This window comes from Pseudoliparis swirei, chromosome 11, assembly GCF_029220125.1.
Source record: "Pseudoliparis swirei isolate HS2019 ecotype Mariana Trench chromosome 11, NWPU_hadal_v1, whole genome shotgun sequence".
NCBI classification, from domain to species: Eukaryota; Metazoa; Chordata; class Actinopteri; order Perciformes; family Liparidae; genus Pseudoliparis; species Pseudoliparis swirei.
The window spans coordinates 1,049,141-1,193,319 of record NC_079398.1 but is presented as its reverse complement, the minus strand read 5'-3'; positions in this window follow the sequence as shown (position 1 = coordinate 1,193,319).

Genomic DNA, 144,179 nt, shown 5'->3' with positions numbered 1-144,179 from the left:
AACAGTTCCACACAGGTGAAGCTAGTGACACAAGAAGGAGAGAAGAAGAAAGAAAAAAAGCATCTTGCCTTCCAAACACCCTCTACAGAGCCATGATGATGTAGCTGGCTTGAGCCTGGCTGGAGCGGTTATCCATCTCACCCTGCTGCCAGCTGTCAGAGTACACAGCTCCAGCTAGCCGCCAGTGGCAGGTGTAATCAATATGGACTCCACAGAGAGTTGCACTACCAGAGGCCAGTTTCCACTCTCTAACCCATCTCGGTCTCTCCAGGGGAAACAGTCGGCAGGCGGGCAGGGAGAGTACGTTTGATGTCTCCTCCGGGCTAAGATGGAGCAGCCGACTATAGCTCTGAAGCAGGGCCGTGATTAATGCTCCATATCAGGTGCACCATCATGTTTGAGTTAGACTGAGGTGGGTTGTGCTTCTCCAAAATGTTGTCTTTTTTAGAAATACTAAAGGAAACAACTGTTCAGTGCCTCTAAAGAACATTCAAGCTTAAGCATGGGTTGATTTAGTCAAAGATGCAGGATAACACCCGGCGGGACACATTAAGTGGGCGATCAGGGTGGAAGTATCTTTATTAAGGTAAAGGAAAACTAAATTGAGATATTCAAAATATAAAAATATAATGATATACATTTCAATGTGGCTCTGTATTGCTTTCAAATATAATGCTGTTACTGTCAATGGACTTGTCATTTAGGTGCTGGAGTTTGTGATGAAGCTATCCCTGGTTGTTTGGAAACTTCACCAAAAAAACCCACACAAAATCCCCAAAGCAAAACATACAACATTACAAAAGTTATAGCAATATTCCAAACTCAGATAACACGGATGACAGGATGTCACAGGCGGTAAATATGTTGATAGTTTTAAGTTTGTGCTTGCACTTGATTTAATATGAAACATACCCATATATACTGTACAGTATGAATGGTAGCAATATATGGTGAACACAGTATACACTTATTAAAAATTAATGATGCTGTCAAGTTGTGTAGGAGTTTTGAATGATGCATCATTAACAGTAATTTGAGAGAGGGACAGACTTATGAATACACACACACACACACACACACACACACACACACACACACACACACACACACACACACACACACACACACACAAACACACACACAGTAGTGCCCCTGAAGGTATTCGATTTTCCACCTAAACTAATGTGCTCTCAAAGCTGAGCAATGGAGAAGAATAAACAGTGAATTTAAAATGATCTTTCATTTTAATGACTTGTTGTTGTCTTTAAAAAATCATTTTCAAAAAATGTGTTCAGGGGATCTGTGGAGGAGTCAGCTAATTTAAAATAGTGTAGATCTTGCCCGAAGACAGAAATCGTATGTATTTGCATGTACTACACATTTTCTCAGCATATTGCACTCCATATGCAGATATAGAAGCACTTACGGGGGTACAATATTTAGGTAAGAGAGATGGGATTCATTTTCCAAATTCTAGTATCTCAGAGGCATTTGTCCCGTAATTACTACATTCTTGGTTTTGCTGTTTCGCAAAAAAGTCCCTTATGTTTTTGTCTAGAATGTAGTTTGTATTCAACACCGAAAGTGTGGCAAACAGTTTGAGTTTCAAAGACGACTTCATAGTTTATTTGCAGAACAAGTGAAGCTATTGTCTTGTATTCTATCCCAGCAATCCAAAAGAGTATGAAAACAAATGGTATTAGTTCAAAAGCATTTGAGGGCTAAAGCCAAGTGTGACTTTAAATCACAAAAACACATGACAAAGGCTGACCTCTGCTAGCCTGAAGGAAGTCTATAGCAACAAAAGGCAGAGATACTATTACAAGGTTAGGCCTATCTTACAAAACCACACACACACACACACATACACACACACACAAACACATGCACTCGTTATTTCAGCCATTCCATTCTGAAGGAGTGGAATTGGAAGACAGTATAACATGAAGGTGTAATAATCTTGAGTAAGACTACTGACCATCAAACTATTTTTTAATATGTAATCAAAAGCAATTCAAGATCTACACTCCCACACTGAGGTAGCACATGGATACTCGCCAATAGGCAAGCAACTGAAACACCCGAAGGGTGTTAAAGTCTTGGTGGGATTAATATACGCAGTGCAGCATTTTAATTTGAAAAGTCACCGGTCCATTAGATTTCTCGGTTACAGCCATGTCAGCCCAGGACTGCTCTCCAGGAAAATCTGACAGCATGTTATTCGGCCAAAAAGCCTCTCTTGTCTGTCCCTCTCTTCACATATTTTTTTCTTTTAATCTCTCATTGTATCTAAACCCTTTCTCTGTCTCTCTATACCCCGTCTCATCTCATCATTCTTTATTTCCGTACTTGCTGTCCAGGACCCCGTGAAAGTATCAGCAGGGCGAGGCAGCCACAAAAAAAGCAATAGATTTACTGCATGCGTTGGCTCGATCACACAGAGGAACACGGACGAAGAGAGGTGAGCTCAAACGGTGGAACATGAGATGGAAAATGAACTCTTTGACAAAAAAAGAGAATGTTCTTTTTGCAGTCTGACGACGACGGGGGGGGGGGCGTGTAAGCCGGGGAGAATAATGTTGGGAAATGCTATTGTCTTAAATCGAATTGAGTTCAGAAACCTCACTTGAAATTTAAATCTCAAGTTTTCTCTAATGTGTATCAAAACTTGAGACTAATTGATCTCATAATATCCCCGGCACTGATCAAACAGTTGATGACAGCCCCCCCCCCCCTCCCCCGATACTGATCTCGAGAGGAAAGAGGAGACATCTCCTCACTGTGCTTGTGAGTGCTAGGTACGTGTCTTTCTATCACTTCCCCTCCTCTCCTCCCACACTCCCTCTCCTCTTTCCCTCTGACCTCGATCTTCTGCCCCCCCTAAACGACTGATCCCTTCCCCTGACCTCAAACTCGTCCGACTGCTCTGAGAATGACGGATTGGTGCAACACGACGGCCCATTTAGAGTTAAGTCCTCTACTTTGCAGCATGTCTGATGCAATGAAGCGCTCCGCCTCGCAGGGTGCAAGTGTGTCAGCTGCATGCAAACAACACCACTCAAATGCGGAGAAGTTTATTTAAATTTCAGACAGTATTTATAGGGTGATATTCTCAAGCTGTTATTTTACGGCATTAAGAAGACCATCAGTTGGATACACTTCAAGGGGAATGTGTTGTTGCAGCCTGTAGCACAATCCTAAACTTGATGTCTCTTATTACTTCCAACAAAAAGCAGAGAGGCAGAGTTCACACCTGTTCACATGGCATAAAAAGGCTTACTGCAGGGCTGTTCCTGACTCTAATGTTTACACCATCCTCCTCCTCGTCCCCACAGGCCACTGAAAACACTGTGGATTATTTAATAGTGCTGTATACTGATGGCAGGCTACAGTTTCACTGCCACTTTATGATCCAAGGCTGGGAAAGCTATCTTTCAGCTGAAAAGATGGGGAATGCACGAGGAGGAGGCATCATTCATTGCCGCACAGTCACTAGTTCCTTATTCCGTTCGGAGGTGTACACAAGTCACGGGGCACGACAACCTCCCCGTGTACATTAAGTCTACGTCTGCAGATAAATTGGTCGGAGCTTGGCCGGATATTGCTTTGATTTATGGCGTAATTACAGAGTTTTGTTGCAGCATTGATATGCCCAGCTGTCTGTGCCTGGGTTTCTTGTGTATGGTTAATAACAATGAAGCTGTCAGGTCTCAGAGGCAAGCAGACAGGTCTGATGTTACCGGTGGTATGATGTGTGTGGTTGCATATCTCATGTAGCAACCACAAGCCATATAGGCATGTTATATTACACTGCAGTCTCCAGTATGTCTGAGCATCCCGGCTGAGAGAGTAATCAGATAAGATAATGTAGTCGGGAGAGAGAGAGAGAGAGAGAGAGAGCATTGACTATAACACTCATTGTCAGAATGGTAGAGCATCCCTGGGAGGGACAATCTATCACTCTCACACACCTACACACACACACACACACACACACACACACACACAAGTTGAGCAGAGGAGACGAGGCCGTGAGTGGTCGTCGCAGACAGGGAGGATGTTTAAAAAAGCGACCAGGCTCAGTGCACCTTTCAGGTTGCATTATGGGTGCTATCTAATTGGTGATGGTGGAGGCAGAGGTGGGCCTCATCGGAGGTTCAACCAGAGGCTTGTGGTCTCCTAGCATCTCAGCAGCTCGTGTTTCACTCGATCAGACACACACACGCGCACACACACACACACACACACACCCCTCACACACACACTACACTCAGACTTCCTTCCATTGCACTTCCGTGATTTAATGTAATGTGCGTTTCTTCCTCAAGAAGATTTGAGTCAATATCTCTTTTTAACGTGTTACTTTTTTAATTAACACTTTAATCAGTGTTCTTTACTGTTGACTTTAAAAGATCCGCCCTCAGCAGAAACATGACTGGACCAACAGAGCTAACTGAAATAGGATGTTGATAGTATACTAGATTAAACAACGTATAGGATCATTGGTTGCATCTCAATATGCAGCTTTCCAGCCTTTTTTCTTTTTACACACAGAGCTTTCTTTGCCTTAAACTCCCCGGTTGGGAACACGATCGGTGAATATGGATCCGTCTACAAAATTGCACTCCGATAAATCCTTAAAAAAGCGCTCTGTTGGCATTTACAACCCAGAGCGAGAGAAACGTTTCTTCTGCTTCTTCCTGCAGAACTGTACATTACAGCCCTGGTTGCGACACGGATATAACTGGTGGTTTGATTGTGGGCAAAACTCTTTGATGCTCGTGAACTCATACAACAGACACAGAACTATATGAATGGAGAGCAGGAGGCAATAAAAACAGGTTTTTACTGTTGCAATTACAGCATGTGGAAAAAGGCCACAATGTCTGGGAGTCATATGACAGCATTTTAGAAAAGCTTAATTATTCCAGTTCATGCAATAAGAATACACCAACTTGGAAAAAGTCCCTTTCCAGGGTCAGGAAGTGCAAATGGAGGCCCAAACGAGAGAAATAAGCTGCACATAAATTACACGAATAGACCTCTGCCTGCGTCTCCCCTATTCTCCGTCTCTTTTCACTCAGATTCTTTTACTGTCGTGTTTTAACTTCCACGAGACACGGATGAGCTGTTTTTATCTTTGCATCAAATATCCTCTGCCTTCTCCGCCCCCCTTTCCTTTTCTCCGCACCAGCCAGAACTCTGCTCCAGTGCGAAGTGGCCAGCTCTGTCTGATCACTGGGCTGAGCAGCAGATCCCACTGCGAGAGACTTGAGGGGCTCGACTGTGTGATTAAGCAAGCCTCGGTTCCACCAGAGGGCCACCGGAGCAGATGTTCTCATTAAAAATGCAGGCTCTGTGAGCGAAGGAGATTGCCTTGTTCCAGGCAGAACCTGGCCGGAGGTTTAAAGCTCTCATTCCTCTCACTTGTAAGGCCAGCCAAGTTTCAGTGCCTGTACAACCCTTTAAGCAATGTGGCAACCACGAAAAAATGAAGTATTCCAACAGCATCGTACAATCTTGGGTTATTCTCTTTAGTTTGCTGTTGAAGGGAAAAGAGGGGATCGGTGTTAAAAATGTAATTTGACCCGTGGTTTTAGAGGCTTTACACTGATTCTGGCATGGCTGTTTTACAGATCTCAGCTGGGTGTACTTGTTGGACATCTCATTTGGTGAATGAAGAAGCAAACTTTTGAGCATGTTCAGCTCAGTAATAAAGTGCAGACTATGATCACTCTGGGATTTGGGGCTTAAGAACAACCTGATGATGACAGCTTGGGATATTCCATCCATTCCAGCTGGCACCAAGATGGAGCCTGGTACAATTAACATGAAACTACAGAGCACTAAAGAGTGATGTAGCACTCCAGAGGGTGCAGCTACACCTACAGCACACAGCTGGTTAATAGATTCAGGGGTATCCATCAAAAGCTTGTGTAAACCAACAGTGAGATGGCAGCGGTCTAAATTCTTTGTTGAACTCTGAGGATAAACCCCGGGTATTACATATTGTCAACACAGACACAGTTTGGCTTAAAATGCTAAAGATGTTGGAAAGTTAAAGGGGGATTGGTGAGATCTGGAGGGGCATTCTGGTTTTCGTCAAACAACAATCGCCGGGCTAGGGGTGCGATGCTGGGGTTACGTGAGAGTGTGTACGTTGGGGTGAGTGTGTTGATGTGTGCGCACAGATGCATAGTCTGCACAAGGGAGGAAAGGTTACTGATGGATTATAGCCTTCACCTTTGAGGTTGACCTCATTACTGCCCTTCACCCTCCCTTCACCTTCCTCACCAGCCCTTCTCTTCTCGAACGTCCTCTCTTCTGTCCGACAATCCCAACACACACAAACACACACACACACAGACACACACACACACAGTGGGAAACCTGCCTTAACAGCAGTTATCGTGCCACACAAGCACACACACACACGTGTGAGCTGTTGGGATGTGTCAGGAGGAATCAAACAAAACTATAAATCAAATTGCCACTGATGCACCGTGGGTTTTGGAGTTGACGCAGGAAAAAGAAAAGTAACGTCCATTTCGGTATGTTGATTTTGATAATTTATTTTCCAAACAAACAAAAAGAACAAACAAAAACGCTGACACTCTTCGCTGATGCTGTGATAAAAAAACATTGGCCACCCCGGTGCATGCTGGTCCTGTGCCTACCCACCTCTACATATAACCACAGGTGCCCAGTGTTACCCAATCAGTGAACCTAAAACTAAATATATTAAACTACAACTATCATAAGAAACAACTAACATATCAAAATATAACCTAAACTAGAACGGGCACTCGGTAGAGCGCATACCTTCGCATATCACACGATTGGGCATTGAATTATGAACATCTTGGCATTAGTTGCATGCCAATTGGATACTATGGTAAAAAGAAGATTTTGACCTTTTCATGATCTTGACCTTGACCTTTGACCCGATCGATCCCAAAATCTAATCAAATGGTCCCCGGATAATAACCAATCATCCCACCAAATTTCATGTGATTTGGTTTAATACTTTTTGTGTTATGCGAGTAAAACGCATACAAATAAATAAATGAATAAATAAATAAATACACGGCGATCAAAACATAACCTTCCGCATTTTCAATGCGAAGGTAATAATCAATAAATAATCAATATTACTTTACAATAAAACCTAAATACAAATGTCAAATTAAATAGCTCCAACACTAGATAAGCCTTCTAGTTTACTAGAAGTCCCAACATTCTTTCCAAAAGGTTATGTCCCATTTCATATATTTGTCCGGCACAGTTTTGGTTATGCCTGTCGTGGACATTTCACTCAAACGTTAGGCAGTGTTGGGATAAGACCTGCAGATGTCAGAGCAATGGAAGATACAGAGGGTGAAGCAAAGGTCAAATGTCATCAAGCGCGTCAGCCTTGTTTTTTATTTATTTATCAGTACTACAGAGCATTCTGGGAAAAACCAGTTGAACAAATTTGAAATGCTTCAATCGAAGTTTGAAGGAAGACATTGCTGGTTGCTCTTGTGAGACACTCAACATGTCACAGAAAAGATCTCATGATTTGACGAAGACTTTTGTTCGTAAAAATATATGTAACTGCTCTTAAATTGGAAGAGAGTGACCCCAAATGGGCAGACACATCAGCATCATTAAGGAAAGTTCGCTGAGACTAGAGTTTAGTCTAATGATACACTCATACACCCCCCCAAACACACACGCACACACAGAGGCATCATAGGAACATGTACACACAATTACAGAAACAGAGATTTATGAAACATTCATGTTTGCAACAGCAATCTCAATGATGCGCTCTAATGATTTACCACAGCAATATGAGGCGGAAAAAACGCCAGACATTTTACATAATTCACTTTTTTCCCTCTTAAATATGGTGCTGATGTCACTTTGTAGATTATTGGGGAGGGAGGCAGTTCATTATGCCTCGCTATATCTCTCTCGCTGTCTGTCTCTTGCTTGCGAGTGTAACTCGGAAACTTATATAGTCCATAAAACAAATGGCGGTTGTGTAGAACAGATTGTGTTGTAAAGCAAACACTGTTCGTAACAATCGAAAGCAGGCAGAATTTCAGCATAAACAGAGCAATAACCTGTATATTACAACGATTGATGCATCCCTGGATGGCGTGCTTCCTCCACAATGAGGATTGCCAGGTAGTAAATTAGGAAATGCCTTTTGGCAAAGAGTGTACCCTCTACTCATACACACATACACACACACACACACACACACACACACACACACACACACACACATACAATGTATTGCATGCTCACCACCATGTTTAGTCACACAATCAAGCAGCACTATTTGCCAGTAATGGTACACACACACACACACACACACACACACACACACACACACACACACACACACACACACACACACACACACACACACACACACACACACACACACACACACACACACACACACACACACACACACACACATTCAAACAAATGTTAAAGAAACTAAACATGTTTTTCTCTCTATCAGCAGCACAAGGGTTTGCTCTTTTTAAGGGCCCATTACATCACCCCAAAAAAGAATCATTCCTCTTTCCTCACACAACAGTTGTGAAAAAACCCTCATGATTAGTGAGAGAAATGTTGGTGACATATCTTATACACTCAAAAAAACGATTCAAGCCCTTCTTAGAGGTGACACATTTAAATATTGTTTGATACATTTAAATAAATCAATTACAAAACAAAGATATTTATTTTGAATAGGTGTAACACAAAATGTATGAATACTTTCATTTATTAGATTTATTTAGGTTACACTCACAAAAACGATTCAAGCCCTTCTTCGAGGTGACACATTTAAATATTGTTTGAACATTTAAATAAATCAATTACAAAAATAGATATTTATATTTAATGGGTGGAACACAAAATGTATGAATTCTTTCATTTATTAGATTTATTTAGGTTAGATGGTGTGCATATCAACTCAAAATAAATGTGTTTCATTGAGGACTACCCTTTGCGCATGCGCCAGCTGAAAATCAGTTGTTTACAAGGTGAAGACACTTTCAGGGCTGTATGGTGGTGTAGTGGCTAGCACTGTCGCCTCAAAGCCAAAGGTCTGTGGGTTCAATTCCCAGTCGGGGCTTTCCTTCTGTGTGGAGTTTGCATATTTTTTTAGTTAGTTAGTTTATATTTTGAGTTGGACAAACACAAATTAATTTAATTGAATGAATATCGTTATTTTATTTTAGATGTATTTGATACAAATGAGTTGGACTAACTTAATTACATTGTATTGCACTGATGTGCTAAATTTGAGTTGGAGTTGCATATAATTATTGGATGGAAAACCTGCCAACAATTTAATTGAGTTCATCCAATGAGTCATTTCTTTGAGTGTACGGTTAAAGTGAACTTAAAGCTGTTGTCTGTCTGTCGCACACACACACACACACACACACACGCAAACACACACATTAAATCCCAGCATGACGATGCCTTACTGATGGAAAGACAGGGCTTCATATCTAATGGCGTTAGCGACTGAGAGTGAAGAGGCTGCTGGGTATGATCCATTTATACGCATGCTAATAACAGAGCACATTGAGCCGGGGACGAGCCGGACGATCTCTCTTTAATCGACCATCCATCATTAGGATGCGACTCTCCGGTCAGTTACAGCGCATCATTACTCTGCGCACACACACACACACACACACACACACACACACACACACACACACACACACACACACACACACACACACACACACACACACACACACACACACACACACACACACACACACACACACACACACACACACACACACATTCACAAACACCCCCCCAACCCCACTCCTCCCCTGCAATTGTTCATTTTCTTTCATCACCTCTCCACATACGGTTCATTTTGTATAAATCAGGGAGAATCAGCCGCAGTCAGTGGAACTACACTCAAAGAAATGACTCATTGGATGAACTCAATTAAATTGTTGGCAGGTTTTCCATCCAATAATTATATGCAACTCCAACTCAAATTTAGCACATCAGTGCAATACAATGTAATTAAGTTAGTTCAACTCATTTGTATCAAATACATCTAAAATAAAATAATGATATTCATTAAATTAAATTAATTTGTGTTTGTCCAACTCAAAATATAAACTAACTAGCTAAAAAAAAATGCAAACTCCACACAGAAGGAACGCCACTACTGGGAATTGAACCAACGACCCTCTGGCTGTGAGGCGACAGTGCTAGCCACTACACCACTGAACAGCCCTGAAAATGTCTTCACCTCATGCAAACAACTGATTTTCAGAAGGCGCATGCGCAAAGGGTAGTCCTCAATGAAACACATTTATTTTGAGTTGATATGCACACCATCTAACCTAAATAAATATAATAAATGAAAGTATTCCTACATTTTGTGTTACACCCATTCAATATAAATATCTTCGTTTTGTAATTGATTTATTTAAATGTATCAAACAATATTTAAATGTGTCACCTCTAAGAAGGGCTTGAATCGGTTTTTTTAGTGTAGTGAAAGTCAGTGAACTTTAACGATGGCACGGCTCTCTTCAAAAGGGCCTTTGTAAGCCAGACCTCTCTCTCAGTAATGAAGCATGCTCCCCTCTGTAAAAACAGTGACCTGAAACTCTCTCACACACACACACACACACACACACACACACGATCATTTGTCCGCACACGTATACAGCTTATGAGATCACTGAGGGAACAGTGAATTCTGCTGCACAATAAATGTCGTCCACGTGTTCCAAGCGCGGGCGGCCTCAGGAGTCCTGCAGCGGTTCAGGGGTCAGGGTTGTGGTTTGGGTAGCTGGTTCTCCGGCAGCTCAGTGTCAAACCTCAGCTCTTACAGCTTCCCGCTGCTCTTGGACGACGAGCTGGGCATCGGGGATACATCGAGCGAGAGCATTGAGGGACCCTGCCGTTCTTGCCACCTTTAATCACTCTGTACACCGCAACCATCAGAACAGGGAATACAATATATATGTTTAAACATCGTCTGGTACCCATTGCTGGCCTTCTTGTTATCTTGCATACTGTAAAAAGGGCACTTCAGGAAAATCATATCTTATTGCAGGATTATAACATTTGAGTTTTTCCTATACAAGATAAACAATCTTGCCATGCTTCGTTTGAATAAACTACCTCCGAGAGATATTCATCTACTTTAGTCCACACAGTTGATAGGGAAGATGACTGATCTGCATACATGCTAAACTGAGCAATAACAAAGACATTTATCTTGAATTTCTGAATTTTCATTTCTTTATCACTGCTTAACTCAGATAATGTTTTGATATGGCATTCAATTTTTTTAGTTTTGAGGAGTCTCATCAATTTGCCGAGTGTTCTTTTTCTTGATTTTCAAATATTTCTAATACATTACACAACGTTTTTGCTCATTTGTACAGGTTTTGCATAGTGAAGCCCTGGGCTAATCCAGACTCGTTGTGTGCACATACACATCGACTCCACACACACTCGTAAAAGCATCATTAAAACATGCAACTTGCTCACACTCACCGGCATACATATGGCAGACTGTGAGCAGGCGAGTTGGGCAGCTGGCCGGTGTTAAATTGGATCCCTGGGTTCCCCACTGTTCAATGAGACTTAAAGCCATATTAATGGCATCTCCTACAGTCCTGCACCAGTGGGAGAGCATGGACAGTGGCCAAGCAAAGCAGCCCGGTGCCAGCCACACCCCTAGAGGACTGCATCTGCTCTCACTCTTTACCGTGGCCCCTTTATGTTCAGCATGACATATCATCTCATGCGCTCATGTGCCAGTGGTACCAGACTACACGATCACAACTAGAACTAGAATGGGCACTCGGTAGAGCGCATACCTTCGCATATCACAAGATTTGTAACACCCGGTTCTGTTTCTCCTGTGTTCCGTGTCTCCTATGTCTCCTCTGTGTCTTCTCTGTCTTAATTGTTTAATTCCCTGCACCTGCCCTCAGCCACTCTTGTCTCATTACTGTCTGATGTCGTACACCTGTGTTTCCCACCCTACATATTGTGTCAGTCTTTCCCTGGTCGGCCGTCGGATTGTCGTCTCTAGTTCTGTGTCCTTTTCCCGTCGTCCTGTCCGTGTTCCTGGTTCTGCCTGTTGACCCTGCCTGCCACTTTTGGACCTTGTTTTTTTGTAAACTGTTTTGCCTCATTAAAGAGTGCTTTTTTTTGTTATTTATATTGCGTCCAGCCTGTCTCTCTGCGCCTGAGCCTCACCCCGTCACAAAGACCTGACAAGATTGGGCATTGAATAATGAACATGTTGGCATTAGTTGCAATGCCAATTGGATAAAAATTGACCGTGCTATGGTAAAAAGAAGATTGTGACCTTTCAAGACCTTGACCTTTGACCCGATTGATCCCAAAATCTAATCAAATGGTCCCCGGATAATAACCAATCATCCCACCAAATTTCATGTGATTCGGTTTAAAACTTTTTTTGTTATGCGAGGAACACGCATACAAATAAATAAATAAATAAATACACGGCGATCAAAACATAACCTTCCGCATTTTCAATGCGATGGTAAAAATACATTTCTGATTACGTGTATGAGACTTTGTGCATGTGTGTGTGTGTGTCTGGTACATGGGAATGGGACAGGCATTTTGCAAAGTATGGGTCAGCGCACGTTCAAACCACACTGTCTGCTGAGAGTTGAGTCCAAATGTGACGATTCCTCCTCCCTTTTGTTTTTTAAATTGATGTTGAGCGTTATTTAATCCATTGAAGTGCGAGGTGGAGAGGGGAGTGTGTTTGTGCTTCCAGTGGCTGCTGAAGACCGGCCGCTCGGTGCGGTGCAGCTTGCGTGGGCAGATGCCGCTTTAGACACCAAACTCATTTTTATCACCGGCTTGTACTATACACCAGTGGCATCAAGCTATTGGAGCAGTCATGCCTGAAGAAAGTTAGAAGGGGGTGCTTGTGGAATAATTTCCCTTTGTATCTCACACATAATTGAACGAGTCTCATTTCCTGCCAAAACAAACACGGGGGCTACATTTCGAAGGTGATTAAAAAAATTGTTCCGTGAAAGAGTCCAAGAATGCTGCAACGAGTGAGGGGAATTCCACGCGAGGGCATGTCATCAAGTGTGTGTGTGTGTAAGAGTGTGTGTGTGTTCCTGTGTGAGCACAAGCAGCATGCGAAGGTGTACATCTACAATCGTGGCTGAAGAAAAGCTGTCTCTCTAACTGTCACTTTGGCAGTGCGGCCCCTGGGAGAGCAGGGAGGATAATGGGAGAAGTCCAATAAGTTTGTTTGGCTTGTTAGCGTGATTGTTTTCTCACAAAGCTAATTAACTGTCTTGGCCTTCGGGACCCTCCTCCGTCCTAAATCCGCCTATCGTCACCCTTCCACACATACCCACACATATATACCCGCACTCATCTATCCATCCCCACCTTGCTCACCCCTGTATCCCCCTCCTCTCTTACCCTCACCAGTGGCAGCTCTCTGTCTCTCTCTCTGTCTTTGGTTCCTGTCATGTTTAAATTGATGGAGCTTCTAGTGATTGTCTGTATGCTCCCAAGGTGCCTTTCCCCACTACACAGGCATCCTCCGGATTCTTCCTGGCCCACAGTTGATTACGATGAATCAATCTGAGGGGTCAAACACTTGGACTGGGGCACTGTTCATCTCCAGTGGCTGTGGGGGTAAGCCAGCCCAGTATAAGAGGGCGTTTCCAGCAACCCCTGTGACCCCCTCGACCACTCTCGTTTCCGTGGTGAGACCTTCATTAGGGGACAAATCTGTTCCCTTAGTTAAAAAAAAAAGAAAAAGGTTCAAGGAAAGTGGCTAGTGCTCTTGTTTTTCATCTCTTCTCTCTCTCCTCTATACCTCTGGTGGCCTTTTTCTCTGCCTGCTCGTGCTGAAAACTGACAGGCAGAGCAGAGCAATAACGCCTTCCCACTGGCTCGCACAGCAAATAATGCTAGAGATTTAATCAATGGCCGAGAGGAAAAGCAGGGCCAAATCAATAGAAGCCTGGCTGTTTGCTCCCCTGCTTTGAAGGTGAATCCGGGCCTTGCTACATAAATTGGACTAATTGAAGAGCATGCTAGGAAACAAGCCCCTAACAAAGCATGTCTGTGTCAGCATGATACTTGTATGTGAAATTCATCAACCTAAGAAGAGCAGAGGCTGAGATAATAAGCTGCCATAAGCTTGGAAAGGAAAGTAGAAGGGATAAACACAGCGTGAGCCTGCATTCGAGCTGATAACATCCGTCCTGATTTAGGTGATAAGCGTGGGTGTGCCGCGGCATCAACATCAATACCACTTGGAGTTGAAGCTCACATTTCATTTTCCAAGGAGTAGAGAGGATGTGTTTCATGCATCAAGTGTGTTTCTTTTCATTTATCAATCACGGAGTAGCATCAATTACCTATTTTTTATTCATACTGTACAATGTGTGTGCTTAAATAGCACTTACTTATGGTACTTTTGTAGTTCGACTATGTTGAGGAAATGTTACTTCCTGTATTCTTGTTGTTCTTAGTTTGTACTCTAGGTTGAAATGCACTTATTGTAAGTCGCTTTGGATAAAAGCGTCTGCTAAATGACATGTAATGTAATGTAATGTAATGTTAACGGGGCCCCTTGCATGCCGAGCCGAGGACATCAATCCAGTGACAGTGATGCATCTCATCAGCAGAGGCGGCGAATTAAAAACACTCGCCCATGAGACACTGCTGTTCAATAAATCTGCCTTATTTTCAGGGGGAAAAAATGGGGCAGTCTCAATACCCAAAACAATCAATCAAAGCAAATGACCCTGCTATTCACACATGTGTCACAGCAGAGCAGTGCTGTGTTAACCATCAGCCCTATCGGCTGGTCCAGTCGGGATCTTCCCTGAGACCTCATCTCATCTCAGGTCTCTGATGGGGGGTGGGGCCCTGAGGTCTCAGACCTAGGGTTGGCCTTTAATGAATAAGTTTTGTCGTAATGGCGAGAACAACAGGAGGTGTTAACCCTGTTAGTAGAGTGGCATGTTATAGCATTAGGCTCCTCTGAAGGAAGCAGTGGGGGGGGGTGAATTAAAAGATCTCGGCCGTGGATTGCCTCGCAATGCACAGGAAGGTGATTTGAGCGCAAATGAAATGATTGTATCAGATAGAAATCGATAGCAATCCATGCCGTCCTTAATCCAGCACGAGCTCCCGGATCACTCCCCGGTGCAGGCAATCTCTCAGCCATCATTACGACACGCAGATCGATAGCTGGGGCAGCGTGGCCTCTGCTCAGGTTTCTGGCTACACTGCAGAAGTGTGGGAGAAGAGAGCAAAGGAGCAGTGAGACGAGACAAGAGGATGAGAGAGGCCACGGGGTGTTGGAATGGCTTTGGGTTGTCTGACAAAGTACAACCGTGCTGTTGTTAGAGGTAATTAACAAGAGAAAACAGCCAAAAACAGGTAATATACTTCGCTTACAACTTGAAATCCTGACAAAGCTCCAAAGCATAAAGCCTCTTGTTGTGTTATTACCTCACAATAGGGGATTTGAGTTAAGAGCCAAGCATATTCCGCTTCAAGAGATGGATGATGAAGCTTGGAACTGTTTGTTATGGTTGTAATCAGAACAGGAGCAAATCACCGATCTATCTAGGCGTAATACCATTTTAAAACGTGCTTTCTTGTCTGCCATACTCCTGACTTTCTGTTTCAGTTTACGCCACGACCAATGAAAGAGGCACTCTTATACGTCTCACTGGCAACATCTCAGGGGATCTGAAGAAAAGCAGGCGTGAGGTATTATGGGGGATTTGGTGGCTCATGGATTGCATTTGCGTGATGTAAAATAAGAAAAAAACTCCACAATACCACAATGATAAATCTGAACATTTGCCAACTGGGAGCAACACCTGCAGAAAAAAAAGAGATTAAAAAAAACCAACTTTAAATGAGATGTTTGTGCACAGGGTATTTGTCATGCATTTTTGAATGAAAAATGAGTTGGTGTATTTATCATTAACACCATGTGGCCTTAACAGCAGGATGATCCATCATTAACACCAGTGGCCTGAGCAGCTGGAAGCACAGAGAAAACGCCTTTGGGTTCAGGCTCTGCTTTCTACGTTTTCTAGTCAAGTCACAGTGTCTCTTTAAAAGCCCTCAATTAAAAACGGCGAGTTGGGCGCTGCTTTAATGATAGCTGTGATTTTAATCAGGAGCGTGGTATTCCTCGTCGGTCCTGGAGGTCTGGAGGCCTCACTGCACACATCAACATATCTCTTCTTTAAAGCTCCCTTTCTAATTTCCCACCTCCTTCAAAGTCTGCTCTGCTCTCCCACCGCTCACCTCCATCCTCTTCTCTCCTCCAACACACCTCGCTGCACGGATGTACATATTGGAGAGAGAAAAATACAACACACCACAAGTAATTAATTCCATTGGCATCAATATTCTACTCATGAGAAGCAAACACAGGCACGGGGAATTGGGACAGGACTCATTGATGGGAAAAGCATAGTAAGGGGATATGAGTGGGAAGAGAGATAGCAAGAAGGAGAGAAGGATTGTTTACCCTCTCCCTGTTCTCTTTCTTTTTTCCTCCTTCTCTCCTGAAGAAGCCTGCTGGCGCGAGGGGAACTTCTCCCACCAATTAAGAGGGGCCGCAGACGCTCAGCGTAATTACTGCCGCACATTGCTGCTGTCACAAAACTCAGCTTGCCCTCTGGTCATAAAAAAAAACACACTGAAGAATATTTAGAAATGAATTATTCAGAGTGATTGTTCGTACTCAATTATTCATGGGGGCCCGGCGAAGGGAGATTTGCATCTCAACGCTGTAAATATTATTAATCTTGCCAATTACAAAATTCTCTGCCGCTCCAAATTCTCCGAATGATGTTCCAAATGTGTGCGGCATTTTATAGCCTTTAATGTTTAAGTGGCTTGAAATGAATGTGCTGCAGCTTTTACAAATCATCTGCACACAAAAAATCAAGCTCTCTGGAATGATTTTTCTCATAGTGTGTGAGACAAAGTCACACCACAAAACTGCCAGATGTTTACATCAAATATTAAGTAAGCTTAACGGTCAGATTGTGTCGACATAAAAGGGAAGAAAGAACGGAGAGAAAGAAAAAGCTGTGCGCTATTATGTTAAATATTGGCTAAACCCAAATTTATTTGCTAAATCTTGGGACCATAATTTTTTTTTTAACTACTCAGAAAGCAGACATCTTTATAAACTTTATGTTTTTTCACATCGTTGTTACTAACATACTGCTACACGGGCAGCAACACAAGAGAGAAGTATTACTTTTACATTGTTACAGGAGAATTTTAGGCCAATTTGCAAGACCAGGTGATACAAAATTACTTAGAATGTGTACATATTCAATTTCTTCCCAAACACACCCCATCTAGTTTGCCCTTTTATATTACATGGAATATAATTGGTTCATTATCTTTTATCTTAGCTATTTTAGCCTCTCCTCTCTCTGCATGATAGAACGTATCATTTATGGAATACGAAGTGGGGTCCATGTCCAGACACTTAATTAAATCTATTCCAACTCTGATATTACTGTAAGCCTTTCTCTTCTTGAACCATGTCACAGATTGTAATGAATGGAATGCATGCAGGCCGCGGTAATAATTTGTCCAGACTGGTGGACGTTTCACAGTATTTTATGGAAGGGGTTGGTGGCTGGAACACTTAAGTTGTGCATCGGGCTAGAACGATGTGTGCCCCGGACTTTACCGCCCATTAATGCAATTTCATGTTTGTGCATAAAATCTTCTAATTGTAATATAATAATTTGAACAAAAAAACTTAAATAATACAGAAAAAAAATCTAAAAATAACAATTAATAAAAGTATGTAGAAACATACATTTTGATTTATGTCTGACTCACACATTATTTGCAATTCGTGATGATGTACAGTAGGACATGATGCTATTGACCCATGGATTAAACTATTTATAGTCACCATCCTTTCAGTTTTTCAATTCAATTCAGTTTATTTGTACAGCCCAATTTCACAAATTACAAATTTGTCTCGGAGTGCTTTACAATCTGTACACATAGACATCCCTGTCCCAAAACCTCACATCGGATCAGGAAAAACTCCCAAATAACCCTTCAGGGGGAAAAAAGGAAGACACGTTCAGGAGAGCAACATAGGAGCATCCCTCTCCAGGATGGACAGGTGTAGATGTAATGTGTACAGAAGGACAGATTTAGAGTGACTCTTAAGTGACTCTTGGATGGCCTTGGAGGAGCCTTACTGTTAAGTTTAAGGAGCTCTGTCCTGCCGCTAAGCCACACCAACAGCATCTATCCATTCATAAACACATCCGTCCACTGAGAGGTGGACAGAGTACAGCAGCATTCTGGATTGTAATATTAAACCTGTGTCTCTCGGTTGCCTGCCTGCTGCTTCAACGAGTCTCAGGGTGAATGGGAGAGTGACACTTTGTGATGCTTGAGGCTCCCTCTAATAGGCCTAGACTTAATTAGTATGGGACTCCCCCTGTACGAAAAGATAAATCCTATCCCCTTGAAAGCAAGACTGCTGAGACGCATACAAACACACAAACACAATGTACACAAACAAATATAAGCACACGCTCTCACAGTTTCAGTAAATCTGTATGCATTACTTTCAGTGCCATTTGAGCTGTGATGTGGTGCTGAGAATATTCTTGAAGTTATAAAGACTTCTTCATTTTCTTATCCTCGCTCCATCCTCCATCCCCTAACCACTGTATCTTTTTCTCATTGCCTTGTAGGTTGCAGAGTGATGTGTCATTTTATAATCCTGTGCTGGCTAAATTACATTAGGTATATCCTCTCGTTAATTAAACCTGCTATTGGCAGCACCTGAGATAAAACAGATTATAAGAGCTGAGAGTGAAAACACAGAGCATAAAATGCCAGCGTCAGCACTTTGTATTCATGTGTGTGGGTTCCTGAGAGCATGGGGAAAAAGAGTTAGAGCGAGCGAGACAGAGAGACAGAGAGAGAGAGAGAGACACTGCAGGAAGAAATGGCATTAACATCTGTTGGTGTACTTTTGTCTCGATGGTGCTGCAGCAGCTTCACGCCTACACCATGTGTGATTTAACGTGTACCCTTTCAGAGATGCTTTGTCCATAACAGGATTAGTTGTAGGGTCACTGGACACTATTCACATGATCTTTTGCCCTGCTTCTGGCAGGTGGTATACATAGAGTCCAAAGTGAAACAACCATTCTCCCAGATTGGTACTAATCGACTTGAAATACTTTTTTGTGATTCGATCTTTCAACCGAAAAGAGTATCTCCTTTCCACATACATGTATAATATCTCTGCAAGTGCAAAACGGGCATTTTACTTACCGAATACGACATTCATCAGGTGTTGTTGCGATATCCCAGTCTGGCTTTGGAGAGAGTATTATATTTCTTTTTTGGGCTTGGGTAGAGTAACCAACGCTGGAGTCTATGTAAGCAAAGATCTAAGCAGATACCCCATTAAAATGTATCAGAGATACCTCCTTCAAACTAAATTATTCATCATAAAAATTCACATTAAACACACTATTCTCAGTAGCTGTCAAAACTGATTAATGCAAAGGGAAGAGGAGCGACGGAAAGGGAGGGAGAGAAAGAGGAAAAAAAGAAAAACTTGTATAAATATAAAGTGAGTCGGAGTGGGCATGCATGTTGCCTTTGTATGCACACCATGTAAAGCCATTGTGGAGTTCAGGCGGGTCCCTTACAAACGAATAAATCACTGCCTTCGGACAAATTAATCAAAGTGCCCAGCTGTTGCTGTGCATGGCTAACTGGCGACAGCGCCAGCGGAGGCTGAGACTCCTTCCCCGGGTGTGCTGTTACCCTCCCTTCCTCTCTGGAAGCAGTAGACCTGAAGTGGCAGATTGGGTTTGTCTCCCTCTGAGTGATGGAGTGCCACTTCCCGTCTGATACTTTATCACCAGGTCAGATGTTTGTTACATCGATACACCCCCCTCCACCCGTTCTCCCATCACAATTCAGAGAATGGATTCTGACTTCTGACTTTGACAATGTTGACGTTGTTACGCCAATACTACACACGGTATCTGTAGAATATATTTATTTTGATCAATTATAGAACTTGACGTGTCAGTAAGGTAAGCTCGATATACCTACGAGATTTAGGCGGTGAAAACATTCTGGTTTTTGTTTCGAGTCTGTGTCGTGACGACGTTCTCGCAGGCCGGAGCAAAAGAGGTGGACCGCATTGGTTGAAATGCAGTCCAAGAACCCAAAGGCTGGAGGTTGCAGGAAGGGACAAAAGTCCTGTGGTTATTTGACCCTTCCACCTTGGACTATCGCAACTCACGCTACGTCAGTTGCTCTGCCCGTGAAGCCAAATGTGCGTTGTTTCATACTCTGTGGAGATGTTGGGAGTGAGAAAGGGGGGGTCTATGTTAGCCAAGCGCTAGCATCTAATGTAACCAAATGACAATCCATAGTTTGCTGTGAATAAGCAAACTATTCCCAAACGTTTTTCTTTATGGATGTGCGTACAAAAAGTTTATGTGACCTTCAGAAATACATTCTCATTCATCTTGAAAATGGTCTGTAGGAACCATTCAGTCTTCAAAATCTGTAAGGCGGAGAGAACAGTGAGTGGTCAATGACGTATGAACGCTATCGAGTCATACGGTCACCCGCTGTGACTCCACGGTCACCATGCACTCAAGGTAATGGAGACATGACACATTTTGTCCGTCACTTGCACTTTCTTCTCATTTTCCTCACAACCATATATTCCTGGATTGCACTTTGGATGTTGGTATTTTCTCTGATTCTTGAACTGATTGTTAACCCGTCGCCCCACCCTATTCCTTCTATTCTCTCCGCCTTATCTGACTGCTGATGCCCTCTGCAGGGGGAAACCACTCAAAGAGGAACTTTACTTTGTGCTAATCTCATAAATGCCCTGCGTCTCCCCTCCTTTGTCCCCCCCATGACGCAGGCATCCAATAAACCACTTACATAAACCTCTCCTCTGAGACAGGTCTGAAGGAAAAAAATGCTGACAAAGTTCCACTCTCTCTCTTCGGACGCTTGTGATTTCCACCAGGAATGCTTTATTTGGATCCTTTATAACATGCGCTGTCCCAAAGTCATGAAGGGCGATTTTAATATGTGAATTCTCTGCTTTGTCGTGTGTGAAAGTATGAGAGTATGAGGCACACTGCACAACGTTGACGTTTATGAGCACACATGCATTTCACGGAGCCACTTGTTGTTAAGTGATCAATACAGGATGGAACAGTGGAGGCTATACTGATAAGAATGGGCTATTTTACATATCTCTTGTAAAGTCTATGATGTCATTTTTTCAGCAACAGCTCCACAAGAGTAGGATCAACCATCAGAGATTTAGAGATGGTTGAGTCTTCAACAACCACTTTTCCAAGGACTCATCGTATTCCCCTGACTATGCTTTCAGTGAAGAGCACAACTAAAACATGTATGATGAGTCAATGCAGAGCCGCATGTGTGTTTAACGCTGCGCTAATCAATATATTCGTTTGAACAAAGTGTAATTTTGCAGCTGAAGAGCCACATATTTCCCACAGGAGCTAAAAGGTCATTCAATTCAAAAATCACTATTATCAAGCCTAATTAAATAGCTTGGGAGATTTAATAAAATAAAAAATATTGCACTAATCCATAGAAGCTATACACTGCTCGACACAACACAGTGCTGATCATATTTAAACTGACCGATGTGAGGGCCATGCTGTTTTCCAAAACAAATGTAAATCCCATTGATGTTCCCAGGAGCTGAGATGTTGAGAAGGTGTTCAGGTGTGGTATACGTCATGAGCCAAAGCTTATTTGGGAATTATGTGATTGACTGCAACACCTACAATTATGCATTGGTATTTCTTTGCCTATCGGAAGCAGAAAGTGTGCATACTAAATGGTAAAAACTAATCTTTGATTGCAGAGGTTGCTTTCAGGAGTAATATCTTATTTGCACAGCAACCAAACATAAAATGCTGAGCACTTATTCATCAACAGTAATGTGACAGCAAAACAGACACCCATCAGTCCATCCAATTAGAACGCGGTATTCATTCTCAGGTCAATTAACTTCATATACAGGTTTAAAACTGATTAGAAAGCATAGGTGGACTAACCCATTCATGCTAAATGTAAAATGTGTTATTCTAATCCTGACTGTGTGTGTGTGCATTTGTTAGCTTTCAGGGCAACTTTCCCTAATTTTTACACCACCTTGTATTTGAAATCCTGCACTCAGACAGTACATTATTTTCTGATTGGTGAGTCAGGACACATAGGCACTATCATCATTCATTACCGGTTCATTTCCACTCCTCTTCTCACATCTTTCTATAGACTCACCTCTTTCCATCTCTTTTAGTCGAGTCTCCTTTCCTTCCATCTTCACAGAAGCTCCCACTCCACCCGGCACTGTGTGACAATAGCTTGCATGTGCATATGGGCACATGTGTGAGTGTCTTCCTGTGTCTGACACCTCTGTGGCTGCATGGATGAGCATGGACAGATGTGCTCACTGGAGCAAAACTGGCTGCGTGTGCGAAGACTTGGACGTTAATGAGACGGTGACAAAACTTGCACTCTCCAATTAAACAAAGTGAATGGATGCCATTTAAAACAGGGGCACTGGAAAGGATGAGAAATGACATGGATATCCCGTAGGGAAGGTGATGGTCTGGAGTGATGTGAGGAGCAGTAGGATTACCTCGAACAATCATGGATCAAAGTAATGATAAATATCACAATTTAATGCAGATTGAATGTTGCCACACAAAATTACTTCTGCATTTAAACCCTGTTGCAATTACGTATTAACAATGGCTATGTCCGTAAAGTACAAATACATTGTTCACAACTTTTACTTTATTTTAAGGCCTGCAAAACGCAAGGGCACTATTATCTGAGGTATTTAGATGCTGCTGTTCTGTCAGGCTTTATATTCAATCGTTCCACCTCAGCTCCAGCTCATTACAAAATGTGATAACTCCATTGTCTCTGCACGCCTCTACCCTCCCCACAGTCATGCCTATCCATCTGCCGGTATGTGCTCTCAAACAAATGAATGCTGAGGGGCTTTCTTGGCCTCCTCAGTCATCCGGTGTTGGCCTATGACAGGGGTCAGGAACCTTTTTGACTGGGAGAGCCATAAAAGCCAAATATTTCGAAATATATTTCATTGAGAGCCATATAGTATTTTTAACGTATAATAAATTAAATATGTTTTGATTTTAATGCAAAATTGTCTGGGAGCCATATGCCGTCACCGGAAGAGCCATATATGGCTCACGAGCCATAGGTTCCCGACCCCTGGCCTATGGGCTCCACACACAACATTGTAATGGTTCAAGAAAAAAGTTTGGCAAAAACAGGGGTGAGTATCGGGATTCAACACTTTCAAGGTATTAAAAAACGTCACTCGTCAAACAATACCTATTTTAAACTTGCTGTAGCCAGATAAACAAACTATTTGCATGGTTTTGCTCGCAGCCAATCATCGCAAATATTGTTGAGTTATAAGTGTCTTGTGATTTGCTCTCAACCACAGCAGATACAACGCAGACAGCCAAGATGTCCCTTGGCTCTCAGAGGACTGTGCCGGTGGCGAGCAGCTAACAGTGCTAAGCACGGCAACAGTACTGACAGAGCTAACTGTGTTGAGGGAACCGGAAGGTGGCCGTTATGCTTCCTGGGCTGGCCAACGGCGTCCGGGCCGGTGTGATCAGCAATAACTGCTGCAGAAGCACAGTGCTTAGCTAGCAAGTGTGACACAAATACAGCTACAATTCACATGATGGGAGTCAAATTAAATACTGTACTGGTACCGGTATCACTTGTCTATCTATCACGATCATATTATATCCAGCTGCCTTCAACCAAGCTGAGTTGATGTTTTGGTCTCGGAACATTTCACAGACTTGCTTCTTGAAATGTAGGAGTAGTTTGAAATGTATCTGCTTTGTGTCATTTCTTGTTTTTCTATAGAATAGCTGCAGGAGTCAAGCGATCAGCATCTTAACAAACCAAAGTTCAGACAGTTTGAGACATTAGCCGACACACTTCACCATAAATGTCAACCTGCTGGTGAGAGGAGAAATTATGTGAGGAACAAGACTCATCCTCTCGGGAACATGAACGTCAGCAAACTGTATGGCAATCCTTCATGAAAAATAGCATATTTAACTGTGTGAGACCAGAACCAAATTATTGTATTCATTTATACTTTCATTTTAATACATCCAATAATGTTGGCATATTTCCATTTTGATCCAAGTGGAGGACCAACAGATGAACATATCACCACCAGTGTGGCTAAAAAGACTTGGCTGCTCTTTGAACTTATTTAAATTCTCTAATTTTTTTATGACAATATTATGAATCATGTGCTGATCCCATCTGACTGTGCGGGTGCATGGTTGCCTGGTTCTGACCATCGTGGGAAAGCATGCCTTACTCATTGGAGGACTGCCATTATATCTATTCCGTTTTTATTTTGTCCTCTTCTGGCGTGTCGCTCTAACGTCTAAACATTCATAACTAGAACGGGCACTCGGTAGAGCGCATACCTTCGCATATCACAAGATTGGGCATTGAATTATGAACATTTTGGCATTAGTTGCATGCCAATTGGATAGAAATGGTAAAAAGAAGATGTTGACCTTTTCATGACCTTGACCTTGACCTTTGACTCGATCGATCCCAAAATCTAATCAAATGGTGCCCGGATAATAACCAATCATCCCACCAAATTGCATGCGATGCAAGCAGATTTTGACCTTTTCATGACCTTGACCTTTGACCCGATCGATTCCAAAATCGAAACAAATGGTCCCCGGATAATAACCAATCATCCCACCAAATTTAATGTGATTCGGTTTAATACTTTTTGAGTTATGCGAGTAACACGCATACAAATAAATAAATACACGGCGATCAAAACATAACCTTCCGCATTTTCAATGCGGAGGTAATTAGTGTTGGGTTCATCACCTGGAGACTCAGTTCAAGTATTACTCTGGGTGGGCAGTGTGCATGATCTTTGCCCTATATCTTACTTTCACGCTCTTCGCAGACCACCACAGGGCTGCGTGTTGTTACATGTATGGGTGGTCACTCTTGTTATCTGCACTGTGCAGAGGGCTTGTATAAAATAACGTTAAAGTGGTGTGTCGCTGCATGAGTAGCAAGCACTGCTTCCACCATGTAGAGCGTGTAGGTTTGGTATGTTGTGCCCTGCTACTGAAAGCATTGATCGACCAACCTCCCTGGACACTCAATGCAGCCTGACCCCTCCAGAAACCTGCCAGTAATTGATCCTATAGTACTGTTGTGGAGTCCCATGGCACACCGGGTCTACATGTATGTGCGAGTGTGTGTGTCTTCTCCATCTTCCTTTGGCTGGGCTGCGAGCAGTATGTCCCACCTTGCTAACCTCTCCATTGCATTCAGAACAGAGTGATGAAGAGCGTAAGCCTGTACTTACATGCATCTTTTTTCTTCTTCTTCACCTTCCTCTCTCTTTTGCACCTCTTATATATTTTCTTCTCTATAGTCCGCAGCACTTATCCGACGCCTGATGAAACCTCTCTCCTGTCGGTCAGGTTTCATTCAGACTGCGGCGTGGGTTCGCCTGGTGATCAAATAGCCCTGTGATTTCATATAGATGAAAGTAAATCACAGCTCCTCAAAGTTGTTCCAATGCTCCGCCACGCTCGATTGTCGAGCCATTTTCAGCGACTCGCTCACCATAAAAGAGCCCATTTCACTTCCATCCAATTTGAGACGGACACAGAAAAGAGGGGTGTGCCCAGTGAAAGCCTCAGTCTTGCTTTTGGTGGAAGATTAGCAGCTGCCAGGAAGCTTTCAGATCCTCCAACAAAATAAAACACACACACACACACACACTACATGTCTACATGCATGGCCAAATCCACACGCTTGCGAGTGAACACGTACATAGACACGCTCACGCAATCAGATAGTCATGCACTCACACATACACACCTACACACACCTACACACACACACACGGAGAAACTTCAATCAGCCTCGTCGGAGCAGTTGCAGTTCCTTTTAGCCTCTGTAGCAATGTATCTGCAATTCAAAGAGCTGTGGGTTTTGTTTCTGCCAAATTACAAGCTCCATTTGCCAGCCTAATTAACGGTTCATAGCATTCAACGAAATGTATTGCCGCAGCATTAACTCATGCCAAACCAAACAGGATAGACCTCACAGATAACCGTAAACCTGGCTACGGAACCTGACACCCTGAAGAAACAAACTTGTTACAGGGAGTCTGTTTATATACTCCTCTGTCCCCATCTTTCTCCCTCTCTCTCTCGGCCTCTTCTCGCTCCACTGTCTCGGCTGACAGTTGCTTGACTGTTTCACTTCACGGTCTCCGTGGCGATGGTTGTTAAGAGGGAAAACCCAGACTCCTAACCTATTCCTTTTGACCGCAATTCCTTGTATGTTTGTCAGCGGGCGCCCTTGTGGTCAATACTCTTTAGAAGCACGGCCCAAATGTGAATTCAAATGTGTCCGACACATTAGGACAAGACAAAGCGTGAATTCAGACTCAGCTCACAGAAATTACCCAGACAATCTCCGTGGGTTTGGTTTAATGGTTTCTTGGAAAACAAAATTCAGTGGAACGTAAACAGCTTATATATAAACGGTCACACCTTAAGAGGGAAGGCAGCTTTTCACACTGTGACATAAGGACACTATTTTGATACACTGAAAAGAGGGGAGGCTTAAAGTCTTCAATTAGTAATATGAAAATGTGTGACACACATAACTCTACCCACATACATGTGCCATATCTATTTCAGGAGCAACAACACTCTGCCCAGCAACTGACGGAGTGGAGGTTCCAATCCAGGGAGCACCAATTGCTTCCTCTTGCTTTCGCTGTTGCGACAGAGTTGCTGAAAGGTGCCCGAAAGGGACCTCTGTGGTGTCGCTGGAGCGTTCTGTCAAAGTCTTGCATCACCCGGTATGTGTGACATTGGTTGGTCTGCCATTGTCCTTGTTGGGTCAGACAATTGTCTGGAGAAGTGTTCACTCTGCTGACCTGTGGTATGTTCTCAAGATAAGCATAATATTAAAATCACAAAGTTGTGACCATTTTGTTCATTTAAGTAATATGTCACGCCTGCTTTTCTAATCCATCAAGAAAGTTGTGAGCTCCTGTCGGGGGTTGCAGTATCTCATTGTGACTAGGCCTTGGTACTCCAATCACAGAATTCCTCTAAATTGTCTCCTTTCTATTGCCTGTAGTTGTTCACGGACCCTCACAGTGGCCGTCTAGTTCTTTTGGATTAATTTATTGATTTTTGTCCTACATGTCTGAGATAGACCTTGCTACGGTGTGGGGAATATTTCTTAAAGTCCTTTGTGTGCCAATTGAAAATAAATATGTATCTGTAGTTTCCTCAGAGGTACACACTTGTGTCTGCCCTCTATGTTTCTCTCTCTCTCACACACACACACACACACAGTTTCAAGTTGGAAATGGAAGAAAGAGAAAGAAATCTTCATGCTCTTAACTCTGTGTCTCTCAGGCAGCCGTCTAGAAGATTGCCTCAAAGTTGCACCACATGAGTAACCCTTCCCTCCAGATGTGACAACTACCTAAAGTCTAGAAAGAAAGCAACAGAGCCGTACAGAGAGATTGATATGGATGGCCGAAAATCATAAGGGAAAAAAAAGTCCATTTCATGTTTCTAGGCTAGTTGCAAGTATTGGCTCACTCATCATGGGAATGGCTTTTTTGTTGTAGGTAGAATCCGTGGATCCATCAAAGGTCTAAATGAGACACCGAGGGATGCAAACATAGCCGTGTTACTAATTGATCCATAGCTTGTTCGAGGAATTAAACAGAGGAGGCTTGCTTCATTAGCACAAATGTTCTAAATCTCCAACCTTCCCTCCTTGTGAATATCGCCGAAGGGCACTATTCCATCAACAACAAAAGATACAGAGGAGAAAACATCCTGAGTGAAACAATCAAGGATTCATAGTGAATTTATACCGACCCTAACTGTCACTCTTTTTAAGCTGTGCAGAACTGAAGTGGATATTTTTTTATGCTGATGCGGTTTTCAAAGATGATTCCCTTTATTTCCTCTTTTTTCACAACCACAAACACTTTCACAGACCAACACTAAGTCTAAAATGGTCCATGTAATACCCAACATATCATTCATGAGCCACATAAAAATAAGACTTGACAGGAGCACATGTCATATTCTCCTAAGAGGGTGGCCATTAGTAGAAAAGAAACTGGACCGGGTTTAACTTGTCAGGCGGCTTCAAAGAAGACTGTGTGGGCCTCTCGGAAGCATCACCGGCTGATGGAGAATTATTGATTGTGTGTTCAGATATCTTCAGGCGCTGGTGTATAACACTGGGGTTTAAATTCAGCCCTAATGCTCAGCCCATGCATAATGTATGTAGTTCCCATCAAAAGGTAGAAGCAAACTAAAGAGGTCTCAAGAAGCTTTTTGTTGCAAGTTTTCACACATCAACAAGCTCAAAGCGCAGTATGATTTACAGCAATGGGTCAAGATGCATGAGAGATAAAAAATAAAAACCAACTACCAACTGAGTGGAGCAGTAATTGAATATTGGCTGAGGCTTTTGATCTTGCTGTAAAACATACACCATTATCTTTGATATATGAATTAAGTTAAGGACTTACACTGTCTACAGTCTTCCCAAGTTATTAATGGGACCTTTTAAATGCATGGTCTATTGTCTTTTGTGGTTAATTTCTCATACATGTATAATGAGAGTGGTGCAAGTAACGCAAACACAAGACTGGTGTTTTGGATTATGCTATGTCCGTGCTCCTTCACTCTCAATCTTGCATGTAAAACCAACATGCATTAGTTGAATAATGAAAGGACCATTCACGTATTGATCTGTCTGTCTGTATTGACCAACGCTGCTCCCGGTTATGCTTTCCCACATGGTAAAAGACATTTATTTAGACAGAGAGGCACACTTATAATTACTGAAACCAACTGAAAAATGAGCATTGCTTATACGAATATCAAAATCATAAAGCCCTTTAGGGGCTGGTGATGGGATGCCTTCTGTGGCTCCTCCATATTGGAGATGGTCGGGGTGCTGACTCTGAGAAAATCTGCTACTTAAAAATGAATTGCAAGAATTATTCAAGATCAAAGAGGAGTACTTTTGTACAAGGTCAATACAAGGTCACTTTAATGATTAAATACATTGGGTTGCTTCTTTTCTTCTCAGTTATTCATGCTGATGAAACAAGCCGATTAGCACTTTACCTAAAATGACAATACAATTTCACGAACAATATAAGAGGGAGAAGTGTCCCAGTTTACAAATGTTCCATCTACGATATCATCATGGACATGGAAACATTCCCGCCAGGACATTTGTAAAAAAAAAAAGGGTTTCAAAAAAGTGTTATCCCAGTTTTGGGCATTTCTGACTGAAACTGAAATACTCTTTCATCTTTCTCTGACAGTAATGGAATATGATCCACCCTCATTGTTTACATCATTCATTATCTCAGGTTAAATTACATATAATCCAGCAATAATTAATTAATTTGAGACTATTTCAAACAGCTTCTGGTCCCAAATAACACACTTATTTGGGACCAGACTCTGAAACCATGTGGGCAACTGGATAACCATAAATAATGACACAATAAAGTTTTTAAATGTCTTTTGCTTCGATCATTTGTGGCTGAATTTTCTCTCACCACAAATGCCTGCTATTATTATTAGAAGTTATTCATCCACCTTTTTCTAATATATAATTGTGTATGGTCATATGTTTGACGAAGAGATCATCCTATTCAGTGATGTGAACATGTATTGTGTCTATAAAGCAAACATTAAAAAACACTAAAGATGTCAATCCTTTAAGGCCGGAGATGCTACACATACAAATGTATCTGTTTTTCAGAAAAGGTGCAGGATTGTATGATTGTAAAATATTCCACAAATAAATAGGACTTGATGATTAATCTAATGAAGCATTGTGTCAGGTTAGCATTTGTAGGTTTGAGCTTAACAATTTAATAAATGCTCTAAATGAACTAAACTGTCACTTTCAAGACTGTGTTGAAATAACCTTAGTGCCTTTATTAAAGTAGTTTAGTATCAGCTTTGGGAGACAAGGGAAACATGTTTCCAGCTGGCTGAACTCCCGTCGTGGGGTGAATGAAAATACATGGTACAATAACATGCTCTTAAACAACACCTCAAATAGAGAGTTATGTGTAGACTTTTAACATGCTCAGAAACAAAGTGATGAGTGAAGAGCGAAAGCCAACAAAGTGTATTAGCATTATTAGCAAAGACGGTACTGATAAATGTATAAGTCTCAACAAATTCAAAAAGAAACCACATTCAAGGCCTTAGTTTAGTAAATGAAGCATTTGATAATCATTTCGTGGCTTCAATAAAAACTCTCACTCACATAGTTTTTTGTCATTCATACTGATTTAGAGTCCAACATGGACAGGGTTATCAGATGTCTTAAGAGCTACAGGGCAAAAGGAAAATACAAAAAGACCCATAAAGAATCACTAATCTGTCCCTGAACCAAGGTCATTAATCTGCCCACTACCCAGGGAGGTGTTCCACTGGGAAAGAAGGCATGTATTACTCTTGTCCATGAATCAGGGAATAAAGACAACAACAACTTCAGACTAATCAGCATACATCCACCCTCTCATGTCCAAAGTTGCTGAGCAATGGAGAGTAAAAACAAGTCTTTGTTATGCCTTTTAACAGCTGGAGATTGTGAATGCTAGAGTGGGTGTTTGTTATTCCTTTTTCATTTCAGCATCAGGATGCGTGGAAAAGGTTGGATACTACAGGGGTCCATTTCAGTGGCGGCTAGCCAATAGAGGGCCACAGGGCCTGGCCCCACCCAAATTGAGCCCCCCCCCCAAAAAGGGGGAACAATGTATTGCGAAATTTTGATAATATTAATAATATTGTTAAATTATACAAATTGTCAATATTCTATATATCTGCACAAAATGTATGTTTTTCCTACACTTCCTGCACATCCTCTCTGCCTGTCTGCATGTCTCAGCTGCGCTGGTGTCGGATCGTTTTGGCCCAGAAGAGACGGGTCTAAGAAGCAGTTTTGCCAATTACTGATTAAAGATATAAATGAGTGACGTACAATTTTGCCAATCCGCATCCTAAAATAGGTTCAGCTTTGGGCCGAAGTCATCTGGCCCAAAAGCTGCGTGTTCTGGTCAGGTGCTTTCTTCTAACGACATGAAAACGGCCAGCGGGAGCACGAACACTTCTCTTCCAAAAAGACCCGACCCGGTAAAATCAACGAGAACAGATCCAGCATGGACAGTTACGACAGTAAAGGACGTGAAGCACTTGTCGGAAGAATTTAGAAAACATCAGAAAACACCAGGACACACACGATAACTCCTTCAGGCAGCCATATTGTGCGAAGTGAACGTCGCTAGCAGCTGGACGACTAACACAGGAGGAGGTGAAGAAACACAATAAGGAGGTGGATAAAAACAGGCTCACTTTAACCCCAACAAGCTTTATAGGGGCATATTAATAGACAGTTTCTATTATATTTCTTATATATATGTGTGATTTATATTATACAATATTTATATTTTATTATAATATATTTATAATATATATATTGTATATTCACATTGGATGGTATTTATATATTATATTATTGATATTATATTATCATGAATATATATTATATATACAGTATATACAGTATATGTTTTCATATATATATATATATACATATTAATATACTGAATTGTCCTTATTATGTTAGTGTTGTAATAAATGTTAAATATTTAACAACACAGTAGAAATGGGTTCTTTTGTTGTTGCATTGAACCATACTGGGGTGTTTGCTGAAGTTGATTGGATGGCCCAACCCAAAAGAAATTCCACCAGACGCCACTGGTCCATTTTGAGTCCACTGTTCTTAATGTCGTCAATAACTAAGCAGATATTTATCGCTGCTGATCATTTATGTCTGTGGGTCTAATGTATGTTATTTTTGTCCATCTGTGATTCTCAGGTTTCCTTTCAAAAACAAGAACAGAACGTTTATTTGGATCAAATTGTTACCCTAAAAATATATATTTTAGTAGAATATAAAATAAATAATCTTCCACAGGGTTTGGTGAAATCTGTAGACAGGACATCAGTTTTAATAAAATGAATAATACAAACAAACTAATATTTAAATTCCCTGTCTTTATCTATGGTTATTAAATGTAGATCAAATTGAAATGCTACATGTTACATGTAATGATACAGTCAAGTGTATAGTTCTTTATTTTTGTAATGCAATTAAAAAACAAAAATGTCATGCATTCTGGATTCATTACAAATCACCTTTTATTCTGATTTATTGCTGATGAAAACTCAAATATCCTATCTCTAAATATTAGAATATCATGAAAAAGTAACCTAGTAGGGAATTAAAAAAATCACTTGAATTGTCTAATTAAAAACACCTGCAGGGGTTTCCTGAGCCTTGACAAACACTCAGCTGTTATAAATCTTTTTTTTTACTTGGTCTGAGGAAATATTAAAATTTTATGAGATAGGATTTTAGAGTTTTCTTAAGCTGTAAGCCATAATCAGCAATATTAAAAGAATAAAAGGCTTGCAATATTTCAGTTGATTTGTAATGAATCCAGAATGCATGACATTTTGTTTTTAATTGCATTACAGAAAATAAAGAACTTTATCACAATATTCTAATTTTCTGAGACAGTCCTGTATGTTTCCTATGTACTTTTTGCTGGTAGCTTCTACTTTGTAACGCATACTCTTTTGTTAACTATAATGCTTTAGTGTCATTTGTTCAACCTTGGTCTTGTCTTTCTTAATTCTTTTCCATATTGACCACCAACTTGTCTGAGGGATGGCAAACAAAAATTGACCATTTGGCTAAATCTGGTACAATTACATCACATAGATCCAAATGAATCTGCATGACCCCTGTATGAATTGAAAATAATTCACCCATTAAATGTGAATGTGGCTGTTGTGCTTCGATATGCAGGACACCAGCTGTTGAGCCATGCATCTAGATATTTGAGTTATCTCTCTCAAACAGCACGTGTCACCTTTGATGAGCCTTGTTGAACACAATGCTCAACATTCATTAATAAATGCCACTGGAAATTTGAGAGCACATATTTACGCTGAGATGTACACTGCACTTTGCATTTAAATCATATCGTGAGGTATATAGGAGGGGAGGGGGGGGGGGGGCAGACAACACGGACGAGTGCAGAAAAAGCTCAGCTCACACATGTTGTTGAACCAGGCAAGAATTACATTTTTGTTTTGTTTTTGCTTTTTCCTTTATTCATACAGCCCTGCTCATTATGCCCTTGTGTGTGTCTTGCACAGCGGGAAGCCGGCTTTTGACAGTGCCCCTCCTCATTACTGGCAGGTGAGCACCTGAGAGATGAGATGCATCCTGACACCCAGGGATGACTCTCACCTCCATTAACACCGGCAGGGGGTCGCCATGATCTGATTACAGGAAGGAATGAATAAGGAACAGAAATGTAGGGAAACGAGAGGGGAGGGACGGGAGAAAGGGTAGAGGCGTGAACGTAGGTGATGCAGCGAAGGAGAGAGAGGATAGGAAAGGGGGAGAGAAAAGCAGAGAGTTGATGAGGGGGCTGGTCAAAGGTGCTGGGGGGGGGATTGATGACAGCAGCACTTGTCTAGAGTGCATAAGCCAGCCGTGGGGCCAAATGATGGAGGTCATTGACACACAGATCTGTAAGGCCGACTGGCTCTGATCAATACCACCTGATGAGGCGTCTGAGTTCGATGTGCATCAAATTGGAATATGTTTTTCCTCCCTATTTAATCGATGGGAAGAGTGTGAATCTAATTGGGCAAAATTGCGAGGGCATTTATTGATTAATCAAGCAGAAAAACGAGGGGAGCGCACATCAGGAGCCAGCGCCTCGACATTCAATTCAATTCAATTCAGTTTATTTGTATAGCCCAATTTCACAAATTACAAATTTGTCTCGGAGTGCTTTACAATCTGTACACATAGACATCCCTGCCCCAAAACCTCGCATCGGATCAGGAAAAACTCCCAAATAACCCTTCAGGGGGAAAAAAGGGAAGAAACCTTCAGGAGAGCAACAGAGGAGGATCCCTCTCCAGGATGGACAGGTGCAATAGATGTAATGTGTACAGAAGGACAGATTTAGAATACATTCAATGTGAGGCCAACGACACGGTGTTTTGATAGGTGAAGTGAATCGATATCTCGGAATCATTGGCTGGCGCGTAAAAGTTGGAGGGGCATGAAATATTTAAAGGCGCTGTGGCAACAGCACCTGCAGATTCACAGAAAGCTGAATAAATACAGACTGGCATCAATGTTGAATGCCAGACAGTCACATATACTGGAAAGCACCCTTGTGGATGATGGGATTTCACCCTTCAGAATGGTATCTTCCCTTTCCCATTCTTCTCATGTATACAACATTTTCAATACACAGTCAATGTGATGTTCCTCAGTGCGGCGCATGCCTTATACATTTCTGTATCTTTTCACCACCATCCAAAAAATGTCACGGTGCTGGCCCTGTTTTGCATTGTGGGAATGTGTTTGAGAATGGCTTTTGCATGGTGGAATGTCACAGTGGGGTCCTCTGAAGGACAGGAATTGTGAGTCTGTAATGTCTCGTCTCTGTAGGGTTGAACCCCTAGGGAGAGTTGGATCAGGCCACTTGATTCAGTCTTTTAGTTCCACTATGGTGCTCTATACTATATGCCAGTACAAAAGCCATCTCTCTTGTTAAAGAAGATGGGAATAACGCTGGTGAGGAGGAGGAGGCGTTGCTGCCGCTACCACCAGACTGATTTGTTCCACATCAGAAAGCATTCCAATGTGTTTCTGTGACATTTGTGGCGTTATGTAAAAACCTTACCTTACCCATTCCCTTTACAGAGAACAGATGAAAGATAAGAAACACTCGTCTGCATTGGGAAGAGAGAGAAGTATACAGGAAACAGGTCAAACCAAGAAAAGGGACAGGAAGGAGAGTCTGGAATGTCACAATGCTTTTTGGGGAGAAATGAAATGGAAGCAAAACGGAAACCATGATGCAATGTACGGCAAGCAAAATCAGCCGGTGTAAAATGGAAAGGAAGGAGACGGGAAGGCAGCTATGGATTTATAGAAGGGGAGAATAAGGAAAATCAGCGGTGCCCACGGAGGCCACTGAAGTGTCAGGGAAGAAGAACACACTACTTAAGGTTGATGGTAACGGTCTGGAGGCTACTGGGAGGTGGTTGATAAGTGTCTGGATCATGCAATGACCTCTTAGTGGTCTCACAGTGCTGTTGATTGCCGGCTGCAGTCAGCAGGGAGGCTGGTAGTCTGGCTCTCACAGCTCCTGGGCTCTGAATGTCCGTCAGTGGAGAGACTCAAGGCCATATTATTCTGAAAGGGAATCCATCGGGTCTCGTTGTTTTGATCTATTACAGTCCTGTTTACATACTAATGAGCTATTTACCTTTTACACAGTACAGGTGCTCACCGGTATTAATGTTTTTCTTCACGTGCCCAGGAATTGGTCGGCAGAGTAGAGTATGGTCATCCATAACAACACAGCAAATGGAACAAAGGTTGCATATCGTGAATCTTAAATGATGAACACAGGAACAGGTTTATGGATGTGACAGGGTTAAATTGAGTCAAATAATTAGACGTTTATTGTTTGTTCAGAGTTTAGCTGGTGAGCTAGAAAGTCATATGGTGCTTATGTCCAGCTTTATTCGTGAATTCTTTTGAATTCTCATTGATATTATAAAACACGATCCAATTTAAGAGCACTTGTGCATCATTTTCCATTGTACTGGTTCTTGGCCAACAGCGTAAAATGGCCAATACTAGCCTGAGGTGTAATTTCAGGTTTGGCAAAGTTTTTGTTTTTGCATATGGGATTAAAAATGGCCTGGTGCATATGATTTGACTGTATTATGAAAGTGCAAATATACCAAATAATTCAAATGTTATGAGGATACTGGACATTAACAAACAGTACAGGTTACACTCCAGTGCTACGGGCCACTTGAATTAATCATTGTCGGCACCTGGAGCCAAAACTATTGTAACTTTTGACAGCACCTCCTTCATGCAGCTGTGATTCTGACAGACCTCTGTGACTCTGACCCAGCCAAGCATCCCCATATCCTCATATCAGACATACGGTCGGCACACTTTTTGATCTTTAAAATGACCTGACGTCACATCAAAATTCAAATCTCCAACGGGTCTGTCTTTATTCCATAAAGCAACATTTATAAAAAACATGCTTCTCTCATAATCAGGATTCTGTAGTCGTGTATGACAGCGTGAAGAAGGCTGCCGTCCTGATGAAAACATCCACAGCTGAGTTGAAATCAATAATTATACCGAGCTTTCGCCAATCGTTCATCAGCAATAAACTGTTGACAAGGGAATACGTATTAGCCAATCAGAGGAGAGGTAGGGCAGGTCTTCCTGGAAACAACCGACTTGTGCCTCCTGCACTTCGAGCTAATCACTCGAAATCCAGACTGTTTGCTGTCCTGGCTCCTCATTGGTGGAACGAGCTCCCCACTGACATCAGGACAGCAGGAAGTCTCTACATCTTCCGCCGGAAACTAAAAACACATCTTTTCCGACTATATCTGGATTAAAACACAGATCAGCACTTCAGTGGCACTTAAATAGCTCTTATTATGGTACTTTTGTAGTTCGACTATGTTGAGGAAATGCTACTTTCTGTATTCTTGTTGTTCTTAGTTTGTACTCTAGGTTGAATGCACTTATTGTAAGTCGCTCTGGATAAAAGCATCTGCTAAATGACATGTCATGTAATGTAATGTAACACATAAAGTAATCAAACTACCGTAAAAGTAATGTGGCATGTAGATGAAGAAGGCACATCAACATTTCCATTTGTTAAGCTACCATGTGCCAATGGTGGCATGTGGGACTCAGGTTGCCGACCGCTGATTTAGACGGTTCTGCGCCTCATGATTGACATTCAGGGCCAACTTTCAATGCAAGTAGTGAGCCCTTAATGTAGCGTGGCAGTGATTATTTGTGTGGAGGTTGGTGATGGTGGATGTTCATGCACCACATCTAACCACAGTTTGCGTCCCGTCACAGACGTGCTATTAATATTAACCAGCCATAGCCACAATCATCCCATAACTGTAATAAAGTGGTTTATATGGATCCCTAACCCTGGTTTGCCAAGACCACATTTATTTTCTCAATGTGCAGACATCTTTAGAAAGACAGCATTTTCAAAGCGTTCTTGTCTGTCAAATTGGGACATGATATCAATTGTAAAACAATCCATAATGTAATGCTTTATTTTGAGTTTCTCAACAAACTAACCTGTACCAGCAAAATCACACAATTTAGAAGAACCTTCCTTCATTCAACCACTGACATATTTCCATAATATTGGGTGATACTCATGCCTGTGTTTTTGACTATGGAAGTCATTTCTCAGATGTGTTAGCCATTACACACAGGATAAAGTGCTTAAAATTAATGTTACTTAAAGTACACACAAAGGGGATGTAAGACAAAAGAAAGAAAATCCAAGAAAAAAACAGTTACCAATTTCATGCTTTTTTTAAATAAAGAGCTGCTGAGGTGACCCCAGGTTTGAACATGGCGACCAGTCAAAAGCCAAAGAAGAGCTTTAACCTGAGCGCTGTCTCACTGTCTTTGACACTTTTGGTCCATCCCTCTGTTACAGTGACTAACTCTGCCTCATGTTTGGCAGGTACGCAGCCCTCAAAGCAGCCTCTAGCAAATCTGTGAACACTGGGAACTCAGGTTTTAGCAGGGCAATGGGGATGTAGACAGAGGGACTAGAACGGCAGACCTGCATTTACAACCTGTTTGGGATTTGGCTATTGCACCGTGACTAACACCCCTGCTGCACCACATATGCTGCTGAATTTTAAGTCTGGAATCCTGCAGGAGGCACAGGGTTGGTAGGACCAGAGAAGAAATGCCATCTGTTAAATAAACAAACACAACATATCCCATCATTTTTCATGCAGGAGGAAAACTTTTCAACCCTTAAAATGAATGCATGCCATTACGCCCCAACTCCAGACGGCCAATTACGTTTTATTTTGGCACTTAAAGTTTGTGAAGGAGTGTAGGGTATTGCCCATAATATATACACAAGCAGGCTGCCGCCACAGGACTACTGCTTAAACGGGCCCCTTGGGGGTCCTGAGGTGGAGAGAGAAGGTACCACCTGCATGTGCCTGCTCAGACTCTATGTGTGCCAATTACTCACCGGCAGACAGAGAGAGGAGCATGACAGGCCATCGCCGTTTGGCAGATGCCATGCACAAATGCTTCGCTTGGGCTTGACGTCAGCGGACGCGGCTAAGATGAGGCCTCGGCCTGACAGCTCAGTTGGACCTGGGCCAAGGAGGCAAATATAGGAGTCATGGCAGCGGAGAGAGAATGCTGTTAGGGGGAGGCAGAGGAGGGGCAGTGGAAGGATTAATATTACATTTGTCAGCCTAAAAAGTGTGACAGGAGTATGACAAGCGGCATATGAATATTGGTAGAAAGTTTGTAGGGGTGTCTCGGTGTTTTGAGTGTTAACTATTTATGAGGTAGACAGTGTGAGGGGGGATTTTAGCGTGTTTGCCTCAGGCTATGTGGTAGCGTAGTATTTGAAATTTGGATTTTACGTAAACGTGGCAGTTGTCATACAAGCTAAGAATAAACGGAGCAGCAAAAATAATGAAGCACATCCTCCGATCCCCTCCCCCTTGCGCAGGCTCCATCCCTCTCTATTTCTGTCCATCTGTTTTTTCTCTCTGTTCTGACTACCCCCCTCCCGCTTTTTCTCTCTTCTGCTTATAGCATTGAGTTCATGGTTAAAAACTGTCAGACACGGTTGTACATTTTCTCATTGTATCCTGCAATTGTTATGCAGATGGGGAGGAATTCTGAAAGCTGCAACTGTATCCTTTTAGTTACAGTATTAGCAGCGCTAGCAGACACGCTGCCAATAGTTTCATGGCTGTAAAGACATTGAGATACTTTGATTTGAGCCGAAATATAAATCTAATGGACGATTTACTTGTCTTTTCTAGGACTAAATGAACTCCAGATGTCTGTTTTTGAAGCAACTTCCTTTTGTTCTGACAATGTTTCTCTATGACTATGAGGCAGAGAGTTATGGTCTATAGTCCAGTTCTAAATGTATGCTCAGTGCTAGTGAGAGTAAAGAGAGTGTAAAAGAGTCCCAGACAGGCAGACGGAGTCTTTGTTCAGGGTTTAGTTATTAAGCAATGCCACAGTGAGATCCAAAAGAGAGATTCAAAAGAGTGACACAGACAGATTTTGTCCTGAATAAAAGGGAGCTCCAGTGCGAATACAAAACACCATGTGTCGCGGTAAGATTGGATGGAATAGATGAGAGGGAATGGATAAGCACTCTTATCCTCAAGGTGCTTTTATATGCCAGTGTGTTGAGGAGTGTGTGAGTGTGTGTGTGTGTGTAAACAGTGTGTTTGTGTGCGATTTCAAAGGCAGAAGAATGAGTGGGCCTCCCCTGTGACATTGGCCACCTCTGTCATTCATGTTTCAAATATGACATGATTTGCAAACAGACACAGATGCACGGACACACATCCACATATAACAAAGAGCCTGGCTATTGCTTTGTCTGCATGTCAGCGGCTTGATTCTCACAGGCAGCCGTGGGACAAATAGCCCATCATCACCCTCGCACTCCCAGGTAAATGGCGGGGGGGGGGGGGGGGGGTCACTGTGTGATGAGGGAGGAGTGGAGGAGAGGCAATAGACCTGAGGCCTATAGTAGAGATGAAGAAATATCCACATCGGCCACAGGGGCCACTCAGACGGGCCGGCTAGAATGCACACAAAAATGCACAGAGACGAGAGAGCTACTCAGACGGGCAGTTCTGTCACCAGCGATTACCCTCGTGCCAATCTGACACGGGGAGATTGGGGCCATATGAACGCCTCTGTAGCCCTAAGCGGTGTTTAGGGGCAGGAGTTACAGAGACGCTCCAGTCGATGCTTATGAGGGGTCATAATCAGATGTGAAAGCTGTCTTGTACGCTTACAGGCAGCATTGTGGCGAAAAGCACCGCTCGCTGTAATATTGATGCCGTTTTCAGCAGGTTGCACGAAGAGGAGTGGGAGGAAATTGGAAACACATTCGCAACACCTGATGGCTTTGAACTCACAGAGAGGTTCTCAGAATGTTAATCGTGCAGCAGGATTATCATCCCAGTAGTTGAACGATGCGAGGAAAAGAAACACAATCACAACACTGGGGACAGTGTAAAGAGAGATAGTGGCTTCAGTAAACATGTCCTGTATTGCTGAACTGATTATTGACAGAAAATAATTGTAATTTAGTCTGCTGCCCCCCCCCCCCCCCCAAAAAAGAAAAGAGAAAATCATCTACATACTTTGCTCTCATCAGGCATGCAACAACATCTTTATTTATATAATGCTCCTTTTCCCAGTGGTTTTGACATAACAATCTAAATGCAGACAAGAATAGGATGAGATGTTTTGTTTTTCCTGCCTCTTTCCCAGGAGTCATCCCAGTGGAAACTATTTATTAGCTCGATGCTGTGTTGGCTGGTCAGTTGGAGCTCTGTAATAAGTGGGGGGAAATGCTTGTGGAACCTTAGATGTATTTGATGCCACTCTCAGGTTTTCCAATCTAGTGCTTCTTGATGGTTCCAGCGCTCACATATAGAGGGGCTGAAAATAGCAGAGAGCCCATCTCCGGATGAAAGGTGCCTCAAGGGTGGCTATCAGGACTGAGGAACACAAAGTAAGCACCTCACTCACATGCACACTTCGGCCCTCAGGGTCTTTGGGAGTGATAAGAACTGACAGTGTGCAATGACTACTTCTGTGTTTGTGAGCTACTGGGCAGCCGTCTTCACAAACCTCCAGCATCCACCACTGACAACATGAGCCAAAGATCTTTCTGTATCACAGAGCGAGAACTTTCTTTGTCTAAATCAAGACACAGGGGACAATGTGCTGTAAGAAATCAACACAAAGCTTTCAAAATGTTACAACGGCAAATTGTCAGTGTTGGACGTAGAGTGGAAAAGTTGTGAAAAATCAATAATAACAGCTTGAAATATATTCTAGGAGATATTAAGGGCTACAGAATGGTATGCACATCTTAACCAGCATGCATAATTAATAAGGCATTAGACACTAAACAATAGTTAATGATTTCAAAGTGCTGACCAGTAAAATGTCATGTATTTAAAACAGATGAAGCTCTACGCACTGTGATGTTGAATGGCCTCTCCTCCGTGAGATGCATTCACGTCAAAGTAATGGGTAATATGCATAAATTATATGAGATAGCTTTCCCTTTTACATTACATGCACATCACTGAAGGTACAGTAGATAGGTTTTTTCTCAAAAAACTCACAATCTGAAGTATTATAAATTGCATGATGGTAAAAGTTATGAAAACTTGCATTCAAATATCAGTTGACTTTTATATTGTTACCATTTCCACCTCGAGTCTTTGCGTCTTATTAAGGCACCCATGAGTGTGTGGTTTGCTCTGCAATGACTATGAAAAATCATATCAATTAATGACACATCACTGTCATTAATTCGTATATGCAAATTCCATTTACAATACCCATCATTCCAAATAGCTTGAAATGATAAATTCATCCCTGTAATTATGGTGATGATTCAAGTCAATGAGCAAACAAATTTCATTAATGGATTAAAAGCTAAAAATTGTCTGTTATCCAGCACTTAGAGGGAGGGGATTAGCCAGAACCATATTAGACTTATCTTCATATGCAAATGAAAATGATTAGCAATCACTGGTTCCCCTGAAAGCAACAGCGGCAAATAAAGAAAGCTACTGAGGTTGAAACAATAATGTTAACTATTGGAGAGAAATTAGTTATCTTTTAACTAGGAGGTACAGTCAATCAAATGCCAATGTTAGTGTTCCTGCTGATTTAGAACTTGCTCGGTGAATCGGAACAAAAAGGAGCAAAGCTGAACACAAAGCAGAACTACACGGCTGAAAAATGCACTTCCTGTGAATCCAATAGAAGCAACTCCAGTGATAGACTATCTCTACAACAGGGGCTGTGAGACAATGGGTATGTTTGGCACAGCTGACTGCATCAGTACCATGCACCTCTCTATTGGCATTCCACTTTTATTGGCTCCACAACGGCCTTCGATGCCTGCTGCCTGAGCTCATGTGTAGGTCTCGGTGCCCTTAGCGTCAAAATGTAGCACATCCTCTTAGTGGAGCCAGGCAGCTGATAGCCCTTATCTCATCTCCAGCAGCACGAGCTGTTGGACTGGGGGGGGGCACACTGTACCCTCCCTGGTCCCTGCAGCTCTCTAACAACGCTTTCTCTCTGGGTGAATGGTCTCTGAGGGCTCAATTTAGACTGCGGATGGTCACTCCTGCCTCAGATTAATGTACGAGCGCCGGGCCAATTCGGAGGGATTTGCTCTGGCATGTTCAGTAGGCTGTGTTAAAGGTCTTGGAGAAACAAACTCTGACACACATGTAATGGTTATACAACTGGATTCACTTGCATGAACAGCCTAGTGGTCACTGGTTTACAGGATATGTTCTCTCTCCCTCTCTGTCCCTCTGATAACGCTTCACTATTGGACCTCAGATGTATCTAGCAGGTTCAAAATCCCTCCGCAATGAAATTGTATGTGCAGACAGACCATGTTGTTAATCTCAAATTCATGAAGGAGACCTTGCACGAAACCCTAATCCCTTGCCTCGTTATAAAAACATCACGGCACAAATTATCTACAGTATGAGGGCCTGGTGAAAGTTCTTCTAATCTCCAGGGGTCCACAAAGTGCTCTGACTGACTGAGCCTGAGTAGAAAAACACACACCCCGGGAGGGCTCGCATTGACTACTTTTCAAAGTTTCTTAGTGCAACCAGCTCTGGGCCGGCTGATCTGAAGAAAGCACCTCTACCTTATCATCCACCTTCTGCTGTGAGGAACCGATACAGCGTGGTGAAAAGCTTTATCCTGCCACAGATGACTGAAAGGGATCAAGCGAAATGGGTAGAAATCAGATCGCAAATATTAAATCAAAGAATTTTGGCTTGGCATTGTATGAAACATTCATGTATATACTTTCATTAGGTGGACTGCTTGTTCATCTTCTCCCTCGGCATTACCAAGACTCCAACATGTGCCGGCAATATCTTTTTGTGGGATTTTCATATTTTTCCAATTAATGTATCGAGAGATTCTTTTTCCTATACTTGGAGGGAAATGGTGATTTTGATTAAACTCCATTGACTCAATTTAGAAGAAATGGCATATACTCTTGTAGTCCATGCTGTTATATTTATCAAACACTTTTGTGAAAATTCAAAGCAAAGGAGAGGGTTAGGGTTAGTTAATCGCAACAGGCTGGGTCTACTTCTGATCTACTGTGTGAAGCTGGTCAAACTAAAGCAAAACTTTAAAACCGTTGTGGATCTAAACGTCTTTAAAAGTACTTTCACTGTTTAAAAGGAGATATCCGTGTTGAAGTCAGAGTAAAAGTCAAGAAACCACTTAAACATGACACGTTTCATTTTTTTTTCTTTTACGTGTGTAACATGCTCAAAAGCGATGTTTGACAGAAAAATACAAAATTACTGATGCTCTCACATTCTAAAATCCTATTACTATGAAAGCCTCTTATAATTGAGTTAGGAATTTCACAGTCTAACACTAATCATGCACTGCCTACATGTTCAAAGTCAGTTTCCGTGTCAGACAGTGTCTAATCCCTGCTTTTAATGTGTCCGATCCAACGGTCCCCTTCATTAGGGTGCCTATAGGTTCCTCTTTGCCTCTGTGCTATAATGAAAGGATGAGTGTATGAAATAAGGGTGGAGAGTGTTTGCTCTAGAGAGAAACAGCAACGTTTTTTCTCTCTCTTTAGACTGTGTCCTTATTAGGGCTTTTCTTCCAAAAGCAAGGTCAGAGCTTCTACCAACTTTCAGCGTTTTTAGCCGTAGGCTTGTCCTCGGGCACAAAATGGCTCTCACGCAACACCACAGAACACAACCTCTGATTGTGCCTTATGTCTCACACTCCCTTTCTTTATTTTTCATGTTACGCATTTGAGTTCTCTCCCTCTCAACTCATCTTTCTATCAGTTGCTTTCTGAATTGCAGTTTTCCCGCAGCTCGCCTCTTGCCTCCACCCCAGCAGCAGCACGGCTTCTCTCGCCTCCAATCCTCCTCATTAGATTCTCCCCGGATAACCTGAGAAAAAGGGCTCCTCTGTCTCCTTCTCCTCTCCATCATAGCCTCTGCCACCCCAACCACAGGATTCATCTGCTGGCGACGGGCGACCTTTGACACCGGCGCCTCGCAGGCAGGATTACCATTGAGTCTGGCTCAGGCTTTGTTCCTGGTAGCCGAGGGAGCAGAGAGGGTCTTTGATGAAATTCAAACTTTGGGCATGAGGAGCGATAGACATCTGAAGACCTTACTTCCCCTCACCTCAGTCGCAATGTGTGGAGATCAAAAAACCTTGAGCCAAGCTGCATAGAGGAATGTTGCTCCAGTCTGTGAATGCACAATGATGATGAAAAAACAATGGCAGGCTTAGGTGAGAACCAAGGGTTTTTGAAGGACTCAAATATTCCTGCAAATGTTGTCAATTACCGCTCTATTTTTGCTCTTGCTGATGGCAGCCAGTAAGTTTATAACAATGAACAGTTAGGGGAAATAAAGTTTGACTTACACAAGTTAGTTAAAATCTCGCACTTTAATTTAGTTCTCTGGGAAAGGAAGCAAACGGGCTGAGGCTACTGGGTTTATCAGTCTGTCAGGCACATCTGTGAAGCCATCCATTTTCTCACTTGAGGTGCAGAGGCATAATAACTGTGGATTCCATACGTTTCCTCGCCTTTTCCCGATTGTGTCAAAGAAGTTTAAGTGTTTTCATTTCCACAGTTCATCTGTGTGTGCAACACTGCAGGTGCAGGCTTAACTCAACACAAGGCACGCGCAGAGCAGCTTAGGGTGCAGTGTGTAAGAAAATCCCATCTCAAACTAGTGCAATTACCCCAATCAGCTGTTTATGTACACACTTACTGGAAATATCTGTCTGCCCAGAATAGAATACTGGAGATGCATCAAAAAGACACCTAGAAGTTAAAAAACACACCTTCTAGAATTATTTCTAATGATAGCTAATATGTTTATGTCACAAGGTTAATAAGCGTGTGCTGTTTGTCACTGATATACCGCAAAATATTCCTTTTAATAGTAATATTTAATCATATTAAATTCTTATTACATCGCATACCCCAAACATCTACAATTAGAGTATGCAATTCAAGTAGAATGGGAGCCAGAGCCTTTAGTTATCAAGCTCCTCTTTTATGGAACCAGCTTCCAATTTCAGTCCGGGAGGCAGACACAGTCACCTCGTTTAAGAGTAGACTTAAGACCTTCCTCTTTGACAGAGCTTATAGTTAGGGCTGAATCAGGTTTGCCCTGGTCCAGCCCCTTGATATGCTGCTATAGGCTTATAGCTGCCGGGGGACGTTTAGGATGCACTGAGTACCTATCTCCTCTTTTCTCTCCTTAAGGATGAATTTTCATCTCTCAATCACACGTTACTAACTCTGCTTTCTCCCCGGAAGTCCTTTTGACTTTACGTCTCATGGGGTCATCGGACCCTATGAGACGGCATAGATCCTATCTGCCTGATGGATCGTCTGGGTCGTGGAATTCCTGCTCATGACTACGCCACTGTCCTGTTGAGACTCCGCCCTCCTCCTCCCCACCGCCATCTGCCTGATGGATCGTGGAGGTCTCCATCGTGGAATATGCCTACTATGAACTATTCATACACTCTGTCATATTCATTGAATGTATTTTAACTCTAAATCTGTCCTTCTGTACACATTACATCTATTGCATCTGTCCATCCTAGGAGAGGGATCCTCCTCTGTTGCTCTCCTGCAGGTTTCTTCCCTTTTTCCCCCTGAAGGGTTATTTGGGAGTTTTTCCTGGTCCGATGTGAGGTTTTGGGGCAGGGATGTCTATGTGTACAGATTGTAAAGCACTCCGAGACAAATTTGTAATTTGTGAAATTGGGCTATACAAATAAACTGAATTGAATTGAATTGAATCCCTGCAGCTGGCCCAGGCTTTAACTGGAAGACCTGTGTGGAATGTGTGATCATATTTCTCTATTGGATTGTGGTTGGAAACGGTACAGAATGAAAACCTTGCCATGGCAACAGCTGTTGGGATTATGGTGCCTGCTGCACTGAGATCTGTCAATGGGTTTCAGAGAGCTGGGCATCGGTAGATATGAAATTCCCAAATCTGAAAAATTGGTGAACCACAAATGTAAATCATCAAACAACTGTTTGACATTCAGAAAAATCGTACAAATACGCATCTACCATAAAGACAATAATTGAAGATTATGTTTCATCAAAGGGAAATTAAACATTCATTTTAATAGTCACACTAATCATGACGCCAAATCAGAATTTTTGTCTATAGTGCTGACGTATACAATGGAGGATTTGAGAACGAATATTGTAAATTGCTTCTTCCATCTCTCCAGCGCACTTGTCAGAAAAATGTTTATTTAGAAGAGGACAGAAAGGAATCAAGATAAGCATCCCCAAACAATATATTGAGACGAGTCTACAAAATCATAAAAAAAGAAAAGAAAAGAAACTCAAAATCCGAGACCTCATCAATCACCAGGGAGGGGGCTTCATAGCTTTAAGCCCTGCTCTGGTTTTGTCATTGACGAAAAATGGCTTTCCATAGAAAAATGAGCCAGATCACACGCACGCACGCACACACCCTGGTTCTGTATTGATTTTTTATGGCGGATGGTGGGGCTGGTGGGTAGTGGAGGCAATGCTCTCAGAGCAGATGTCTAATGGTGTTTAGAGACTCTCCACTTTATCAAGCCAGGCCAGCACTGACAGTTAGATGCTGGAGGGCAATTAAAATTAAAGCCTGCCTGATTAGAATATCATATTCATCTGGATGGTAATTACTATGTCTGGCTCCGTATAAATAATTAATTATGCAAAACCCATGCAGCTGCCACTGGCTAGAGTTAACTGACTTTCTGTCAACGTCTCACAGTTCTAGAAAGGATAAAGAGATTTGGGAAATAAGCTCTTTAGCCGCTATCTGGAAACCCGCTGGGGCGTGCATGCGGCGCCCATTGAAACAGTGGCAGCCTGCCCTCTGTGTGCAGGTGGCGTCACCGGGACATTGTGGGGTTTCCTTCTGAAGAAGTATTTAGTTTATAAAGAAAACACTCTCTTTATTAACGACATCCTCCTTTCCGTCCCCTCTGACTCCTTCCTGAGCTCACGCTCTTCTCTCCTCTCACTCGGTGACATCGTCTTTCTCTGTGTCATTTATATTCTTTTTTTATTTTTTATTAACGCACATGCACTCTGTAGCCTGTGGATCTCTGGTCTTTCTCTTTCACTGTTACCACAACATTAAGTGGAGACTCAGTCATCAGTCTGCATTAGTAATTAGTCTGCATTTTCTGCGTCTTGTTCTAATGCATTGATGTTTGATTGCATCATCTGTGTATGTGCGCTGACATTATTTTGTTGTTCAGTGTTGAATCAACGTGTGTCATCTTTTTTTCTGTCAATATAACAGGTGATTAGTGTTTCGGCTGTATTGTTGTATTTAGCGGTTTGTCCATTTTACAGAAAATATGTTCGCATGTTGCTTATAAAGAGGAGACATACTATCATAAAAGGGATCTTGGAGAATTTGTTTTAGACTGTACAACTCAATATGAGATTTATTTTCCACTGTATAAGGTCCACCCGGCTAAAAAAGAGAAGCACTCTGGACCACCATTTTTCAGAGGGTTTGGGGTGCTATTGCATTATTCGGAAAGGATTTTGTCAACACCATTTATATGAGGGTAGACTAAACATTATGCTACACAACACTTCTAACTCAATTCAATTTCAAATGACCATGAAGTTGTAAACACCATCTAAACAGGTTTCAACAAGAACATTTCAGAGACAACCGTCATTAAAGTACAGTTTATCTTGCAGGCTGTTGTATTACACTGCAGTCGCCCTACTGAGAAAACACAGAGAAACTAGGACAGCTTAGTGGTTTGGTATTTCTCAGGATACATAGATGGTCCTCTTGCACTTGTTTGAAAGTGAGATGTTTCTCTTGGCAGATGAATATACTATAAATGTCCAAACAAAATCCAACTAGAATATATCTGTTTGCACTGGTTTTCCTAGATTTCCTCAGTGTAGATGACTGCTGCTCAGGCAGTGAGCCAGAACTGTGCAAGAGTTCAAGCCCAGAAAACGTGGTTCTACCATCCAACCATCTCTGAAACATAACAAGGTAAAATTGCCAGAGTATCTTGTGTCAGAGGAGATAATTAGAAAAACACTGGCGGGGGAGGGAGTGGTGGGGAGGGGTTGTCAACGCAAAGGAGAGACGACAGCCACAGGTAAAGCACATTACGTCCAAAGCATTCTTTCCTTATTAAAATTTCTAATCACGCAAATATAAACAATTAGCCAATGTTTAATAAGTGGAGCTGAAATCGTGTTCTTGGTGTACGCTTCATTACTGTGACCTTCTCCAAAGACATCCATAGCTCACAAATTAGCTTCATGCTGTTCAGGACGTTAATATGGTAATCAAATGCAGAAGGTTGTATAAGCAGTGAAGGTTATTCCATTTCATGTGGGAGAATGTGGAAAAAGGAAATTGAAGACAGAGCAAAAAGACCTCAAGATCACTTAGCGTATTTATCAACCTATATATGTCTCCTCGGTTACTCTTTCACATTCTATCGCTCAGCATTTAACCAAAACTAATTGTAACATCGTGCAAAAGAGGCGACGCTGACGAGCTGTAAACGTTAGACGCAGAGAAGTTCATCGCGCTGCATGAATCTCGTGATAAACATGTGAGTGCTTATGAACTATACGTTCCAAAGTTTTCTACGACCACATTGTATTGGCTGCTTGCCTGTGCAGCAGTACTTCTGAAACCACAATTGCAGCTTGGGGAACACGTTGGCCTCCCTGTCTGGAAAGAAATTCCCAAATAGAGCAGCTGTGGATCAACATGAACAGTATATTTTACTACCAGCACCAATAGCTTGATTTATACTTCCAGAGAAGATGCGAGAATCAAATCAACAATCACACTCACTTTGTATGAGAAAACAGTTGTTTTCTTTCAGAGACACTGGTCCTGTGTGTTCTTTGGATTGTTACCATTGATCGTAAAGTTCTAGTGACCACCGGGATACGGTATCTAATTATGTTCGACTATGTTTTACTTGATGTATGCATGTTTTCGCTCTTAGCCTCAAGGACTCTGTGGTGGGAGATGACTTGATACATGCTTTCTTTGATAATCTTTTCACAGTGGGAGGTTTGGTGATTATGGAGATCTCAAGGCTGAAGCTGTGGGATATAAGCTCCAAATAAGCATCTTCCCGCCACTGTAGAATTGGCTTGAAGACAATGCCCAAGTGTCATGCCAAAAAATAGTCTGATTTTAAGTTATATAATGTACGTACATTCTTTATTTTATAGGTTTGTAAAAGTTGGCTTCGTATCGTGGTTCTGAGAGCTCATAGCACAGCAAATTAAGAAATAACATTTAAATAAACAAAAAGAAAAATCAATAAATTCTGAAATAATTTGACAACACATAAAAAATATATCGATTTGACGACATAAATGCATTTCAATCAGGAGAGACGGGTATTTAGAGTTTAACAATCATTTATTACAATAGCATATTGCAATAGTGCAAAGTTTTTTTGGCGATTGGACTCCATCCTGAAGTCGGATAAATCAGGGGTAGAGATGCTGATATCTGCGCAGGCAGAATCCCCCATAGAGTCCAGCCACTGGTGGCGGTGTAGAAGAAGTGTTGCCATAATGCCGATTGGAGGAGCCTGGGGGGGAGGAGGGTCGCAATGACCAGAGCTGAAACGACAACTGACAGCAGCAGAGGAGAACACATTTTAAAGTTTTTCCACTGACGCTGTGATAGGCTTACACAACTGGGCTGCCTCTAAATGGTTGGTTCATTCCTCGTGCCCGCCCCCAATCCGCTAATGGAGTAATCGCTGCAAGACTGACGGCGTTTCTCAATTCAAAGTACACAAGTACAGGTGTTCTTTTGGAGTCTGGTCTTGGGAGTCCAGACTCGGGAGGACGGGACGACGGGAGGACGGTCTTTCTGCGATTGGAACAGCTGCTTATTTGATGACATCACCACATCAGTTGTTCTTGCTCCTGGGTTTACTCTAATTATTCACTGTAAATTATTTTTTACAGTCAAATAAACAAAACATCCTAAAATGACATTCCGTGACTCAACAACAGTAGTATATATAAAAAGTCAACTGTCAGTAGTTTATTTTCTCCTCCGCTACTGTTTCCGGTTGCTGGTGAAATGCATTCTGGGATATCTGCTGGCCAGAGTACGCACAAGTCTCCTCTGATGCATCCTCCGGAAAGTGGGAGGATCAAGTCACATCCGGGCATTTTGACCGTGCTTTGCGAGAAGCAAACTTTGAATTGGAACATGTACTCGGGCTGAGAGTGATGACGAGACACGAGTCCACGAGAACACAAGTAGAGGAAAGTACGCACAAGTACGCATATTGCGAAACGCCGTGAGACTGCTTGTGAATGAACCAGCTGTAGCGAATGACTTCCTGTCTGAACTTTCGCTGAGCTACATTTAAAAAATGTTTCGAAAATAGAGCTGAAAATAGTGACGCTCATAACACAACGTAACACACATGGCTAGGACATGTTTGTTGTATCCATGGTGTTTGGCTTATAGAGTTATTGAAGTCTGCTATTTTACATTACGTGTTTCAAGAAAATTACTAAAGCTCGGTTAACCGCAGTTATCTCAATATCTGAAATGAAATGCATCAAGACATTTGCAAATCACAAGGTATTACAACATGTAAACCATATTTTGGTGTTTAATTTGTGCCTCTTTACTTACAATGTCATTAAAAAATTGTTTAACTTTTTTTTAAATGTACCAAAACACTGGCAATGAGGATTGATGGCACCCATTAATAACTTCATAAGCTACAAATGGCAGCAAAAAAACTTTCTTTCTTTCTTCTGTCAGCCTTTCATACACAAAACAATATTAAATAAATAAAAAAGTATCTATATTTGCTGGGTTTGAGTGATAGATTTAGTTGATGAACGCTAGACAACAAACTCACAATGAAGCTATAGATTAAATGATACAAAAAATAATAGATGAAGGATGGTGATACAGAAGCCTGTTTAACATGAAGGAAATACAACATGAAAACAGAATGTCTGACTTGCACATGGTCTCATTTGAGCCAAGCTTATTTTGCCAGAACTATTGTTGAGTCAACATACATCTACAGACAATCTGCAAATCACTGAACAATCAACCAGAAAACAAGTCAATATTGTCCTTCCTGTGCTCTCAATTCTAATGTAAAACAGCCCAGGACGGCAGCCCACAGCTCCATCCTAGCCTCCACAAACACTTTTGGAGGGGCACCTGGCGTTGCTGGCACACTGGACCTCACCACGGGGAAGGAGGGTGAGGTTTTGGCTCAGACGCTGAGCTTCTGTTTGCAAGGTCACAGCTGCCTCATTGGTGGCTCCCACTGCCTCGTCTGGCACGAGGCAGTGTGTGTCCCTGACTGCCATCCTGCAGGAGGCCAAGCATCCCAACTTCCTTGCGATGGCAGTTTCAGACAACGTGTTAGCACGTGTCATCAACCCTGCACACAGTCATACCATGGAGGGGGGTTATTCTGTGCCAGTAGGGGGAAAGAATTACAAGCAAAGGTGAGGATCCACGGCGTGCGTGCATACAGATGTATTCTACACATCAGCTACACAGACACATTGAAAGGCTGGATCTGTTTATTCAGTCTGGGTGTTTGTAGAATGATAGATTTAAATCTTTCAGACATCCACAGAAAAGAGAAATCCACCAAAACAGACACAACAGCTGCTGATAATAAGGTGTCGTCCAGCTTTGACCAGAAGAAGATGAATGACAGTTATGTGAGCAGGGTATAAAATGAAGTTCCCAATACTTCTCTTTCAATATCACCGCTATCTTTTTCGGCTCGGCACGGCACCTGCTGTGGGCAGATATTGACTGGAGGAAAGGGGTGAGGAGGTGGGGTTAGGTAGCTGGAGTAGCATGAAAACGGTCCACAGAGCACTTCCCCATTCCTTTGACTGGATGTTGAAAGGCGCGATTCCAGCCATGGTGGGGTGTGCGTCGGGGGGGGGGGGGGGGGGGTGCGTTGAGTGCGTCGGGAGGGTGTTTGAAGACTTAGGGAGAAAAGCTCAGGGAAAATAAATCAAGACTGTTTCATGTAAGATATGAGATTTGCATTGAGCCTTTTCAAATGAGCCCCTTTATGTTTGAAAATGACTGACAGTCATAATAGCCGGTCGAGTCGCAGAAAGAGGGGAATGGAAATGGGAAAGGAGCCAAATCTAGTTTCCTCCCAAAAACACAGCCTCCCAAACGAAGCAGAGAGCATCGGACCAGCTGATTTCAGTTCAGCGCCGCTCATAATGTGGAAAGAACTGGGAGCTCTTCCTGTCCATAATTGCTACATAGCCAGAGATAAAGGGAGGAAAAAAAGAGAAATGTGTTTTGGTTGCCCCGAGTGAACCTCCCCACTAACAAGACCGCAAATTAGCGGCAAGGAGATCGAGCGAGAAAGCGAGAAAGAGAGAGAGAGAGAGGGAGCGGAGGAGAGTAACTGGTGCTTGTTGGAGGGAAGAAAAGTACTACTGGACCAAAAAGGTTAATGAGTAGACAAGACAAATGTACATTCCTCCTATGTGGCTACAATTTTAAGCTGGAGCCATCTTCTTTCTTGTGGACTGCCAATGAATACATGTGTAGAAAACCCATCAATGTGCACATTGGTGGGATGTGATTGCGTGTCTGTGCTTACACATCTTTCCACTCCAATCACAAACAACAACAGGAACTTTGGTGCAGTCGAACCATCAGACTGTGACCACTTGTCGGGAAGCAGAGCCCAGAGCCCAGGTTGATACGGGTGTTTCACTCACATGGTCTTGCTTCCAATTACAGAAGCGCCAACAGGTTTGAGATGCACGGAGGAACCAGGCATTTGCAAACAGCCTGCGTTGTGAGGGAGGGCCTGGAAAGGGGCCGGGAGGAGAAAAATTGGGCAGGGCTTTTTTAAAAAAAAAATTTCCCCAAATTTTATTTTTTGAACCTTTCCCCCTTTTTTCCCCCAAAACCTGCCCTTCCCTTTCCAAAATAAATAAACCCCCCCAAACCTTTAATTTTAACAAAAAAAAAAACAAAAAAACCATTAATTCGTTTTTTTTTGGGGGGAAATTTTTTCTTTTTATTTCCTTTCCCTTTCCCCCCGGCCACCCCCTTTAAAAAGGGGGAAAAAACTTTACCATTTTTCCCCGGGGGTTAAAATTTTTTTTGGGGGCCCCCTTTTTTTTTCCATCTTCAAAAGGGGCAGGGTCCATCGGGGTTTTCGGGGAAAACCCCCATTTTGTTCTCCCCCGTTTTCCCGGATCAAGGGGGGTTTAAATAAATTCTTTTTTAAAAACCGTAAAAAAGGGGCAACTGGTTTTTTTCCCTCAAAGTTTGGAATTTCCTTTTTTTTAAAAAAATTTTTGTTTTCCCAAAAACCCAAAAATAAATTTTAAAAATTTTTTTTTTTCCCCCTTTTTTTAAAAATTTTAATTTTTGGGCCTTTTACAAACCACGTTTTTTTTGGGGGGAAGTTTTTTTAAAAGTTTTTAAACTTTCCCCAAAGGGGGGGAAAATTTAAGGTTTTTGTTGGGTTTTTGATTGGTTTTTTTTTTAAAAAAAACTTTTGCAACAAAATTTTTTAAAAAAAAGTTTTGGAAAAAAGAAATTTTAGGGGAAAAAGAAAGGTCCCCCGGGGAAAAAAGGGGGGAAAATTCCCTTGGGGCAAAAAATATTAATAAAAAATTTTTGCGGTTTTTTGCTTTAAAAAAGGGGCCCCCATCTTTTCAGGCCCCCCGGATTTATTTTAAAACACCCCCCCACCCCTTCTTAAAAAATTTGCCCCGGGGGTTTTTCCCCGTTTTTTGGGGGGTTGGTTGCGTTAAATTTTTGGAAAATTCAGTTCTAAGTAAAGCGGCGGGAAAATTTTTAAAATGACCCTTTAAAAGGCCCCCTTTTTTTGGGGGCCCTTCCCCAAAACTTTGGTTTTTTTTTAAAAACGGGGAAAAAAAAACCCCCGGGAAAATTTTCAGGTTTTTTTTAAAAAATTGGGGGGGAAAAAAATTTCCATTTTTTAATTTCTTCAAAAAAAGAAAAGGAAAGGGGCCCTTTTAAATTTAAAGGTTTTTTTTGTTTTTTAGGGGAAAAAACCCCGGGGGTTTTTTAAATTTTAATGATGGGGAAATTTAAACCCAGGGAAAACCCAGGGTTTTCGGGGCGACCCCAGGGGGGTTTTTTCCCAAAACTTTAAAAAAGAAAAAGGGAAAAGGTTTTCCAGAGAGAAACGGGAGAAAAAGGGAAAAAAAACTTTAAAAAAATTTTTTTAAAGTTTTTGGAATTTTTAAAAAAAAAGCAAAACCTGTTTTTTGGGAAAAAAACCCTATGGTTTTCCATTTTTTTAAAAAAACTTTGAAAACAATTTTGGCTTAAGAAACATGAAAATTATTAAAAAACCAGAAATACCTGAAACAAAACATAAAAAGGCAAACTTTGGAAGAAAATATTTGGATATTGTCAAAATAACAAAAATGAGAAAAGTGTTTTTTAAAGATTAAAAGTATAAAATTCAGAACAAAAGAATTAATGCAATAAGATTCTTGTTAAATGATAGGACTTTTTAATTTTGCAACTTTTACCCAATTATCTCGTTTTTATGACTTTTCGCACAAAAGGGAAGGAAATTGACTATAAAAAAACAAAGATGGTTACTTGCTGGTCGGTTCGACTCCGTTTCTGCTTTAATATAAAGTGTAACTAGAAAGACCAAGAAAGCCGGGGGGAGCAAAAAAGTTGATAAATGGGGGCAGTATTGGGTTATCAACAGTGCTGGTGGGAAATGTTCATAAAGGCCCCGGGTAAGCTGAAGAAACTTAAAACACATTGTGATTCAAAGCCTACAGCCCTTAACAAGATGATTAAGACTAATTAGAAATTCAAAACACCACAATCATAATTTCTTCGTTTATCAAAGAAGAGGCAATTGTGGTATAAAATGAAGTTTGGGAAAAAGTTGGCAATATTTAAATATGGCCAAGTGGCATTATAGGTAAATTTCCCTTTCCCTTTTTGTGGTCCTTATCTTGGCTAAAATGGTTGGGTTGTTAAAGCTAAGACTTGGTAAGACTGGGGGGAAGGTTCAGGTAAACCAAATGAAGAAAACAATACAAAGGCTATTTGAGCTTTATTATTGGGTTTCAACTAAAATTACGTCCCGTTACTAAAGCAAAGGGTAACAAAAGGGTCAGCCTACCTAATTTTGGTGCCTTTTCATTGACGATTAAGGTTATGACACCACTAAATTCCCCTTTGGCGTATGCCCCCCCCTACCTCAATTATCTTACCCCCCGGACCTTTATTTCCTAGGAGTTTATTCGGGATTAATGAAAAGACGTTAAATTCTGAAGTGGCCGCTTAAAAATTTTGCCGGGATTTCAGGGGTTAAATGAGGTCCTCTTCGGCCACGGGAAACTACGAGTTCCAATGCGAAAAGGGCAGCAAGTCTGATGGGAAATCTGATGATAACCTTGAATAATACTGATGAGCTGAAAGTATGAAATTGGCTTTTTAAAATGAACTGGTAGAAGGTCCGTTAAATCTTTAATAAGAAATTTTGCCCTGTTTCATAGCTTACTTTAAAACCTCTTTTAATTTTAAATTTGCCCGGAAGAACCATATTTCAGAAAAATTCCATATTTAGAAGATTTGATTTCAACTTATCTATTTGAATAAATAAAGTTAAACCTACATTAAGATTGACCTAATGAAATTGAAAAACGGAAGTGATGGGATAATAAAACTTGGGGGCAGTGATTGGACAAATTATCCGCTAGACCTATTTTAAAGAAAAAATTTATGCTTTCTGAATTTGGCCATGAATCAATGGTCTTTAAATGATTTAATATGAAAAGCAGGATTATCCCTATAAAATTACTTAGTTGGAAAAGGTTTTATTCCAGCTTGATAAGAACCAAAATTAAAAATAATAACCGTATAAAACAAACCCAAAATTTTCTTCCGAATAATCACCACCTGCGGCCCGTACCCAAATAAAAATATTTCATTGGTTTTAAGATGTAGGATTGGGTTTGATTTTTTGGGAGCCCAGGGCCAGCTTCCCTCAACTTCTTCACAACAAACTATGTTGCAAAGCATTCACCTTAAGTCCCCTGTGTTCAAAAGGGTCAAAGACCTTCTTTCATTTAGTGTTTCAATCTTCCTTTTTCTTTCCCCCCAAATAATATTTAAATCCAAATATAGTGAACATAAAGTTTATTGCTAAAGGAATTCAGTAACTTCAGGGCAGATTTCCCTAATTTACTGAAGGGGAGTATTGAAAGACGTTTCCCGTACACTTTCAACAAAAGGCTAAAGTGAACATAAAACCCGGATACCAGGACAAGGGCATGACATATAAACAGAATCCAGTTTGTGAATTTAAAATTATGACTGCGGATCAAGATGTATAGAAGCTTTTAATTATTAGGGGAGAGAGAAATTAAATTAAATAGCCATTTAAAATGAAAAGCCACCTTAACGGGGAAATATGTAAGTAGGTGCCAAGAAGTCACAATTGGACCTTATGTTTTTTAATTAAAAAACACTTATTTAAACGGCTCATAAAAAGCACCACGAAGCCTCGAAAACCCAAAACATTTGAGTACTTTCAATACGTTTTTTACTGGTTTTGCAATTCCACCAAAAATCCCTCATGCCTTCCCTATTTCACATTCCAGCCCACACATCAATTAATTACTTTAATTTAGTTTGTCATGCTTTCAATGATATTTTGTACTATTTAAAAACACTGAAACAATGCAAACCCCTTTTCATGGAATTTGGGGGAATATACGTTTTTCTAAAATTCTCGGGTAACCCCATTTAAAGCCATTGTTTAATTAATTTTAATCCTTGATGAAAAGATAGAATTGTCATCCATTAAACATTAATGTTGTTTCTCTAGTTTTTCGGGTTTGAACAAATTCAAACTTCATCTTAACATTTTCAATTCTTTGAAAAAACATTTAAAATGACATGGAGAACACAATTCTTTAGAAATCCTTTAAAGTCTTGGGAACATGCCAGGGAAGTAAATTTAAAAGGGCCATCCTTAAGTCCAATGGGAACCCCAAAAATGGAGGGGGTTTTTTGGCTTTAAAGAAAGGCTTAAAAAGAAAATTTATATTTTTCATTAAACTTATTAGGCACACGACAAATTCTGGAAAATAAAGGGGTTGAAGGGGCTAGCCGGAAATTTTTCCTTGGCAAATTATTCGAGGTTGTTTCCAAACGTTGCGCTAAAACCCAAAAGGTTAGAAACGGGGGTCATAACTCCCTTGGGCTTCATCATTATTTCCCGGCCCTAACTGTATCACTGGAAATCAATGAGCTTAAGACATCACGTTTCATGAGAATAAAAAATTTCCCTTTCTATCACATTAGTGTTATCTTGGAAACTTGTTTTAATTTCGTTATATTGAGGATGTTTGATAAAATATGTATTGGTATGGAGGAAAGGGGGGTGGAAACAGATGAATGATTTAAAGCATCACCCTCCCAAACCCAGCCGAGGCAACTACCGTGGGCCTTATTTAATCAGACATTTAATGTGCCCGTTAAATGTCGAAAATTTTACCCATTATTAAATAGCTAAAATTATAACAGATTAATTTGGCCTTTTGATAGAAAACCTCCAAATTGATAGAATTAAACCTTTTTTACTGGGTCTTTAAAGTATTAGCCTTGCAAAGACATTACTTGTCTCAAGACGGGCAGGGTTAAATTTAAGGAAAAGACCGGGAACAGGTGGGGCCCCTTAAACCCCCATTGCTTAAGGGCCCCTCACGCAGTCAAAAAACCAAAACCCCCCAACCAACACCACAAGGCCCTAAAGCAACAAACCCAAAAAGGAAAATTGAGGTAACTTGGATAAGGCCCCCAAGGCCTTGGAATAAGGATGAAAAGGAGAAAATGGAAGGGAAAATAACAATTAAGCCAAGATAACAAAAAAGAAAGCGCTTGCTGTCAAAGAGGAGGCCTGAACTGGGACCTACTTATTTAATTAAAAAAGCAAGCCATGTTTACATTTACTTTTCTTTTTCAAATAAAAATTTTACATGCTAGCAACATGGAATTACATTATGAAGAGTTTTAAAATTTTGGGGAAAGTTTTATTTGCAAATTTTTAACCAAAGGGTTCAGTTTCTTTTTATTGTTTGGTTTAAACCCCCGCAAATAAAGTGAAACTAATAAATAATAAAATTAATCTTAACAAGAAGGCCAAAAACTTCCCCCCGCTAATTGTGAAACTGTTGCGTATCCATCTGTGTGGAGTGTTTTGTAATGGAAAGAGGACTCAGCTTTTATATTGGAGGAAGGCTGAAGGCCCATTTGCTTTTGTAGAGGATTATATCACCTCGTTAGCACATTTACCAGTGAGTGACCATCAGCTGTCAGCCGTAAAAATCAGCTGCCCCGAGGCCTGTCTGTCATCTAACTGGCTTTTCTCTCTGTGTCTGCATTCACTTGCAAATATTTTAGTAATAGACTAACAATCAAGGTTTTTACATAGCTGACAATGGTGACTGTGGATCCCTTAATCAACCAAAGTGTGTGCACCCCTGTTTTTGAAGCGTTGTGAAAAGCCTAAATGTGCTAATTTTAAGCCTGGCTCTGTGTGGACTAAGAAACATGTCGCTTTCTTTTTAGATTCAGTGTTGAGTTCTCTGTTTACAAAGCAAGCAAGCTGGTGAAATCATGAATAGATTAAAATGTTCACAAGGTCGTGTTACGAAGTGAGCTGTGATGCAGCAAAAATGAGGAATCCGTTATCGCAGAGTGTTGGCAGCATGGATCTTCTTGATGAAGACACATCTTCAGTTATTTCAGACTGCGACGGTTCATGCAAAAAGAACGGTTTCCCTCTTTCTGGCCATTTCATCTCACAGAACACTACAGCTCCGTTTTAGAGAAGCAATTGGCACAGAGGAGAAGTGAAAACTTGTTGCTGTATATTCTAGTCATGCGGTGGAAGGGATCGGGGTAGATTCCAATCTACAGCGGAGCGGTGTTATCCTTTATGTTCTTCCAGATGGGGCCGGTTGTAAAGAGCCAGAGGCTTCCACAGCGGTACGACTTTGAGAGGAGCTTTTACATGCAGGCCATCCGGAGTAATGCTCTCATCCTCATTGGAGAGAGCACAGATCGCATAGCTGAATACATGTGATGTGCAGTGAAAGGTGTAATGTTTGTTCTTGTGTTTGATCGTTTTGATAAATTGGATTGGTTCTTTGTTTTTAGGATTAAGTTAATAACTGTTTTATGGGCCTTTTTGTTGTGTGCTATATTTTGCTCTCTGGATATTTGTACATGTATGTAGCCATTACAGTTTCCTCTATGCTTAATGTTGTCATTCAGTTTTGCTGTTTGTGTCAGAAATAAAAGAGGAATACCTCCCTGTATGTAGTGTAGTACCCTTCAAACACTGGATGTATGGAATAGCAACTAGGTAAAGATTTCAATGCTATATGCTACGTCAATTGAACCTGTGAAATAACCGAATAGACATTTACCTACTTGTAATCGTCACAGATTGTGTCATGGACGGGAACACATGACGGATGGTATTTTCTGTTTTCACTTAAAATATAGTGTTATCAGGTAAAGACTTGAATGAATGTCTCAGGCTGGGGGGGGGGGGGGGGAAAGGAGGGTAAATAGATATGGGAACAATATAGTTGTGCAGGTATTGCATCATACTGTGCTTAAAGAGTGAAGTCAGATCAACAGAAATGGGGCCATTTGACGCGTTGCACTATGGAGGCCTGAAACGGTGTGACATGTGTTCGCCTGTATACCCTGCACTGGTGTCTTTTGGCAGGAGACAGTTTTTAAGGGCCATGCTGACAGGCTAAAGCAGGGGAAATCCCCCTCAGGAATTCCCCTAATACTAGAACCTCAGAGAGGGCTGGAAGGGGGAGAGAAGAACTGAATGGTTCTAGGCTGAGCAAAAACAGTGGGATTGAGGAGAAGAGAGCTGCCTCGAGGAAACCATGCGAGGAAATGTATATCGGCTGTCAGAAGCAGGGATACAAATAACATTGACTTTACAGATTTAGTAACTCAGACTAGCTGTCCATATTCTCAGGTCTAAGAACCAACCTGAGCATGAGTCTGTGGACAGAGCTGTCAGATGGAGAGTAAGGGGCTGAAAACAACTTAAAGTAACACCAGTAGAAGGACATGTTGCTGGGCCATTTCTTTAGCTGGAGATAGATATGTACGTCGTAAGAGTGATGCACACCACCGTCTGTAAACATCACAGGGTTTGTCTCTTTAGCTCAGTGGGGTAAGAGGGCCGTCCTGCAACCGCAGGGTTGTGGGTTCGATCCCCGCTCTCCCCATTAGTTGCAAGTCGAAGTGTCCTTGAGCAAGGCACTGAACCCCAGTTGCTTCCGGGCGCAGCCCACTGCTCCTTAATAACTAAGGATGGGTTAAATGCAGAGAACTAATTTCCCCTTGGGGATTAATAAAAGTGTATATTCTTATTCTTATTCTTCTTATGATGCCGAATGACTCTTAGGCTCTGAAAACTGTGACTCATTGAGTACAAAAAAGTAGAATATGATTAAGACTCTGATAAGAAGACATTACTGATTAGAGGGTAAGAAAAGAAGGGTGTTCTCAAATGTCAAAAAAAGACCTTAATGATTCAAGAATGTCATTGCATATGGCTTTTATGTGGAAATCATGTCACGCAAATGTAGCATTATAGCATATGGGACCATCAACTGAACCATGTGAATTATATCAATGGAATGATTGAGTGTTTTAGGTTTTATTAAAGTTGCATTCATGGCCACTTTTCAGACATTTTAATTAAGCTGAACATTCGCTGAAAACAGATTTAATCACACCTTTGGAGCATCTAAGTCTCGAGCCTCGGTTAGCGGACCCCGGCAGGCCGTGGCAGACCCTCTCACACTTGTGGACACATTAAGTATAATCTCGGCTTAACGCTGCCGTAGGACACTAATTGCTCTCCTGTTAGAAAATAAGTGTTTTCGGCCGATACACAGAAAGACGTACCAGTTGTATTTTTTTTTTTAGTCGACAAGTTATTCACTCACTTCGAAATGTTGACCATGAAATATTTACAGCCTCGTCTGTCGATATGGAATTTAAAACCTTGCCAATCTGCTCTCTGTATACGTGTCCATTGCTGGTGCCCTCTCTGTGGTGTGTGGCGGAGCGGAGACGCGCCAGCCTCCTTCCTGGCCGCTGCCAGGCAGAAGAGCAGGACGGAGCCAACTCCCTCTGCAGCTCTCAGGCTCTCTGAAAAGTGGCCCCGGAAACCTTCGGAGGGGTCCCAAAACACTTGTGGGCTGCATGACGGCAGCCCCGTGGCCACCGTTAACACAAATAAATAAGGGCGCATTGTTATGGAGGTGCAAAGCAGACATAATAACATTTAGAGTTGTCCCTGTGCATAATATGCTGAAGGCCGGCTGATAATAATGTGCTTAAATACACCGATCTTCACAATTATCAAGTGTGCCTTTATGCCCGCTGTTACGGCACATGGTCTACAACTTCGATCCATCCCGTCTATTATGCAAAGAATTTGTGATCCAGTACTTTCATGAACTTCATTATTTTTAATATTCTTAATGAAAGCGTTGTATTCTTCTTTTGGTGGGGAAACCTCCGATGCATCATTCTCCCTTACTGACACAGCATGCACACAGAGCTTCATGTTCGGTGTAATCTTGTTAATAATGTATGTAATATAATACTATTGTATGGAGCCTGTTTCTTACATCGTATTATACATATATAAATAAACAGAGCAAACCTAATTTGTGGGAGGACAGAAGAGAAAAATACCTTTTTTCGGGGGTTAGAAACAAAGTAAATATAAACACAAATTTGTATGTGTGCATATTCATTACTAAGTAATGTGGTAACTTATCACTTGTGTGTATTTTTTAATAGTACAATTTCCAGTATTATAATTACTCAGGTCCTTTGCAATGAGCCAGTATTCTTGTTCAATGACAAGTACACAGAAGAGAGGGATTGCCAGGAAAAACAAACTATGAAATCATTCAGTCCCTCGTTACCCCGGTTTGGGATGATAAAAACTTTTCTCCAGCTGAACAGCCAGAAGAGAGCAAGTGTAAATGTGTTGACTCATCAGTTTTGGCGACACAAAAGGCGAGAGAGCGATCGGGGTCAGGCAGCTCATACACACCTCCGGGCCCCTTCTTGTGTCCAGGCACCCCTCACCTCGCCAGCTATTTCCTGTTGCAGTGTACACACACTTAATGCCACAACTCCCGTCCCTCCACTCCTGCCTGCATCCCCCCCTACATGGGCCCCCGTGGCCGTCACGCATATCAATGCTTTATGAGAGATGGAGGGGAGGGACCGAGGGATTGGGAGAGAAGTACAGAGGCAGAGCAGGCGTGGAGGAAGGATTGGGCAGTGCAGTGAGGCCTCGGCAACAGTCGGAATCAATCAAGTCTGCAGGATTACTGCTCCACTGAGTTGTGATCAATAGATCCTGAACACTAACCCCTGCTAGAAGGGCTGCCAGGGTAAATGAGGGTTCGAAAGCCGCGTCCCACCCACCTCCCTCGTCTCATCCCGATCCTCCCTCTCTCTCCCTCTCTCTCTCCCTAACTCTCAGTCACCACTCTTCCTTTGGTCCGTCTTGAATACGGAAAAGCAAAGAGGCAAAGATGCTGTTTTTTTTGCGAGTGAACAGGGCAAAGACTTGTTTTCGGTCCAGTGGTTTTTAACAATGCCAGAGGAGTGTTGCATATTCAGCTGAGAGGAACATCTAGCCCTTTGCCCCGGGGCTTTTGTACTGCTGGCTGCTTTCTTGTGCTGGAAATGGTGGAGAAACTTTTTGTAAACACACCGACTTACTTGGTCTTCCAGATCGGATTTTGTAGAGTATAAGGCGCTCCCAAGAGAACATGTCAACACTTTTTTTTAAATGCAGAAAGAAAGACAACAGATAACCACACAGATGATTTATTTGAGTCTGCGGCGGAGATAACTGTGTTACTTGAGTGACGAGCATTGTCATATTCAAATAATACAGGCGTCTGATCTGATGAGCAAAAGGGTTTGGCTGATTGACAGGAAGGTTTCAGGCCCTGGCACCAATCTGCTCAGATGTCAGCAACGATGACTTTAAATTTTGTTAAGGGAGATCACCCCTCCCCACTCCCTTGCTGGCGTACTAAACACATTCCTCGGCATGACCAGCAGATGGCAGTCCTGTTATCCTGATCCGGTGGTTTGAGCCTGAGCGCCTGCAGGCTGAGTTTTGGACTGTTCAGGATTTAACTATGTGTAAAAGTACCTCAGTTCTCAAATGCCTAGCGGCTGAGCGAGAGAGAGAGAGAGAGAGTGTAGGGGGTGGGGTGGGGTGGAAAGAGTAGTACCCAAATAACAGGTTCCCTGGCCTTGAGCCAACAAACTCAGAAATGCTTGCACATGCTGCAACATAACAATAAAGCACACTATTCTTCTATTGATAGGCAATCCGTGTCGCCATGAACATTTAGTCTAATAACTGTTACTGCCGTGTAAATGATGTCATAGGCCTGTCATCGTGTGTAAAGGATGTGGCTGTCTTTGACGGGCCTTGTTGGAAATGATCCACCTTTTTGCACAATGTGACTGAGTCATCCGGCTTCCACAGTCATAAAATAAGAAAAGTCACTTTGCTTTGCCCAAAGGGGAAGTAGCGAGCCTGTGTTCAAAGTGCACGTGCGTTTTTGTTTTTAATGTTGTTGTTTTTTCTTGAGGAAGGAAGGACACCTACTGTCTAATAATAATAATAATAATAATAATCATTTATTTTATATAGCGCTTCTCTAGACACTCGAAGTCGCTTTACAGTCCAGAGTCCAGTAGTCATACACACACAGTCGTCCCGGTGGTGGTAAGCTACATCAGTAGCCACAACTGCCCTGGGGCAGACTGACGGAAGCGTGGCAGCCAATCAGCGCCTACGGCCCCTCCGACCACCACCAACATTCATTCACATCCATACGAACCGGGGTGAGGCTGTGGTGCATGTCTTTATGATGGTGGGGGAAACCGGAGTACCCGGAGGAAACCCACGCAGACACGAGGAGAACATGCAAACTCCACACAGAAAGGACCTGGAACGACCGGGATTCGAACCCAGGGCCTTCTTGCTGTGAGGCGACAGTGCTAACCACTGAGCCACCGTGCTGCCCAGTCTGTGTGCATAATACAATATGCTGCAATGACTTGAGTCATGACTGACAGCAACAGCGTCTGTCCAGAAAGCCATTGGAAGCAGAGACGTTTCACAGGACTACACAGCAGCATGCTGACCCAGATGGACATGAGATATACTTAACTTCATTACTTTGGTAATGAGTGGAGAAAAGAAAGACTTGAGGGGAGGCAGTGACTCTGGCAGCAAAGCTTACCTGCAAACGTGTGGCAGTAATACCTGTGGTCAGGTGATTAATTATACATTAATACGCAGAGATGATCTGATCTCCCCGATTAAGGAACGGCAGCGCTATGACTCATGGGTACTCAATTGTGCATTTTTTTTACGCCGAGCTGAACAAACCAAGTCAACCGGAACTGAATTTTTATCCTCGGAAATATTTCAACTATAGCTTCAGTCGACATGTTTTGCGTTTTAAAGCAACACTATGTAACTTTTCACTTTTGGCGCCCCCTTCAGATTTTTAGGTATTTAGGTATCGATTTCAGTGTCGTAAATACCCAGTGACGATAGATGCAGCCTCGCATACACTTGTATTGAGTTGGGATCATGTGTTGTCCTGTATTATAATATTATTATTATTATTATTATTTGTACGTGTCACGGGTTATAAAATGTGACGAGGGGGAGGTGACGCGAGGGTTTTTTTGTTTGGAGCGCTGACCCACGGCGGACTCAGAACGGCAGCAACCGCGACTTTCTATTTTGGATTCATACCAACGGGCGATCACTAATAGAAGACTGCGAGGAACACTGTGAACTGGCCCAGCACCTATCGGACTAGGGTGAAGTAGCCGGGATTGAGCGCGCCTCGCCGCCTCTGCGCCTGCAGTCATTTCCTTTGTTTTGGGGACTGCAAATGTGGAGTACGTGTGATCGAATACAATGACAACACAAAAGCTACATAAAAGCTACCCTTATACTGGAGCTGCGGCGAGTGGCACTATATGACATTGCGTAATCACTGCCAGAAAGCAGGTCGAGTACATCCGCCGATATACCGGCTCCAGAATCTTACATAGCGGAGTTATTTCCCCACAGACCCCCGATGGCAATAGCAGAGACGCAAATCGTCATATCAAAAGTCATTGTAGCGGCACCATTTTTTTCAAGCTGTTATTTTAAGGTCCAAAAGTTACATAGTGTTGCTTTAAGCCCAGCGTTGAGTTAAAGCAAAAATATGGACTTAAACGAACAAACTAATGAATCTCTTGTATTTTCCAAAACAAACTTCCCCAGAAATGATCTTCTCTGGGAAAAACAATTACCCAGCCTGTGGCGTAGAGCAGGAGTGGACCTGATATAGGAGAAAAATATCAAAATTATTTCATTGAGTAAAAATGAGCTTTTTTTCTCTTTTAAACAAAGCCCCCATTGTTTCTCTACAGGTGCCATCATAACCCTCGACCCCTAGACAGACCACATTTCACACAATCACCAGTTTACTTCAGTGTCGCGTAGTGGAAATGATGTATGGATGGTTTCTTCCCTTTTTTCCCCCTGAAGGGTTATTTGGGAGTTTTTCCTGATCCGATGTGAGGTTCTGGGACAGGGATGTCTATGTGTACAGATTGTAAAGCACTCGGAGACAAATTTGGAATTTGTGAAATTGGGCTATACAAATAAACTGAATTGAATTGAATGGTTACCTCATTTGCGGTTGAGAAATGCAGGCTTAAAGACATGCCAAATATGATCCACATCGTCATTCTCTGGGCTGTAGGATACACTACGCAGAGACACACAGGGAAGAAAGAGCGTCGTAGTGATATTTTACGTGGCCATTTATTTGTGCATTTCATGTGAAGGTCGTGGGGTTCTTTCAGCAGTGGACTGTAGGCTGCTGGATTTGTCTCTGTCAAAGACATGTACACTTAAGAGCTTATGGGAAAATGCCTGAAACTTAGGTAGAAATTGCTAATGAGTGCCTGAGCGCCATTAGCTAAGCCTAGACTGAAATACATGCATTATTCACTCACAAAAACACCGCAACTTGAACAGCTCACTTCTTTATATCCCCGGCCTGTCGTTATCAGCCCCGGCGCATACTGCGCTGTTGGTTTTATACACAGAATGAAAGTCTCTGAAGAAGGTGTGCAATCAGCCCGCTACCGTGAATGACGACAGAGACGTGATGGCAATATGCTAATCAAATTGCTCAGATGAGTTTGTTCTTTCACTGTTTTCCCTCGTGTCTGGCCGATTTGCAAACATTGTAATGCCACACAGTTGCTGCAGTACAGTAGATAGGTATGGTCTAAGGCGGTTTGATTGGAACATAGCGTACCGGACCCGTGGGACTCTGCAGGAAGCATCTATAATGTGCAGCAGCCCCTTGGCAGGCACGTGTTCCTGTGCTACGTGTTTAAAACTATGCTATAGAAATGAATGAGCCAGCTTGGCATGAACACATAACACAATGGCAATAACTTACTTGTTGATGCTCTCTCTCATTCTCTCTCACTCACTCACACACACACACACACACAGTGCCCGTTCACTAACACACAAAGGCTCACACATGCAGAGGGTCCTCCCTGAGACCACACAGCCTCCATAGCGAGATCCCTTTCATCTACCCCTATCGACTACTGTTATATCCTGTGGCTTGATTGGACCACACCAGACAACATCTCACATTGTCTGTATTCCTTCCCTGCTCACTTGCACCCTCCCTCCCTCACTCATCCATTGCCTCATTCCTTACCTCCTCCCGTGCCACACCAACACCCTTCTCATGTTTGCCTTTCATTAGCTTTCATCTCTCCAGCTTATTGAACTCCACCACTGGCAGCAGTGTAATGCTTTGATGGTGCGGCCGCTCCTCAACATAAATCCATATTTACCCCCTTTCCATATTTCCATGCTTACAAATGATTTGCTATGTCTGCCATTCTTCGGGCGTAAGGGGACGTACAGTATATGTACACGTCACATGTCTGTTCATGGGGCTCCACAGTCTCTGAGGTATGCAGGAGGCACCTGAAGTGCCCTCGGATAAATTCAGCTTTCCTTTATGTACCTGCTCGAGAAAGAAAGGCTAACATGTTTTAATATACTGTATATATACACTACCGTTCAAAAGTTTGGGGTCACTTAGAAATGTCTTTAATTTTCAAAGAAAAGCACTGTTTTTTCAATAAAGATAACAATTATCAAAAATACACACTATACATTGTTAATGTGGTAAATGACTAATCTAGGTGAAAACGTCTGGTTTCTAATGAAATATCTCCATAGGTGTATAGAGGCCCATTTCTATCAACTATCACTCCAGTGTTCTAATGGTACATTGTGTTTGCTAATCGCCTTAGAAGACTAATGTCTGATTAGAAAACCCTTGTGCAATTATGTTAGCACAGCTGAAAACAGTTATGCTGGTGATATAAGCTATACAACTGGCCTTCCTTTGAGCTTGAAGTTTGAAGAACAAAATTAATACTTCAAATATTAATCATTATTTCTAACCTTGTCAATGTCTTGACTATATTTTCTATTAAATTTTCAATTCATTTGATAAATAAAAGTGAGTTTTCATGGAAGACACGAAATTGTCTGGATGACCCCAAACTTTTGAACGGTAGTGTATATCCCACTCTATGATATGCACTAGGCAAAAGAGCGGGAAGGAGAGAAATGTATGGGCCAGTGGGCAGGTATTTTAAGGGAAGCTCAATAGGGAATTCAACATATTGAGATGTATATATTATTGATAGCTATAAAGAGTCTTGCGCATTCTGTTTGCTTTGAAGTTCTGCCTCCATCCCTTCTCACTCATCAAGGTACACCACCTTCCCGGCACCCCTATAGCACAAACACAACCACACACACACACAAGTACCTCTCTGGAGTACTGAGTATTTCAGACTGGAGGTGGAGGGTGCTGTTGGTCTTGTGGATTTAGTTTTCCTTTGGGGACGTGTGTTCGCAGGTGTTGCACTGTCCCTTCATAATGGAGGATAACGCTCTCAGCATCTAACTCACATAACATAAAGCCTTTAAAGCTAGGGCCCTGGTGTTCATACAATGCGGTGTGCAAAATCGTTCACTCAGTGTTCACTAGTCCTTGGATCCTTAATTTCGGTGGTGAAAAAAACCACTAGTTAAAAAGCGTCACATCAGCAGACATCTCAAGACAGTTGTATTATTTTCAAAATTGGTAATGCGAAGGTTGAAAATACCTCGTATGGTCAATATAGGACATTAATATGTTAGCATTATAAATTATTGAAGAGGAATCTTTGTGAGCTTGCTCTTTCAGCGACTTCTATCGTTATTATTATGACCTGGATGTTTATGTGAACAGTATTATCAAGTGGTACTTCGAGTGACTCCCACGCGATGGGAGCTAACGACCATTGATTGTATGTAAATTGTACATTTAAAGTAAAACGCGATCCCCTTTTCAGACTGTTAAAGCGCTCGCGATGCCGAGCGAAACTATTTAAAACACAGAACAGCTTTTGAAAAAAGATTTATCGATGTTTCAGAAGTGATGACATGAGAGGATTTATCATGAGGATCAAATTCCACTTCAAAGTCAGCTAACTGTATAATTATATTTCATATCAGAAATGTAATTGTATGCCGGTATTATTATGTACATATTGTGTAATTAACAAGCACATCTGTGTCACTCGTTGAATCTGCGGCCAAACTCTCACTTCCTCATTTCACTGCGCTGCATCTATCTTCAAGTACAATAACAACCTTTGAACACAGTATTTTCAGCCCGCTTTGTTGTGTTGAATGAATACTGTCTGCAGTGTACAATTATTTAGGAAACATTGACTCAGTGTTACATCACACGATGAAGCACGGCAAGGCCTCGAACATTTACTCTAACAGTTAGAAACTTGGTGAAAGAAAGTACTTTTCCAAGCGCCCCGTGGTCTTCACTGTTTGGCTTTGTTTGTCAAACTAGTCGACAATAGAAGACCCCCAGAAAATCAGTGCTTTTTAAACATTCAAAAAAATGTAGCCGTAAAGTCAGAACAAAAGTCTAATGTGAAAATGAATAACTTGCAATGCAAATTAAGTAAAGTGATGGGGGCTTTTTTATTTGAAGTTGAACCTTTTGTTGTCAGCTCCAACTGTACTCTCTGTTTTTAAACCCAGCGAGGGACCTTTTACACATTTCAATGGGGAATTCGGCTTTGAATAATTCAACAGACTAATCCAGCATTGCTGGTGCTTTGGTCTGTGTGGGCCTGCTGTTCGGAGCTACAGCCAGTTCGTAGTCAATATACAGAGACTGAAAGAGATGAAGGAAGAAAGACACAGAGATACAGACACGGGCAGACAGAAGCACAGGGAAGGAAAAAGGTGAAGACTGGGGGGTGGGTTGGGGGGGAGGGGCTACTTAATGTTAATTACAGTGTGCTTAAATCTGGAAGCTAACAATGATGTCATGAGGCACTGTGGCTATTGCTGTAAAACAAAACCTGATGTGTAAGAAAAAATTACACGTTCTTTGTGTATTAAACCGCAAAACATGTTGAACAATTACGAATGACTGTAAAGAAATCATGAAAATGTGTACGAGCAAGCACAAAACCAAGCAAACACAACATCCCATGCAGAATTTGTACATTACACTTTTCCACAAAGTGTAGTAGGCTACATATGTGGTCAAACATCAGACACATGACTCGCTGGAGTGTAATAAAAGTATTAAAAGCAATTAATTTAAATTCTATAAACAAAAAGAAAAAAAAGTGCATATATATTTGCTTTGCTTACTCAATTATATGATTCTTTTATTTTGGTCAAAGCTTGATTCTATTTCTAAATAATATCTCTTTGAAGTTGGATATGACTGTCGGTGATGGAGGGCAGCAAAAATTCACCCTAAAACCCGGAAATAAGTAAAACATATCTCATAACCGCTTCCCTCGTCTCCAGGCTTTTTTAATGGATATTTGGTTAGATAACTGAGATATGTTCCATAGTTACCCCACGCTTGGGAGCTTAAGAGAATATTTTCTTCTGCGACATAACATGTATCAGTAAATACCCTACTCTAGAATGTTGATGCTTTTAAGTGTCATAAACAAGGCGGTTCCTGACGAGCAGCTGAATGAAACTACAAAACACAGTAAATGCTCCGCCTTCACAGCCTCTTTATACACATGCGACCGTGGTCTAGTCCAATTAGGGGAGGCCAGTCAGATAAAGAAAAGATAATTGTTTATTATTAACAGATGATATGTGATGATACCGTCTTGACAGCGTCTTTGGCTCTTGGACTCTTCAGGGAGATTTGTAATCGGGGGCCGTCTGCCTCGATCAGCAGCGAGATAAATCCCCCCCGTGGAGTCCGGAGCTTGTGGTGGTGGTGGTGCTGATGAGGCTGATGGAATGATGAGTTGATAAAGCTCATGGATCTGATGAAGACTGGGCGGAGATGGGGAAGTGGAGGGGTGCGTAACAGCAACATGAATGAACTAAAAGAAGACAGTCATATTTAAAAAAAGACGGTGAAAGGATGACAGACTAACCGTGTAGTGGTCTCGTTGAGCTCATTGGATAGACGAGCTCAGCTGATTTAAACAGCTGACGTCATGATAGACAGCCCAGAACAATGACAGCAAGTAAACTAGAATGGGCACTCGGTAGAGTGCATACCTTCACATATCACAAGATTGGGCATTGAATTATGAACATGTTGGCATTAGTTGCATGCCAATTGGATAGAAATTGACCGTGCTATGGTAAAAAGAAGATTTTGACCTATCCATGACCTTGACCTTTGACCCAATTGATCCCAAAATCTAATCAAATGGTCCCCGGATAATAACCAATCATCCCACCAAATTTCATGCGATTCAAGAAGATGTTGACCTTTTCATGACCTTGACATTGACCTTTGACCCGATCGATCCCAAAATCTAAACATAACCTTCCGCATTTTCAATGCGATGGTAATAATGAGTGATCATGCGTGAGGAGTGATTGGCAGATGTATGAGAAATAACTTACGGGCGTAGGCATGCGAGCGTATCGTCTTCCTGACTAGAGCTTCATTTCTATCAAAGCCTAACACGCTTTCTATGTTTGCTGATTGCATCCACGCTTCAAGTGGTCTTCATTTGTAAAGATTATCGTGCGGATCAAAACCTGCGACTATTATAAACGTGTGTTTGTCACGGAGCTTATTTTCTGCAATAATTCAGAATCCAATAAAAAAAAGCTAAAGGTCAAAGTATAGAGAAACATAGAAAACGCTGTGGTCGCCGGGCTATATGGCGAGGAGTGTTTCAGGGCTGTGGCCCTTGCCTGCAGGCGTCTGGGCTAAGGATGATGGACCTCTGCAGGGTTTGAGCTTGAAGCCCCAAGGAAACAACTACACACATGAGCGCACACAGACACAGTGTCCTCGACACATTTACACACACAAGGCTCAAAAGCTAAATGTCCTCAACAACAGTCACAGACACCTTCCCACTCAAGTATGCAAATATGACCATTTACGTCCGTGCAGAGTCAGTGTTTCAGTCCATAACCGTGCATCACACATGAGCTCACTGCGGCGAACATCTGCAACAACTAAACAGCGAAGCATTCCTCTTTAATGTACTGGAGGGAGGGAGTGAGGGAGAGGGAGGAAGGATATGGCAGCTCAAGTGTTTCTCGTTATAGTTCAAATTATGCAAAAGCACACCGAGAAGCATGAAAGATCAAAGATACAGGCCATAGGGCATGCACAGTAAGAGTTATCACGAGAGCCCTTAGCTGTACACTGTTTAATTATTGAAACCAGAAACATCTTAGATGGTTTAAAGAGCCTCTAATAATGTATTTTGAGAAGAAACACCACAGTTAAGACCAAATCTGGAGAAAAGACCAGAAAACACCTTTTAATTTGCCGAGTAGTGGAAGATAGTTTGTTCTGAAGATGAGTGTGTTCGTCTTTTACAGTGTGATCCAGTTGTCATATTTTTTTTGCCCACAGTGAGAAATAACCTTTTGCAAACGAGGCCAAATGAGCCCAACGTATTGAATGCAAAACAATTCCACGATGCCGTTGAGTGCACAGTTCAATTATTTCAAGTACTTTAATTACTGATTTTGATCAGCATTCACAACACAACTATCCACCTCACTGTCCCTCGGTTTCTGTCATCATCAGGGCATCACACATGTAATCACACTCTCAAGTTGTGGGATGGTCATTGAGCTAGACTGTGTGTTGGAGGCAGGAGGATATCGAAAAGACTCGGGTTACAGATGCACATTGTGGACATAATGTGCAATTAGTTTTTTTAAAAAAAAACTATTAATCGATGCATGTTATAAAGCCTTAGTTTATGTCCATCACATTAATCACTATTCCCTTTGTGTGTTTCTCATAGAGTATTGTTTTCTCCCTTGTATATTATTATATGTTCCATTTCAATTACTTCGACTGCTGTTGAAAAAAACTCCAAACTAAGTATTCCAAGCGTTCCTAATTGCCAAAGAAAACATTTCAAAGTGCACACTGGGAGCAACACAACTCTTTTAGAATCCTTGTAAATGTCTTGGGGGAACATGTCCAGGGCACTGCTCTAAATATAAGAAAGCATCCTTAAGTTCCATGATAGCCTCTCAGTGGCAGCGGGGTCACTTCTTGGTCCCGGGCTTTAAAAAGCTGATAAGAATTTCATGCATTTTCGTCATTAAGGGAGAGCCAGCTGGAGGGGCCACACATTTCTGTGACCGAATGCAGAGGGAGGAAAAGGGGGCTAAGGGCCACATTAATCCATGTCAGCTCAGGCCAAATTATTTATCACCTTGTGCAAACAAACAGTGTCCTGGACAGCCTGTTGGAGGGGAGGGGAGGGGGGATGGGGGGCATGGGGGGGAGGGGAGGTCCATAAGGGCTGCCAGCAACGCTGCAGCCTGACCCCCATCACTCTTCCTCTTATCTCCCCTCCTTGGCCCTCTCCTCATTACTCCTCAGACACAGGCACCGGGCCATAGTGACACATGGAGGTAGGAGAATAAGAGAGCCGAGAGAGAGGTCCCACGTCTTCATTTCACAATTCTCCTTTTTCCTTTTTCCTCTGTGCTCCACTGATCCTGCCCGATTCAGAGGATCTCAGTGGAAACTGCAAACGAATGAGTCAGTATCCACTTGCTCCATGTTTGTATGTTTGTAAAAAGTGTGTGGAGGAGAAAAAAAAGGGGTGGGGTGTTGCATCTGGACTCTGGGAAGCAGGCTGATCACCCTCTCTCACCCCCAGCCTAGCCCAGCCGACTTGGAGTTTTAATCAATAACCAGTCCCTGTGGCTGCCCCGAGCAAGCTGTTTGAAAAGTCAGAGTAGCATGAAATGGCCATTATTAAATTACTGGGACGGACACATTTAGAAGGCCATTGCATTAAGAGAGCAAGCGCCTCAATTAGTGGATCAGCACATTAATAGCCCTGGATGAGAACACCATCTGATCAGAGATTAGACGCACACACACAATCTATTGACCTATTTTACTGGGGTCCTGCGACGTATAGCATTTGCAAAGTATAACACTTATTCATGTCCTCTAACCAGAATAAATAGTTGAAATGTATTGTCTGTTTTTACACATGATTCACGTCGTGACTTACCAAGGCTCCATTACCTTACTGCAATTGTTCACATTGTGTTGATTCAAACCTCATCCATTTTCATGTAGAAAGGCTACATCACGCACACAGAGAGATTGTTGTGAGATCAACCTTTTCCCTGTGTCTACTATTACTCTGAGTTTGTTTTTCAGAGGGAAAACAAGACTGCTTCCCTCTCTTTGGTCTGCTGCGAAGCCCATGGCATCTGTTAAAATGAGATTGAAAAGGCACGCTGCTGTGAAAAAAAGCTATTTTTCATGTGACTCATTGAGTAATAGAGTCACCCCAAGCTCAGTGACCCGCTTTATATCCAATCACAAATGATAAAAATAAATAAAAATACAACATGAGGAATCTCAACTCCATTACAATGTGAACTTTATTCTGCAGGAGGATTGGTTTTAGCTTAATGATCTGTTTACGCCGACACACCTCCAAGTGAGAGGATTCACAACGTGCACAGCGTGCACATTTTACACAAGCCATCCTCGGCTTGGCACATCATTGGGTCTTCAGAGCCCTGGGCATATTTTTAGTGCTTTTGTGAGTGATGTTTTTAATATGAATTATTTACCCCCAGAGAGACACGGTGCTGGATGCGAGCCCTTGTTTTTTAAAGAGCACCTTGTTTGCTCCTAATTTTACAGCCGGTCAGGCAGAAGTACAGCGGCCAACCTGCAGGTCAGACTGACAGCTGGGAATTGCTATTTCCCCGTGCTCTTTCAGTGCAGTTGCACACACACACACACACACACACACACACACACACACACACACACACACACACACACACACACACACACACACACACACACACACACACACACACACACACACACACACACACACACACACACACACACACACACACACACACACACACACACACACACACACACACACACACACAGAGGCTGAGTACATGTAGGCAGAGGTTATGGTGTACCTGAACTGCAGGGATGCCAGGATCATTATTTCACTCTTATTTCAGGGTTGCATCCACCTCCACCCCCCTCTTTCTCCACACCACCATCACCACCACTATCACATATCACTATCGACCACACAACCCCTTCCCCACCTTTACACGGTGAAGTTTTGTGCTTTCTTACTCACCCTAAGGCAGGAATGTTTCCAACAGGCTATGGTAACGGCCTATGTGTATTGATTACACGCTCCTATGTTCACCCACACAGACACAGGCGCAGCATCCAGTTTCACTTGTTAACCTTTGACCTTTTGGAATGTAGACTACTCAGTATATCAGAGCGGTGCAATAGTTACCAGGCATTATACTGCACATGGGGTTCTCATGCAGTTGTGTTGCTGTTTCGGAAGTTGAATTTGCTTTTACATGGTGCAGTTTTTCGTCAAATTTGCTGATGGATGTGAACATAATACGTTTTTTTTAGACTGCATTATTCATCTGTTAATATGCTTTTTCCTGTGTATCTGACATGTAGGCTGTACAATATTAAAAACATTGAGGCAAAGCATCACCGACTACCATTGTTTTGACTAAAAACATCTTGCTTCTGAATGTTACCCTCAAAACTCTGAATTCTTGTCAGAAAAATTGGCCAAGCGAGGCAGAAAAGTACTTGCAAAGTGATGAAATATTGAGTCTGTTTTCATAATGAACTCACTCTTACCTCTTTTACCTCCTGTGACTTAGCTAAGATATTGATGATGTGTGATTCCTTTTATTCACAGTTTGCTCTTCTGCCATATTTCAGGTTTTTAGCAAAGAAAAAAGCTTTACAGTTTCTTATTAGCTGGCCTCGACTCACCCCATACTTGGCTCTATTTCAGCTTGTCTGCAATGGGATGACAAAGATATGCTGCTCATTCCTGCTTGGTTGGTATTATAGAAAACCCCAACTGGCTAAAAGAACCGTGTTAAAATATTTTAGTATCATGGCATAACAGAACTGTGGAGCATCCACACCACCACGGTGCTTAGTGGCCTGTATGCCTTATCCTACTGATTCAATCCCCAGAAATCGGATTGGCAAACATCACCTTCAGGCCACAGAGGCGCTGCTGGTATCTCTGATACCAGCATGTTTCTCCCCTCTGTCTCCGCCCCAGCATCCTTCTCTGCTCATCAACAGTACACTTGCAAGAACAAACAAAAGATTAGATACCAGCGAAAAAAAGCTGCCTGCTGCTGGCCCACATGGAAGTGGCCCAGATCTGGTGGCGAAGGGAGGGGAGCGGTGGAAGCCTGCTGCCGGGCCGAGGGCCAAGGTTTGATCCCCAGTCGACTGGCGTCCTTCCAGCCCAGAGGAACGAGTGTTCTGCTGCGGAGCAAAGCACGGGGCTCACCCCCCCCCCCCTCCGCACCCCCATCACCACCATCCCCCCGAGGATGATAGATGCTCTGTCCGTTCCCTACAGCAGGGAGAAAGCATTAGACATCTGTATAATTGACTGAGGATGAGAGAAAAAAAGGGGGGGGGAAAGGATGGAAAGGGAGAGAGAGAAAGAGAAAAAGAAAGAGAGAAGCAGGGAGACAGATTGTGTGGGTGTGTATTTGCACTTGAGTGAGACATCGGGCACAGAGTGTGTGTTTTAGTTGCTTCGTCTCTGTGTAAAAAAAAATGCAATGAAGGATATTAGAGAGACAGAAAGAGAAAGTGGGAAAAAGAGGGACATAGTGGCAGAAATTGAGAGAGAAGAGAAGGGAGGGGAGGGGGGCAGATGGGGAGGTAGGGAGCTGGCACAAATGAGAATGGCTCTCACTCAACGGGACATCCTTTCACACACATTACACATGTCCTCTCCAATCCTCTCAAAGTACCGGCACTGGAGCTTCTCTGCCGAAAACGGGCTCCTGAGTGGCGACACTACCGGTATTTCATGGTGGTGTGGTGCAGCCCGGCCTTCATTGAGATCCAAAGTCTCTCAGCAACAGACTTATTCCAAGGCTTTAACATTAGGGCTTACCCTCACAATAGGGCAAGGGTTGGCATATGATCGGAGGGGCTCATCTTGTTGGGAAGAAAAGACCAGAATTTCTGAACAGCGACAAGGAAGTCTATTCCATCCTTTTGTCTGACTATAAGCACATCCAACGAGATGAGTGAGAGGGGCCAACATGCCACTGAGGAAAAAAGCCCAAATCTGTTAAAGCAAAGTGTGTTATTTTATATCACTGTGATAAACACAGACAAGAGCAGCTTAATACATTCTCATCATGTCTGAAAGTTATACCAAATGGCCCCATTTAAAGAACATGCTGCTAAGTGCTGGCCAGAATCCACATATCAAAGCTACCCAACAAAAGTGAGATTGAAAACTGGTGCACACTACTTTCCAGGGAAAATAAGACAATTATAAGAGGACACAGACTTCTTCATAATTAATTGAGTTGCTTTTCAACTGCCACACAGAAAATACCTCAATAATTTATCACCATGGAGACGCATGTCAAGTCAGTGTGCTTGGACACTTCATGAATATCAAATAAATATGCAAAACAAAAGGGGTATACATCATTAAGCACGCTTTAAAACTGCTTTACTGAGGTTTGGACCAAACCGGGGGATCCTTGATTGTTCTTTGCTCCAGGACATCAATCACAATCCTCCAATTTGATCTCGCTTCGAATGAAAATTCTTGATGAAACACTTTGGAAGTCACTATACCGCAATGACTGCGCCACTTGATGTATAAAGATCAGTATGAAGGGAGCGGGTGGAGATGGAGTAACGTCGCTGTTAGATTATGCTGTAATGACGATCCTCGATCAGTTATTAACGAGGCAACGTTTCTCATTAGTTAATTGAATAACTTACAAAATGGAGTTCCATGCTCCTCGTGACTTTGGATTTATTCAAAGCATTAGACGATGATGAACTTGAGATGGGGCGGCTGAGTGATACTCTTGTCTTTATCACTGCTAACTGCCTGCTGAGACGTATAGGAAGTTATGGGAATCCGACCAGCAGGTTCCTGGAGTGAGTTCCATGGTTATGTGTGAATATGTGGACCATATGGCAATTTGTTAATTATTTAATAATACTTTAATAGAATAAATTCGCAATTATATAATAATACATTTAGCAATATGACGACGGCCATGTTGGCTTTGCAAATACACAAAGTTTCCATAGTGATGCAGTTTTATTTTAAAAATGATATAAAATGGGATTCATGACAAATGCACTTCCATTTTAATATCAGCATGAATGAATGTGTCATTTTAATGCCAATGTTCAACTTAAGTGTTGCAGAGTGTTGATAAGATGTCTACCATGGAGCATTGAGGTTCATAACTAATCTTAAGGCTCTGACTCACCATAGCTCCCTGTATGCTAGGGTTGGTTGGACTCCTCTGTCCATCCGTAGACAAAATCATTGGCATGTCCTTATTTATAAGGCTATTCTACACGTACTTCCATCGTATCTGTGTACTCTAATTCATCTGAAAAACCCTGGAAGCTACCATCTTCGCTCTGTGAACGATGCTCAAGGCCTCCTCTTGCTCTCCGTCCCTAACGTCCATGTAGAAATGGGAAAAAGAGGTTTTAAGTTTGCTGCTCCTGCGGCTTGGAATTTGCTGCAGACAGACCTGGGTCTCCGGGAACCGGTCTCTTTTTGTGTTTTTAAAAATAGATTGAAAGAATTGGAGGGAAATTCATCTAGTTGTAGATGTTTTCTATGACGGAGGTATGTGCTCCTGTGTAAGCTGGGTTGTGTTGACTTGAGTCTTAGTTTTGGTTTTATTCATGCTGTGATTTTGTTTTTTATATTGTCTGTCACTGTTTTATGTTGTATTGTCTGAAACTTTGTGTGACGTGCTACTGCTGCTGTCTTGGCCAGGACACTCTTGTAAAGGAGATTTTTAATCTCAATGAGGCATTTCCTGGTTAAATAAATTTAAAATAAATAAAATAAAAACACACTGTTTACACTTGTAAAAACACAATTTTCGCCTCTAGTTGAAATATTCCAACTTTGAGGCAGTAATCTCGCGACTCGAGCCAATCAGCTCTCGAGTTGCTCCGCGCATCATCGCTGTCCCGCCGCTGTTGAATCAGAACAAGACGGACAATAATGTTATGAACACAATAACACACGTTTAGATGTTCCGCTCTCGTAGCGCTGGAAGCGGAAGTCTTTCAGACGTAACAGTAACTTCATCGGTGAAAGTCACCGAGCTGTGTGAGCCTACGGGTGATGTCATGAACCCAAACACGAGGGCGTCAGATGTTCCGACGTGTGTGGGATGTCCACAACAAGTATAAAGCAGAACTAGTGGTTAGTTATTCCGTGGTGGATGAAGGAAATGATAACGCGCGTTTTGGGTGTGAACGCACCTTAACTCTGGTCCACGGATATGCTGCTTCCTGATCGATGCACAACAACCATTTCAAGACTTCATCATGAGTGCAAGAAAACTAAAAGCGCTCAGTAACAATGATAAAGACAGTATGATAAATTCAAAACCACAAGTTTGACTGCTGCTAATAAGCCGGTTTTATGCAGGTTTGATGTTGTGGAGCAGCTCGCTGTCATGCTGCCTTTCCACTAAATGCCATGCAAATGACTGGCTCTCCCAGAAGACCGCTGTACCACTCATTCGGTTTGCTGCTTGATTTGGTTCCTCCAGTTGTGCATCACACGCCACACATAGCTGTCTCGTCTTCCTTCACTCCATCCAACATTCTCTGTGTCTCTCTCTTCCCCCTTCGCACTCACTCTGTAATGGCAATGGCACCAAGTTGCACAGAGTGATACTTCCCTGACTTTAATTGATGCACCACATTTTTACCAAAGGCACTGAGCCTCTCCAGTTTCAAGACAAATCTATTTTGGATCGCTTTCTGTTTGACTAAAACTTCCTAAAACACTTCCTTTGCGGGCCGAACGCCATGATTGAGAGGAGAGCATTTGAACACACCATGCAACGCTACGCCCTGTGCATGCATTTCCATGTGTATCTGTTTATTCGCTGTAGACAGAATTCATGTTTAGAGATGCACAACACATCCTGTGAGCGTAGCCGGGTCAGAGTTAAGGGGTTACTGAATGTGTGCGTTTACCTGCATGCTGGAGTGTGTGTGTAGGTGTGTGTGTGTGTGTGTGCATGTTTTTGCAGGGAATTGGAGATGTGGGCCTATTTGGGGGGTCTCGATGCAAGCAGGTGAGAGTCATGCTGGGTGTTCTCTCGGTTCAGTGCTAATGGAGTACAATCCAGGTCTCATAGTTCTCAGTTGTCAATCATTATGGGCTTGCGAATTTTGGATTTGCACTCTGTGTGTGTGTGTGTGTGTGTTTGACAGAGAGCATGCAAGATAAGAATTGAGAGGGTTAAAGTATAAATATGTGTGCTCTTTTTAGCATGCTGGTCAGAGGCACTTCCACCAAAATCGTATATATATATATATATATATATACATATATAAATATATATTTATTCATACGGTCTGTGTATGACGCAATGAAATTATATATATGATGGTGTGTTCTTTAGAAGGTTTTTCTTAAATTTCATTTTTTTTAAACAACTCAATACATACAAAATACGTATCGCCTCCTTCTTGCCAACACGAAGCCTTATTTCATATGGGAATAAAAAGTCTCTCTTCTATCACTGCATGCATCTTCACCAAAAGTGAGAGTGCTGAGGTAGAAAACATTATCCTTCTTTATTATGAATGAGGATGTGAAAAGGATGTCGTCAGTGATCCCACATCAGCACTTCCCCTGCGAAACTCAATACTCCACTTGATAAATGTCGGTCATCGTCTTTTCATGTAAGTGTGCTACATAAGATCACCTGTATTGAGAGCGGTGGGTTGGCGTTTCCTTTGCCAACATGTGGGATAAAGAATCAGAGTTTTAGAAATGCCTGTTCAGCTCAAAGAAAGTGTGGAACAGGAACAACCTTTCGTCACCAAACCCAAGTGTCAAAATAGGAATTTGCATCATCTGGGAGGTCAAAGCATCGATAGTGCTGTACCACCAGCACATATGGGCTGGTGGGACCACTGTGTAGTGACACCTCACCATGTCCACCAAGTGCCATAACACTTCAATTCCTTTGCCTCCTTTGCTCCCTCTGCCCTTTCCTTTTCTCTCCCGTTGCTCCTCTCTTCCGTTACTGTTCACCGACAAACAGAGCAGCCACTTGATACATCGTCTGCCCCTTTGGAACCCGGAGGTGTCCGGCTCCTATTGTTGAAGCTTGGAGATCCGGCTTCCTCTTGAATGTGCAGAAATGGATCACTGTATTTATGCCCTGTACTCGGGACTGATCCCCATGATATGCGGCCTTTCTGGGTCCCTTTAGCATGCAAAGAAACTCTGTGCACCTGGCAGAGAAGAAGTAGAATTTACAGTGCTATGGTCTCATCATTTCACACCTCTCACTTATTCCGTCAGTGGGCCCATGGCGGAGTGGGGTGGATTGATCTATATGCCTACTCTTCCCCGCTTTACTTTATTCCTTTTCTGTCTCCCTCTCAGTCCATCGCATCCTCTCTCGAACACACACACACACACATGCAATTTCCCATAACAGATGTACCATTTCATCAGATGAAGACCAAGGCTGAGCTTTGAGCTTCCAGTGCTACATGGGATCCATTTAATTTGCAGCAACAAGAGGGGAAATGAGCCCAGATCTAAGAGGCTCAACTCACTCCACCATCCAGGTCATAATGAACAGCCCTAATCAACCGTCTCCATTTACTCAAAGAGGAGAGAAGCATCACATGCACAGAGAAATGAATCCACAGAGCCATCCACTATTACATACTCAGCAGTACTCTCTTGTCTATGCTCCATTTTACAAATGGTACCTTATGGTAAATATGCAATACTTGTTTACGAGAGAGAATAAAGAGTATGTAAAAGCATGGCAGTCCCTGATGAAATTAACTTAACTTTGACGGATAATGCAATGCAGACTAGATTTAACACACAGCAAATAAGCTACATCTTCTTTATCCCAGGTTATAATCTATCACCTTACAATTACTGTATGTATGTCCTGGTTCTAATAATATTTCAGCATGTAAATGCATTTCCAGGAACTGAAGCAGAACAAATGCATAGAAGCACAGATTGTTTTTTCCTAGTTAATGGGCATGTATTTCCTATTAGACAAAGAAAACCCGCCCATGTGTTTTATTATGTGCAGAACAAAAGCCACACACAGATTGTGTTCATCCCCGGCTGTGGTCAACACCATCAAATGCACCTTGTTGGTACATGTTTGTCGCCTGGTTCTTGAAAAGGGGGAAGAAAAAATGCATACCAAACTTTTTCACCAGCCCATTTGCTATTCCTGACATGAAATAGAGTTGGCCTCCCGGAGGGATTGGGCGTCTGTTTTTGCTGATTCCACTCTGGTGGGGAGGTAGTGCAAGGTGGGCTGGAGGGGTGGGCTGGCGCTGCTGCCGGAGCGAGAGAGAGAGAGAGAGCCAGAGGTTCAGGGCGTGTCGAGCCGCCAGTCACTGTTGGATGTTAATGTACTGAATAACAATCTAAACCGATCTGTCATTAACATCTATAACCAGCACGCCGTGCTGAATGACTAACAACCTGCACTGGATGAGAGAGGCAAACAACCCGTGGAAACTTACAGTGATCATGAATAACAAAGCATGTGCTTTTAAGTTCCCTGGGAATTCAGATGGCGGGCATAGATAGAGTGTAAGCACGCCGTGGCAAGTTTCAGTGTCGTGGTTCCCTCCAGAGAATCGAAGACTTTGGAATTAAAAAAATGCCTCACATTCGCCGAAAACACTCTATGAAAGGTTTATGAGATACAATCCCTAAAGGGCCTTGAACAATGACAAACTCATCCCAACTACTGAATATTCTTGAGTTTGCGGGGGAAAGTAACTGCACCACCGGCAACCAACAACAGTGCTCTTTCCTCTCTATGCCTTTCTATTTTTCTCTCTCGCTGCACCCGCCTCGAGAAAAAAAAAAAAGAAGCATTATTCGAATCCACACCATCTGAACAGAGATTACACACAAGGCGGCTTGAAGTGACTGATAAAAAAAAGTGATACATTGATTCACAGACATGGCTGAATGAGTGAAGTGACACCACATTCCTCCAGAGCTTTGTGCGTTAGTATGTGTATGTGTGTGCGTGGGTATGTGTGCGCGTGTGTGTTTAATTCCATCCCTGCATGGCAGCACAATCCTGGTTTAGTTTTCTTTTTTTTTCTCACATTGGGCCGCAGCGTTCCCTCCCTCTGGAAGTCCATCAACACAACATGGTCAGCAGAGCAGAATGTGTGTGTGTGTGTGTGTGTGTGTGCTGAACAAAAACACTGGTACACATAGCACCGCTCTACACCTCTCCGCTCAGTATTGCACTGCAGTTTCATCATCCGAGGCACAGGTTTGATAGGCAGTTCCTCTTATTAGAAAACCTGGAGGGAGCGAGCCAGTGTTAAAATGAAACCCTCTTCATCAAATTGTGATGAAGTGCCCGAAGTGAACACAAGGTTAACTAAATTGCATATCCCTTTCTGTTGAACTCTTTACACCCCACCATCACCTCAGCGCACAGCATTTTAAGACACAGGGATTTTGTGAGTACACACGGGATGAGAGAGGTGTTTCTCTCCCTTAAATCACTGTGAAATGTGTCTCACTTGTTGGAATTGGTGCTTGGTTCTAGCCGGGGGCTCCGATGAGGCGTCTGTGGCTGCTGCGTGCTCTCCCCGCCACACCTCGACAGTGACTTTGTGTGACAGCAGATATAATGTGATTTCTCCTGTCCCCGGGGTCTGAGGCTGATGATGGAGACTTCTGGGCTCTGCTTTGCTCGCCGGCGACAGCCATGACAGAAAGAAAAAAACGCTTGAGCGTGATGATCAGCGGCATTTTTCACACGGCTCGGAGATCCCTCAGTGTGTGCCCTGTTGCCCGTGTTTCGCTGACAGAGAAATGAGGTCCCTATGTTCAGCCTGGAATGTCCTGGTCTGGGTTTGTCTCCGTTCGGGCACAATCACATCAGCTCACTGACACTCTGTCATGTGATTTCAGCATCTTCTTTTCTTTTCTTTTTTGACCCAAAACAAATGTTGCACAGCATTCAGTACATTATGGTTGACAATATTTTTCACGAGTTCACCGCAATTGAATGACGGGGATAGGCAGGACGTCACCTCTGCTGTAAGTGTGTCACATCAGGTGAAGCTGTGGTGTGTCATACCTGCAGGGTGTACAGACCTCTGCTGTCTCTGCAGCTTACGGGCAGAAACTAAGCTAACCACTTCTGTCATGTGTGCTTTGTCCGGGCGTTCAAAACAAAACATTTCTTCCTGAGGTTTGTGTCCAGAGCTAAACAAGTGTAGTTGCAGCCAGTGCAGAAACGATTGGTTAATTAATCATTTAGACGAAAGCTTTTTTTTGCTTCGAGCTTCTTAGACGTAGGGATTTCGCTTTTTTTTCTTCTGATTTCTATAAGGATTAGTTGAATAGTATTCAATTTGACATTGTTGGTTGAGACAGAACTGCCAAACCGATTCATACAAAGTTAAAGAAAACCCTTAAGGGTCAAAACACAAGTAGCTCAAATGTTCAGTGAGATCGAGGGACACTGAACACGACTTTTTAAAAAGGGAGGTTTGGAATACGAAATGTTCACTTCCACTTTGAGAGTAACTTGGTAAAACTGCCAGCAGCCAGATTGTTTATCTACCGGGCCGAGGAACTACAGCGCTACTACTAAAAATCTAACCGGACAACTTTGCCTTGTTTGCCACCTCTTCCGCTTTATTCGCCGCTCATAATGCCCACACACTCTCACGACACATATCAACAGCTACACAAACGAGTAACCTGGATGCCTTTCACTCTAACACCCTTGGTAGTGTACACATGCAGATACAGTCATTGTTACAGGCTCCAGACAATCACACTCCCTGGTTGATGAAACACTGAATCCCAGCTTCCTTCCTCCCTTCCTTCCGGCGTTTTATACCATCTAAATAATGCAGCCACAAGGAGTCATTGGGGGGATCCATTATAGAGCGACTGATATAGAATGCTGGGATGCATGATCAGACACTCTTATCACTTTCACAGAGCATGTTATAGTGCAGCAGGGGGAACTTTGAATTGTCATGTCACTCCTAAGTGCTTAACCCTTTGTTTGATGTGATAGCAACCTAAACAGTTTGGGATTTATTTTGGAATTCCCCCTTCTACAACAGATCCGGATGATGTATGAGGAGACTTGGCGATGTGCTCATGGAGCATGGTTAAAAGATATTTCAGGGTCTGGGTGAAATTAACATTGTGCTGCAACCGCTAGTGCAACGTTAGCGACTACAGCAGTCACGGTTATTGAAGGAAAATGAGAAGAAGAAAAAAAAAATCTCTGCACCCGCTGCGGACTAAAAAAAACAAACAAATCCATCCAGAGTGGTGTCTGAGGCAGTAGTGACAACATGTCATAAGAACAGAGGCGTTAAAGAAGCCAACCGAGTGAGGTCATTTGATGTCTATTCCCTGTATTCTCAGCAGCTTCTCTGAGAGGAAACTGTTAATTACACATTGTCCATTGAAGAGCAAATGAGCTTGACAGTGTTCCATCACGTTGTCACAAGAGGGAGAGAAAGAGTGTGCGTTTTGCACGCACGTTCACAGGTGGAGTCGGTTCTTCTCTTTCTCCTTCCCACTAATCTGCCTGTCAGTAATGAAGTCTGAGGCTTAAGTGTGGGAGAGAGCAGGCGTCATCCATTAGTCTCATTCATTTCCATTAATGTTCACGGATTACTTATTATTCCCTGATTAATAAACACTCGGCAAGCGTGTCCTCATAGCAGCCTCAATAAGGACAGCTTCATTAATGATTAGTATTAAGGCTATTAATATCGCAGTTACTGGCATTTACAGCCAGCGGTAGCTCGACCCATATTGTTATTGTGAGTGTTTTTGTGACATCTTGTGTGTGCGAAACATGAATAAATATAGGTGCATTACTCACCGACATCAGCCTCTACTTTCAGGGTAAAAACTTCATAAACAATTCACATTACCTCGGTATTCGGACATCCTCGGGCAAAAAACAAGTAATCCAATTAGTAAACTAAGTGAGGCCCTATTGATTTCAGAGAAACATTACCCAATCAATTTTGGAGGGGTAATGAAATTCCTTTACTTTGTGTTCCAAAAAAGAATGAGAGCGAACGTGTGTACACATGCATGTGTGTGTTTGTGCTCCTTAAAAGTCAATAATTTCATGTTAGGCACGTCTCTCAGACCACACCCTAATGGGGTGCGCTGGTCTCCCACACCACACGAATAACACACATGCATCCTCCAAAGATGTGATTCATTTATCAGTCATATTTCTTCTCTATCAGAAAACACAAATAAGCACAACATAATACCACTTTCCATTCAAAGCTCTGCATCCTCAGTGGCAGTCAGTGAAACAGTGGCACACACAGATTGTCACACTTGTCCTTCACACCGCACTTCCTAAATATTCATGTGAGACAGGACTTGAACCCCTGCCACTGTAACTCTTAGTTGGATTATATATTGGACACAATTAGATTCTAGTGGAGTGGTATAAATAGCCTAGGGATGTTTGCATGAATTACACCATGCCGGAAACTATTGTCATGCATTGTGTTGCAGTGTTCACATTTTGCCTGTGCAAATCTCTCTGGTCTCATGACACTAATCCCTACCATAGTAAATTCTATGTTGTCTCATTTTACACTAGGCCCGAGGTTGTTTTATTTTCAATAATCTCGTAGGCAAGTATAACTTGATTAGACTCCAACAAATTTCAAGGGTGGAACGATTGATTCTATCCAAATGGTATTAATCTAAGGCACAATAGTGTTGGCCATATTTCCTAGTATTTATTTCTCTTGGTCCTTTAAGTTAGCAGCTTTCACACATACACACTTAAGCACATCCAATTAAATAGATAAATAGGCTAATCATGCCACAACATTTTAAAATGAGGTCTACGGGCAAGGTGATAAGCACAATCATTTGCAGTGCCAAATTTACGGCACAATTTTAGATAAAAAAGATGGGGAGAAAGGGAACGAGAGGGCAAATTGAACAGATACATAGTTCCATTTTAGACATTAACATATGGATCATAAGGAAGCCAGATAATGAAGGAGACATTTCATTAACGGAAATAAACATTTGATTAAAATACTTTTCTATTTACTTCACTTCCCATAATTCATGGGGAGGTGATCAGCGCTGCTGTCCAAAACCTTATCACAGCCCTTTGGAGAGGGAGACAAATGTCACTTATATCGTTGAAAAGCCTCTTTCCTATATTCACGAATATTCAATGTTGAAGAAGCTTTCTGGAATTTCATGTTAAACTAATTAACATTAGGTCAAACTGAGTGATGTTTATTACCTTCGCATTGAAAATGCGGAAGGTAATGTTTTGATCGCTGTGTATTTGTATGCGTGCGTGTTATTCGCATAAGTCAAAAAGGATTAAACCGAATCGCATGAAATTTGGTGGGATGATTGGTTATTATCCGGGGACCATTTGATTAGATTTTGGGATCGATCTGGTCAAATGTCAAGGTCCAGGTCATGAAAAGGTCAACATCTTATTTTTACCATAGCACGGTCAATTTTTATCCAATTGGCATGTAACTAATGCCAAAATGTTCATAATTCAATGCCCAATCTTGTGATATGCGAAGTTATGCGCTCTACGAGTGTCCATTCTAGTTTACTATGTTATAGCAGCAGTGCATCATTTTTCAAACTATACAATTATTGGATTCGATACCAGCTTCTATTAACGCAATTGAAGATTTTAAACACTGATATCATTGTATTCTTTGTAAATGTCCATTCTCTCCTTCTATCCCAGACAAAGCAAAGCATGTCATTTATGTTTTGTGCACATAGTGAGTATCTTTCCACATGTTTTCATAGCTTTCGTCTGACAGTGTCATCATCACAACAACCTATATTTGCTCCTAGATACCTCAAACATCCTGTTTGACTCAAGAAAATTATTCTCATAAGTGCTCTATTTGTCTTATTTACTCCCTACTGGGTTGTGTTTATTCCTTTGATTTTGTTATAATCAATGATACATTTCCCTTTGAGGGAGCTAACTGTGAAATCTTGTGACCGAGCACATCTGTTTAGCTGTGGCAAGACAGACAGTACAGAGCATGGGAAGCATGCGTTTGTGTGTGGTTGTGTGTGCGTGTGGTTGTGTGTGTGTGTGTGTGTGTGTGTGCGTGAAGGTTAGGAGGAGGGAGTGTGGGTCGATAGAAATGCCGTTCTGTATACATGAAGCACGGAGGCCTTGTTCAGAGTTTAGGGCTTCACTTTACTTGGCATTTGAGTTAAACATATCGAGATTACACAGACACACGCACACACGCACACACACACAGACAGTAAAGTAAAGTGAACTCACTGTTGCCTGCCTGAGTGGGGAAATCCGTCCCAACTCCACATGAATGTCTGCTCTGACTAAACACAGCACAGCATGACTGTCTTCACAGACATCAACCAGTAAGAAACGAATGCTTGCACAGAGAAGCCTCATCTAACCTTCAGGCATATACAATATTCCATATCCATGTCCTCTCCAGCTTTGATAAAACCACTATGGCTAAAACCTTTCCATCCTTGAATCCTTCAACTCATGGCACCATACACAACAGCTCAGCATTGATGTGCAACATTACAGAAACTGATTTTTAAATGAAGCAATGATTATATTTATTATTTATTATTATCATGAGCAGAGGAAAAGTCCACGTTATAGTCATTGCATAATGGCTGTGTTTGTCATTTTTAAATATGTCGCTCCCTGACGAGCTGTATCCCCGACGCAACCGAGGGCTCCCTATCACGCAGACCTCAGCGATGCCTCAACCATTAAAGAGCTTATTTCATTATACTGGCCCAGTGAAATGTCAAAGTCACCCCTGTTGATGATGCTTTTTGTCCTGAACGCGACGAATGATCAATAACAAAACAATGTCTCCAGCATGGCTATATGCTGCGATAAAACAGGGCGAACGCAACAACCTTAAATATAAAACACTTTAAAAGTAACACAGGCCTAATCAACAATCCACTAACATACAACCATCAAAGAGTTCAATCAAATATCTCCAAGAGCACTTAGACAGCGATGTAAGCGGTGCGTAATGATGCTGATCGATTAGGGATGTGTATTTGAAGGACAAACATGTGTTTTTACACTGCTTTACTTAATGAGTGTTTTTGTCCAATCACACGCTGTGATTAAGGGCGACAGAAGCGGCGCTTCAAGCATCCCGAACAATAAGCGGTCTTTTTCCCTTTTTTCTATAATGTCAAAACATAGCGGCTCGACTTTCGCCCTCGAAAATACATCTCAAGCTCTGACACTGGGTTAATATGAAGTAGTATTGCCTCGCATTATCTTTACATTATATCCTCATGTCACATTCAACATTAATGTCGTCAAATATGATTTCCTCACATCCTCACGTCCTATTTAATTTCGAGAAGGAAAGAATGAGCGTTGTGAGTTCATTATTAATCTTGTTAGCATTTATATAAGATCACAACTAAAATGAATTTGCGTAGTAAATCTTCCAACCGTTATTTGAAGAAGCGTTACATGAATTGTTCTACCAGATTGAATTCTGTCAAGATGGTGTTTCAATATTCATGTAGAGTACATTATTAGACGAGGATTTAACTTTTGTTCTGCTATATTATTCATGGTTTGTTAGTACAACGTATTTTGACTGTGGCCAAATTGTTTTTAAAGAGATTACAGGTTTGTTGATAATTTAACAAACTTCATGCAGTATGTACAATATACCATGACATCATTGATAGAAGATCATGAAAACAAACATTATTGCAAAAAAGTTCGTCGATGAGGTTTATTAATATCGAATCACCAGATGTAAGATAAACATGTAGTACTAAGCATAATGTGGAATCAGTTCTGCTGGAGATTCGGTCTGTTTTATCGAATATTTTAAGAAATTTTCAATGAGAGAAATGTACAAGCAGTTAACACCCATTTTACCGCTATGGTTGACAGCTGTCTTTAACCTAAACGGCCAACTTAGGCTCATTTATATGAATTGTTAATTTGTTTTTCAAAAGTTTTATGAAACAAAACAAAACACAACAGCAACAGAAAAACACCCCACCCCACCCAAAACCCAAAACCCCAAAAACAAAAAACCACCCCCCCCCACCACACAAAACAAAACATCGTGAAAAAGGCTACATTCAGTAATCAATTGGTTTCATGGTCACCCATTTTCACCCCATATTCCATATAAATCACAAACCCCCCCCACCAAGGAATTTCCATCACCCTTTCCGATGTTATATTACCTGTTGTTCCCCTTTCCCAAGAAAGAAAGTTTTTTTCCAAGCCATGTTTAACACTAGAACGGCTGAATCAGGTCTACGACCCGGGCATGAAAAGTCTTTTTGGTGATTTTAAGTATGAATAATACGAGGATAAGGTTATGCACCCTGTTATTAAGTGGCTGTAAAAATTAATCAACACGGCAATTTGGTCAAATCATGGAATGTGCATCAACTCATTTTTACTTAAATCTTCCCCGACACATTACGCAAAAAACATCAACACCACTCCATTTACCCAAAACATCCCCCTGGTATCTTGTTTCAGAGGCCTGGGATATTCAGGTTTGAGAAATTTATTTATATTTATTCTACCCCATTCCCCTTACTTCCCAAGGAACCATTCCTTCTCTTTGGAAAACCTTCCATTTTAAGAGGAAAAGTTTTGTTTCTATAAAAGGTCCAACACCATCGTTGGCTGCTTATTCGCTTATTCCCAAGACAGGCGCAATCCAGCACCTTTACCCCAACCCAAAAACCCTGTTCCCAACACTTTTTGCCCCAAAAAAATGGGACACCAAAAGGTCAAAAAAGTTCCACATGGGCCCGAATCCAAAACTAGAAGGGCCCAAGTTTCAAACCGACGCTTTCACCCAATGTTTCCCGAGTACCGCTATACCTCAAAACAACAGGATACCGATGTTGTCCACCAAGTGAACCAACTCTGATTTTCGAAAAAAGGGGAAAGGAGGCAGAAAAATTTAACGAGACAATTGGTTTTTCCAAGAACATCACTCCGTGAGTTTGGCTTTTTAAAGGGAAAGGATGTTCCAAGGGCAAATTGAATATTGGGGGATAGGGTTTACAAAAAAAGGGAAAAGAATTCCAACACAATTTCTTTTCAATAGTAAGATGGCAAATTGGAAAATTCCTGTTTGGAATGATTATGGAAGGGAGCCCTTTGGAATTAAAGCTCAAACAAATTTTAGGTTTAAAGACCAAAGGGCGGTGATTATGGGCTGACAAATACGATTTTAACCGAACATTTTTTAAACACTTAACAAGGCTTAATCCCTGGGAAAAACCCATTTCTTGTTTAATTCCTTGCCAACACATTCCATTTGGGTTTTCTCAAACATTGTTCAGAAAACTTGTTGTCCAGAACAAATTCCAAGCTCAAAAGGTGACCTTTCAAAGTGACAATTGCCAGGAAAAGTTTAAAGACTCATACCCCCTAGAATTGATAATGGGTTTCCTCCGGATTAACTCTTTCAAGCATAAGGTAGGTTTGGGAAAGAAAACAAAAAGAAAACAAAAAGGGGCCATAACATTTGGTTTATGATTTGACTCAATGGGCCGATTTTTTAAAATCTCAATTCCTCTGTTAATTAGAAAAAAGAAAATTGAGCAAAAGCTAAAAGAAAGGTTTAAAATATAGCAATTTAAAAAGAGAAGGGTTGGGGAATAGATAAGGCGGAAAAAGTTGGTTTTAACATCTTACGATTCCAATGCCCCCCTTGATTTGATTGGGCCCTAGGCACACACTTCTGTGGTATTCTGACCCGGGACTTAAATAATCCCATGTTAGCGGAGCATTAACCTTGCTTTATTATACTTAATAGCATTTCATTAAAAGGGGGTAATTTTTCAAAAAAAACCATGAAAGCTCTGACCAATAAGATTCATCTTGCCTGATTTTTAGCATGGGAAAGGAAGTAAGCCAGAAATGTGGCGGAGGAAATTTACCATGGATGGTTTATACAACTTGATAAACCGGGTTTTATCCTCATCTACAAATCACCCCATTTGGCCAACCCCAAGTCCAACATTACTAAACAAATATTGCTCGGCCTTCCTACAATCCAAGAAAGATAAAATTTTAATTGCCTCTTAATTATGGAGATGTTAAAGGCCAGAAAATAGATTAAAATGGAAATGTCGTAGGTTTGGAATTTATCCGGAAAAATTTGGATGTTTATTTTAACTTAGCGTTATGTTTTTGGTTTACCAGGATCTGATTGTCTGCTCTTTCTCATAACATCTAAGGACTTGAATAAAATGAGAAAGGAAAATTATAAGTCTGTTAATTTTAAAAGACAATTTGGGCGGTTGGGGGATAAAGGTTTGGGAGATAGCTTAGGTCCGAAGTATGGCCCTTTTAAGGGAATTTTACACATTTGATGTTCCTCTCATCTTGATTTTAAATTTTCTTCAGAAACGATGGAACTTGTGCTGAAACCGGCCCTCCTTTGGGAACAAAGGATTATGTGGTTTACCTTTATGAAAATCTCTGGGGTCCATTTAACATTCCAGTTGAATTTATTTATACTACCTACTATTGCTTTTAATAGAAAGAAATAGGTGACAAACGTTAAGGTTGAAAACAAACAATTCGACGAATTTTAATTTTTTTTGATAAAGTCTTAGCGATTTATAAAGGAGCAAATGGCCCCGGGGTTCCAAACCCTTAACAGGTTGTGGTTTGTTATTTCCTGGTTTAGATAACACTAGGCTCTCACCTTACTCTTCATTTGTGTTCCTCTCCCATCGAAGAACAAATCATTGCATAGTCTACTTAATGGGATTTACAAGCATAAAAGTATTAAATTTAAAAACCACTGGACCTACTTTTGCTTGGACACTCTGCTTTAAACTTATCAATATGCCTCTCCATGGCCGAAATCCGTCTTAATTTTCCCGGGCACCAATTTGGGCAGAGTTGTTCCTGGCCTCCCCTTTCTGTTTTTTTAAAAATGGTATGGGAATCATCCATTTGCCGAGTTATATGCTGGGTTTCTTTGGTGAACCGGCTGTTTCAGCATGGTATTCAATTATTTTTTAATTTATTTGGTTGTTTTTTTGAAGATGTGGAAGTGACTAAACCCTGTGCTGCTCTTGAGATCTGGTAGAATTTAACAAAATCGTTATAATTTTAAAAAATTTAAAAATTTTAATGGAATGGATTAATAATTCTTTGGGTTTTTTGGGTTTTTGTTCCCTTTTCCCGGGGAAACCTTTGGTTATCAAAGCTATTATGCCAATAGAAGCTTAGTTATGGGCTCTAGGGTGAACTTTTTTCCCTGCGTGTGGAAATTTGTATTAGGAAGTAAAGGATTTAGATACCATAGGTTCCTGTGGAATGTCCACTTCAATTAAATTTTATTTTTCTTAAGAATAAATTTTAATTAATTTCGGTTGGTAAGAAAAAAATTAAGTCTTGGTTTCAAACTAAAATCATAAATGAAAACTTATTTTAAAACAAACCAATTAATGGGAATAAGCCTTTATGCATGCATGTTTACCAAATGGATGTGCCTTAAATCCTTAATGATATTCTTAGTGTCCTGTCCTTTCTTGCTCCTTGTTTTGAAAGGCCATTATAATGTGGCCCTTTCCCCGAGTCCTTATGTTGGGTGGTTCTTCCTTTCCAAGAAAATCATTTTTTCCCTTCCCATATTAAAGGCATTTCGTTCACAAAACTTTGATAAATTTCATCTGCCACATCAAGCTTCCACCATGGCGGTCTGTGAGATCTTAAGTCCTAAACCCTTCCTCCTTCCTCCTTGTTGCCTTTTTTGTTTAGTTCCATTCCCCCAAAGCCCTTGAATGCCATTTCAGTGTCGTTTATGGGAGAACTTCTTTGGTCAAAAGATCTTAGTGCGGATAATTCAGGGGATTTTGGCCTGATGAAGGAGTGCCTTGGGAGGGTGTGTTTCATTCAAGTCATTTCTAGGGGCCATGCAAGGTGTGACATTGCCTATCTCTTCGTTTATCTTTTGTTTCCATTTCTGAAACTATGAATTTTGGTGAATTATGGAAAATGTCCTGGTGGTTTCTTTCGTAAAGAAAATTTAACAAAGAAATTTGTTCCAGATTTAATCATATACACCTAAATCCGTTTTAATATTTCAAAAAATTTAAATCCTAGGAGAAAAAAATAAGCAGTTTTTTATGCAATTTTTCTTCCATTTACTTTTAAAAACAATACATTTCGAAAAAACACAATTAACCCAGGCACCTATCAATGACTTAGCTGCGTCTGAAAGAAAATTTCACTTCACAAAAATTCATCGGTGAAAAATTATCCCCTTTTGTTTGATGTACTGGGTGTATAAACAAGCTATGTTCCCTGGAAAAAGAACCAGATTGTGTAAAGTTTCCCAGGTTTAGATAATACGATAACCCTTGGTTTTTTGAAACAAGGGATAAGCATCTGGGTGAGCAACCCCTGTCCCCGGTGAAAAGTTCTGCCTGAAAGTGGGAAAACCATTAAAACTAAATTTTACATTACCTAAAAATGTGCCCATTGATAAATTCAATCACACTTGTGAATAAGGCCCTTAAAGGGCTTCGATTAATTTAACTCGGTTCTGCGCCTTTCCCACGTCCCTGCTTTTACTTTCACAAACGAACCCCCTTTTTGTCTCCCCGGGAAAAAGGTTCTCCAATTGAATAGACAAAAGCCCTAACTTAATGTCAAATCAATCAGTTTTAACCTTCCTGATGTCATGTTGCTGGATTCGGGTAACCCGCATGGCAAAACGTTGTCACAGGGAAAATTTGGATTTTAAAATTTCCCCATTTTTCCCCCCGGGATGGTTTTCAAACCAAATTTTTTTTTCGTTTTTTTGAAAAAACCCCCCCAAAAAACCCCCCACCCATTTTTTGGCACCAAAAAAAAGAGCTTATTTCCCCTCAAAGGTTCCCAAACGCGAGGGGAAAAAAAATTTAAATTTAAAAAACCCCAAAAGGGGAAAAACCCCTTTGGGGTTATTTTAAAGGGGGGGTATGCCCAAAAAATTTTTAAATTATTTTTTTTTTCATTTTTGGGAGGTTTTGGAAAAAAATGGTAAAAATTTGGGGGTTTTTTGGGAAAAATGGGGTTTTCCCGCCCCTTTTTAAAACCCAGGGTTTTTATCCCCATTTTAATTCCCTTTTTTTAAGGAAAGATTTTTTTGGGGGAAGAAAAAGAAAAGCAAGTTGTTTTTTAAAAAATTTGGCCCTTTTTAGCAAAGGGGCCCCCCCGGTTTAAAATTTCCCAAAAAAAAAAATTTTTTTTTCTTGGTTTTGGGGGGTTTTTTTTGGGGTTCTTGCTTTACACCATTACTTATCTAATAAACTGTAGGAGGCAACTGCCATTAGCACTGGCGCTGATGCTGATATTCACCTCCCACTGGCGGGCTCCTGCGAGCTAATCTGCTGTATACTGTATGCAAATATGAAACTGTTACTGTCAGGATGCAGTCTAATTCCATATTATTCTCCGGGTAGCGGGCCAATCAGGTTGACTTTGAAATGGATTGTGGGTGATTAGCCGGGAATGCTGGGAGAATGCAGAGGTCTCTCTCGTGAACCCCGCAGCTGGTGCCGGAGTCGGCGGAGCGACGATCCAGGTAATTAATTCTTTGACAAGCATCAGTGATTTGGAAAATCACTGAGAATGGCAGACGCTGATCAAAAGGGAAACTCGTGGAGAGATGTTTAAACAGTGGGCGTTCGAGGCGTCAGTCACGCAGAGCCCCAGACGCAGGGCCCAAAGCCCAAACACCAAACACCACAATGCACTGAGCTGACTATCAAACAACAGCAGGCTGGAGGATACCCCGTGTGTTTGAGATTGCTACTCACAGAAATGCAGGACTTTAGGCACTGCGTAATGCACACACACACACACTGAATAGAAGTTGATACACACAAACACGCACACACAGGCAAATGTATCCATATACACTGGCATGCATTCAGGCTCATATGCATAGTATAAACATGCTATTACAGTGCACTCGCCATGTACAGCAAACAATTCATGTGTATGGAGAAAAATATAGATACACCACACGTGTATATTCCAGTCACAAATCCATGCATGCAGTACAAACACGATGAACGTACACCCCGGGAGCATAACTCAATATTCACGCGTGGACATGTGGTAAAGATCAATTCATTTTCAGTATTTATTATACATATTGCACTAAGCCTATGTCTGCTGAATGAAATGCAAACAATGGCATGATATTCATGGGCATGAGATCACATAGATGCAGGCACACACACACACACACACACACACACACAGCACTCTTCATAAATACACAAGAGGTTGGATTGACGTTACTGCCATAGCCTTGATTAAATCATGCCTATATCCTTTATTTGATTGTATGGATGAAGAGAAAAAACACACAAGCCGAAAAACCGTCATGAAACATCATCGGCTCGGCTATTACAGACACACTGTCCAGAATACAAATTCTCCATGCAGGTATTTGTTTTCTTCCATCAGTATTCATTATGCGAGTGAACGTATCATTGGAGTGTAGCTATTGATCCTGTATTAAATCTCATTGTTATGTTCCTTTTCAGCAGCGAGCCAGGTGAGGGGAAAAAAGAAGGGTGACCAAATGTCATGGTGACAACATGGAGAATTGTCAAAGGTACCTTTATCGATCAAGATAGACATGGAGAGAGAGGGGAGAAATTTCAGCGGGACCCCAACCGTCTGACATTTTAGAAAAGCTGTCCTTTCTATTTTGTCCCCCTCCATTGTTGCACACAAAGAGCTCAGATGCCTTGACTGAGGCAATTTGAGCTGTGGCCTTCACACCCAGCAGGTACAGTGAGCATCTTCAGGTGTAGCTCTGCAGAGTCGGGAGTTCATCATATTCATCAGAGGTAATTTTAACAACTCACATGCTGTGCGTCTGAGATGGTCGGCTAAGCATTATTTAGCTTTGACATTTCAAAAAGGCCTCGCCGTTACCGTGTCACCACACTGTGGGTGGAGGCTCTGGTTGGATAAGAGTCCAATTAGCTTGCTCGCCATGTACAGCAATTCTTTAGACAACTTTGATGACTCAGAAACGTCCCCAGTGGGATTTCCCTTCTTTTCCCGTTCAGATCCCAATGAAAGCGCGGGGTCTGAGGACTGAGGGTACACAATGAAGCGAACGGGAGGAGAGACGAGGATGACTAAATGAGTGTTGTCATATCAAAGCGGAGCTGCCGCCAAACGTGTCCGATCGGAGCAACGACACAATGAGGGCGGGCCAATGCTGCACCGTGTTGACCGGGGAGAAAGCCGGCGGCTGGGCGGTAATGCAGGTCAGAAGGTGGGGAAGTTTGCCGTCTGAGCTAGTTCTCTCGCTCTCTCCCTCTCCCTTCCTCTCTCTCTGTCTGACTCACTCAGGTAATTAGCACAGACTTGTATTTCCCCCGTGTATGGCTTAAAGCTCTTGTTTGAAAGCAGTCCAGATCAAAACGGCTTGTCATACCACATCATGTCCAACCCTGCTCCACGGCAACGGCCCGGCTCTCCAGCCAGCTCTGCTCTGCTCCACCTCTGCTTCCCTGGATGTGTATCTGTTGCCAGGATTGGAAAATCTCCACGCTCATTGTTTCACACCAGGGGGAACAATAGAGCGGATTAAGTAGATCTCCTGATCTATGGCATGACCTTACAACGTAATGCTCCGACAGGACCAGCGCTCGCTCGAACTCTCCACACAGGTCTCTCTTTCCATTCAACATATTGCAATCCAGCCCATATCAATCAGGGTCAACAGGGTCATATCAATCTCCTTTAAACCGGGTGGTTGATCCTGACTCGTAGGTCCCGGGCTAATACTGCACTGCTGCTCCATTCTGCCGGTGGAGTGCAAGCCAATGGGTCGAAAACGTGTTGAACTTCATGTTGTGGAGGAAATTTCTGAAATAGACATTTTTTTTAAAAGTATGGTTCCCCACTGCCAAACAAGTGGAAACATTATGTGCAGACAAGCTTTACAATACAAGTAGCCTCGTTAGCCAGGCTCATAAACAGTAGCTTCTTCAGCTGCCTCCGCCAGTCACGTAACACCCCCTTGGAAGTTGAATCGGTCCTTAAAACACCAAAAGTGTTTTCAGAAGCAATTTTTATATCCATGACTTGCCTGACTGACGGAACAAATACACTTCCATAATAAGAAATATATCAGTGCACACGGGCACCGTGAGATTCTCCTCACTCCCGAACATGGCCAGGGAAAAATGTAATTTAAAATAATAGTTTCTTCCCAGGAAGCCGACATGAAAACTATGTCGGTTAAGTAACGTGAGTGAGCCTCGTAAAGGCAGGTTTAGCCAGCCGCCGTCCTCTCAGTGTGGATCTGGTGACAGTCCACTAATGCGCCGCTCACGGCTCCCTTCCACTGGGATTCTAAGTAAGGGTCGGACTTCTACAAAATAAAACCAAAACAATTTGTTCCTCAAGCCATCAGCCTTTATAACAAGCAGCTTATCCAACAGTCTTCTTGCACTTTTTCACTAAAGTGGATGTAGCCAATGTAACCACATGTGTATCCAGTGGTCCTATTGTGGATAATTTCTGAAGCACTAAGCCAAACTAATTTTCCGTCATGGGATAATACAGTTGATCTGAATCTGAACATGTCAGAACACACAGACTATATTCAAACATAGTTTTACTTAAGATGAAGAAGGCAAGCAAGGAATGAAATCTTAGTGTAGGAATGTAAGTAAATACAATACACTATTCAGCAATAAAAAAGCCGAGGCACTCTGGACGGATAAAATCAGCATCCGCATTTTTGTCATGATATCCATATTCTTTTTCTCCTGACAACCGATCTTCTCAATTTTCATACAAGTCCCATCTTTCCCGAGTCATGACTCAGTCGCATCAAACAGCTGGAAATAATTCACTCTTTCCAGTGGCGGCAGAATGTCCTATGTTCATAGAAGCATTACGAAATCATGTTAAAAATGCATTCTTCATGAGACGAACGGCATGGCGTAAAACAAATGGTCGTTTCAGTTACTATAGTAGAGAAAAACATGGAGTGTTAGTTGGTACTCACAAATCTATGGAATATCACCTGAATTATGGGCAGGATAAAGATGGCGAATGGGCGAGGAATAGTGGGGAAAAGGCCGCGAGTGTATTTCAGACTGGACGCTGCAACAGTCCAACAGGAGCTTTGTTAGGCGGCAACAGTCTAGAACGAAGCCGTATCGCAGGACATTTGCTCCTCATGGGGTCCAAACTAACACAATTTATTCTAATTGCTTCAACAGTGCTGTAATGTAATTGATTTATCGACTCATTAGCACTTTCTTGTTGGCACAAAGTTTATTTCAATAGATGTTAAGGCGAGATGCATTTTAATTATTTCGTTTTTTAGTTGGTGAACAGAAATGGCACGGGTGTAAAGTTGGCCAATGTGCAGATTGTGACTTAATGAGATAAGGAGTAGTGTGGACCCCGAGGCTAAACCAGTCGGGAAACACTTCTTCAGACAATAACTCGCCATCATCATGAAGAAGGATCAGTGAACGACAGAACGAGAGAGAAGGGGAAGAAGGTTTGTCAGTTAACGTCTACAGCGTAGGTGCAGTAAATAGTGCGGCAGAAACTTAGCGTGAAAACCTTGCACAGCAATAAAGTGATACACACATGAATAATGCAGCAGCATTTAGTTCAGTGCTTAGGCAGTGGGGGAATCAGATGTCCCTGGTGCCCTGAAGGATTCCAGTCTGAGCCAGCGTCTCTGGTCAAGAATAGACCAGCAGACCAATAGAGAATCCCAGTGGTCCACACTGTCCTGCCTAAACACATCCACGCAAGACAGACACGCACGTTCACCAACAGTGTGCGCACACAAACATGCATTAGTGTATATGTACGCACGTGCTCAGCCACCATGCTTTACATAACTCCACACCTACTCGAATATACAACCACCGACACCACCAAGAACACAAAAAGACACAGCCACACACCCGTTTACTCTTCATAATCTGCATAGTCAATAAAGGAAACCCGTCTTTGTGAAATAACTAGAATAAATCACTCTGATTTATGTCCTTATAATCATAGCAACTGATTGTATCACAGTGCACAGTTTGCCAGTGATGACATCACACATAAATGAAGTGTTTAGAAAGAAGCTCTGAATAATTGCAGAAACATCAGCTTAGTGTTGGCTTTACTTTTTCGCTAATACTTGTGGGATTTGGAGTTTAAAAATAAAACTGGAGAGTCAGTGACTGAGGGACTTTGGGCAAGAGTTTGAGTGTTAATTTCACAGAACTGCTGAGAAGATTTCATTTTGTTGTCTCAGCTGCTCAAAGAAGCATCTAATGACTAATTAATTACTACACTTATCCGAATCAGATCATCTGCTTTTCCTTTCCGTGCATATTCGCTTTGGCAGCCATTCAACTTTTCTGCTTGTAGATCCAAGAGGCACATCCTCAGAAATAAAATGATGTCATCGTTTTGGGGTTTTTAAAAGTAGCAACAGACAACAAATCCTCTCGCGCCACCTTCTTTAAATATTGTATCTTCTTCCTTTGCATCAGCCTTTGGGCATATGGCATTGAGTGGTATATGCGTGTGTGTGTGTGCTTGTTTAATGTGTTAACACCGCCACTATTTACCAGCTTTGCCTCAACGTTAAACCGTTTGATTTCTATTCAGCAGATGCAAATGAGGCCAGGAGAGCGTCGAATCTGTAACATATGCAGCTCCTCATTTGCTCCCGGGGCCAGTGAGCTGGGGACAGGGGCGGTGCCGGTCTTCACATCGGAATGGTATTTCACCAATCAGCGAAGTGACATGCTCGGCAAGAGAAGGGAGAGCCACACGGCGCTGACAGGGACATCAGTTTCACGAAACATTTCCTCCTCTGCACCTGAAAGCGCGGCATAATCACGCGCAGAGGCGATGCACCATGAAATGGAATGGGCGCCCAGATCCGGGGGAGCGGACACAGCGACGTGTCCACAGAAATGAGGGTCATTCTTTACCCGGAGATGCCAGTGTCAGTGGAAAAGGCCCTGCAGGTCCAAGTCAGACAGTCTGCATGGGCTGCTTCATGATACCACGTCATGTCCAAGTTTCATTATTGGCTTGGAAACATGTGGTTTCTATATATATATATATATATATACATATGTATATGTAAATATATATAGATATATATATATATACTACTCTTCCCTGAATAAAATCAGATTAGCACTTCAGTGGGACTTGAATGGCACTTACTTATGGTATTCTGTATTTTGGCTTTCTTTAAGTTATGTTACTCTCTTATTTCCTGTTCTGAGTTTGTACTCATGAATGCACTTATTGTAAGTCGCTTTGAATGAAAGCGTCAGCTAAATGACATGTCATGTAATATAATATATAGTGTCAGCAATTCAACGCCAAGCAAATGGCACTTGATACTGTGAGAAATACAAGCAAAGGGAGATATTTGACAATGGGTGAACTGTTAATCTTTCCAATATGTTAATTTAATCTGAGGGCATCATTAATAACGCTTTTTAAAATTAGGTGGCACGTTATTCCTGTTTTTTTGGAAAATCCCCATTGAATCCACAGCACCATGAACTGCCGACTGTATGTTTTGTGGGCATTAGCTTGTATTCCTGAAATCCCCCACAGGTCATATTGTACGACACATTTGAGCTTGTGGAGGAACAAATGTGTCCCAAGTGAGATAAGAAATTACTGCCGCTAATAGACTTTGCTCCCAGAGAAAGTTCAGCCCGGGAATACAAATAAATAAAAAACATGACCTGAATCCGTAAACTAGTGCCTTTCTCTATCTGCCAGATGTATCAATGTTCCTCCAAGCAATCAAGAAGTAATTCCCTTTATCGGCCAACATGAATATTAAAGTTTTGTGCTAGAGGGATTGAGGGTATAAACACAACCGTCACCAGCATCTGTCGGGGACACGCGGTGGATTGTTGATGGGGTGGATGGGTGCAGAAGCAGGGCTGTAAAGATACCAATGGTGACATCGGACAGAGCTGAAGAGCAAAGATACTGATAAATGGGAGCGATTAGCATCTTTGTTTTCAGGTAGTTGTCATCTGACACGTGTAAATTTAAACCTGTGCGACAGCAACAGACCATCACATTAATGTTGTTTACAGCTAATGCAAATGAAGAGCAAACAAACAAACATCTGAATACAGAGGGAGATGGGGAGGGGCTCCCCAGACTGGAGCTCTTTTATGCAAATGCATGTTCTCATGGCATGCGTCGAGCAGGAATATTAAGACAGAAAGAGGCAGAATCATAGAGCAGTATGGAAATGTGCAGATGTGGGGATATGCAACGCTGCTTAATTATGACCGTGAAAAATTGCCCTTTTTAATCTTCAAACATCTTGATAAACAAAAGATACAAATGAAGACGGTCCCCAGAGGACTAGGACAGAACACTGATGATCTTAACACTTGCCAAACAACATTCAACTCGTGGACAGAATTTGTCTCCAGGCATTACACAATTACATTGTGCACACACTCATGCACACACACCTACACACACACCTACACACACACACACACACACACACACACACACACACACACACACACACACTACATTGGATAAACAAAGAGCGGAACATGCTGGAACATTTAATGTGTGTCTGGGGTCAAGTCTGGTAATACACTTAGACGCAAGATTACGGCCGGTCGTCGAGAAAACTATCAACACCTGCAGAACATTTATCAGATTGGTCTCCAGTTTTCAAAAGGTCTGGACAAATTCTGTCACACATTCTTTCCCAAATTGTATCAAACAATAAACAAAAAGGAAATATATCTTTTCCTTTAAAAGTTGATCTACAGGACTGAAAATAAATCATCTCTGTCTGCAACAAATCAGCTGAGCGAGCAAAGGCACGGAACAGGTTTTCCTTTCTTGTTGTTTCTAGGGCTGTGAAACGATTACAAATGTTAATCAAATTAATCACAGGTTTCTGTGGATTAATCATGATTAATCACATATTACCGATATTCTCGATATATTTTTGTGAGAACATAAATATTTTTGACAAAAGACGGATATATACATTCATACACAGGGGTGCACATAACTTTTTCAGTGAGTACCGGGAGATGGTGTTTGGTACTCACTCCATATGTAGCGTCAGCTTTTGTGACGTCCACCTACAGGGGGGGGGGGGGGGGGTGCTAGTGAGAGTGTGCTCACCAGTGTGCGCCGGTATCGGAGCTCTGCGGCGCGCGAGACGGAGAGCCGAGACATGTTAACGCGACACGTAGAGACAGAAATGACATGCTGCTGGTTAGAGACGACCAACAGCACACCTATTGGAAGCTCATTCTGCGCATGCGTTAAATGCGTTAAAAAACAAAACTAATTAATCCTGTAATTTAATCATAATGCGTTAACGCATTATTTTTCACAGCACTAGTTGTTTCACATTGTATCTGTTTGTGTGCTCTCGACTTGTCATCGTCTGTGTTTACGGTGGCATTAGGGTCATCACTGCTCCACAGTTAATGGACCTTGTGGAGAGAGAGAGTGAGAGACGACCAAGCCAATTGTCCTTGTGTGGAGCACACTATGCTGTTGACTTTGTCATGGTGCCATGTTGGATGGCGTCCACTCCATCATATCCATGCCCAGATGCTACAAGAGAGATAAGTGGATTGTACAGAACAGACTTGTCAGGGATCCATATATTCACCCTGAATCTGTGGATAGGAGAACACAAATAGGCTTTTAAAGTGAAGTGATTCAGATTGGGTTTGGTTTGCTTTTTCATCTCTTTCATTATGGATTGGCTCAGCCTGAAGGCATGTTTCTTGGAAACAAAGCAAAACTGCTTGCAGTATCAAATGTTTTCAATGACTTTTAGAGGCCAGATAATGTAACATTAGCTACCTATTTGAATGCTGAGCTCATGATGATTCCGGAGAGATCATTAAGAAGACGTGTCGAAGGCTGCCTTCCCTGGAAGTTGCGCTTTATATAATCAGAAACCGATACAGTTTGATGGAAAATCTGAAAATTCCCATCAGGTTTTGCATATTGATTTTGGTGTCCTCACTTGTATTATAGTAATGATGCACTTGACTTTATAATGAGTGTTTTAAAAGGATAGAAAATTGTTAATTTACACCTTTTTTTATTGGATGTTCTAGTCGCTCTTTGCTGTTCTTTATCAGGGTTTATTGCCAACTGATTATTTTGTGGAATGACTCTCTCACAATAACATCACTGATGCATTAACTCAAGATAAAAGCAATCTAAATATGAACATGCATGATGGCTACGCTAAATGCACCCAACTAATGGTTTCATTATTTCATAATAGAGGGTTAATGTTCATTCAAAATGCCTATTTCCTCAAATTGTACTTGCATTGTATATGCCTCTTAACAGAAGTACTCTTCAGCTTCTTGCGAGGTTTGGAGTTTTATTTGCGCAAACAACCCGTGGAAAAATGCTATGTAGGGCCTTTAATGAATTCAGAGAAGGTCCTGGAATCCTCAGATTAAAAACAACAACACAAACCGATTAATTCTCTAAATAAATTAAAATATAAAATCACGGCGACTCCGTTTACTGTCAATGCTTTGCGCATTCGCGTGGTTTTGAGTTGGGGAAAAAAATGCAACCCATCTAATATTTGTCTACGAGTCTCTGGGCAGCATATCCTCCATCCAGGATTTTCTATTTCCTTGATAGAAAGCCCTAAACATTGAACAGAAATACGAACGTGCATTTGGATTGACAATATGACCAACATATTTTGATTTGTAGCCAATGGACGCATTCTTTCAGAATGTTCACAGCTCTAGAATATCTACTCACGAAACATAGCTAAGTGATAATTAGTGATTGATAGCCGATGCCAAAAATGGCAACAGGTGGAGATACTGACACAGCCAGTGGATATGATATGGTCGCATATATAGATATAATATTATTGCAGATTTATTTTCAGATAATATTATTGCAGATATATTTTCAGATAATATTATTGAAGATTTATTTTCAGTACCCTTTTCAAGATGACTATTCAATGAAAAAATGGACATTGTTAAAAAAGGCAGCCCAACACCCAAACACCTTGAACTCAATCAACCTCCACAGGCAACCATTTTCAGGCATGCGACGGTAACTTTGGTTGCTCGGCTTACGGGAAGGTCCCGTTCTGATATGCACGATAGTTTAGATATGGCATATGTTTAAAAAAAACCGCTATATGGGTGTTCACAACCTGAGCTCAAATTCAGCAGAGGGTTGAAAAAGAGATTATTCAGGTTCCCACCTCCTGCTCCAAAGCACACATTCACACACTCAAACCCTCCTCTACGCCACATGAACCCAGTATATTTTTTAACCTCAGCCAGCTCTTTTCTTTAAGAGTCAAAATCCTGGTGGCTGCCAGTCAACTTCAAAGCAGTTGGGCTGTGGCTGTCTTTCTTAACCTCCAAATCTAGCTGGTCTTGTTACAGCTGCATTGTGGGGACAGAGTGGGCAGTGTTTGCATGTCTACGCCTGTGTGTGTTGTGTGTGCCTGTGTGGACACAGTGGGCAGTGTACTGGGTCTACTGATTAACCCCTGGGCCAGGGTCGTTCTTCTCAACCAGACAGATCGGCTTTCGCCAGTCCCGGCCCCTGTAACGGGAGCCCTCTCCAACAAGCCACTTCAAAGACACTGAGCCAGCAGGAATGTCAGGTTCACAACCAGGGGGAGCGAGAGAGAGAAAGAGCAAGAGAGGGAGGGTGAAGCAGAAGGAGGAAGAGGCTTGTGTGCATATATGTGTGTGTGTGTGTTGCTCAGTCTGATCAACACAGAGAGGGAGGGGGTCACTTCCTGGTCAGCAGCAGGACTGAACCTGACGAAGCTCAGCGCTTCTTCTTCTTCTTTTTCATTTGCAGTGGAGTGAATGTTTTAATTTAATTTGGCTGCAAAGCAAAAGGCCTTTCATATTGTTTGGGTTGAGTCTGGTTTAGCCACACCTCTTTTGAGATGGGCGGCATGTGTGCGGAGTCTTTTTTCATCCCTGCTGTTACAAGGCAATACCTCATCCTCTCTCTGACCTCTGAGCAAAAGAAAATCTATCACAGTCGACACATACATTTGGTGAGAGTTGCCAAAAATCGAATTACACTGTAGCCTTGGAAAAAAATGATGTAACTTTACAGCTCACAGTGAATTGGTTTCATTGTATCATTGACATTTTTGGATCAAAGATGTTTTAGGTATTGGATGTGATACGAGGAGATGATGATATCTCACTGAGAGTGTTTACAACGACTTTGACCCAATTATGCTAGGTATAGTGTTACTGGTGTACTGCATGTGAGTGCATCTGTCTGTGTGCATGTGTTTGTTTACACTATGTGTACTGCAGTGCTGGATGGTGACTCCAAAAAATATAGGACAGATGAAAAGGCAACCAACAGCGTCAAGGTATTTCTCATCAGTTAGCTACATACACCTACTTTGTATATGTTCAAAGAAAAAACAAGCTTAGAAGAATACAATGTCAATATTTTATTCCAGTCGTTAATTGGGTAGGACAGACATCCTCCGTTGGAGCAGAATTTTAGATTTTTTAGCCAATAACAGATTGGAATGATACAAAAATTAAATACATTAAATTAATATATGAGGTCTCGCCTCAAGGGAGGACCGAAGAAGAAGAAAAGATAAAAAATATCGTATAAATTATTCTGAGATTTCTTAATGGTTTGTTTCACCCAATTGCTCTTTTTGATTTAATTGGGTATGTCCCTAATGCCTCCTCTGCTTCTTTGAACCAGCCTCTTCTGGTGTATATGTTAGCATTTGTATCAGCACGCACAGCTGGTACCCAAAGATATATTTTTAGATTATTACACCATTATAGTATGTTGACTCTACATCTGTGTGGGTGAGTAAAACACAATAATTCCCTTCTTCATTACAACTTTCCACCTCTACATGCAGAGAGAAAACCTCACAGTGTTGAGTTCCCAAAATCCACGTGGCCTTGCAGAGACATATCCTACACATGCACTTTGACGAGCAGCGTTTTCTTTCAAGTTTTATTTGTGCACGAGTTTGTGTTTTAAGTATGTGAAGGCGATTCATTTTGCGATGGGACACACCCACACAACTGTGTTGTCATGAGATTCCTTTAAGTCACACGGAAGAATCCCCCGAGGAGGTTAGGTTTGCTGTGGCAGAGGAGCCGGGCCGAGTCGCCCTGTCGATCACCCAACACTGTGCTGCCTTTTGTGGCTCGGAGACAAAGGGCCGCTGCTGGGGATGGAGACAGGCAACCTGAACCTGACACAGGAAGCTCTTAGAGCTACACAAAACAAACTGCTGAGCTCTGGCATTTCCCCCTACTGAAAGACTATCTCCACCGTCATTAAAGGTGAACTCAATCGTCTAATCTCCTCCAAAGTCATAGAGCTACCACTGCTATCACCCCTTCCCCTCCTCCATTTCTCCTTCCTCCCTCTTTCTCACCATCCCTCTATTCTCACTCGCCTCGCTAGGTGGAGGCAACCAATGAAATGCCATCAGATCTCTGGGGGGGGTTAGAGGTCACAGGACAAAAATGTTCCGTTGAATGTGCTCCGGGGCAGTCTGAAAGGAAAGGCTGTTCCGCGGCTCCGATCGATGCGGAAGGAGGTCCACAGGAAGCGTGAGGCAACATGCTTGTGTTCAGGCAAATCACTTTGCTTAGGGTTCATCCATATTCCTCAACAGACGTTAGTAAAGGCCTCTTAAATGCATGTTTATTTGTGTGAAACAGACCGCTTATATGGATTTCATGCATGTACATTGTTAAACCTTGCAGAAGATTGGCATGCCAGTCAACATTTGTGAAATAACAATTGTAGAATGTGTATGTTCATGTTTGAAATCCTCAGCAGGTAATCAATACCATGCCAAGAAAAGAGCGGTAAATGGCATGTCTTGTGTAGTGAACTGAAAAATAGCGCAATAGACTAACAGCAAACAAACAGAAAGCCATCCAACCACCACCATTGCATATATCATGAAAACGGAGAATGGACATGCACATTTGCACATACAAGCACATTACATTCTGTGCTACCACAATACTTAGCATTTTGATGTCATCCACATTTGGCTAAGGCCATTTGCACCTCACGTGTAATATGCTGCCAGCTATACAAATAGCACTGTTTGGAATTCAATTATCTCTTGCCTCTTTCGATTTTTTTTTTTATTCAAGCACCATGAAAAGACTTCTCTCTTCTCTCCGCCAGTACCGTCATTGAGCAAGATGGGAAAATGGTATTCACCCCGCCTATTATCGCATCAAAATCTGCCTGGCCACTGTGCATGCCGGCTCATTACCTTTGGTGAAAAAGCCACCTTAACCTACATTACAAGCTGACCCTGTAATTAATGACTTTTTAAGCTATTGAACCAAAAGCAATTAGGTTATAAAGGAGGGCTTGTTCAGTAACATGAATACCTTTCCTTTATTAGTCGCATCCTTGAAGAGGAGATGCTAACTAAATGTGACAGTCTCCGGAATTAAGATGCTAATGTTTCCAGTTTTATGAACTTGTCAATCAAGCATTTTTCATTGTTGTGGGCGGCACACAAAAACAAATCTCGAGTTCAATGGTATTTGAAGGTTGAAGGCTGTGTAGTTGAGTCGCTGCTGTGCTCTTGTGTGTGTGTGTGTGCGTGTGTGTGTCTGTGTTTACATGTGTAGACGTGCTGAGGTGCGTGCATGTTTGTGTGCTTGCCGATGCACGTTAAGCGGAAGAGAGCAAACCAGATCCAGCTTATTCCATCAGCACAGAATGCGGAGCACAGATAAGACTTCATACAACACATTTGCTCCGTATTTGTTTTAGACTGTATCGCGTGTTCCTGTGGAGGTAGAAACAGGCGAGACATGTGGTCTACATTCTAATGACTGGAAGGGTCAGCTCAGCGGTCAACCAGCACATTACTCTATGTCCACACAGGACAGGCTACAACGCACAAGACTAATGCTGCAGCTCATCCAAAAGGTCATCTGTGGATATTAATGTGTAACTTTAACTGAACCTGCATGAGGAACAGCGAGACTCCTCCTCCTCCTCCTCTCATGAACAAGAGGACACAATGTGCTGGCGTGCACAGGCCTCCAGGATGCAATGCAGAGTTTATGCGGGGTCATTTCGTGCTAACCCTGACTTTTCTGAAAGTAAATGAAGAGAAAAATAACTCATTGATGTTTTCTTTTTTGTAGTTTCGCTCCAGACAGTAATCGAAGGCCTGGGTGTAATTAGTCAGGCTTTTGGAAAACGTCTTTTCTTCAGATTGATCCAGCCAAACGTTTCACTGCTCCTGATTATTTACCAACATGCAGCCTACAAACTGCTGCCTGACGATAAATCTTGCAACTGGCTGAAGTTCCCTGAATTGATTTTAACCTGTTGAAGCCATTGGGACAAAGATGTCAGAAATATCATCATTGAAACAAGATGAAAAATGATATCCTCTTTATTAGAAGCTACAGGTGATTTCTCTCTTTATCTTGGTCATGTTTTAAAAGATCCTCACATGGAGCCCACGCACGCTGGACCCGACAACACGACACTGAGGGAGAACAAGAGACAAACTAATAATACAAGATGATATATAAAACGTGTTGTGAAAATTCTGAACTGAAATCAGCATTTTCTTATGATGAATAGATTAATAAAATAACTTTGGCATTCATTCTTCTCAAGTAGATAATGTATTCAACCATGATTGCAGGAGCTATCAAATCTTACTAAAATATGAAGGTTGTGCATGTGTGCAGGTGAGGGAGAGAATGTGTGTCTGTGTGTGTGTGTGTGTGGGGGGGGCACACACTATAGCCCCTAATCACCATCAAATCCAACTTCCAGCAACAGGAAGGCGATTTATCAGCGTGGCCATTATCAGGGTACTTGTTGTAGTTGTTTGGTTCTGCTTTTTGAAGATGGTATTCATACATCAGCAAATATCAGTATACTGGAGTATTTATTTCCTCCAGGCCAGGTTGATCACTATCATTACAACAAAATAATTGCTCCACAAGTGTTTTGTGTTGACAACAAATCCTCTGAATTAGCAGCAAGAATAATCACCGTTCACCTTTAAAATTGACATTTTACCAACAGGGCTGTGCTTAAAATGCATTCCATGACTCTTACCGAGCTCTTTTTTTTGCAGCAGCAAATTTGTTTTAGAATTCATTATTTTCCATGAAATGTGAAAAGTCTTCTTCATTAGATAGTGTGAAATCCGTCCCTGTCTGGCCGTGCCTCTCTGAAGTCCAGCTAACCATGTTAATCCCACAGCTGCGAACTCCGTGGCATCTCCCCCAATAGACTCGCAGGCCTGCTGTCTAAATAATTGCCTCATTAGTGTGTGGTGCACAGGTATGGCGTAAATGCAAACTTTAGACAAGTGTGTATGCAAATCCAATTGCTTGTCCGACACTCTTTATTCATGTGATCAAAAATCAGTTGAATTATACTTGGGACCTCAGGCCTGAAATGGAAATTTAGGGATAACTAATGCATTTTCTACGAGGTGAACAGTGTGCCGGTTTTTGGCTCAGAAAAGATGATGTGCACACAGTTGACAACTTTCAACTTTGGTATCATTACATTTTAGATATACACTACCATCCAAAAGTTTGGGGTCACTTAGAAATGTCTTTATTTTTCAAAGAAAAGCACTGTTTTTTCAATAAAGATAACATTAATCAAAAATACACACTATACATTGTTAATGTGGTAAATGACTATTCTAGGTGGAAACGTCTGGTTTCAAATGAAATATCTCGAGAGGTGTATAGAGGCCCATTTCCATCAACTATCACTCCAGTGTTCTGATGGTACATTGTGTTTGCTAATCGCCTTAGAAGACTAATATCTGATTAGAAAACCCTTGTGCAATTATGTTAGCACAGCTGAAAACAGTTATGCTGGTGATATAAGCTATACAACTGGCCTTCCTTTGAGCTTGAAGTTTGAAGAACAAAATTAATACTTCAAATATTAATCATTATTTCTAACCTTGTCAATGTCTTGACTATATTTTCTATTCAATTTTCAATTCATTTGATAAATAAAAGTGAGTTTTCATGGAAGACACAAAATTGTCTGGATGACCCCAAACTTTTGAACGGTAGTGTACATTTTTTGGCAATTCATTTTTTTCTAAGTTTATAATACAATAATAACCAACAGTCTGTCAAAGGCGTATTCACAGCATGTTGGCACATCGACCTCCCAAGATCTGGAAAATGGTAACCAAACTGGCTTTTGAAAGGAAATGCAGGAAGAATTATTCATCATCCGCTAAATGTTATCTCTTTATCAGGCTATATTACTGCAGCTTGCAGAAAATTGGTTGTTATTTGAGACATGAGAAACAACTCTTTATGGGGCCATCGTTTAGTTTACATTCAGTCACATAGGTTTGATGAATGCAAATGAAACTGATTTATTTGACGAACGCATCTCTTATCACCGCAATCTGCAATCCGAGCCCATGTAAGAATTCCTGTAATATGTTTCTGCTGTATGACTAATGGAAGGACTATTTCACTTTTTAAATGCAACATGTTAATTATGAAGCAGTTATCCTTTAATCATCCACAATAATATATTTAAACAACATGATTTGGAGCTTTGTTTCATCAACATTACACCTCAATATGTTTTTTATTTAATACATTAAACGTTATTTAGCTTGTCAACTTAACGGAATTGGAATTATCCGATATCAGAAGGGTTTTGCAGTGTATCATGGTGATACAGCTCGCTGCAACAGCTGAAGAGATTTAACCGATGACTGATTGAATACCGGCAGTCGCTTCTCTTTTCTCCCCACGGTGATGCAGCTGCTGATACACCTTTGGCCTCGGAGCCGTGGCTCAGAGCGCATCGCTGCCGCGGCACAATGGCGCCTGCGTTGACCGCCTGACGGTCTGACAGACTTTTGAGGTTACCTTGAAATGGCAAAGACCTGATTGACGAGATTACTTCTCCGTGTACTGTCATGACCGGAAGACTGAATGCACGGGGTCAGGTGCTCGACAAAAACAAATCACAGCCCGTATGCAATTAATCTATTTGGGGTTTTATGCTAACAAAATGACATCTGTTTATTCTAAAAAGCGTTTATTAATGACGGCCGAGGGAAGCGGTAGCACCGCGATGTGTCTCAAATGTCAAGGCAGCCCGCAGGCATTAGCTGCTTCGCTACCGTTCATCAACTTCAGCATCAAGGGTATTGGACTGCCTCAGTCTTCCTCCATAAATTGTTAGTATTCAGACTGTCTTCCTTATCCAGGTGCAAGAGTGCATGTTAAGCAGTTCAAAATAGTCATTATGCAGATTTAGAGTAAATTAGGGAGCCTCATGCAACCTTGAATTATGAAAGCACATTTACCAACCCTGACTCCAGAAAAATGGGTTCGAGACAGTAATTGACTTGCAGAATGTGTTTAGGGCCAAACTTAAAGCTACACTAATCAATATTTTCAAAATAACAATGAATCAAATCACCGTGTGTGATGTGAAAGTTGGAGCGACAAACCTCCAGAGAATTATCCTCCAATTCTGTATTTCCACTCGACAGCGTTATAACATCTTTCGGCTCATTGTTTTGGTTTTACAGCCCACAACTTAGGTGTTTGGGTTTCGTCTCACGACTCTCGTCAATCCTGTTTCCAGCGGCAGCAGGCGGATTGAAACCAAGTGCTTGAAGTTGTCCACTGATATTCTCCTATTCTGTTCCAGCAAACTGCATGATGGCTGCATGCTCAATGACCTCTCAAGGTTGCGGTAACTCAAACTTTCTGAAACACCTTTTATTGTCTTTTTTTTACTGCCACTGACTTCTCACTCATTGCCCACTTGTAGTGTTTGGTCGGCTAACGGAACTGCACACACCGCTGACTGCATTGTGGCCGCGGCGCGGCCTCTGCCCACGGCCGGATACACATTATCCAGTGCTTTTTCATTGGGCATCAACCTCAGGTTTACGCCTGTATTGTCAAAAGAATAGACTTGAAGCCTAATGGCACGCTTCAAGTTGTGGTTGTGCCCGTGAGATGGAGCTGAGACGCACACCTGCATGGAGCTCATTCATTCGCACAATATGGCCTCGGTCATTGCAGACACACCTGGCGAAGGCGTGTACTCCACTGAGTGCACCTTTAAAGAATCACGTTTTAGTTACCATGACATATTGGAGGTTACAATTATTTAAGATATTGACAATGAAGATTCTTAACCATACATTCTTGAAGATATGTTTTCCGGTGGCAATAAACTGAACATTTAATCCTGATGTTAAAAGAAAAGCATTATTACCTGTCTTAAAGAACACATTTGCTATTGCAAATAAATCATATTGAAACATAACTTTTAGGACACATGTTTGGTAAAGACATAGTTATGCATGGACGTACAAATGAAGGTGGACATGCACACACTTAAGACCTGGGACTTAACACTGATACTTGTTTCATTTAAAACATTCAGTTCTTAGGAAAGGTGAGTTGAAGGGCCTTTACACAACCTGTCCTAAGACAAAAGAGTTGGCAACTTCCCCCTCGCTCTCGACTTAACTGCAGACCCCTGCACATTGTAATCACATTAAGGTGTGTTTGATGTATTATGTCAAGTTTTGTGGCGACCTCCCAGGAGAGGGTTCACAAGATAAATTTAGCATCGCTGTATAGTCCATATGTAATTAAAAGTGCATGTTATCTCTGACCACAATGTTATGGCTAAGCAATGGCCTGGGTCCAGCTAACGTTGATATAATCCCACCCAGCTCTGTTTCTCTATGGTCGGGGTCACTGGGTCACTAACTGCCTCCTTGTGTGCTATTCAGCTGCACTGGGACAAGGGAAGCCTCTACGGAGTGTGTGAGTCTAAATACAGCTGGATATCTCCCAGCCTGGTTTTTAGATTAAAGTACGGCGGGTAATCTATCACCTCAGCATATTTTTGCTTTTCATACTATAGAGCATACCAAAATCTTCCCCCTCTTCTAATCCACAGCTTTTATTAAAGAAAAATACAAATCTTATATTGTAAATGGCTTTACTTAAATCATGTAATTGTTGTGCTTTACGTCATTTTATTCAATTACATGAGATGAACTAAATAGGAATATTTCACGAAATGCTGCTCAGAATAATAACAAATTATTTAATTATACTACATTGGAGAAAGCACAGCTGCATTGTTGAAATATTACTGATTTTATCAAGAGGTGATCGATCTCAGACTCATTAGGGATGAAGTCAGATTGGCCCATTTGCTGCGGTGAGCTAAAAGGAAGTTAACAGTTCAATAAACCAAGTCATAGCTCTCAAACACTGTCTTGTTTCATCACACCGTCAGAGCAGCTAATTAGCCTGTAAAAGATGCTGTTGCAAACCAATGAGTACCGTATATACACAAACTAGATGTTCTCAACAAAATGTGCTGGTAAGTAACCCTTTACTGATCCCAACATTAACTATTACATATTAATTGTATGATTTGGTCAGTTAAAAGGTGAAATGGTCAGTTAAAAGGTGAAATGTGTAGTACCTCGCCATCTGCTACAAAGAAAAAAGGGGCAGCATTTAATCTCTCCTACTGGGTCCATATAATCTAAGTTTAAAGTCATACATTATTTAAAATAAAAACAGCAGGAGAATATGCAACATTAAACCTAAGTGCTGAGAGCCAGTCAAAATAACACTCCTGTGTAGTTCACGTTAGCCGTCTGTGTTTGTATGCTTTGATAGTTAGTTTGTTGGATGAAGTCCAAAGTGGCTCTTTCCACCCCGCCGGACGGAGAGCTCGATGTGGCTACTGGAGACAGACGGACAAAAGTTCTGCCAGCATAAAAACGCCAGCGCCGGGGAGTCACAGCGGGTTGGCGAAGCACTGGGTCTGACCAGCGTAACCAGTGTAAAATCCCAAGTGGGAAGCCAATGCATCTGCTGGGATCAGACCCCCTGTCCTCTTGGATCAGACACTCTGTCCTCTGGGATCAGAAACAGTGTCCTCTGGGATCAGACCCCCTGTCCTCTTGGATCAGACACTCTGTCCTCTGGGATCAGAAACAGTGTCCTCTGGGATCAGACCCACTGTCCTCTTGGATCAGAAACAGTGTCCTCTGGGATCAGACACTCTGTCCTCTGGGATCAAAAACATTGTCCTCTGGGATCAGACCCACTGTCCTCTTGGATCAGAAACAGTGTCCTCTGGGATCAGAAACAGTGTCCTCTGGGATCAGAAACAGTGTCCTCTGGGATCAGACACTCTGTCCTATGGGATCAGAAAGCCTGTTCTCTGGGATCAGACACTCTGTCCTCTGGGATCAGAACCCCTGTCCTCTTGGATCAGACCCCCTGTCCTCTTGGATCAGACCCCCTGTCCTCTGGGATCAGACCCACTGTCCTCTTGGATCAGACAGCCTGTCCTCTTGGATCAGACAGCCTGTCCTCTGGGATCAGAAAGCCTGTTCTCTGGGATCAGACACTCTGTCCTCTGGGATCAGAACCCCTGTCCTCTTGGATCAGACCCACTGTCCTTTGGGATCAGACCCACTGTCCTCTTGGATCAGACAGCCTGTCCTCTGGGATCAGACCCCCTGTCCTCTTGGACATTTAAACAAATTTAATTCCAAAGGTTTTAGAAAAGTTATGGACATTTTTTATATTCATATGTTTATTTACACTGAGTTTGAAATAATTAATATGCTTTTAAAAGAAAGACACTCAAAATATAAGCAAGTGTATACGTTCTCATAATCGCAGTGCATTAAAGAGTCGGCATTAACGAGCCGTGCTAAAGGAATCAGACATCACAGCGCTGCTCCTAGCGAAGCTACAGCAACCCTCAAACCGGCTTTCTTACCACAGCGAGGGCAACTGCTACGCTTCAGCCCACCTAAAATGTTGGTGGTATCATTAAATTAAACTATTGTTTCCTTCAAATTACAATTCAATAGCCTATTATGATACTTACCGATATAACACGGGGCACTAGGACCTTGTGGAGGCTGCTGCGCTGGGTTTCTCACTCTGCCAACGACAGCCAGGATTACAGCCAATGAGGTTAACTCAAAGAAAATGATGAAGTCCAGGAAGTTACAGAATGTGGCTATCTGCTTTCAATTAAGTTGACTTGAGGTAAATGAAAGGGAAGAGTTAGAAACTGTCTCTATTGAGCGAGTGTGAATGAGTGAATTTGAAATATCTACATCTCTTTATTCTTAGCATAAATATATATTTGGCTATTATTATATATTTTCCATTGAATGGCAAATTTTACACTGAATGAGTTCATCTTTATCTCAGGGATAGTGTCCAAATGAGCATAAAATATCACTATGACTGACATTCTGTCTCTAATAATGGATATTCGGGGGGCGCAAACATATCGGGGCCTACCGTTCCCTTCGGGGCTTAGCCCCCCCCTTTCTTTGAAACATACAAACGCCTCTGCGATGCTGTAATGAAAAGTAAAGTCCTAACTGCAGAGGTAATGTGGGCAATGAAGGTTTACATTAATTTTTTTAATCATCCGAAGATGCCAGCCTGCTATTTTGACGAATGTTCCCCGATAGCTTGTGGCAAAAGCATATGCGCATATCTCTGCTCGTTGGGGCTCGTCCTTCACTTCAAGAGTCTCACTTTCTCCAACGTGTTGAAGTCGATGTCGTTCTATTTGACGAAAGCTTGAACCATTATTTACAGTCTAAAGAGATGGATTTGCACATAATGGACAATAGTATGATTAAAAGAATAAATGTTTATTATTTTAATCATACTATTGTCTCTCATTTATGTGTGCTATTTAAGGTCAATTGTATGCTTTGGAATTCCTCATTTTTAGTTTACTACATTTTCTCACTTGTTCATGTATACACTGAGATTTCAGAAAATGTTTGGTCATGAAAATTTCGTTTAAAGTTATGGAAAAGTCATGGTATGTCGTACCATTGGTCGACATGTGTATGAACCATGCCTCTGGGGTCTGCACTGGCTGTTTTTAGCCAACCGCTAACTGGATGCATGCAACCTGGAGCTGCTCTAGCATGTCCTTTCCTTGTTTCTGCCATTTGGGATTATCTAAAAAACTATCAAAATCCTCCTGGACCATGTAAATATTATTGGCACGCCTTCGGTGGACTACTTTGTTCTCTGGACCGAGAGCGGACTGTCGTTACAGGAACCGGTCGGGACCTTGCTGGTCAGGAGTAGCTATCTCTGAAGCACAATGCATTGATATCTTGGGCGTCATGTCAAGACTGTTACTTATTCACATTCTTTTGATAAAGTTCGCTCATTTTTAGTGCAACTTTTAAACCAAAATTCTGGCATGAGATCTTGCATTCAGCTGCAGAAACAACTGTTGAATCTCCAGCAGCTGATATTCTACTTTATTTTTCGTCTGATGGCTCGGGAGGTGGTAGATACCCAGCATGCCTGGGAGTTTGGAAGAAGAGAAGGAGGAGGGCAGTTTGAGGCATAATTGCCAGGCACAGGCCTGCCGATGGCTCTCCGTCTGTGAGAGCGTGGAAGAGGTCTTGTTCCGACTGGAAAGGTCAGGAAAAAAACAACTCTTACAACAAGGAAAAAAGATGAATAAGAAAGTTTGGGAAGAATAAATCTTGCATTTGTATCAGTATTATGCACATATATTTGTACTTTTTAACGAAAAAAGAAGAAAAAAATTCACAAAAAATCCTTTTAAAGAGGGCTTTACAGTCCTCAGTTGTAAATGATATCCGCTAAGTTCTGCATGGAAGCAGATGCTGTAATTGAGTGGAGACTTGATTTCTTGCACAGTCAAATTAGCTGAAGATGACCAGGCAGTGAACTGCAGAAGGTTTAATTTGCTGTGTTTACATCACTGGCAGAGCCGCTGTTTTGTTTGATTCACTATGCTAATATAGACTCCTCTCAGATTACACACTGCACACAAATTGCCTCTCCCAATGAACTTGCCCTAGGTGTCGAAATAAAAGGAAGAATACAATTGGATTCTGGGTGTGCATGTGTATGTGTGTTACATTAGGTAGGCCTACTGTGAGAAGGCGTTTGGCAATGCTTTCCTTGACAGTATTACAAATCAGTTTTAATAATTGCTTTTAATAAAACAGGATTAAATAGGACTTTTGGGGGTTTATGTTTATGCTCTATCATATTTAAGAATCCACTTTTAAGTTGATATATTTCTGCACACATTTTATTTTATTACACTGAAGTCATATGGCAGCATGACGAGTTATTTTTACATATTCTTTTTTTTAACACTTTTTCTGTAACCAAAGATACTTTCATGAGTATTTATCCTCCAGGCAGGCAACTACAAAAGGCATACAAAAAGACTTCTGAGACATCATGTTGAGTCCACAAAAAAACATGTATCATGTGAATGAGGAGCAGAACAGCATGAGTACAACGTCACCATGGTAGACAACACATTGTCACACAACACACATCAGAAAGGGACTGCGGGAAAGAAAAGAAACCTCAAGTCATGCCGGACCTGCACTTTAAATGGCAAATACTGTAAAAATAAAGTAAGTAAAGATGTTCATTCTCTTTCTACAATCACTTTTCTTATTGGTTTTGGGAGTTTTATGAGCAAATCTGCATCTGGATCAATATATTTAAATCAAAACAAAGTAAAAAAATAGACCACATTTTTCTAGGCATTTGACTCACTTGCTCAGATCTGGTGTTTTATGTTTCACTTTTTGTCCTGCTATCTGATCAGAGCTCAACAGCGAGCCCGCACATCCTCTGATTTGCTTGTGTTGCAGATGGAACCATTTTGCTGTACATGTTGTTTGACCTTTTCTCCAAAATGAAAAGAACATTTCCCTCTCTTCAAGATGATTGTAGCAGATTTGATCGGAATCATCGAGGCGATTTTAGACAAAACTCAAGGTTGTCTGCTTGTGCATTTGTTTCCATTTGTGTTTGCAAGTAGCTTCAACCGTCCATAGAACTCCCTCCTGGGATCTGACAAGAGTTCATCCTGTTGTTGCTGGCAAGATTACTGGGAACTGAAGATGAAACACCGCAGGCAAATAGGTATCTTTTTTTGGATTCATTCATGAACTTTTTATAGACACGTTTTAAATATCTGTCCAACACATGTACATGTAGTGAGTGGAAACCGCTATGTATTCAATTTTCTGTAAGCACTAATTAGATAAAATTAATAACACAATATTCCCTAGTTTGTATGCATTCTAACAAAAAACGTACTCCTCAGGCGTAAAGTGTTATCTTCCGCTTGTTCCATGTATACAGTCTTTTCAAAATAAAACTTCCCTCTTCACAGGAAAGGTTTATCTTTTCTGTAAAAGAACCTTAAACACTGTAACATGAAATCATTAAGTACCACCTGCATAACAAGTACATTAATATAAGGTAATAATTGTGGTGGCTTTTTAAAGGGCAGAAACTGAAAGATAAATCAACAACTGAAAAGAGCAGTGTGACCTGAAGCCGCTGTCTGCCTGAGTTACGCACGGCGACTTAAATGTAGTAGCAGATGAGGTCATGTGCAAACTGCCACTAATGTTCCTCAATGGCGCTTTTGTTCAGTGACCCTCCACTCAGGTTTTGAGCTTACTTCCTCCGCAGAGTGCTAAGATCGTGAGATGGGACATTTCGACATTTCTTAAAATCCTAATGGGTTCGGCGCTGGGGGGGAAAAGGGTGAAACTTAATTGGAATAGACTTTTCCACCTCTAAATTTTAATGAACTGCTGCACTGAATGTCTCTTATTCGGTGAAATTGTCCATTAGCATTTTAAATGACCAGCTATCTTCATTAAAATCAGGGTGAGATGCATTTCTGTGCTGGGGATCTATTGATTGCCCGGCAATGTCAAAGTCTGCATGAAGACGTAGAGGCAGACTGCGTGTGACAGGCTCGGGCCGCAGCTGAAAGAGGACCCGTGCAGCAGTCGGAGGCAAAAGGGAGTAATCCGTTTTGCACACTTTCAAATAATTACAGTAATATGAAGATAATTACAATGGAGGGAATGCCGCTTTATCATGAGACAAACATGTCCTATACTGTAATTTAATTCACGCTTCCTGTGAAAATAATCACTCATTGTGATTATGAAGAGTGGATATGACACAGTTGTAATTGTGTTTCTGCTCTTCTGTACAAGATGCATGGATTTTAAATCGGTGGCTTCTATATTTTACGATATCAAACCAAATGCTCTGTGTTTGAGGATTCAGCAGAAATGGCGGTCTTACCGTTTGGAGCGCTATTATACCGCATTTTCGCATAGGAGACGCAGTGATGACAGTGGACGACATGCATCAAGAGCTTTGGACTAATTACTTTGAATTGATTAGAATATATTGCTTCTGTGTCCCCCTATACATTTTAGCACAGTTCATATTTGACAAGGGCCTCTTTAATTGCTTGCTTTTTGAAAAAGGCAGGAAAGGTTTCAAATACAGCCTCACGTAGGCATCTGCCGTTTGATTTCTGTTGCCACTCTCATAACCATAATAAAAAAAGTGCCACTTATTTTAGTCAGCTTTCAAAGCACTAGTGATAAGACAATGATTATGCTATTGAATACATAATAAATACTCATTTCATGAAAGTCTTTGCTTGACAATCACTTGATTCTTTTTTATTAGGGTAGTTTGCATTTTTCCCACTTCTCAAAATTACCCAGAGTTTCACTGATAGCTCTGACAGCTTTTCAATTTTTGACTCAAAGAACCCCGAGCCAATATGTGAAAGCCTTTTTAGACTAAAGCAAACTTGAGACCAAAGTTAGCAAACATTTGCAGTATATATCACCCAGACCTCAGTCGCAATCCCCTAACTCATTATCAACCTCTGAGCCCAAAGTATGATCACAATAATCTCATTTTAATTTGAGTTATATTGCAAAAAGGAGGGGCTGAATAATCAGAATGTTTACCAGTGGCCAGTGTTTGAGAATACTTCCAGATGGTGTCGAGCCAGCAGACTGGCACTGTGGTAAAACTGGGGACCCCCTTCTTCAGACAGCATGCCCTCCCCCACCCCTTATTCATATTTTATTTTCCAATCTCACTATTCCTGCTCCTCGCTGCCCTCCTGATTTCCTTCTCCTATCCCTCCCCATCGTTCCCTTCTCGCCCAGCCCCTTTACCCCTCCCTCCCGTCTCTCCCTACCTCCCAGCACCAATTTGCTTATCCAAACAGGTCTTGCAGTGTGTTTCCCCCACCATAAAGGCCCGACCAAAGCAGCACTGCCCCACCCCCCTTTCCCCAGCCTCCTCACTATCCTACGGGGGGCAACAGAGCCCTGCCCTGCGATTACACTGGGGGCGCGGGGTTAGAATACAGCCCTGAGGGCCGGCAGCTGTCAATTAGTGATAACTGCCGAGAAAGAGACACACACACGCCGCCACCCCATCACACACACACACACACACACACACACACCCCTTTGCTCCTTCGTTAATCAGGGGGCCATCACCTAGCAACGGTCCTGAAGAAGTCCTCAATGGGGATGCCTGGTGAGAGGCACACACAGAAATGAGGATGACGTGGAGTGAGGGATGGGGAGAGAATGATGAGAGATAGAGGGGGGTAGATGGAAAAAGGAAAATGAAACCTCTTCAGGGGACATTTTGACGCGAGACATCCACCGTCCACGGAAAGATTCAATGTTATTTACACCGCCCCACATATCTACAGGTGTTCGTGTAACCTCCTTCGCTGAAGATGTTCGTCACTGTGTTCATAAACTTTTTTTTCCCCCTGTTAATTCCGCATATGATGATTGCGGTGTCGTAATATGCATGCGGATTAAACGTGCCTCAATCAGAGAAGGTTTTTGAGGGAAGAGCACACAAACAGAGAAAGGGATGGCCTGCTCTTTAATGCATGCATTTCATCAGCCGACCTCATTGCCTTGTTCCTCCAGGGGAGTTTGGTTCTCTCGCAAACACATTAATATGAGGTGAATATGACTGCTGCATACCATAGCCCCTCCCCCCCGCCCAACCACCTCTGGTTGACAGAGTGGCAGCCCATAGAGCCACGAACAGGTGATAAATCCTTGTCAGGTTTTATTAAAACCCAGCCAGGCCAAACAGAACACCTCATATTGAGCTGTAATACCCAAGGAGACGCTGTATGAGAGCGAGGGAGAGCCTTCCTGTTTGGTATGCTCTCCAGCAGTGAACTACTGTCTCTTCTCTGATGTCATTAAAGTGAAGGTGGAGGAGGGATAAACCCTTCAAAGAACACACAGGAACACCCCCCAATCCCCCCCCCCCCCCCCTCACACACACACACGTCTCTGTCCCTTGCTGGTTTGCAAGACCAGGGGGCAGGTTGTCAATATGTCGTGCCAAATCCTCACTCCTAGACATGATGATAGGGCACTGAGATGAAAGCTGTGTCACTGTGCAGAAAATGCAAGTCTCAATCAAAGCAAAAAGTCATCCTTTAACAAAACGATATGGTTGTAGCCTTTTTTTTTTATGAAGCTGACCTCAGTGTATGCGTAAAGTGCCCCTGAAAAACATATTTCCTATTGAACAATTGGAAGAGATGATCCTCATATGCAGACGTGTATCCATGATACACTCCTCTCTTCCACACACACACACAAACACGCCACATGGATTACCCCATGAAAGACAAACATCCCTGGAGACCAATTTATGTGTTTCTTTGAATATTATATTTCTCTCCTCCTCGCTGAGAGGTGTTTTTCACAGTCGACCTCTCTGCAGGTCAACCTGCTGAATGGACAACAATAGAAATCATCACTTTGCTCATTATTTATTTACCTGGCAGAGGAGCACTTTTGCGACAATTAATCAAGTCAGTGAAAGATTTATAAGCTGCTTGACCGGCGCGCTCAGACAATAAATGGGGCAGATTGTCAAATACGGGGAGTGATCTGTGCGAACCAATTACTCTGTCATGTCATGACGACCCAAAAAACCTGGGCCGGGGTTGTTGAAAAATATGACGCCGAAAGTATGTGTTAGTTTAGTGTTGGAGCAGCAGACTGGACACTGTCATCACTCTGCAGGGAGGGAAACACCAACCCACTCTCTTGAAGAATGCTTTTCCTTGAGCATAAGAACACACACATATCTGTATGTGCACCGTCCAGATGCCCAAAGTCGCACACTCACATGTACGATAATGAACAATAGCTGCACAGTGCTGACAGTACATGTGGCTTCACAACTGAGTGCACACACACCGTCTGTAAACGCGCCTGTCATCTCAGCACATTTCAGCAGGACGGTCTGAAAGGAGATAGCCATGCTCCTTTCCTCCCTCCTCTTTTTTTTTTCTGTTCTCGCAATCCTTTTTTCGTTCTCTTTCTCCCTTCCCCTGTGTCTTTGCCCTTGATGACCAAGCTGTTGGGTGGTCCGTCTGACCGCGCTGACCCTTGCGCTTGGGCTGACGTAAATTTGCTAATGGTTTGCGTCTTGCTCCTCCTGTGACAGGCCCTTTCTGTTCTCAGCTGATGAGAGCATGGGCTTCTGCAGAGGTGGAGTGAGTGGTCTGCTGGGAGCCATATGTGTGGGTGGGTGGGTGTGTGTGTAGGTGTGTGTGTGTGGGTGTTTCAGAGGAGACGGGGGATATTTGGGAGTATCGCTGTACTTCCAGTGCTGCCTGAAGTGGCCAAATGCAGATTCAACAACAGCTCACATGTGCAGATGCTGCTCTGGGCCACGGACACAAGTCAAGTTATAATACAGTTTGTTTGTTTGGGAGTACACGTAGGACCATTTTTTGCCAGCAAGGTCAGAGAGCAAAGGCATGGCTCTTTGCCAAATGCAAACCTCGGGCTCAAATCTCAGTTGGATCAAACCAGCAACTTTCACTTCGTTTTTTCTCGAGAAAATTTTAAAAACCTCCCAAATATTCCCGTTCAACTGACTGAAACACACACAAAAATCATCAGGCTTTCATTTCTGTTCATGGCATCTGAGAAAATGTGTCAAATTAATTCTGATTTTTCTTTTAGAAACCACAATAGGCTACTTGGCAACTTTAAGATTTAAAGCCTCGAGCTATAACTTTATTTCTGCTTATTTTAGTTTACTACATAATGAGAACAAATAGAAAATATATCAATCTTTTGTGCTGAAGAACTAAAGGGAGCCATAGGCACTTGGTTAGTGGTAAGCGTAACCTGATACTCATTGCAACTGTAATAAATTAGCTATTACTGTAATTCTGAGGCAGCCATTACTTTGACACTGTCAGTGAGGGATTTATTGTGTGTGTTTAAATCCAAAATTCACAGTAGATGTCTGCAGAGTAAACCACCAGATAAGGAGATACGTTTGAAAGTGTATGGTGGTTATATAATTTATACAAAAAAAGCGGAAAGCTTTTTCATGATACTAAAAACAAAAGTGTTGTGCTATGTGCAGTTCTCACATAATTACCATTTCATTGTGTGCTCCCCTGGTAAACACATGTACAACCAAGGCAATAAAGAGATTTTTACCCTGTCTTATAATCATTATGCTATAGCCCTCACAGCTGGAAGGTCTTAGGAAATTTCGGCATAACTGCATTGAACGGTGTTCGCTTTCAGTTGTGAAAACTGTTTGCTCCCCACCTAAAAATAACAAGGAGAGAGAGAGAGAGGAGAGGAATTGATTCACCCTTCCTCGCTGTAATTCAGTCATCCATTTACTGTAAATACACAGCTGGAAAAAGGCAAAGCGCTGGGCAAAAGCTGATGTTTGAACTGCCAAATTAAAAAGGAATCTTGCAGCATGGTTCCTCTGATACGCAAGAGAGTACACCCTCTGCATGGTTCCTCTCCTAATCTCTTCTTATGCTTCACCCTCCCTTTATAAACACTGCAATCAGCGCATCTCTCAGTCTGGCCATGTCTAACCTCACAAACTAAAAACAGATCACGTAGAACGATGTTTTACAGCCGGGGTTCAAGGAGAAGTACAAGGGATGTGCGGCGGCGCCTGCTGCTGCGTTTACGCCGGTCGACAGAGAAAGTGAGCTGTGGTGAGAGAGAACTGCCCGAGACCCCGAGACCCATCGACGGGTCAGGGTTGAAGTGCGCCGCGCTAACAGCGGCTGCCTGTAAACAGAGGCACACCTGCCACTCGGCAAGTGTCTGCCTGCTGAGGAGAGGTTGGCGCTGTGGCGTCTCCCGGCCCCGTTTGTCCCGTAACCAAACAGAAAGAGGGGTCTTCAAAGACAACCTGACTCTCTGTAATCACTCCTGTTTGGGCTTTGATCACAGGGAGGGAAGAGGGGAAATAATTACACGTTTCTGGGCGCCCTTTTTACATCGAATGAAAGGCGATGTTAGATTCGAATCGTACGTTAATGGGAGGCTGTCTGTGCGAATGTGATGGGGAGGTGTTGAATGCTACTTGAGGGAAATAAAACAAGACCCGCTGAGACATTTTGTTCTACCAGCCCTGAGAGCTTCTGGCAACCTATCTCGTGCCGCCTCCACGGAACACGGAGGAGGGGTCACCAAAACAGCGTGGGGACTGACACCATCGAGCCCCCGGTGCACTTTGTGAAAAGGGAGGACGCTCTGACTGACTGACTGACCGACCGACCACTCTGCATTTCAAAGTGCCTCCACTTATTTGTGCCATGGTCGGCTTGGAAAACTGCTTTTATTTTTGTGCTGGGCCCTTTCATGAGTATCTCTCTGTGATCTATGTGATAACGGAACAGGCTGAGAACGGTATTAGGGTTCCATTTTGCGGACATTGTTATTTTCCTTTCATCTATCAGTATGAAAGCCCGAGACATCAAGTAGCCTGGAGCAGTGGAGGAGATGTCCTTATTTTGACAAAATGAATCAGAGCACACGACGCCCGCTTCAAGAGGTCGAGACCGCGGGACGTAGAAAAAGGTAAAATGTCTGGACAGTGAGAATTAGGACTTTAGCTGAAGATGAACAAAAACACAAAGTGGTAGGTTATTAATGTGTTACATTTTTCATCATGATGGTACCTCAGACTTGATAAAGCGCCTCTTTCCATATTGAGCTTCGAGTATATGCTTCATAATAGATGAAAAGTGATTGAATGTTCTGGTCAGAAACCCAGCTTGCCTTGACTCTTATGCAATTACGAGCTGGATGTGAGGACGTGTAATCAATTGAGAAAATCCATGACAGTTTCTCCATTCGAAACACATGGGAAGACAGCCAGTCATCCTTCACGTGCCCTTTGTGACTGATGCATCTACTTCCCATCTACAACATGTATGACCATCGGCAGGCACACACAACATTGGATCGTGCATTATGTATTGAGGTTGTCTAAACATGATGATGGCCAACCAGCAATAAGTATCAGTCATCCTGCCACGACTACGAGCTTCCGATGTGAGTAATTGGGCTTTGAGGGGGCTGACTCTGAGTGCTCAGAGTCTCAACCGTGACTGCATCGGCACGCTTTGACCCCACAAATAGAAGTGACCTTCCTCAGCTATTCTCCATCGTGTTGCGTTTGTGTGCTGACAGCATGTGAGGGAGGAAAAAACACTTTTTTTTTCACCATTTCTTCTATTTTGCCGTTTTCTTGACAAGCGGCCTCTGGTGGTCATGCAAAAAATGACAGCCCTCTTTTGAAGTTTCTGACTTTGACACGAAAGGCCACGGTTTGCACCAGTTTCCGTCCATCAGTCAACATTGGTTTCTTTTAAGCATGCCCACAATCTGTTCTCTGCCATAACCTAAGCCATAAAGTAGTTTAACTGACTTAACTTAAGTGTATTCCACCAATTTAACAGCGAACCGCTATGTTTTTTTCCCTTTTTCTGTATGTGTTGAATATGTGACATGTGGGTGCAAAGGCTTTGGAGTTGTTTAACTGATTATTTTTAGGATCATTTGACCAACCCACCCCCGCCTTAGGATTAATTTGACATTTATCAATGTTTAAATTCGTGTGTTCGGTGTTCAACAAACAAACAAACCAAAGTGCCTCACACTTAAACTTAAAAAAAAAATATAAATTTAATAATTTTCTTAATTTTTTTTAGGTTTTAATTAATTGAACCAAAAGGTAAAATATGTTAGTAATAATAAAAACAGGAGGGTGAGGGTGAAAATTTGTCAAAAAAATGACCCAAAGCGGGGAGGGGTGTAATATGATTCGGGTCAAAAAATGACTAAAAGGCAAACTAAGGGTTAAAGTTGCTGTGAGCTAACATTTAACATACATCCAAAATATTACTGGGGCCTTTATATGAGCTTTGGAGGTAAACTTGATGATCAAAAATAAAATTAGCTATTTAATTCTTTTTTTTAAGATCAAAACTGATGCAGAAGAACCAGAGATATTACTATCACCACAAATGTGTTATACCTTGTCAAAGCCTTGCCCCTACATTACCTACAGATTTTAAAAAGAAAAATGTTTCTTTAAATTTGCATAATAATTACTTATTCTTTCTTTTGAGAAAATGACAAACAACCTACAGTATTTTGTTGTTCGGATTTAGTGCAGATGTCTATTTCCAATAATAAAGAGTGTAAAGAGTGTAAACATAATGTCTTTGGTGATACATGCCAGCCCAGCAGTGTCATTCTTACCACATCCTGTGCAATACAGAGACGACACATTACTGCAGCTAAGGTAGACCAGCACCTGGGGGAGTGTTTGCAGAGCGCTGCTGCTGTCACGCCTGTGATTGGGCAGAGCCGGGATGCAAGGAAGCAGGGATGGAGCGATGGAAGAGTGTATCCGAAGGCAGGAGACGGGGTGGAGGGAGAAGGGAGGGGAATATAGATGCAGATGAAAGAAAAGGCAGTGAGAGATTCAGGAGAGAAGTGGCGCGGGACGCATGGGGAGATGGAAGCAAGGAGAGAAACAGGCAGGGAACCCAGCAGGTGTTCCCAGCACGTCTGCCTCCTTTGCTGCAGGTTCTCAGCCTCAGCCAAGGGGACGACGACTCAGATGTCGCCACGCAGACACCAATCTGTGACTGCGGGGCAGAACAGGACTTGCCTGAGCCACATCCAACGTTGCACTCTTCATCTTTCTGCAAAATTGAGAGATGCAATGAAAAAAAACTGTTCAGCCATGCCATTGCTAACCCACTTCAGTCTTATCAGCACTAAACAGCTGGGAAACGAGGGTTTCAAAATGCATTAGATGGCAAAATGCCATGTATGAAGAGGATAAGAACATTTATATAATTTGATTGAACAGCATTCCTGGTTTACTGACTGATGGCAGTCAGGCCTACTGTTCTCCTCTGTAAACCTAATCCTGTTTCTGTGTCAGTTGCTGTGTTTTTATTGTGTCTGACACCAGGTGGATTATGTTGGTTAATTCACAATGAATCAAACAAAAGCTAATACTAATCCAGCGCGAGGCTTCGGTGTGATGTCTGACGCTCCGGATTAATTCGCAACATTCCCCAACCAGCCTAATCCTTAACGAACCAGACGGGATGGTATCCTAACTGACAGTTTCTGCCTCGTTATGGCAGGGAGATATGCTTCACCTCCCTCTTCCCTCGGAAAATCCATTCTGATGAGCGAGACAAAGGGGGAAGCCATTACAGAAAGAATAAACTGGGAAAAAACTTTCCCAACAGCTTTTCTTCTGTAGCCATTAAGCATACCTTGAAGCCTTTCGGAGTGTGTTCTGCTCCTCTTAAGGTTTAGGTTTTGACATTTTGAAATCAATAGTAGGCAGAGATGTGTTTTTTTTACAGATTTGTGAAGCCTGGGTGAAAACACTTCAATCAGGCCTGCAGAGTGCCTGACACAGGAGAGGGGGGATCGATCCATAATAAGTGGAGCCCTACCTGGGGTTCCTCGTCTCTTCTTAGCGACCTCAAATCCAGTAAATCAACCCTCAACGCTACATTCACTGATTACATCAACTTGCTAAAGAATATTTTTGAAAAAAATCCCAGTGTAGATGTTGTTCTCCTTTGTTAAAAAAAGAGCTTTTCTTGTCAGAACTATAGTGATTTATTTTACCGTTTTGAAAGTGTAGAGTGCTCAGACTGAATGGTACTTAAATAACCAAAGAGGATGACAACAATGGGCCAGTACAGATCCGGAAAAGCAGGTTTAGATGATGCAATTATTGTGGATGTGGAATGAACTGTTAAAGAAAACTGTTTAAAATTCTTTAATCAACTTTTTGTTTGCACAGTCTCATGTGACATCGGAAGTCATTTGTTATAAATGAGGTTTACAGGCTGGAGCTGACCCCCCCTGTCTTTGCCCTGCTCACCACCACTGTGGCCTCGGCCACTGTTCCAGAAATGTATTGGTCATGTCGGGAGATGCTAGTGTATCATCAAGCCAGCCTGGTTAATTAGGCATCCAGCCGGCCTTCTTCTTTTGAAAACACAGTCCCTCCGGGCCCCACAGCTGCTCCTACTATGGAGGTTAAGTGCTAAAACATGTTCCCCCCGACTACATGACTCAGAGCATGTGTGTGTGTGTGTGTGTGTGTGTGTGTGTGTGTCTGTGTGTGTGTGGTGATGTGTCTGTGTGTGTGTAAATATATATGGTGTGTGTGTGTCTGAGTGTGTGTGTATGTGTAGTGTGTCTGATGTGTAGTGTATGTGTAGTGTTGTGTGGTCTCTATCTGTGAGTGTCACTGTGTGTGTGTGTGTGTGTGTGGTGTGTGTGTGTGTGTGTGTGTGTGTGTGTGTGTGGTGTGTGTGTGTGTGTGTGTGTCTGTGTGAGTTGATGTGGGTGTGTTTATTAACTGTTTCCCAAATTATTTCCCAATTTTTTCCGTGTTTTATCCATTGTGTGTGTGTGTGTGTAAAATATTGGTAATGTGTCTGTGTGTGTTGGTTGAAATGGGTTATTTGTTTGTATGTGTTTTATTGTATTGATTTTGATGTGTCATTTTTTTTATATTGTATTGTTTGAATTGTATTTTTTGAATAGTAGATTTGTTATACTACTTCGCCTAAATTAGGTTTTTTGAGTTTTTTTTGAAGTGGAGTAAACTTTCATTTTGTTTTTAGGTTAAAATTATGGTTATTTACGGACAGACGCATATTTTATAAACAGTTTATTTTTTTGATTTACCCGTATGGGACTAACTGGACTAACTACATGTGGTGGATTTTTGGTGTATAGTTACGAAGTTTTAATATTGTATTAAGACCTAAAAAGAAAATAAAGAGAACTCACTAAGCAGTCACAGATGTGGTAATGATGATTTGTTATGAAACGCACATTCAGAATACGCAGGCGAAGCAGACGAAACAATAATAATAATAATAACAAGAAACTGAGGGACGCTTTTACAACCAGCACAGGCATTGAGAAAAGAGAATAGCATTACACACGGCAAAGATCACGTTGATCAGGAGACGATTGTTATTATCGATATCAAATGCAAACGTAATCTAGAAGAAATACGTTTCAGTCAAACGTAATTTGGAGAAATACTCAGTCAGTCAAACGTAACTGCAAATTGCATTTTAGGTCTGGGGGAACGTAATTTTTGTGATACAGGGTTGCTCAGAGGTATAGCGCCGATGGATTTCCAGTTACCTTACAGCGCTCCCTATGTGTTTGTCAGAGGGCGACTAAAAGGGAAAGCTGAAAGAGTTGATGATCTGACAACATATTTCATGAACAACTTTTTCAAAACCAGGGTGAAACACGGTCGGTATATACCGCTGGTAGATTTAACCAATTTCATTTGCATTGATAACAGTTTGACAGTGAATCCTTGATGGATAGCAGTATCTCTAGCGCTGACTTCAAAAAGCATGGCCTGATAACAGCACGTTCAGCTCAAACTCCCTCCATATCTCCAGGAATTCATGTGACGTCATCAACACCAACTGACTCATTCTCCCGAAAATATGATCTCCGCATGCAGACAGATGTGTGTCAGCAGTTTGGAATGGCTTCGCCCCCGTCACATTAAAATGATCACTGACCCAGCAGTAAAAGTCATCGAGATACTGAGACTAATTTCCAAACGCAGCATGAAAAAAGGCATTTCTTTGTGAAAAAGGTATCTGGAAAAGCTGTGAAACCTGTATTCCACTATATGAAGCATTAAAATGCCATGTAACATTTCACTGACTAGTAAATCTGATGTGTAATACAGTGATGTGAGGCTTCCTCTCTGGCTGTGTCATTTGACGTGCAAGCGTGCATGTGTGGGCCTCTCAAGGGGATTTGCCAGTCGGTAAAGCCATCCAATGTGAAAACCATCTTCCCAAAGTCAGAGGAATGCGATGTGGATCGACGTTGATAATAAATAGCCGCGATAACTGGGGGAGGAACCCATCATCGGGTGGTGAGATGGGTCTGCGCGAGGACGAAGCAGCCATAAAAGCCTGAATGAAGAGATGTAAAACAATAAGGCCAGAGAGGATGGGAGGAGGGGAGTCGACCCCGGCAAGTGAGCCGAATGTAGAGATGGGAAGATGGAAGGAGAGGAACAGAATGAGAGAAGAAGAGGAGGCGGAGGAAAGAGAGAGGGTGAGTCAGCCATGTCTGCACTCCATCAAAAACGGTGTCAGTCATTCACTACCACCGTCCAACCCTACCCCGCATATACCCCCTCCCCTCGCTCCACTCTCTTCAACTCGCACATTAATTCCACTTCTTTTAACCGCCAGCCAGGGGTGTCCTCGACTGAATGTCAATCCTCTGTTCAGGGTGACAGGAGAGTGAACGAGGGAGGAGAGAGAGCGAGGGCAGGCACGGAGGGGGAGGGCGGGAGGGAGTGAAAACTGCTTGGCTTGCTCAGAGGCCTTCTTTATCTGAAGGTCTTACCCAACATGACCTGCTGCTTTCCATTTTAATTACACTCTTTTTAATATTACTCCCGTCTCTTCGACTGGCCTTTCAGAATCAGAATCAGAATCAGAAACAGGAGATATTTGATAAGATATTGCGCTGTATCACGGCGTTTGACAGGCGTGAAGGCAGTCGACGTCTGAGGCTCAGGCGTCCTGACACAGACAGACGTACACGGGGAGGGTGACACGTGCACAGACTGACAGTGTCGCCAAACATCCTGCCGGGGAAGGTGGAGAACGGAGATGCAGGAGATGATCAAGTTGGCACGCGGCCAAAACCGACTGCTGATGTGAATTATGGGAGTTATTCCCTGCGCTGCAAATTCAAATGAATCAATGCCAACCTGCTTCAAACCCACAGCAGACCTCGACTGAAACGCACGTCCCAGCAGGTTCTCACTGAGGGCGATGATTTTCTTTATTTATCTATTACCCACAGCGAGCCAGAAGAATCAGGTCACAGTTAATACATGTAAGTAGATATGCGTCTGTGTGTGTGTGTGTGTGTGTGTGTGTGTGAATGTGCGAAGACATCCCGCCTTTCCCCTCACACGGGAGGCCTGAGAAATAGAACACAAGAGGAGTATATCTGGTCAACAAGGCATGCGTGAAAGATAATTACACTTAGGCTGACACCCAAGGTCGACAGGCTCCAACAGCTGCCCGAACGTTGCTGGCTATTTTTCCTTCTCCTGTCTGGACTTGGCCGAGTATAAAAAAGCACATCACACTGAGTGATTTTCATGTTGTCATATGATAGCACATGAAGGCCTCATTCAGTATCAAGGAACGCTTGGCAAGTGAGGCTCCTATTCGTTGTCAGAGATTGGATAGGGATAGGTTGAGACTGTGATGAAAGCAGGGAATTCATTACTGGACGTCAGGTATGTTTCAAACCATCTGTTTTACTCACATTTCAAATTTGCATGCTTGAAATGAAAGCAGAAAGCAGTTTTTACACTCGGGTTACGGAAAAAAAGTTTTCATTTTGAACAAGAGAAGATGCTGAAGTTGAAATCAGATTTTCAACACACATGCATGCTTCTCCCCCCCCCCCCCAAGTAGAAAACCAACAAATAAAAGAATAAAAACAGTTGGTGCTGGATGTAATCTTAACATATCTGGTTGGAGACCGTGTTGTATGTCATCCCTTTTTCTAATCACCATCGCGGAAAATAAAAAACGTGGATTTTTTAGTGCTCAAATTATTATTTAATTGCTTCAGATGCTCTTGAATGTATTTGCATAAAAACACGAATGAGCTTTTTTTTCTGAAAGTGCGAGGAGTTTGATTTCAAGACTTGGGTGGAAAAACACTAAAACAGATTTCAGAATTCTGATATGTTGTATTGGGTTACAATCCCTGTTCCAAGGGTAAAGGAACAAAGATATTCATTACACAATGCTCAATGCCACTCAAGCTTTCACCAGTCGACACATTTTCACCATCTACAAACTTTCACTCAACCTCTCAGCCTCCCTTTCTGACACAAATGGCTTGCTGTTAACATATAGGGAAGAGAGAGAGAGAGAAAGAGAGAGAGAGAGAGAGACCTGCGTCTTGGATATTTGTTTAGAGGTGGGAGAAATTCTGTGGAAAAGTGGTCCCTAAACACTCCCCACACTTCGAGTAGCCCACAGCAAACTCTCCCCTCAGAGTGAGAAATGGGCACGGGGAGATGGGAGGCAGACCTGGGTGAAATTCAAGGCCAAAGCACTCATGTCTCTTCCATCTACCACCTCCCACCTCAGGCGCAACACATTACCTCTCTCCTGGATATAATCACACCCAACGAGTTTTGGCTGCGTTGTATATGAGCGAGTGAGGGTGTGTTTCTATTTGTGTGACCAGTGAGTGTTTGGATATCTGCATGTCTCCGTGGCATGTGAGCAGTTGGTGTGAGTGGGTGAGTTTCTGTGTGTGTGCCTGTGTACTGTGTGTGATTGCCAATGGAATTGCACTGGGAATCACACCCAGGCCCACATGTCCCCTCATAAGAGTCCCTCCTCTCCATCCCCTTCTCTTTTATTAGCACGTCCTCCTTTTTTCATTAACTGAAAAGGTTACTTGCACATTTCTAATACTCCGCGTGAATCGTCCGTACCCCTCCTGGTAAGGCCCCAAACCTCTCCAAACAACACCAGCACCCCCCGCCCCTTCCCCCCACACTTCCTTTCGCAGCAAGAGGACCTTTCAATGGCATTGTCTTCCCCTCTGCCTGGCAAACATAGGTTGGGAAATATCACCCAGGGAATAAATAACTCGGCCAGGTTAATTATTTGGCAGATGCGTCCGCAGATTAATAACAGAATAAAAATGCAGCGGCGGGCGGAGGTGATCTGAGAGGTGTGGGGGGGGGGGGGGGGGAGAGCGAGAGGTTGGCGGAGGAGGAGGAATGATGGGCAATTGAGCGGAGTTATTGGAGAGCAACAGTGCATGTGCTGGCTTCAGATAGATGTAGGAGCTGGGTCTAGCCCCAAGGCTGTGAATATGCTGTCTGGGAGGAAAGAGATTAACTAAGGCAGCTCGGTGACATCATGCCTGCAGAGACAGTTATGAGGAGTATCCATCACGGGCATAGTCTGCAAGAAATGGAAGAAGAGGGAGGCGGGGGGACAGAGTTATATCTCGAAATTATGTCTAACAAATTAAATATGCAAGGAAATAGCAGGGAGTGTGCATTTGAATGGTTCATCTTAACAATATAAGTGTAGGCGCACACTGATTTGTCATTCCAAACTAAATTCTTGAGCAAATGAATCCTTCGCCAGATGCATGCAAATCATGGTGTCCAGCTAAGTGTGTGATTGTGAGGTTCCTTTTTTACACCAGAAGTTTCATTGTTCAACTTTACATGGACACACAAAGTAAAATCAACGCAGAGATAAGACCTGGCAAATCTATAGCAGGGGTGTGAATCTGTTCAATAAAATGAGAAGCAACCCATGTCGAGTTATTATCATCACAAATGCACAAACAACCCAAATACCCTTAATCTAGTCAAAGGGTAAAGCCTGTATTGACCTAGTGCTGTGCACGTGTGTGTGTATGTGTGTGAGTGTGTGTGTTTCAGTGTCTGACCTAGTCTGTCTGCTTGGTGCAGTGACAGAATCCCTGAGCCCTGTTTTCACCTGAGGAGGGCAGACTGGGGTAATGTTCCTCTCTTTGAAGAGAGAGAGAGACATAGAGAGGGAGAGAGAGAGAGAGAGAGAGAGAGAGAGAGAGAGAGCGAGAGAGAGAGCATTTCACATAGATCCTGTTTTCATTTTTTCAACTCAACAAATCTCCATATATTTTACACAGCAAGCCTTGTTATTGCACTGTTGTTCATGTGGCCGGTGTGGTTTCTTACTTAGATAACAGAAAGCCTCTTTATCAATGCTTCCTTTTACCATTAACGCACGAGACACCACACTGTGAAATAAGTGATGTGTTGTCTACTTTTTGTCGTCCTTTTTTCTCATTCAACTAGTTTGTGTTTTATTTATTCACATTTGATTCACGAGTGTAATCTATGTGTTTGCCAAACAGAGTAAGATAGCCGGGAGAGCTCATTTAACTCAACTGAATGCTGTGCCGCTACCATTATTGATTAGTCGCTAGATATCGGGTCTTACATTTTGCAAGCCAAAATCTGTTTTCCGAGAGGCAAAGAGATAGAAGGAAAGCCACTGAAGATTAAAAAAAAAGACAGATGGAGTGAGAGAAAGAGAGCCACAGAGAGAAATCCTAGAGTCCACAGAGGCCACAGACCCTGGTCATTTTCATGCATCAGGCCTTTGACTCCCCCTTCCCCCATCCATCCATCTATATCTGCCCTCCACCCACTCAACTCCCCTCTCACCCCTCTCACCCTGCAGGGCAGGCCCTGCCTTCCATCTGTTGTCTGTCCCAGCCAGGAGCAGCCCCATTTCCCCTGCACTCGCATTTACAATTCAATTAAAAGCAACAAGACCCTTCCTCCTCCTCCCCCTCCTCTTCCTCCTCCTCCTCCTCCTCCTTCTACTCCTCATCTCTTTTTTAGCTGTGCCTGGACGAGCACAGCAGAAAGGCCTCCACCCCATGCAGGGATGCAGTCATGACACACACACTTACCAAGCCCACAGATGATGCAAACACTGACACATAAATACACAGAGCGTGTGCAAAAGAGCAAAGGAGTTGAACGCGCTGACGCACACAATCATTATTATTTTTTTATCCTCATTTTGACGTAGTGAATAGAAAACAGGGTTGGCGGGACTAAGCCCGGGAACAATGCTCCTGAAGAAAGTGGGTCACACTTTGCATTAGAATAACGTATGCGACGATGATGTAACAACCCAACAACTGAAGAAAAAAACTGGTTCACGTGATGAGTTAGTCTGCTTCCAATAATTGTAAACTTTGCTCGAGCACATAATGTCCCAGAGAAACATAAAAGAAGTCCGATGGCATGTGCCACTTCACATGTGCTCACTGCAGCAGTTTGTTGAGTTAATTGTTTTGTTCTAGAACGTTTGTTATAGACGCATAAAGACGCCTCCCCTGTCAACTCAGTTTATCAAGTCTTTACAATTAATATGTCTTCTTCCTAAACAGTTTTTTTAATCATCTCTTATAATATAATCTATGAGTAAAAAGGCATTCTGAAAGCTTGGGAGTCTAAATCAAACCCCTCATGAATCTCTTTTTTCTCTCTCTCTCTCTCTCTCTGTCTCTCTGCTGTAATGGGAAAGCAATATCCACAGGCATCCCTTCTCTTGGAAAAAAATGAGAGTCTTTAATATTTAATTATGGTGGTGCCAACATGCAACTTTTATCACTTTCTTTTGTCATTTGCATCTCGGGCGAGCCCAGAAGATACACACAAAGATTGAGCGGGAGAGACAGAGAGAGAGAGTGGGCGAGAGAAAGACAGAGAGACTATGAAGTCTGAGAGACAGATGTAGAGGAAAGGCTGAGAAACTGAAGAAGAAGAGGGAGGCAAACATATACTGTCATCGGGGGATCCGTATGACAGTGAGCTCAGGAGAGATTAAAGGTGCACGATGGGAAAAAACAAAAAACATATTGCCAAATAGAGATTAGAAAGCAGGGAAAACACAAAAAAAGAGAGAAAGACAGATATACAAACAAACCTCTTACTCTGTCTACATCGTCATTATCATAATCTGTGTACAACCTGTGCAGCTTGTATGTCCCCATGTCCCTAACCCCAATGCATACTCCCCCCTTCCCCCATCAACCGTCGCTCCCTGCACCGAGGCCGACTGTCTCAGGCGCTGTGGCAGTCTGCGGTAATGACTGATAATATGTGTAATTAGCAGCCCAACAGCCACGCGGGGCTGATGAAGAACCAGACCCAGCACTCCACTCCTCATCTAGGGCCCCTTGTTCCCCCTCATTCACCCTGAATGGCGGTGGGCTCTAAATGAAGCCTTCTTGGATGCTGCTGCAGCATTCACCGGGACGACAGTCATTAAGACGGCCGTCTGAACGAAAGGACGGGCGGGAAACTGTCATTACCATGAGAATGCATGTCAAAGCAATTCTGATGTGGCTTTAATTTCCATGCAGACGGGTACTCAGAGTATTCAGCCTGCACTATGGAACCGAAAGACACCGGAGAATTTTCCACTAATTTAACAGATTGTATACCTACATAGGCAGCTGCTATTCAACTCGCCTTTAGACTGGAAGCTAAATAACTGACTAATGACAGTTATTATGTGCGTCTTCTTTCTCTAAGGCCATGTCCACACGACATTTCCATATTGGAACGCATATCTTTTGCTCCAGTTACACGGAGCGTCCACATCAGGCTTTTAGAGCAACGCAAACCGACACGTTTAAAAAGACCCCCGAAGATCGAAAACTCGTGACCTCCTAGTGCGGACGGGCATTAACGCATACATTTTTTAAATGATGACGTAGACACCTTCGTTCGCTACTTGATTATGTATTAGCAGTTACGATGTGTCCTTCTCTAATTCGTCACGCCGCTGTCACGTGACGCTTTACCGGAAGGAAAAAACAAACATCTGTGCTTATCGATTGACTTCCAGTGGTTGATTTAACATGGATAACTGATTACAGATCTTGTTTTCTATACTAGCAGTTGTTGTGGAGTTAAATGAAGGAGATTTGATGTCACAGTTTGTTGCTTTGTGGGAGGCGGTGGACACAAAACGAAGGACTTTCCTTTTCTTATTCCTGTTTTTTTTATTTGTGAACAACTGTTGGGAAATCCACACAGAAACTGTAAACAAACAAAAGCTCAAATGCTCTCCAGTACGACAGGGACTTCAGCTACAGCAGAGCTACGAGTGTGAAGGACAACAAAACCACGAGAAGATGAATGAGAGACATGTGTTATTGACCCATAATCTTGTAGACTTTGATTTGTCGGTGTTCATTTTGAAGTAAATGTGACGTGTGTGAGAGATCCAGCAAGACCTGCAGCCTTGTAACTAAGTTTGATAAATAAAACTTCTGAAACCTTCCACAATTGCCGTCTGTTTGAGATTATAGAGGAATATTTTAGACTAACATCCTAATTATCAAGCACAGCCTTTCATTTCTAAACACTACTCGTATTTTCTGTAACTAGGCAGCCAAGCTACTTCCTGCTTACCCTGGCAGCGGTATGCTCAGTCTACGTGAATAGTCATGTCATTGGTTTTCTGGCAAGTATCATTTAAAATTATTTAGCAAACAATGCTAAGTGGTGTGGACGGAGATCGTTTTTGTTTTAAAAAACTGATTTTAAGTGAAAAAGTATTCGTTTTTATGTAGCCTAAATGTCTTTCTGAATTTCATTCACCAAAGGCAGAATATCTAAACTGCTGTAAATATATAATAATACCCTGAGCACACAAACAAGACTTGTCCAGGGCCTCCACCTGTGTAAACTCATAAATTGTTTCCCCAAACCTCGGAGCTGTGGAATGGTGTGTCTACTCTTTTCCTGACTGTGGTAAATCATGGGAGAGTCTCCTAGGGTTGTCAGCTGACATCCAGGCCTCTGCTCTGGTGGTCAGAGCAGATGTGAGATTAACAGTGGGCAGAAGGTCCATGTCTCCTCACTGGTTGGCCCCGGGCCGACCGATTCAAACTAAATGAAATGCGTTCAACTGAGGATACAGGGAGGCAGTGCAGTCGTGGACGGCAGAGAGAGAGAGAGAGAGAGAGAGCAGTTCTCAGTGAGTCTGCAAACCACTCTGCACAGGGGGTTTGTCCTCAACTGTGGTGCACTGACCAATGTTCCATATATGCCTCTCCACAGTCTCGGCTGACTCTTAGAAATAAATACCCTTTCCTGCAGCTGATATCCCACAGTCGGTCCCTCAGTCTGCTGGGATGAATAATCTTTCATTTTAAGAGTTTACATGAGACACTTAAGGGAATGCGGTTTAAAAGAAAGCAGCTAACTGTCAGTAAGGTTCTCAAGAGGAAATACGTTCACTACTGGTCCCTCACACACGTACATAACCTTATATTGTGCGCGACGAGATCTGTAGACTATATGTCTCGTATTATGCAAGCTCTGAATTCTAAGGGTGGAGAAAAAGAGTGCTGAGCTGGTGGTTGGTGATCCTAAATTAGGACTCCTACTGTGTGAAACCTGATTAGAGCTTTGACTGTTTTCTTACCCCACAAATGATCCGACCATGCTTGCTCCCGAGATCATTTTTAAGCCACATAGCTTCAGACCTTCTGTGGAGTAATCATGGCTTGCTTGCAGAGGTTTTGTAGTGTGATGGAAAGGCTGGTCTATCCATGCTGGCACGACATGGACCTGTGCAGTGCAGAAATGTGAATGGGCCTTATGTTGAGACTTCATCTGTGCTGAATGTGAACACCATCAGAGCACTGTGACCTCCCATCCAACGGAGGCATATTCCTCGCATGCAGCAGGAGGCAGCAATCAGGCCAAAGTCCTTCAAGAGCAAGATGATCACAATTCTACAAATGTGTGCATGAAGGGAAGGGAACGCACTCAGAAACACATGCAGGTTTAAACACATTACTGCCACTTTAAGCTGTTGAAACCTTCAATTGTTGAACATCAGATGTTTTCTTTTTACCTCAGCAGTTCAATTCTGTAGCAATTAAATACGGTCTTTGTAAACAAGGTTTTAAATAAGTTATTTTCAGATGGCGACGTTTATACAGAGAACCCTATGTATTTGAGGAACCTCTTTTGTCCATTCTGTCATAAGTGAGTTAAATACTGTATTTAGTTTGATTTCAGACCTCTGAACCACGGCCTAAAATAAAATGAGTTCAACAATTGAAATTTGTTGTGAACAAAACTGGAGAAACAATTGGCCTATATGATGCAGGAACAAGCAGCATACATGAAAAATTGCAACAGAAAAAAATGCCTTTGGTTCAGTGACTGCACACGACATTAGGCGTCCTCCCATTGAAGCCTCAGGGACTCACACCACCTCCCATGGACATTGCTGCCTGCAGGCGTAGCCGTAGCTAGCTAGCCTGCTAACACAACCGTCACATCCAAATCCTGTTTTTTTCAATCACGACTACCTATAAAATGGTAAAGTAACAATATAATTATGACATTTTGCATTGCAATCATCAACACTGCTCAATAGTGAACAAAATAATCTGATCACTGTTCAGCAATACTCCCCAAAACTGGTTCCTCCCGGATACTTTAGAATATGCCTTTGAGAACCACGATGGACTCGTCAGTTCTGTGCTGAACCTTTTCTTGCCGAATTCCACATCAGTTCTGAATGCAACAGCTAAGCAAATACGTTAACACATTATAGACATTCGAAAAAATGTGCTGGAACCGTTTAAATCTTTATTATGCACAACACTCAAGAATGTGCATATTGGATTTACCATTCAGTTAAATGAATTTAGCAATTAACGTCTTCGAGGGAAGTGTATTTCCCCCATCCTGCATGTCAGAGGTTGTTAAGAGAGAGGAAACAGGCATTGCTGGCAATCCAAAGCTTGCGGCAATGTCTGAAATGGTGTCTGTTTTCCACTCTCGCCGTACTGAGCCTGATGCATCTGGCACTCTGAACAGCATGTTGCTGCAGCTTTAGCACGCCTCTCCACAAAGGAATGGACTCATGGAGTTCGGAGAGGTGCTCACGTAGAGGCTACAGGGGAGAAAGCGCCATCACTCCAACTATTGGCGGACACTTTAATACGCACCTCTAATATTCTGCAGGTGATGAAGACGAATGTGTGACAGCAGCATTTCAGTTCCTACAAATCACGGGCAGTGAATATTCTCTGGGCCCAACCAGAGTCTTTGATTTCTAGCCCCACTTAGAGGTACAGTGCAGGATTGGGTAAATCCCTTTCTGCCAAGCAGAAGGAACAACTTAAGGAAGGAAAAGTAAAACCTCATTAATTCCTCTCGCTTTCCTTGACTTTCATTCTTTACTTTTCAATGGGTTTGTTATCATTTGTATACGATCCAATCGATGGGTCAATAGATCAATACATAACAAATGACACTGTGGGTGTTAATGACAACGTGGGATTAGAACGGATAATGCTGCCTCGGAAGATCAATCGATTAGCGGGAGCCTCCATCGGAACACACTGCAGAGGGGCACGCGTGCATACATACACACTGTAAAAAAAAAAATGCTACTTCAACTTAAAATAATGAGTAACCTGGCTGCCTTACAATGTTGAGTTAGACAAGCTAAGAAACTTAAGTTGCCTGAACTTCAATTAGAGTGAATTCAACTAAGCAAACATAGTTGGGCTGACAACGGGAAAGCTTAAAAATAGTCCTATCAACTTGACACTTTAATTTAATTCAACAGGTTTTTTTAGTAATACCAACAACACATTTTAAGTTTTACAAACGTAAATCTGACTTGAGACAACAAAGAAGGACTAGTATAACCAACAAACTATTACTGATATTCTGGGCTGTCCAAACATGAAAATATTAGTAGTTGTAACCAATCTTCTTGTTGAATCAGGATCAGCCAGAGACAGTTGGATGGAACACTCCTCGCGCACCATCAAGGCTCGCACATCAACCCCTATCCCCTTCCTAACAACTGTACCATAACACCCTTTCATCCCTCCCAACACAAGCTCTCAGGAGCCTGGAAAAGATTTGCCAGAGTGCCAAGATGAGAGACCGGGCTAATGCTGAAATGTCAAAGCACCGTAATTAACACAGGGGGCTATAACCATGATCAAGGCTCCCTTGAGGAGCAGGAGCAGTGAACAGCCCAATCTCTCTGCCTCAGCCGTGCTCTTCCGGATCGATTGGAATAGATTTCTGCTTTTGCACACACCTGAATGCTGTCAACAGGGGGACGTAAACGTGGTTCTCTGTCTCCCTCCCCCCTCTTACCTGACCCGTATACTGTATTCCTCTTGAATCCATATTTCCTATTCCAATGCACGGAAACCTCGGGAGCTGTTTTTGGCAGGCCGGGCTTGTTATAAAACAGAAGAGTCTGTTTATGGTGGTCTTGGTTTAAGTCTGCTCTTCCTGCCCTCAGATTGAAAGACTCCTTTGAAGAGCAGGCCTTGGATGGTTTTGGTAGGATTCTGCCCTGTGAGCACTCACACACACATACACACTCATGAGTTCACATGGGTCCCTCACTCATTACTCAGCATAAGGCTTTCACGCTTGACCTGCTTTTTAACTTTCTGATCTGGATTAGTGGCAGATAATTTAGGGAGGAGAGGAGCGGGAAATGTGTGTCTGCTTGAGCTGAAGGGCTTACAGGTAGTACACTGTTATCGCTCACAGTCCAACTGAAGACGGAGTTGACGCAGCTGCCTCTGAGAATTACTGCTGTTTCTGTGGCACAGAGACTAAGAGAGACACAGAGAGACACAGAGAGACACAGAGAGGCACAGAGAGAGAGAGAGAGAGAGACTGAAAAAAAATCCTTTCCAGAGTGCAGAGAAAATATATTTAAAGAAAAAGTCCCCACTTTGCCGATTCAGAGCTCTCCGGGCACCTGAGTTCCAGAGGTCTGCAATTGACTCGTTAAAGAGCCAAAGTTAGCAGAGCGCTACCTTGCTCCAGAGAAAAGACAGCGGGTGGAGGATGTGGGTGTGTGTGTGTGAGGGGGGGGGGGAGCTCAGTGATAAACCCATTTACATCCTCCCCTGTTTTATTTGCTCCCATGGACTCTGCTCGCGTCTCCCCATTCTGACTTGTTTACCTGGTAAGCCGAGTGTGACGAAAGAAAATTCCCACAGCCTGAGGTGGGATTGGAGCTGAGGTAGAGGGGGGGGGATGTGGGGCAGAAGGGGAGGGTTGAAGTGAGGAAGGCTGTAAGGAGACAGAGGAAGGCTTGGGGGGGCATAGAATTACTCAAAGCTGTAACCCACCTTCCCTCTCCCAGCCCCCCATGGCTTAATTATCATGTGCAGCCTCGTGGAGATGAAATAACGGAGACTCTCACACAAACACCCACTCAGGGAGGATCGGAGGACTCACACACAAATGCAAAAATAGGAGGAGAGAGACAACATGGTCTGCTTTTAATCGAACCTAATCGGCAAGGAAAATAAACATGCTGGCAAAGCAGACATCTATCTTTGGCTGAGGCTGAGGCTGCGAGATAAGGAGGAAGAGGCCTTACAGACATGTGTTCTTCTCTTTACAAACACCGCCTGCTCCTCGTTGGCAAGAATTAAGCTTTAATATGGGTCTTAGGAGGACGCGTCTCCAAGGTGAAAAGGTGAAATCATGGGATGGATTTTTCCGAGACACATCAATCATTTAAACTCAGTTCTATCTGTTGGGGTCGGAGCAGCTCTTCTTTAAAAGGCCCTCGCTTGCAAGAAAATCCACAGCCAGATGAGCTTTAAAAAGGCATTACAGCATTAC